The following is a 144,179-nucleotide window of genomic DNA, read 5'->3' as shown; positions in this document are numbered from 1 at the left end:
ATCCCACCCCAGACACCTCAACTGGACTGTGAGCTCTTGGAGGGATGGGAAGACATCTTTAGTTCCTAGTATGGTGTCTAGAACATATGAAGTGCTGAAACAATGCTTGTTGAAAGAATGAGCAATGGCAAAGGGACTGGAACATTGCATGACATTTGAAAAAGACGTTGCTTAGTTCCTAAAACCCCATGAAGTTGCCTTCAGGATGACTTTGCTAAAGGTCAACCACTTTGCCACCAATTTCTATGTTCCAGCAACAGCGTCTGAACTCCCCTAGTCTGATCAATGCTATTTCGCCAACTTCTTTATTTTATAGTATTAACTCTGTATCATCTCTGCAAGAGCAAATGCAAAGAAATACATGAGGGGATAATAGTACTTTTTGATGGAATTTGGGGGAAGGCTCAAATCGGTTTGAATATTAGTATACCAGTTGTACTCTTTTTTTTTAATTAAAGTGTAGCTGATTACAATATTATATTAGTTTTAGGTATAAAACAGTGATTCAATATTTTATGGACTATCCTTCACTTATAGTTATTATAAAGTAATGGCTATATTCCCTGGGCTGTACAATATATCCATGTTGCTTATTTATTTTATACATAGAAGTTTGTTGGTTGTACTCCTATTTTTGCTTATTCGACCCTAAAATAAGTCTTTAAAATTGCCAGAGTTCCCATAATGGCTCAGTGGTTAACGAAGCCAACTAGGAACTATGAGGTGGCAGGTTTGATCTCTGGCCTCGCTCAGTGGATCCGGTGTTGCCGTGAGCTGTGGTGTAGGTCAAAGCCGTGGCTCGGATGTGGCATTGCTGTGGCTCTGGTGTAGGCTGGTGGCTACAGCTCTGATTCAACCCTTAGCCTGGGAACCTCCACATGCCACGGGTGCAGCCCTAGAAAAGACAGAAAGACACCCCCCCCACCCCCCAACAAAATTGCAGTAGCTCCAAATTTGAGCTCTCTGGGCCTCTAACTATTACTAGAATTTCCAAACCGGTATGTCTGTATATTATTCTGTAGATTTTTACACAGATATTGCCTGCTTTATGCAAAATACTATGCTGGGACTCTAGGGACTATGAAGCTTCCAATGTCAAAACTTTGCCATGGGAGTTCCCGTGGTGGCACAGTGGAAACGAATATGACAGTATTCATGAGGGGGAGGGTTTGATCCTTGTCCTCACTCAGTGGGTCAGAAATCTGGTGTGGCCGAGAGCTGTGGTGTAGGTTGGAGACACGGCTCAGATCCTGCTTTGCTATGGCTGTGGCATAGGCTGGCAGCTGTAGCTCCAATTCGACTTCTAGCTTGGGAACTTCCAAATGCCATAGGTGCGGCCCTAAAAAGCAAAAAACAAACAGAAAAAGTTTTGCCACGTTGCCCAGTGGTCTGGTACGTACCATGTATATTTTATTTATTTTTATTTATTTATTTATGCATTTTAGCTACAGCATGCTGGATCCTTAACCCACTGAGCAAGGCCAGGGATCGAACCCTCATCCTCATGGATACTAGTCCAGCTGGTTACCACTGAGTCATGACAGCAACTCCTAGTCTGTACCATTTAATTCAGTGGCTTTGGCATCTATCTAAACTCTTATCAAATCTCTAGGCTCAACTCTAGACAGAAGTTTCTAACAGCCCAAGAGGCCTATTCATCTGAATGTCATGGGGGCATCTTAAAGGCAGAATGTCACTATCTTTCCTCCCAAACCTATACTTCTATTACCTACTGTGATTAATGGAACCCTCATATCTTCAGCTGTTCTGGCTACTGCTTTGTTTGTTTGTTTCTGTTTTGGGCCACACCTTCAGCATGTGGAGTTTCCCAGGCTAGGGCTCGAATCAGAGCTACAGCTGCCGGCCTATGCCACAGCCACAGCAACGCATGTTCTGACCTGTGCCTGCCACTTATACCCCAGCTCATGGCAATGATGGATCTTTAACCCACCGATGGGGGCCAGGGACTGAACCTGTGTCCTCATCGATACTAGTCGGGTTCATTACTACTGCACCACAAGTGGAACTCCTGGCTACTGATTAACTTAAATCATTCTTAACGTCTTCCTTTCCCACATCATTTCCCATCAGTTCATTATCAAGTCTTGTTGGTTGATTCAATCTCTCAATTCTTTCTTTGAACCCATCCTGTTCTCTTTTTTTTCAATATCAAAATGTTATGGCTTCTAGAACATGAAGGAAGATAATATGAAAAAAGAATGTGTATATATATATGACTGGGTCACTTTGCTATACAGCAGAAATTGACAGAACATTGTAAATCAACAATAATTTAAAAAAAATTTTTAACTGAGAACCATATTTAGTCACTTATGCTGGAGCATGATAATGTGAGAAAAAGAACGTAAATATGTATGTGTGACTGAGTCACCTTGCTGTACAGTAGAAAATTGACAGAGCACTGTAAACCAGCTATGATGGAAAAAATAAAAAGCATTTAAAATATTAGAGAGAGACTGTGTTTTACAATTGAAGGTTTATTCATGAAGAAAATCAATAAACATGCTTTTTTTTTTTTTTTTTTTTGTCTTCTTAGGGCCACACCAGCGGCATATGGAGGAGTCCCAGGCTAGGAGTCTAACTGGAGCTGGAGCTACTGGCCTACGCCACAGCCACAGCAACACCAGATCCTTAACCCACTGAGCAAGGCCAGGAATTGAACCTGCAACTTCATGGTTCCTAGCTAGGTTCGTTTCCGCTACTTTTAAAAACCTTACCATTTCTTACCTCTCTTTTTTGTTTGTTTTTTCAGATTTTACTTACATTTATACTTCCTGTTGATTTACCACTTGAAATACCTCTCTGTTGATTTCTTTTCCTCCAATCCTTTCCCACAACAACTCCTTCTTTGGACGGCTACCAGAATGTCTTTCTAAAGCCCAAACCTAATATTGTCCTTACTTAAAGTCCTTCAACAAATCCTTTTATCTGTAAAATAAAGTTCAAAGCCCCTGGCAAGACTTATGCAGGAAGCTCTGCATGACTTCCCTCTTCCCCCATCTACCTTTTCAGCCTCTGACACCCTCCCTACATACCTTGATACCCCTCCAAACCAAACTACTTACCACTTCCTCAGCCCGTCATGCTGGCTCCTCCTTCAGGGACTTTCCAGATAATCTGGAATTTCAGCCTAGAAAACTCCTGTTATCTTCAAGATCCACTCAAGCGTCACTTCCTTTGTAAAGACTTCACCTCCAAGCACTCAGTGCATGCTTCTATTATGGCACCTTTTGTGTTTTAATTATTTTTTATATGCCTCCTCCTCTCCTGGGATGAGCTCCAGGACATAGGGACCACATCTCAGTGTTTTGTACCCTGGCCTTTGACACGGTACTTGGTACATAATAAGTCTGCCATAAATGTTCAAAGAGAGACTGACTGAATAATTGAATAAATAAAGAATTGACTGGGAGTTCCCGTCGTGGCTCAGTGGTTAACGAATCCAGCTAGGAACCATGAGATTGTGGGTTCGATCCCTGGCCTTGCTCAGTGGGTTAAAGATCTGGTGTTGCTGTGGCTCTGACATAGGCTGGCGGCTACAGCTCTGATTAGACCCCCTAGCCTGGGAACCTCCATATGCTTTGGGAGCAGCCCTAGAAAAGGCAGAAAGACCAAAAAAAAAAAAAAAAAAAAAAAAAAAAAGAATTGACTGCGATATGAATCAGAATAAAAATGATAAGAAAAGTGCAAAGAAACTGCTTCTGGAGTTCCCATCGTGGCGCAGCAGAAACGAATCTAACTAGCATCCATGAAGACACAGGTTCGATCCCCGGTCTTTCTCAGTGGGTTAAGGATCCGGCTTTGCTGTGGCTGTGATGTAGGCCAGTGGCCTACAAAAGACACAGAAAAAAAAATTTTTTTAAAACTCCCATATTTAATTCGGAGACCAAAAAAGACTGTAATTGATTGCAATCTTTCAATTTAACCCTATATGTTTTTGTCTTTTTTTTTCTTTTTAGGGCTATACCGGTGGCATATGTAAGTTCCCAGGCTAGGGGTCTAATCAGAGCTCCAGCTGCTGGCCTACACCACAGTCACAGGGATGCAAGATCCAAGCTCAATCTGTGACCTACACCGCAGCTCATGGCAATGACAGATCCTTAGCCCACTCAGTGAGGCCAGGGATCAAATGCCCATCCTCATTGATACTAGTTGGTTTCATTACTGTTGAGCCATGATGGGAACTCCCTATTTTTGTATGTCTTAAAGAAAGACTCACTTAAATCTTGCCATGGTCCAACTTCCACCCCCTCCCCATGAAACTGGTTTTACATCCTGTCTCTGGTATAACAGTATATCTTTAGTTCATGTTAGCTTTGTGTATAGTAATCTGGTTTCTTACAATGATTTACCTATCTATAAATGGAGATTCCTTCCTTTTTCCAAAAGGGATATGTGGCAGCCTGAATATGTGTTCCTACTATAGCTTCTTGTATAGAAAGTACCCAGTAGGAGTTCCCTGGTGGCCTAGTGGTTAAAGATTCGGCATTGTCACTGCTGCGGCCCAGGTTCAAACCCTGGCCCTGGAACTTCACATGCCATGAACTAGGCCAAAAATAAAAAAGAAAGTACCCCATAAACACTCATTAGATGAAGCAGTAAAGGGCTGCTTGGACCCCACCGGTACTCTTGAGTTGCTTGCTTGGCCTCTCGAGAAATAGTTGGGTGCTCAGCTGGATCACTCTCCCTCCCCGGCGTGTTTAATGGCATTTCTGTCCATTTTCAACCCATTCGGATTATATATTGTTTCACAGAGTTCTTTTGAACTTAGTACACTAAAGGTCTGTGTATCTTCAGGGCTCATAGCTCCTTTAGTGCTAATCTGTCCTGGTGTAGTTAATGGTTAACCTCTAAACCACTGGCTGGCTGTTCATAAATCTGAAAGAATAACAGGCACTGGGTTTATGTAGTGACAGGTGCTTTGTGGCTCTTACTTCAGTCATTCTTTTAGCATCCCTCTCGAGCACCTTATCCTTCTTTTATAAGAAAAAAGGGGCCACAGAGCAGGAGAATCCAACCGGAAGGCAGTTCCTGAGGAGCCAGATCAAGGAGCAAAGTCTACTAACCTCCATGACTTTTTTTTTTTTTTTGTCTTCCTAGGGCCGTGCCCATGGCATATGCAGGTTCCCAGGCTAGGGGTTGAATCAGAGCTGTATCTGATGGCCTACACCACAGCCACATCAACACCAAATCCGAGCCGTGTCTGTGATCTACACTATGGCTCATGGCAATGCCAGATCCTTAACCCACCAAGGGAGGCCAGGGATCGAACCTGCATCTTCATGGATACTAGTCAGATTCGTTTCCACTGAGCCACAATGGGAACTCCCTGCCATGACTTTCTTAAAGGCCTGTTGGTAAAGCGACTGCACAGAATTTGGAATCCAGATCTTTGATTCCTAGGCCTGTGCTTGACTCACCGGGTGATAATGGGACAGCTGTGCTTTCTGCAAGTTGAATTGTTCCCTGTGAGCAGAATTATTTTATTTATTGTCTTTTCCTTCTATCATGCAGTTATTGGTTGCTGCCCCTTCTTTCTTTCTAATATATCCCCCAATTTTCCTCTCTTTTCCTATCTTCCTTCTTCCTTCCCTTTGCCTTTCCCTTTATTTATTTATTTATTTATTTATTTATTTTGTCTTTTTGCCTTTTCCAGGGCCGCTCCTGTGGCACATGGAGATTCCCAGGCTAGGGGTCTAATCGGAGCTGTAGCCACTGGCCTACGCACCACAGCCACAGCAACTCGAGATCCGAGCCGCATCTGGGACCTACACCACAGCTCACGGCAATGCTAGATCCTTAACCCACTGAGCAAGGCCAGGGATCGAACCCAAAACCTCATGGTTCCTCGTCGGATTCGTTAACCACTGAGCCACGAAGGGAACTCCTGCCTTTCCCTTTATATCCAAGGTGCTGGAGGGTGGGCCCCAAGCCCAGAGACCTCCCTGGGGCCATCCCGTCCCACACTACCTCCAGGAAGGTCCTTGGGTCCATCTCCATGGGTCACCAAGGCAGGTCCTCCCACCCATCCCTCCCACACCCCCAAAGTCCTCCCACCCATCCCTCTTCCTGGGGGTGGGGGGCACCGCCCTGCCCAAGCCTGGTGCTGCACTCACTATGACTGCAGGGGGCACCCCGCTCCGGCCGCCTGGTGAGGGTCCCTGAATTTCTGAGTCAGATGGGAGGGGCCCCATCAGGTTTAAGTCCTTGGATGCCTCCCATCACACTGAGGCAGGTCATTGCTGTAGGGGTGGCCTGTGACCCAGGATGCTGTAATCAGAGTGGACCTCAGGAGTGTGCACAACATGTTGGGCTTTGGACTCTTCTCAGCCTGGTAAATGGTCTCTCTTGTTTCTGCTGCAGCCATGGTGGAAAGTTTGAAGCTGCCAGGAGAGAGGAGGGGTTGCATCATGTGGTGACAAAAGAATGAATCCCGCCCAGGGGAAGCAGAGCCAAGCGATGGATCCCTGTTGTTTGAGTCCTGGATCAAATCGTGCCTGGCTCCCCAGTGAGCCAATAAATTTTTTTTTTTATTGCTGAAGCTTGTTTGAGGTTGTTTTACTTCACTTGGATCATTAATTTTTTTTTAAATGAATACGCCCTAGTTAGATTATAAATGGTGTGTCAACAGAGACGGTCTTTCTTGATCACTCTTGGCACATAGTAGGCATTCAATAAAAGAATTTTTTTGGTCGTATTTTTTTGTTTGTTTTTGCTTTTTAGGGCCACACCTAAAAGATGGAGGTTTTCAGGCTAGGGGTTGAATCAGAGCTACAGCTGCCAGCCTATGCCACAGCCACAGCAATGCAGCATCCTGAACCCACTGAGAAAGGCCAGGGATCAAACCTGCATCCTCATGGATGCTAGTCAGATTCGTTAACCGCTGAGCCAAGATGGGAACTCCTGTATGGTTTTTTGTTTGTTTGTTTTTTTGTTTTGGGTGGGGGGTTTGCAACCAAAGAATACAGAAGTTTATGGGCCAGGGATCAAACCTGAGCCACAGCAGTGATAACTGCCAGGTCCTTAACCTACTGAGCCACCAGGGAACTCCTCAATAAGTGAATTTCGAATGGACACATTTCAGCTGGAAGGAACACCTATAAACTCCCATTTACTCATTTGACACCTGAGGAACCTGGTGTTCTGAAGGAAAAGTGATGTAGCCAAGATTTCCCCCAAACACAAGGCTGTTTCTATCCACCAGGAAGTCTCCCAGGAGGTATGTTGGAGTCTTTGAAGAGGCCCCCAAATAGCAGTCACCCCCTTTCTCTGCGAGTTTTGAACTAAATCAGAAGTGAGACAGCAGTAAGTTAGATGAGGACCAAAAATGCCCTTTCCTATGAAAAAATCTGATATTAGAGAAAGTGGTTTATTTTATCAGGCAAATGAGCTTCCCCATGCTCCAACTGAGCATGAAACCCAGTCTCTCAGCAACAGGCAGCTGGGCCAGAAGGTGCCTCCACTTCCCACAGAGCAAGAGCAGGTGGGCGCCCAAGAAGAAAGGAAGAGAAGGTGTGATGAGGTACAGATTCTCCTACAAAACTCCACGATCCTATTAAACCACTCCTTCCCAGGGAAGAATGAGAGAGTGGAGAGAAATCAGCAGTGTTAGGCTAACTGGGCTCCTTTCATCAGGAAGAAAACAGCAAGAGAAGAAAGAGTCTGCCTAACACATGTCAAGTATGATTTGGTAGGGCAGCTGATTCTGCTTTGCTTTCAATCAAAATGGGTTCTTTTTCCTCTTTCCTTCCTTTCTTCTTTCTTTCTCTCTTTCTCTCTCCCTCTCTCCCTCTCTCTCCTTTTCTCTCTTTCTTTTCCCTTTTCTGCCTTTTTAGGGCTGTCTTTTTATGTCTTTTCCTTGGCATAAGGAGGTTCCCAGGCTAGCGGCTCCCATCAGCCTACGCCGCAGCTACAGTAACCCAGATCTGAGCCACATCTGCAACCTACACCACAGCTCACGGCAATGCCGGATCCTTAACCCACTGAGCGAGGCCAGGGATTGAACCCACATCCTCATGAATACTAGTCAGGCTCATTGTCACTGAGCCACAACAGGAACTCCCAAAATGATTCTTTTTCAAAGTGTTGGGATTGGTTGGTTGGCTGTTTAAAATACCATTCTCCAGTAGAATTAACTCACACACCACAGTTATAGCAAGCTCCCTAAGGAGTTAGAGATCATCATTTAAAATCATGCAAAATTCAAAGAAGAACGAATACAAGTGCACAACTGAGGGCACGAGGTGGCAATAACCGTTGTGCTCAAATACGCTGCCCGTCAAAGGCGTTTCAAGAGCGCTGAAATCTCACACGCTTCCCACGCTGCCGCAGACTGTCAGTTTCTTTCTCGCTGATCTCAGAGCCGCACGGTGCCTATTAGTCACCAGAGAGCAGAGCCAAAGTTTAACTCCTTGGTGGCTCAGGGGAAATGGCCCTTAAAATCAGATTCCAGGAAACCTAGGGAAATTCTAGACAGGAAGTCTGTGACTGTGTTCCCAATTTTTCCAATGTCAAGGCTGCGGCCGGAAGCATTTTTCGAAACAAGTGGTCAGTTTACCAGTGTGCCTGTCTGCCTCTCCTTTTATTCAGCAGGGCACTTTTTCCTGGAGGTGGACTTCTTACTGGAGGTCAGGAAGTAGGCTTCACTGTCGGGTCCAGGAGGAGAACACAAGCTAATGGCGGAGACCCAGATGGAAACAATAGGTTCCCATCCTCTCTTCTCAAATGCAAAGCTATTTTCTCCTCTATTACCTGCCCCTATTTTTACCATGAGAAGCCCTCCACTGCCACTTCAGCTCTCAGTAATTGGCAGCGAGTTTTGCAATTAACAGCTGCCTAGAATCAATTTCCAAGAGCTGCCCAGAAACCATTTCCAAAAACAGGAAATTTGGGGATTACTCAGCTGCCTACCTATGCTCCAATCCTTTTCTTACCCCACACGTCATCTGCTGGAAGAAACTGAAACTTGAACCATGTACCTAAAAGCCCACTTCTGAGTATGTGGTAGGCATTTGAGAAATTGATGTGTACCTAGAGGAAAGGAATGGGCCGTTCCATAGGACTTGCTGTGTAATTCATAACGAAAAGCTGACTCATAATTCCTTCCTAATTTCAGACCAAAGACCCCAGGGAAAGATTTGGACAAAAAAAAAAAAAAAAAAAAAAAAAAAAAAAAAAAAAAAAACTGGCCTCAGAGAAAAGCCACTGAAGCGATAGGGGTTTACCAGCTGTGATGGGCATGTGTCAGTCTTTGCTGGTTTATTTCGCTCATCAGTAATACCAGCAAGATTCCTGCTGCGGCGCAGCAGGTTAAGGATCTGGCATTGTCTTTGCAGCAGCATGGGTTCAATCCCCAGCCCGGTGAAGTGGCTTGAGGATCTGGTATGGCCCCAGCTGTGGCCCAGGTCGCATCCGCAGCCCTGATTTTATCCCTGGCCTGGGAACTTCCATACGCTGTGGGTGCAGCCAAAAAAAATAACAAATAAATAAAAATTTGGGGAGTGCCCATCAGGGTTCAGCCGGTTAAGGACCCGACTTGTATCCATGGGGATGCAGGTGTGATCCCTGGCCTCACTCATTGGGTTAAAGGATCTGGCATTGCTGTGAGCTGAGGCATAGGTGGCAGATGTGGCTCAGATCTGCTGTTGCTGTGGCTGTGGTGTAGGCAGGCAGCTACAGCTCCAATTTGACCCCTAGCCTGGGAACCTCCATATGCTGTGAATGTGGCCTTAAAAAGGAAGAAAAAAAAAGTAATACCAATGAGGGCTCTCTCCATGAAGCTGAACCTCCCACCCACCTCACCCAGGCCAAGGAGACATAATCCAGGGCTTTGGTGAATTTCTTCATGTAGCATGGAGGGAGCCAGTCCTCTCACGATGGCTTCTAAAGGACATTTTCCGACACCAAAACTGTGGAGCCTCCAGTCACTTGAGAACTGGGAGGCATGTATTATTAGAGACATTCTGTCATCTGAGCAGCCTCCAGGGGAAGTTGTTGGTTTTTTTGTTCTTTTTTTTTTTTTTTTTTCTATCATTCCTCAGCTCCTGATCTGATGAGTTTGGGGCAAGAAACCCTCCACAGACAGCAACCTTGGAGGAAGTGCTTGCTCAGGCAAGAGGTCAGGCAAAGGGGCAGCCAGGGGGAGCCTGGAGCTGCTCAAGCTCTGGGAATCCTTACAGCTCAGGCCAAGACTTTCCCTCCTGTTTCCACATCCTGCGTGTTTAAATCCGCACCAGCCAAGCAGCTATCATGGGGCCTGGTGTTTACAGCCGAGGCCGAGGTAACAGAACCACGGAGATGCGTGGTTTCTATACTGTTTCTATACTGACCCAGTGGTCCAGGAATCCTTCCCTGGGTCTGAGGACAACCTTGGTTGTTTCCTCTCTGCAAAGTGCCAGAAATCCTTTGCCTCCAAGAGGTCGATTCTGTTGTCAGCTGTGGGAAAAAACAGCCAGAGTTGCTATTTACACCCTGAACGGCAAGCTGGGTAAAAATAGTACTAGCAGCTTGGTCCAGCTTCCAACCCCACTGCAGAAAGAGCTTATTTTGGGAAGAGAAGATTTTCCTCCCCACCCACAGATCCCAAAATGGTCACCTCCCCGGAGGAGAGACAACCCCACGCGAAGGTGAAACATACCCTCTTCCGCACCCCACTGCCCAGGATGTCACAGCAAGAGCCAGGTTAGACATGCCCTCAGCCGACAGCCTGGTCAGGCCCCAGCGTCGACCTGCAGGTGACCTAGTTCAAGGTACAATGGGAATTAGCTTGGCTGCAGTGAGAGGAGGCTGCTGCCTGAACCTGAATGCTGCCACTGTCCTATTGACTGTCATTGTGGTTAGGCTACTTGTTTGTCTTTCAAAACACGGAAGAAAAAAGAATGGGCCAAAAGATGAGACTTCCCGTTGTGGCTCAGTGGTTAGCGAATCCAACTAGGAACCACGAGGTTGCGGGTTCGATCCCTGGCCTTGCTCGGTGGGTTAAGGATCCAGCATTGCCATGAGCTGTGGTGTAGGTCGCAGATGCAGCTCGGATCCTGCGTTACTGTGGCTCTGGCATAGCCAGCTCTGATTGGACCCCTAGCCTGGGAACCTCCATATGCCGCGGGAGTGGCCCTAGAAATGGCAAAAAGACAAAAAAAAAAAAAAAAAAAAAAAAAAAGGCAAAAGACAAAAGACAAAAGAATACATAAAACCCATAACAATTGCTTTGACCTATTGCCTGAGGGCTTGGAAATTACCAAGCCTGGTCTGGTCCCATTTTCCCCTGACAGCTGGGGGCTGAAATTCTTCCCTCGTGTATTTGCTAGAGCCTGAGACTTGGTATTTGGGATCTCGGAATTTCTTTCAGGTCCAGGAATACTCCATATGACAATCAGTGGAAGGAAAGTCACTTCTTTTCTTTTCTTTTTCCGCACCCACATGTGAAAGTTCCCAGGCCAGGATCCAACCTGCGCCACAGCAGGGACCCGAGCTGCTTGAGTGACAGTGCCAAATCCTTAACCTACTGTGCCACAAAAGAACTGTTACTTCTTTCTTTTCAATGAAAAGGTTTGTTTGTTTTTTGTTTTTTTTTGGTTTGTTTGTTTGTTTTTTTTGTCTTTTTGCTTTTTCCTAGGGCTGTCCCTGCAGGTTCCCAGGCTAGAGGTCTAATCTGAGCTACAGCCACCAGCCTCTGCCAGAGCCAGAGCAATGTGGGATCTGAATCTTATCTGCAACCTACACCACAGCTCAGGGCAACACCAGATCCTTAACCCACTGAGCAAGGCCAGGGATCGAACCTGCAACCTCATGGTTCCTAGTCGGATTCATTAACCACTGCACCATGACGGGAACTCCTGTAAAGGTATTTTATAGATACTTACGTAGACTATATGCATCTTTGATAAGCAAGGAGATCCTGCTGTATAGCACAGGGAACCCTGTCTAGTCATTTGTGATGGAACATGATGGAGGATAATGTGAGAAAAAGAATATGTGTGTGTGTGTGTGTGTGTGTGTGTCTGGGTCACTTTGCTGTGCAGTAGAAATGGACAGAACACTGTAAATCAACTGTCACAGAAAAAATAAAAATCATAAAGAAACAAGCACCTTTGTAGCTCTAAAGAGATATACACACACACACAGAGTTCCTAGGGTACGTGAAAAACCAGATCAATGGTGTCATTCAGTTGTTCTGTGATCTGAAAGTGGGCCAGCCAGAGCTGAGCGCAATAGGTGCTTAATAAATATTTTTAGGAAGGAAAGGAAGAAAATCTCCCACATCCTATCTCCATCTGGACCTCCTTCTTCAGAGATCTGGGAACCCAAATGAATCTTCTGCTTTAAGAAAATATACCTCGGCATGCCTAACCAACTAAAGAAAGTGAGAAGTTTTAACATATCACTTCCCCACGCCTCAGCGTCTCTGAGCAGCACATATCCAGGCCTTTACCACCTTGACCTCAGTGTGAGGGCTGGAGTGGCTCAGAGGGGAGATGGATGGATCAGGGCCATAGGGATGTGCTCTGGGCACAAAGGCATGTAGCCTGGCTTTTCCTCTGGCCTCAGACAGACCCCTAGGTTTAGTGCTATCTTTGTCATCTACCTGTGACCAAGTCACTTTATCTTTTTGGTTTTTTTTGGCCGCACCCGAGGCATGTGGAAGTCTCTGGGCCAGGGACTGAACCGGTGCCACAGCAGTGACCTGAGCCATAGCCACGACAAGACCAGATCCTTAACCTGCTGAGCCACCAGGAAACTCCCCACATTACTTTTGTTTGTTTGTTTGTTTTTTAGGGCCACACCTACAGCATATGGAGGTTGCCAGGCTAGGGATCGAATCAGAGCTACAGCTGCTGGCCTAGACCACAGCCACAGCAACATGGGATCAAAGCAGTATCTGCGACCTACACCACAGTTCACAGCAGCACTGGTTCCCCGACCCACTGAGCGAGGCCAGGGATTGAACCTACATCCTCATGAATACTAGTTGGATTTGTTTCTGCTGAGCCACAACGGGAACTCCCCCCTCCCCTTTTTTTTGGTCTTTTTGTCTCCCGCTTTCCCTTTTGAATCACGCTATTTCCCTGTTAGAAGAGGGGTGATAATACCCCCCTTGGGGGTTGTGCTGATTAAATGTAGCAGCATGTGAAGAGCATGTGTTCAGCGCTTGGTACAGAGTGAGGGATACCCTGAACCCAGCATCCAGGGGCAGTTCTGTCTTCCCTGCAGCACACCATGGCCAGATTTTGGAATCTATCCTGCTTCCAGCTGCCAGATGAGGGCAAATCGACCAAATGGCTAATATCTTAACTTCCTGAAAAAGGTATTGCATTTAGAGAAATCCTGAAAACTTTCTCCCACATTATCAGGCCCTTCTGTACCCTACCCTTCAGCCTCCCCTTGCACTTTGTGTGTGTGTGTGTGTGTGTGTGTGTGTGTCTTTTTAGGGCCTCACCTGCAGCATAGGAGGTTCTCAGGCTAGGGGTCAAATGAGAGCTACAGCTGCCGGCCTACACCACAGCCACAGCAACACGGGATCCGAGCCACCTCTGTGACCCACACCACAGCTCACGGCAATGCCAAATCCTTAACCTGCTGAGCAAGGCCAGGGATTGAACCTGCGTCCTCATGGATACTAGTCAGATGCCTTTCTACTGAGCCACCATGGGAACTCCCCCTTGCACCTTTCTGAAACACCCACTTCCCCCAGCCTTATCAGGAAGCCAGAAATAGAACCCCCCTCCTCTGACATCTGCCCGTGGGAAGGTCTGGTCAGCTAAGGACTGGGTCAGCCCTGGCTTGTTAGTTGGAGTCACAGAAATGAAGCCCAGCACCTTTCCAAGTCGCACGCACTGACTGATGACATCGTGAGAGAATGCTTCCTGCTCTGCTGAGTCATAGCTATTTAAGCCATTTGTTCTCAGGGCCCTGAGACTCCCCCAAGGACCTGGGAAAGACGGCTATCTAGCCGTTTGATCAGGACGGCTTCAGGTTTCTATTTCCAAAGTTGAGAAATCCAGAGAGTGCTGACTCTGACCCAGGCAACGAAAAGGGCTCAGGTCTCTGTCTTGCTGACCTCTGGCTGAGGCTCAGAGGCCAAGGTGCCCAGGCTCTCCCCTCCAGTCTAAGTCAGCTTCTTCCTGAGTCAGCTTTCTTCACCTCTCTATTAATAGCCACTGCTTTGGCTGGCTCCACTCACAGTATGATTACAGTTTAATAATACATCTCAAATAAGGAAGCAGCGAACTTCCTGGAGCTGGGCTGCGAGAGGCCAGTGGAGCTCAGGCTCCATCTCAGAAAGTGGGGGTGGGAGTAGGAGGCTGCTTTTCTGCTGCAGGAGGAGCAGCTGAATAGAGGATTGCGGTGGCCTCCGAGACAAGTCCCTGCTTTAGGGTTTCTGTCTTGCCGAGCGACCTCTGGTTTAGGGCAGGAGCTGAGCATGCAAGGCTAAGTTTCATTTTATTGGACCTTTTATTCCCACAGACATTCCTGGGCATGAATGAAAGTGTGGTCCTTATCCAGTGATGCAAATCCTTCAGCTACCCTGGATGGAAGTTAGGGCCAACCTAGGGTTAGTCCATACCAAGGTCATCTTTTCTCTGAAGCAGCAAGGGCAAGGTGGCCTACTTAGAGAGGCTCAGGTTGTCTGGATGGCACAGGGTGCCGAGAGCAGATCGAACCCCAGCAAAAAAAAAAAAAAAAAAATTGAAAAAAGTTTTTTTAAAAAAAGGAGTTCCTGATGTGGCTCAGTGGTAATGAACCCATCTATAGTATCCATAAGGACGCAGGCTCGATCCCTGGCCCCGCTCAGTTGGTTAAGGATCTGGCATTGCCATGGCTGTGGGGTAGGCTGGCAGCTGCAGCTCTGATTTGACTCCTAGCCTGGGAACTTCCATGCGGCACAGATGCGGCCCTAAAAAAAAAAAAAAAAATTGGAGTTCCCCCTGGGATGCAACAGGATCAGCAGCATCTCTGGAGCACTGGATGGGTTCGATCCCCAGCCCAAAACAGTGGATTAAGGATCCCTGGCGCAGGAACTCCATGTGCCATGGGAGAGCAGAAAAAAACTTGTTTTCATGCCAGCCTTCGCTGTCTCTCCCCAGTAAAAGCAAATATGTTAAATAATCTTTAGCGTTAGATTCATACTGTCAAGCAATGTACTGAGGTTACCTTGTCATTTAGTCCAGTATTCTTATTCTTCGTGGGCCCTGGATGGGAAGAACACACAAATTTAGGATCCAGGCACCCTGAGTTCAAATCTGACTCAGTCTCTAGGCTGAGAGGACTTAATAAATTTATCCTGCTTTTCTGAACCTCCATCTTGTCATGTATATAAAAGGAATAATTGGGGAGTTCCCATCGTGGCGCAGTGGTTAACGAATCCGACTAGGAACCATGAGGTTGCGGGTTCGGTCCCTGCCCTTGCTCAGTGGGTTAACGATCCGGCGTTGCCGTGAGCTGTGGTGTAGGTTGCAGATGCGGCTCGGATCCCCCGTTGCTGTGGCTCTGGCGTAGGCCGGTGGCTACAGCTCCGATTCAACCCCTAGCCTGGGAACCTCCATATGCCGCGGGAGCGGCCCAAGAAATAGCAACAACAACAACAACAACAAAAAGACAAAAAAAAAAAGGAATAATTGGAAGTTCCCATTGTGGTGCAGCAGAAAGGAATCCAACTAGGAACCATGAGGTTGCAAGTGTGATCCCTGGCCCCCCCAGTAGGTTAAGGATTTGGTGTTGCCCTGAGCTGTTGTGTAGGTTGAAAATGTGGCTTGGATCCTGCGTTGCTGTGGCTGGCAGCTACAGCTCTGATTCAACCCCTGGCCTGGGACCCTCCATATGCCGCAGGCACGGCACTAAAAAGCAAAAAAAAAAAAAAAAAGAAAAGAAGAAGAAAGGAATAATTATCTATCCTGAAATGGTTTTATACAAATGAAATGAGACAACTTTGGAAAATATGCCTCATACAGTGCCTGGAATATATTAGGTGATCAATAAATGGTCTCCATTTTCTTTCCAGAAAATGAAAAGGCAGGAAAATATGAAAGCAAATCAAGATCATCCAAGTTCCTTGGAGTTCCCATCGTGGCAGAGCGGAAAGGAATCTGACTAGTATCCATGAGGACGAAGGTTCGATCCCTGGCCTCATTCAGTGGGTTAAGGATTCGGCATTGCTGTGAGCTATGGTGTAGGTCGCAGATGCAGCTTGGTTCTGGCTTTGCTGTGGCTGTAGTGTAGGCTGGCAGCTGCAGCTCTGATTTGACCCCTAGCCTGGGAACCTCCATATGCCGCAGGTGCAGCCCTAAAAAGACAAAAACAAACAAACCAAAAAAAACAAAAAACAAAAAAACCCTAAATCCTCACACTAGTGGAGAAAAATGACCAGCATCTCTAAAAGTGCAGACCCATGATGGAAATGTCTCTGGTATTAAAAGTCATAAGAAAAGTAGAACTTTGTTTCTCTTCTCTAGATTCACAGTATTTAGAAGCCCAAAGAGAAGCCCAATCTGGACTGTGATGCCTCCTGCCTAGGCTATTAGTGAGGAATCTCCTGGCTCCATTTATTTTCCAAGTAACACTGATCAGAGGTCTCACAGTTGATAAAGAAAGGATACCATCAGGAACAATGGGCAGGCACAGCGTAGGGACTGTATGCTTAGCTACATTTCAAGGTCCCCCTTTATTTTACTTTATTTTATTGCTCTTTAGGGCCACACCTGTGGCATATGGAGGTTCCCAGGCTAGGGGTCGAATTGGAACTACAGCTGCCGGCCTACACCACAGCCACAGCAACTCAAGATCCGAGTCACATCTGCGACCTATACAGCTTATGGCAACGCCAGATCCTTAACCCCCTGAGCAAGGCCAGGGATTGAACCTGTATCCTCATGGATACTAGTTGGGTTCATTACAGCTGAGTCACCACAGGAACTCCAATCTGGCTATTTTAAAGGGGGACCTTTAGGAGTTCCTGTTGTGGCACAGCAGAAACAAATCTGACTAACATCCATAAGGATTCGAGTTTGATCCCTGGCCTCCCTCAGTAGGTCAGAGATCCAGTATTGCCATGAGCTATGGTGTAGGTAGCAGATGCCACTGAGATACCATGTCACTGTGGTTGTAGCATAGGCCAGCATCTGTAGCTCCAATTCAACCCCTAGCCTGGGAACTTGCCTGTGCCATGGGTGAGGCCCTAAAATGCAAAAAAATAAAATAACCAGGTCAGGAGTTCCCGCTGTGGCTCAGTGGTTAATGAATCCAACTAGGAACCATGAGGTTGCGAGTTCGATCCCTGGCATTGCATAGTGGGTTAGGGATCCGGTGTTGCCGTGAGCAGGGGTGTAGGTCGTAGATGTGGCTCAGATCCCAAGTTGCTGTGGCTCTGGTGTAGGCTGGCAGCTATAGCTCTGATTAGACCCCCTAGCCTGGGAATCTCCACATGCTGCAGGTGCGGCCCTGGGAAAGACAAAAAAAGACAGGAAAAAAAAAAAAAAAAACCCCAAAAAACCCAGGTCAACCAGACCTCAAGGGTGAAACTTGCTATCAGCAAGGCCAAAGGAAAAACAAAATATCACACATGCCCTGTTTTTCAACCTGCTGAGAAAGAACCTGACTCCCAAACACCTGTATTAGATGGCAAATAATGGTCTCCTTAACCCAGTACCAGCTGGCTTCCTTCAGCGACTCCGTCAAGCCTGGGAGGGCGACAGACTTGTTCCTGCTGCAACTTGCTTCCTTCTTTCTTGCCAACAGCCGGCATATATCTGATGGGAGCCAGCCAGAGCTCCTGGCAGCACAAAGTGGGGCAAGCCTCAGCATGACCTGCCCCCAACTGGGCAGCGAGTGGGGGCTGGTGCAGTGGCGAGGAGAGACGGGGGCTCAGGGGACTTAGGCTCATTTCCATAAAAGCAGCCCAGAATTCCCTGCACCTCAGTAGGCAAAGGGGCAGGACCTCCCCAGACACTTCCTGGGGAGTGGTCCTATTTCCCCTCTGGACTATCTTTGAAAGGAACCCTAAAATGATTTTATCTCTATGCAAATGTGGAGGGGGATGAGCACACTGTAATTTATGTATGTGTCACGGGGACCAACCACGCTATCTGAGGATCGGCCACCCAGGCACTATTCACTTCTTCAGTCACTTAAATAGTTTTGGTGTCACGCGGGCACTGGGTTCTGAACACAATGGTGAATAAACCAAAAGTGGTCTCTGCCCTTAGGGGGAGAGTCAGATAATGAATGTGAAAATTAATAAGTATGTAATTCAAATGGTGAGAAATGCTGGTGAGAGAAGTGCTTGATTCAGTAATAGAGAAGGATGGTGGTGGTGACAGGTGCCTGAGGTTTGTTTTTTGTTTTTGTTTTTTAATTTTATGGCTGTGCCGGTGGCATACAGAAGTTCCCAGGCCAGGGATTGAATCTGAGCCAGAGTTGCAACCTACATCGCTGGATCCCCTTTTTTTCTTTTTCTTTTTAGGGCTGCACCCGTGGCATACGAAGGTTCCCAGGTTAGGGGGTGAATTGGAGCTGCAGCTGCCAGCTTACACCACAGCCATAGCAACTCGGGATCCAAGACGCATCTGAGAACTACACCACAGCTCACGGCTTGATACTTAACCCGCTGAGCAGGGGCAGAATCTAGTCAGGATCGTTAACCACTGAGACATGAAGGGAACTCCTCAATGCTGGATTCTTAATTCACTGTGCCGGGACAGGGTTTGAACCCACACCGCCACACGCAATCTGAGTTGCTGTAGTTGGATTCGTTTGTTTTTTTTTTTTTTTCTTTCTTTTTATGGCCACACCTGCAGCATATGGCAGTTCCTGGGCTAGGGGTTGAATCAGAGCTGCAGGTGAGGGCCACACCACAGCCATAGCAACATTGGATCTGAGCCGCATCTGTGACTTATGCTGCAGCTTAGTGGATCCTTAACCCACTGAGTGAGGCCAGGGATCAAACCTGCATCCTCACAGACACTATGTCAGGCCCTTAACCCGCCAAGCTACAATGGGAACTCCATGCAGTTGGATTCTTAACCTGCTGTGCCACAGCGGGAACTCCAGAGGGGTGTCTGATTTAGATGAGAAGGTCAGGGCAGGCCATGCTAAGGAGGTGACATTTAAGGATTTGGTGGGGTTTGAGTGGCAGTTGTCCATGAAGGTCCCCCCTCACTGCTCGGCTAAAGTCCCTTCTCTCCTAACGAAAGACTCTAAGAATTAAAGGGTTCCTCAGGCAGGGATGAAGTGAAGAACATTCTGGAAGAAGGAAAGATCCTTAAGTCTCTGGCTAAGGGCGCATCTACTTCTCTTCGCTCTCCCGCACCCCAACATCCACCTGTCCTCTGTCCAGGGCCTTTCTGGCACTTTTGTTTCCCTACAAACTCCACCTTGTTGCTGTCACCCAGCAGGTTCTCATCCCTGCGAGGACATTGCCCACCACCGGCACTGTCTTTGCAAAGAGTTTTCTAAGTCCCCACAGTCCTGCCCTTGAATCTCCAGCAGCCAGATAGCTCTGACCAACAATAGATAAAACTCGTCATCCCTGCTGGGCCAGCAGGCTAATTACAGAGTCTTCCTTCTCTGACTCTTTATCTCGGGATTGTTTTCCTAAATTAGCATCAGCTAGGTGGACATCAATGCCATCTGCAGTCTGTATTAAGGAGGTGGCCCTCTAGGCTGTGAGGGAACCAGCCCAGACGTCAGAGGCAGACAGACATGGATGTGAATCCCAGCTCTCGGCTTTAACCAGCTTTGTGACCTTGGGCAAGTCAGGAGTCTTCTCTGGACCTCAGGTTCCTTACACGCAAGATGAGGAGGAGGAACACGCTTACTCTGCAGAGTGGGTGGGAGAAGTAGCCAAGAAGGAGGCAAGATAGATGGAATGCAGCAGTCACACTACAAATGGGAGCCTCTGTTATTATAGCAACTGTAAAGTAACCTGGGAGTTCCCGTTGTGGCGCAGCGGAAATGAATCCAACTAGGATCCATGACACTGCGGGTTCGATCCCTGGCCTTACTCAGTGGGTTAAGGACCTGGCGTGGCTGTGAGCTGTGGTGTAGGTCGCAGACATGGCTCAGATCCTGCATTGCTGTGGCTGTGGTGTAGGCCAGAAGCTACAGCTCTGATTTGACCGCTAGCCTAGGACCTTCCAAAAGCTGTGGGTGCAGCCCTCCTTAAAAAAATAAAATAACCTGAGCAGAGTTTTGGCAGTGCCTGTATAAGAAGGTGATGGCCCTTTTAATGATGGCGGCCAGATTTCCATTTCACCAACAGAAGCTCTTTAATCTGAGTCCTGCTAAGAACCAGGTGAAAAGAGGACACTTCAGGATAAAGGGCATAGATCCCAGAATCTCGGATTGGAAGCAATCCTGAGAAAATTCTAGTGCTTGCTATCAGGCAGGACTGAATTTAAATTTCAGACAGATGGGAGTCTTTTCCAATACATAGTTGAGCAGGCATCACCACACTGCCACAGCTGTGCTGTTCTTTCACACACACTTTATTATTCACTTAGCCCTTCAGTCATTAATTTGCAAAATATTTATGGAGCAGTTACTATGTGCCGAGTACTATTCAAGGCACATGGATACAGAGGCAAGAAGACAAAGTCCCCATAGAGATCAGTTACATGTAGCGAGGAAACAAAAGAAAGAGAGGAGCTCCCTGGTGGCTCTGTGGGTTAAGGAGCTGGCATTGTCACTGCTGTGGTATGGGTTGGATCCCTGGCCTGGGAACATATGCATGCTGCAGGTGCGGCCAAAAATAAATAAATAAATAAATGAATAAATAAATACATAAATAAATAAGAGAGAGAAAGGGACAGTGGGAAGGAGGGAGAAAGAGATATGGGAAAAAAAAGAGAAATGATCCAAAAAGGCAACAGAATAGAGTAGTGGAAGGTGGGTCATGAGTGGGTGTGGGCAGAAATGTCCTCTCTGAGGTGATGACATCTGGGCAGAGGCTCGGTGGGTGGGGAGGCAGGTGTGGGAAGACAGCAGAAGAGCTTCCTGTGTTCAGGCACAGAAAGAATGTCCATGTGGCGCTGGTGAGAAGACTGCAGGTGCAAGAGCAAGTAGAGCCTCAAAGGTTGAATTTTCTTCTAATTACAGGGTTTTAAGTGGAGGACCCGCGAGATCTGATTTAATGCTTTGGAAAATCCCTGTGGCTATTCTTGGAAATGTGCATGAGTGAAAGTAAGGAGACCAGTTAAGGAGCTTGTTGCAAGGGTCCAGACAAGGAGAGATGGTAAAAAATGGCCAGATTTGAGATATATTTTGAGGGTAGCGCTAATAAGACCTACTTGTGTGTTAGATATGGGGGCTGGGAAGGGCTGATAGAAAGAGAAGAATCAAACATGACTCCTAGAGGGAGTTACTATTGTGGCTCAGCAGTAACCAACCCGACTAGTATCCGTGAGGATGCAGGTTCGATCCCTGGCCTCGCTCAGTGGGTTAAGGATCTGGCATTGCCATGAGCTATGGTGTAAGTCAAAGATGAGGCTCGGATCTGGCATTACTGTAGCTGTAGCATAGGCCCACAGCTGCAGCTCCGATTAGATCTCTTCCCCAGGAACTTCCATATGCCGCAGGTGCAGCCCTAAAAAGCAAAAAAAAAAAAAAAAAAAAAAAGCTACTGCTAGGTTTTTTTTTCCCCTTAGGGCCACACCCACAGCATATGGAAGTTCCCAGTCTAGGGGTCTAATCAGAGCTGCAGCTGCCGGCTTACACCGCAGCCACAGCCACAGCCACACCAGATCCAAGCCATATCTATGACCTACACCACAGCTCACAGCAACGCTGGGTCCTTAACCCACTGAGCAGGACCAGGTATCAAAACCGAGTCCTCATGAATATGAGTTGGGTTCGTTACTATTGAGTCACAACGGGAACTCCAGCTCCTAGATTTTGAACCTAATAAACTGGGAGGATAGTAGTGCTATTTCCTGAGACTGGATTGTTTGGGAGAAATTACTTATTCCATGTCTCTCTCGTCCTCTAGACTATGCATTCCATGGCAGCAGGGCCCCAACCCCCTTTTTCGCTGTTCTGTGCTCAGTGTCTGGCACAATGACTGGTTTGCAGGGAAAAAAAAAAAGCAATCATGAGAAGTTCCCCCAGTGGTGCAGTGGGGTTAATGATCCAGCTTGTCTTTGTGGAGGCACAGGTTCAGTCTCCACACCAGCACCATGCGTCAAGGATCTGGCGTTGCTGCAGCTGTGGCATAGGTCACAGCATCAGCAGGGATTGGATCCCTGGCCCGTGCTGCGGGGGTGGGCAAAAAAGAAAAAACAAAAGAAAGCAACCAGGAACTAATGATTGTGTGCACAATCCATGCCCAGCACCGAGCTCCACAGTTTGCCCATTTAATCCCCCCAAGAGAAATGTGAGGAGACGTTTGAATTCTCATGTTACAAGCAAGGAGTTGGGTTCAGAGAAGTTACAAGACAGCTTCAAGGTCTCGTAAGGATTAAGTGGTAAGGCCTAACAGTGGTGTGTCTGGCTCCAAACTCTAAGCTCTTCACCAGTGTACCACACAGAGGATGTGGCTGAGTAAATGGAGGGATGGATGGATGGGTAGAAGGCAAAAATCACATGCTGAAAATCATTTGTACCGAAGCGTGTCTCTGAAAGTAAAAGAGATTCAGCAAACTATTGCTTTTGGAATGGATTAGCAATGAGATCCTGCTGTGTAGCACTGGGAACTATGTCTAGGCACTTACGATGGAGCATGATAATGGAAGATAAAAGAATGTTTACATGTATGTGTAACCGGGTCACCATTTTGTACTGTAGAAAAAAAAAATGTATGGGGGAAATAACAATAAAAAAAAAAAGGAAAATTAAAAAAAGAGATTCAAACTAGAAGGATCTACTCCTGTAAGGAAAGACTAGAGGTGCCAAGCATAAATTTTCACTAGAGTTATTCCCTGGAATTCAGAGAAGGGAACACAATTCAGAGAAGGGAACACAGAAAGTTCTAGAAAGTTTTAGTAAATTAAAAGAAAAAAAAACTTAGATATTTGAAGAAATTATCTTTTCAGGGAGCATTTCCTAGTACGTTTTTTCAGTGAACTGGGATTACTTTAAGAGCATTAGGATCACATGAAATATTTCTGATATTTGAAAAATATCTTCTGGGAACAAAGGCAGAACATATTGCTCTGAATCAGGCAGCCGAGAACCTGGAGCTACTCAGGAGTATCATTTATATTTCTGCGGCTCAGCACGAACATCAGATCTTAGTTGATGTATTATGCTCAGTTTCACAATGTTTTCAGTAGGGGTTCAATTAGATTATAGTCTGCTCAGGGAGCGTAGTCTGCGTCTAGTTCACACCAACCCAGTGACCCAGGTCAGGAACCTGCAACCCAGCCTGGATTCCTTCCCTTTCTCTCACGAAAATGTCATAAACAGAAGATTTGTGGGGTTCCCATTGTGGCTCAGTGAAACCGACTAGTATCCATAAAGATGCGGGTTCAATCCCTGGCCTCACTCAGTGGGTTAAGGATCCAGCGTTGCTGTGAGCTGTGGTGTAGGTCACAGACATGGCTTGGATTGGGTGCTGTGGCTGTGGTGTAGGCCAGCAGCTCCAGCTCCAAGTCCACCCCTAGCCTGGGAACCTCCCTATGCCACAGATACGGCCCTAAAAAGCCAAAAAGAAAAAGAAAATTTGTTGAGCACTTACTATGCCAGACACTGTGCTCGACGCACTGATCTCACCTGATATCGGCCACAGCCCTGTGTTCTCGTGTCCTCATATTGTAGATAAGGATACTGAGGCCAATGGGTTTAAGTACCTTGGTCATGTCCACTGGGACAGAGAACAGGAAGCAGCACCGTCTGGAGACACAGCCCGTGCAGTTAATCCCTACCTTAGCTCTGGCGAAACAATCCTCGATCCCAGGGATTCTGCCCTCTCAGTCGTATTTTTTTTTTTGGTCTTTTCTTGGGCCGCTCCCGAGGCATATGGAGGTTCCCAAGCTAGGGGTCCAATTGGAGCTGCAGCCGCCAGCCTACGCCAGAGCCACAGCAACGCGGGATCCGAGCCGCGTCTGCGACCTACACCACAGCTCACGGCACGCCGGATCCTTAACCCACTGAGCGAGGGCAGGGATCAAACCGCAACCTCGTGGTTCCTAGTCGGATTCGTGAACCACTGCACCACGACGGGAACTCCCTCAGTCATATTCTTACTTGCCTCTTCATCCCCATCCCCACGGGCACTGCCCTGGGTTAGGCATTTTATCTTTTCTCATCTTCAAAACTGCGCCGTTCTCCTAAATTATCTCCTTGCATGCATCTAGCCTTATGCCTCTCTCTGATCCTTCCTTCTGTAACTGACCACGTTGGGATCTGATACCCATCTGACCATGTTATGCTTCTGCTCAAAATCCTTTAATGGTTTCTTGTTGGCCTTATAAGGCCCTTCAAAGACCTGGCCCGACCTCCGTGGGCAGCATCATCCATCCTCCTCTCTTGCCATTTCTCTCGAACCCTGTGCTGCAGGTGTGCCAAACACGTGCTCTTGGGGATGAACGTTATGCTTCTCATTTTTTTCCTCTCTGCAAAACCCCCACCCCTATGCATGAGCTCACGTATACACACACGTGTGCGCGAACACACACACACACACATGCACGTTGTCTATTGGGCGATTCCTCATTATTCTTTCAGACTCAGCTGCTAAGGTGTCGTCTCTGTGAAGCCTTTTCTCACTCTCACAATCAGATGTAGGTACCTCTTCCTTCTCTATGGCATATTGTCTTCATAGTTCTGATAAAACACATCATTTTTTTTTCATTGTGGTTTTCTCTTTACAAACGGTTTCTCTTTAGGATTTTAAAGTCCATGACAGTGGGAACAATAGTTAGCTTCTTACTTTTTACTCTTGTAGCCCCAGCATCTCTACCTGTTCCTAAATCTTTGTTAAATGAATAGATGACTTGTTGAAATGAATTGATTTTCAAGTTAGATTTCAAAATCCGGGAAAATTTGGTCCTCACGTGTCCCATTGTTAGGTATATTTACTTGTGGATTTTTGCTGCAATGGGGCTTTAATTGACATAACTGTGGCGCAGAGGGTTCAGAATCCACCTGCAGTGGCTCGGGTCACTGCAGAGGTGGGGGTTGATTCCCCAGCCAGGCACAGTGTGTTGAAGGATCCAGTGTTGGTGCAGCTGTGGTCTAGGTCACAGCTGCAACTTGGATTCAGTCCCTGACCTGGGAACTTCCATATGCTGTGGGTGCAGCCATAATAAAAAAAAGAGAGGGAGGGACAGAGAGAGAATATAGTAGTAGTTAAGAAAGAAGAGGGAGGGTGTTCCCTTCGTGGATCAGCGGTTAACTAACCCAACTAGGATGCATAAAGACTTGGGTTCAATCCCTGGCCTTGCTCGGTGCATTAACGATCCGGCCTCGCCATGAGCTGCGGTGTAGATCACAGACGAGGCTCAGATCTGGCATTGCTGTGGCTGTGGTATAGGCAGGCAGCTGTAGCTCCAAATCGACCCCTGGCCTGGGAACTTCCATATGCCAAAGGTGCAGCCCTAAAAACCAAAAAAAAAAAAAAAAAAAAAAAAAAAAAAAAGAATGAAGACAGTGTAGTTCCAGCATGGCACCGTGGGTTGGAGATCCAGCATTGTCACTCCTGTGGCTGGGGTTACTGCTGTGGCATGGGTTCCATCCTGGGCCTGGGAACTTCCACATGCCTCAGACTCGGCCAAAAATAAAATTAAAAAAAAACACAAAAAAACAGTGACACTTCAAAAAAAAAAAAAAAAAAAGAAGACTCACAAAAATAAAACAAACAAAAACCAAAAAAAAAGGAAAAGAAAGTACAAAAACTCACAGTATCTGGTTTTAAAACTTGGCTGTACCTCTGCAAGCCGTGGGCCCACAGAAAGTCACTCTCTCATTAAACTTCAGTTTTCTTTTCTTTCTTTTTTTTCTTTTTTAAGGGCCACACTGGCAACCTATGGAGGTCCCAGGCTAGGGGTCTAATCAGAGCTATAGTTGCCGGCCTACACCACAGCTCACAGCAACGCTGGATCCTTATCCCACTGAGCGAGGCCAGGGATCGAACCCACAACCTCATGGTTCTAGTTGGGTTCATTTCCACTGCACCACAATGAGAACTCCTAAACCTCAGTTTTCCTCACTATAAAACTGAGTTAATAATAGGACCTATCATAGGGCTCATGAAAAAAGAATACGTAGAGCGTTTGGCACAGAGCTAGTGCTCAATACATATGAGCTATTATTAGTAGCTATTTTCCTGATGGCTTCGCTTGACCCCATTGTGTCATCATCACTTTTTGAACCAAATGTCTGGAGTCTGGTTCTCAAACATGAGCACTCAATTTCAGCACATTCTCCGTTTGCCAAAGTATTGGGTCACCCTGGATACAGGGCCTTGGGGAAAATGGATGCAGATAGTGGCTAAAGCCAGGAGTAGCCTTTGGCTTGTAAGTCATGATTTATTGCCTAGAAACCAGAAGGAAGCCTTGCCAACCAGGCAGCAGATTACCTGAATTCTTCAAAATTCCCACCCCTCTGCTCCCTTGCTCTCCCCTGCTTTTGGTAAATGAGAGGTGATTGGTGTAGGCAGTTTTGGATACAAGCAGCAATTTCTCCTCAGAGGAAAGCGGGATATAGACTGTCAGGGTAGGATGTGGGAGTTTGGTTCCTTCTGTTGGTTGCACAGAGGTGTGCAAAGCCACCCTGGGTAAACAAAGCCCCCAGTGTGTGTCCCAAACTCTGCTGGAAGAAATGCCTTCCTTTCAATTCTCAGGCATAAGGAGGGGGTTGCAGTCGTCCTTTCGGACCAGAGTTTTCTAGATCTGGATTCAAGCAGCCTCTTTAAGAGGTCATAATAGTCTTAATGGAGTCTTGAACTAAATGGCTGGGTTATAAATTGCAAATTATTCTGCAAATGTGTGTGCCAATGAAGTGAATGAGGAATGACAAAGAAGAGAACATGATGATTCTGCCAAAGAATTTGAAGGCTCTTCACGTCAAATCACTTTCTAAAGAACTTAAAAAAAACCACAATTTTGAGTCAAAGGTGAAGTCTTCCTTTGAATGTGCAATCTTTGATAATCATTTTACATGTGGCTATTTTAGCAATGCTATTGTCCCACCCATCTTTCTGTGAGTGCTGGCATTTCTGGTTTAAAGGAGACTAAGTTGGAAAACAGGAATTAACAAAAAGGGGTTGTGTTTTATAATCTGTGCTGAGAGGGGACGTGGATTTTTCCAAATAGATTAATCAGAAAATCTGGCCTAAGGTATGTGTCCTACCTAGATGGGTAACAAACCACACTGGAAGGTTATGGGAGCCCATTCCTGGGTCCCTTTTCCCAACACCTGCTCTCTCACTTCTTCATCTTTTCTTTCTTTCTTTTCTTTTCTTTTTTTTAATGACCACACCTGCAGCATATGGAAGTTCGCAGGCTAGGAATTGAATCAGAGCTGCTGCTGTCGGCCCACCCCACAGCCACAGCAATGCCAGATCCGAGCCACATCCCTGACCTACACCGAAGCTTGTGGCAATGCCGTATCCTTAACCCTCTCATCAAGGCCAGGCGTCGAACCTGCATCCTCATGGATACTAATCGGGTGGGTTCTTAACCCACTGAGTTACAACAGGAACGCCTCTTCACTTTTTCATTCTTTATGTTTTGTTATGAAGCAAAATATATTTTTGCTTATTATGTAAATTTACTCTAACATTTCCCCCTGGCTTTATTTCATCAGATAGGAATTTCTACATGTTTCTCAGAAGTGTGTCAGTACAAATCAGAAAAAAAAAAAAGGGTATCCACATGTATCAGCATGACTAAATTGAAAAATAAACATTGAGACAGACAAGTCTAAGTCCTGACAGGGATGTGGAGAAACTAGAACTCTCCTACTCTGGTGGTGGGAATGCAGAATGGCACAGCTGACCTGGAAAAAGTTTAATAGTGCCTTCTTCTTTTTTTTTTTTTTTTTGGTCTTTTGTCTTTTGAGGGCCACAACCGTGGCATAAGGCATATGGAGTTTCCCAGGCTAGAGGCCTAATTGGAGCTGTTACCACCAGCCTACGCCAGAGCCACAGCACACCAGATCCAAGCCACATCTGTGACCTACACCACAGCTCACGGCAATGCCACATCCTCAACCACTGAGCAGGCCAGGGATCGAACCGGCAACCTCATGGTTCCTAGTCAGATGCATTTCCGCTACACTATGACGGGAAATCCAATAGTTCCTTCTAAATGTAAACATCCATTTGCTATAATGACCCAGAGATCTCACTTCTAAGAATTTAGCCAAGAGAAGTGAAAATATATACAAAATATATACCAAAACATGTCCACAATTTTTTTTTTTCTTTTTAGGGCCACATGGGCAGCATATGGAAGTTCCCAGCCTAGGAGTCCAATCAGAGAAGTGGCTGCCGGCCTACACCACAGCCACAACAATGTGGCATCTGACCCACATCTGCGACCTACATTGCAGCTCATGACAATACCGGATCCTTAACCCACTGAGAGAGGCCAGGGATCAAACCTGCATCCTCATGGATACTAGTTGGGTTCGTTACACTGAGCCACAAGGGGAACTCCCCATGTCCACAGATGTTAATGCAGCTTTTCCATAATAGCCAGAAACCAGAAACAACACAAATGTCCATCAACTGGTGAATATACTGTGGCCTATCCATATAATAAAATACTATGCAGCAATGAAAAGGAATGACCTACTGATCATACAGCAGTGTGAATGAACCACTAAAGCATTAAGTTAGAGCATTATGAAAGAAGCCGGATTCAGAAGGCTACTTATTATATGGCGTTCCAGAAAACGTAAAACTTCAGGAACAGAAAACAGATCAGTGGTGGTAGGGGGCTGGGGAGGGAAGAAGCGGGTTTTTTTTTTTTTTTTTTTTTTTGGCCACACCTGTAACATGTGGAAATTCCTGGGCCAGGGATCAAACCTGCACCAGAGCAGTGACCTGAGCCACAGCAGTGACAAAGCTGGATCCTTAAACCACTGAGCCACCAGGGAACTCCAGAAGTGGGTTCATTATAAAAGAGGCATGAAGGAAATTTGTGAGGTGATGAAAATGTTCTATACCTTGAGTGTGGTAATAATTAGTTATCCATTTGTTAAAACTCATGGAATTATTGGAGTTCTCTTATAAACATGCCCACCTTAATAACTTTCCTGTCTTCTAAACTTCTCCCACTTACCTAAAGCAATCTTTCCTTCCCCCCACATACATTCAATAAATATCACTAGTTTCCCTTGGGGTTGGAGTTGAAAGGAATCATTCTTTTGCTGGCTGACCATCCTTATATCCACATGATGATTTGTTCATCACGCATTCACTGGTCAAGGAGTTCCCGTTTGTGGCTCAGCGATTACAAACCCAACTAGTATCCACGAGGATGCAGGTTCAATCCCTGGCTTCTCTCAGTGGGTTAAGGGTCTGGTGTTGCCACAAGCTGTGGTGTAGGTTGCAGATGGAGCTTGGATCTGGCGTGGCTGTGGCAAAAGCAGCTCCAATTTGACCCCTAGCCAGGGAACTTCCATATACCACAGGTGCAGCCCTAAAAAGCCAAAATAATAATAATAATAATAGGGAGTTCCTGTTGTGGCTCAGTAGTTAACGAATCCGACTAGGAACCATGAGGTTGCGGGTTTGATCCCTGGCCTTGCTCAGTTGGTTGAGGATCCGGCGTTGCCGTGAGCTGTGGTGTAGGTTGCAGACGTGGCTCGGATCCCGTGTTGCTGTGGCTCTGGCGTAGGCCGGTGGCTACAGCTCCTATTAGACCCCTAGCCTGGGAACCTCCATATGCTGCGGGAGCGGCCCTAGAAAAGGCAAAAAGACAAATAATAATAATAATAAAAGGGGGGCATTCCATTGGTAAGTTGTAACGAGTTTGGGTCCTGCCTAGGAGAAGTCCTAGGGAAGAAGAGAAGAAAAAAACTTGGTAAGGATCACAGCGGAGGCCTGGGTCAAGGGCTACAAGGACCCAGTGGAAGACGGGCAGCAAGAGGCCTCTGGAAGCTGTCCTAGAATTACACTTTCTAGTCCGAACCAGTAACTGCTGTAACGCTAACCTTTTCTTCACTGGGGAACCCCTTCTGCCCCTGGTTAAACAAGAACTCCCTGAAGAGATTGAGAAAACTCCCCGAGGGCAGGGGCCTTGTCTACTTATCTCTCCCACAATGACTGGTTCAGAAGAGATTTGTTGGAAAAAAAAAAAAGGAGAGAGACTTGTTGATAGATCTGATAAGTCATTGTCTTTGGGGATATTTCATATTTGCCAAATATACATAAATAAAGAAAAATAAGGAGTTCCTGTTGTGGCATGGCAGAAATGAATCCGACTAGGAACCATGAGGTTGCAGGTTTGATCCCTGGCCTTGCTCAGTGGGTTAAGGATCCAGCGTTGCTGTGGCTGTGGTGTAGGCCGGCAGCTGTAGCTCTGATTCGACCCCTAGCCTGGGAACCTCCTTATGCTTCAGGTGCGGCCCTAAAAAGGCCAAGAAAAAAAAAAAAAAAAAAAAAGAAGAAGAAGAAAGAAAGAAAAATAAAATAAAACATGTTCCTGGACTGGGGGTTTGGGATTGGCATATGCACGCTAAGGTATATGGAAATGATTAGCCCAGTATTCTGTGCTCATCTATGTGGGAAAGAATCTGAAAGAGAATGGACGCGTGCATTAGTATAACTGAATCACTTTGTTGTACAGCGGAGAGCATCCCAACCTGGTAAATCAACTATACTTGAATAAAACGTTACAAAACGAAAACAAAACGCGTACAGAAAGTGCATGCAAAGAAAAAAGATAATTGTAAACCAGCCCACTAATCATCCTCGTCATTTGACCAGTGGCGCCCAGGCTCTTTTCCACTCTGACTCTCACAGATTCATGCTTTGCCTTCACCACTACTGATGCAACAATAACCAACATTCTTTTAGCTCTAGGGTACCAGGCTTTTTTTTTTTTTTTTTTTTTTTTTCTTTTTAGGGCCTCACCAGTGGCATGTGAAAGTTCCCAGGCTACACCACAGCAACAGCAACACTGGATCCTTAACCTACTGAGCGAGGCCAGGGATCGAACCTGCGTCCTCATGGATACGAGTCAGGTTCATTTCCACTGTGCCACAGCGGAAACTCCTTTCTTTTTTTGTTTGTCTTTTTAGGACTGTACGTTGGCATATGGAGGTTCCCATGCTAGGGATCAAATCAGAGCTGCAATTGCCAGCCTACATCACAGCCACAGCAATGTGGGATCGGAGCTATGTCTGCAAACTACACCACAGCTCACAGCAACACCAGATCCTTAACTCACTGAGCGGGGCCAGGGATCAAACCCATTTCCTCTGGGATACTAGTCAGGTTTGTTACCACTGAGCCACCACAGGAACTCCTAGGGTGCCAAGCATTTGAAGTGCATTGTCTCAGTCCTTACAACAAGCCTCTTTTGCAAATGAGACAATTGAATCTCAAGAGGTAACCAACCTATCCAAGGTCAGACAGCTAACTAGAGCCTGGAAGTCTGCTTTTTAATCCCCTTGTGCCCGGTAGTCTGGTAGTCTCGTCCCTCCAGGCAGAAAAGATCAACTGGCATTCCCCTGTTGGGTTCTGCCTCCTTTATCTGCTTTTTCAGGCAGGTCTCCCTCAGGCTAAATCTAGCTCTACTCAAGGCATAACAAAATATCTGCTGCAAAGGATACAACAGGTCCAAACCAGTTACCTCAGCAGTAACTCTGACCTTTTCTTTGCACACGGATGACCCATTCCCCCTGGTTAAACAGAAACTCCCAGAGCTCCCTCCTACATTGAGGGCCCCAGGAGGTCAGTGGCTATCCTTTTCCTCAAATTTCACCCCCCCTCAATATACTGACCTTCTCACTGCTACAATTTCTTTATAATATGGTTGAGATATAAAAATGAAATGAAACCTGAGTCTTGGGTTTGTCTCATCACCATGGAAACCACTTCAAGCCTGAGTACCTCCAGGAGATGTGGGTGCTGCTCTTCCAATGGCTGTGGAAATTAGGGCCTGGGAACTGGACAAAGCTAAAACAAAGTCCTGTTGGACTAGAGGCCGTTTTTCAGTAACAAATACCATGTTCCAAGGAGGATTATGTCATCAGCAGCAGCATCAGCCTGTATTCTCAATTAATTTTTCTTCCTTCTTTTCTTTCTTCCTTTCTTTCTTTTCTTTCTCCTTCCTTCCTTTCCTTCCCCCCTTCCTCCCTTCCTTCCTTCTTTCTTTGCTTTTTAGGGCCACAGCTGCGGTCGGTATAGGGAAGTTCCCAGGCTAGGGGTTGAATGGGAGCTGCCGCTGCTGGTCTGCCCCACAGCCACAGCAATGCCAGATCCGAGCCTCGCCTGCAACCTACACCACAGCTCATGGCAATGCCAGATCCTTAACCCACTGAGTGAGGCCAGGAATCAAACCCGAGTCCTCATGGATACTAGTTGGGTTTGTTACCACTGAGCCACGATGGGAACTCCTGTTCTCAATTTCTGACACTGGACTGTCTCAGTATATAACCAGCCAAATGAACGCCAGCTCAAATTATCCTTCTTTTGGGAAGGGATGCTTTAAACTCTACTAAGGTGGCTCAGAGAACGTGGTAGGCAAAAAAAATAAACAGTAATAATTTCAAGAACTTTGTGTAGATGAATTTTTGCTTCTGGGAATGGGAAACCAAAGTTTTCCCAAGAGACGCCACTATTAAAGCCATAAATAAAACATTCCTGATTCAACTGCTTGATTGCTGTGCTTGCGAGGCCATGCTCTGGAGAAACAGCTCAGAATTGGAGCTGGGTGGTCCAGGGGCAGCTGGGGAGATGAGCTAGTCTGACAGCATTCTGCTGCTTCTTCCACAAGTTGCCTGCATATCAGAACTGGGTGAAGGAGAAGGAGCAGGTTGTGCTGTATTGAACATGACCAAAGATGGTTATTATAAACATTTCAAAACGGATCCTAAAATGCAAGGATATTTTTCTAGCTGACACCCTTCCTTTTGTTCTTTCCATAAAAGTACACATTCTCCTCTCAAAGTAAAAGCAAGCAGCGTGGTGCAGGGACCACTGGCCTGATTGCCTGGGTTCTCTGTGTTCCAGTTCCAGTTCTGCCTACTTATCAGACCTGTGGTTCCAAGTGCTGGCTATTTAACCTCCCTGGGTGTCAGCCTCCTTTGTAGAGGTGGGTTGGAGGGATGACTGATTTGTTGTTGCTGTTTTTGTTTTTTCTTATTTGTTGTTGTTTTTGGCCACCCGGAGGCATATGGAGTTCCCAGGCCAGGGATCAGAACAGAGCCTCAGTTGCAACCTACGCTGCAACGCGGGATCCTTTAACCCACTGTGCTCTGCCAGGGACTGAACCTGCATCCTGGTCCTCCAGAGATGCTGCCCATCCCATTGCACTGCAGCAGGAACTCCAGGATGAGTTACGTGCTAGCAGTGCCCATACAGTGAGTTCCAATCACTCAGCAAATAAAAAAGGACAAGGGACACATGCTAAGGCCTATTTGGTCTGGGCAATTTGCTGGGCACTTTATGGCTGCTATTTGATCCTCGCAATAACTTATGAGTGGGGGCTGGTATCCCAGATTTACAAATGATGGAAATGAGTCCTGAGACCTGCAATGACTTCCTCAAAGTGATCAATGTCTAAGCGTGCAGTCAGGTTTCAAATCGCCATTTGTCCAACTCCAAAGCCGCCCTTTTTTTCCAGCTCCACCCATGGTATGGAAAAGTTCCCAGGCCAGGGATCAAACCTGCACCACAGCAGCAACCAAGCCGCTGCGGTGACCATACCAGATCCATAACCCACTGCACCAGAAGAGAACTCCGCCACTATTGCTATTTGACCCTGCAAATATCTGAGCTCAGGATAAATCGTTAATGTGATTTTAATTCAAAATAAAATATAACTCACTAGTTCTATCACAGTTTTCAAATAATTTTCTAATGCCTTGAACAATTTAGCTTCCCTAGCCAGTCTGTCTCTCATTAAACTGATCCCATATCACTTGGGAATGAGAAGAATCTACATGTCACATGAAATTTTAATCCTTAGCTTGTTCAAGCTGGTCTGGAGCATTACCCCTGAATGGCCCCATGGAAATGTCGTGTTAAGATACTTTTTGTCATTTCCTCATGGGTAAGTTTCTGGGTTTCTATTTTTTTCTTTTCTGCTTTTCTTTTGGCCATACCTGTGGCATGTAGGGTGTTTGATTCCCAAGCCAGGGATTGGATCCGCACCACAGCAGCAACACAAGCCACAGCAGTGACAGTGCCAGATCCTTAACCCACCGGGCCACTGAGCAACTCCTCTACCTTTTAAATCAGTGTAAACAACTGATAGTAACACTTTCTTTTCCCCTCAAAAGAATTTTGAAAATCATCGCGCTGCAATCACCAGGCCTGAAAGCCTGCAAAATAAAAGTATAACGTAACAACTCTTCCTCAGTTCTAAGCTTTTGGCTTCCAATGGAAAAGCCAGGGTTTCCATTTTATGAAAAAAGAACAAAATATGAGAGAACAAAACGGCCATGACATTTTGGGTGTGTGCTCAGTTGGATCTGCCAGAAAGGTTCCTACTTGTTAGTTATTCCTGTTTCCTGAATGGCAGGCTGGGACCACAGGTATGGTGTAGAATTCCAAATCAGAATAAAAGAAAAAGCCCCAGTGCTTCCATGGATACGTTACTTCTGCTCTCAGAACCTCAGTTTTCCCCTCTGCAAAATGGGATTATTATAAAATGAAACAAGTAATACACATGAAGGGCAAATACAATAGTCCTCTTTATCCCACTTCCAATTCAAAACAGACTTGCACAATTCATAACAACAATCGTTTTATTATCGTTGACCCTTTACGGGCTCTGAGCTAGCCCTTTGTATATATTTTATTGAGGGAAACCAGTATTTGAAACCAAGTGCTCTAGTTCCGGGGCTTGCCCTGTGCCCTGCTCTAGGACACGAGCCATTTATTGGGTTCAGATTAAAGGATTTATGAGCAATTGCTTCTATAGGAAACAGCTGCCTGAGGGTCGTGGTCCCTGTGGCTAAATATTTGGCCACCAGTAGGGAAGCCTGTGCATAATCCTTTGTTCTCACTCAGCACACTTAGTACCCCTGATTTTCTGTTCCCTGGGGTTCGTTTCCTGACTAGACCAGGCACATAATAGATGCCCCCAAAGTGCTTACTGAATAAATAAATGCAAATTAATAAACCGATGGCTCATGATGTAACCATTTACTTTACGTAACATTTAATGCTAACCTCTTCTCCATTCTTCTCTCAGGCAATCTAACGTGTTAGAGAGATTTTTTTAAAAAACTGTTAATTCTCCACCACCACATGAATTCAGTGTTCACCAAGCACTCATTAAGTACTTACTATTAATCGAGAGACCAAGGATTACATATGTAATCCATTACCAAGTATTAAAAAACACCAAATCCCCACTTATATGCAGCCATGGAATATAAAATTCTTTTTGTTTTTTCTCTTCAGGGTTGCACCTGTGGCACGTGGGAAGTTCCCAGGCTAGGGGTTGAATCGAAGCTGCAGCTGCCAGCCTACACCACTGCTCACGGCAACACCTGATCCTTAACCCACTAAGCTAGGCCAGGGATCAGATCCCAGCCGCAGATGCGACCTATGCTTCAGCGGCGGCAACCCCAGATCCTTAGCCATTGGGCTGGCCCGGGGTTCAAACCTGCTTCCCAGAGCTGTAGAGACGCCATCAATCCTGCTGCGCCACAGCCCGGACTCCTACATTCCTTCTCTCATTTGTATTCCCTGAATCCTTATTTGTTAAGCAGTCATGGTGGGCAGACTGGGAAAGGGTTCTGTGAAGCCACACTAGAATTAAGAATGGAGGAGTTCCGTTTGTGGCTCAGTGGGTTACTAACCTGACGAGTACCCACGAGGATGCAGATTCAACCCCTGGCCTTGACCAGTGAGTGGGTCAAGGATCCAGACTTGCTGGATCTGGGGTCACTCTGGCTGTGGTGTAGGCCAGCAGCTGCATTTCTGATTGGACCCCTAGCTTCCTGGGACATTCCCTATGCTGCAGGTGCGGCCCTAAAAAAAAAAAAAAAAAAAAAAAAGAATTAAGTCTGGAGAAGAGAGAGACTGAAATTGGAACAAGGTATAGGAAAAGAACAGAGGGCTGTGAAGTCAAATGGGCCACGGCCCCAGCCCCAGCAAACCTCAATTTCATCATGTATAAAATGAGATGATCATGAAGTTCCTGCTGTGGCACAGCCAGGCCGAAAATCTGGCATTGTCTCCGTGGTGGCTCGGATTCCATTTCTGGCCCAGAAACTTCCATATGCTGCAGGGGCAGCCACTGAAAAAAAAAAAAAAAAAAACGGTGGCCAGCATCTGTCATCGCTTGCCCACAGGGTGGTAAGGACTTCTAGAGCGACATGAGGATCCTAAATGATATGTAAACGAAGCATTCGACGCTGTGCCTTGTGCAAGCCAGGCACTCAACGAACATCTTTGCTCCTCCCTTACTTGCGTCCAGCCTGATCTCCTGGACAGCCGCAGTGGGCATGAGACCTTGGATGGGAGAGCGGCACTCAAGGATTGCTAGAGACTGGTTATCTCCTGCACATGTTATCTTTCTCTCCTCCCTGCCTGCCAAAGGCAAACAGGAATGAAATGATAACAGGCATATCCACTGAAGCAAAACAGGTCACAGGATGAAGATAATGCACTCAAGGACAAATAAAAGTCAACTGTAGCTGCGCCCAGAACCGGTAAATAAATTCTAGGCAAATAGAGAAGGTATTTCCAACTAAACATACAGACAGGAGTTCCTGCTGTTGCGCAGCGGAAATGAATCAGACTAGGAATCACAAGGTTGTGGGTCTGATCCCTGGCCTCGCTCAGTGGGTTAAGGATCCGGCATTGCTGTGCGCTGTGGTGTAGGTTGCAGACATGGCTCGGATTGGTGGTGTTGCGGCTGTGGTGTAGGCTGGCAGCAATAGCTCCAATTGGACCCCTAGCCTGGGAACCTCCATGTGCCATGGGTGCGGCCCTAAAAGGACAAAAGACAAAAAAAATAAAAAAATTTAAAAAAATTAAAATAAATAAAGTAAAATATAGTATAGGAGTTCCTGTTGTGGCTCAGCAGTAAGGAACGTGACTAGTATCCATGAGGATTTGGGTTCCATCCCTGGACCTGCTCAATGAATTAAAGATCGGCATTGGAAAAAGAAAAAAATAAATTTCTAGGAAAAAAGTTGTAGTATAAATTGATGATGCCTAGGCAAATATGTTCAGCCTGCTAAAAGGCACCAGAATACAAAAGTACTTAAAAGGCTGTGTGTGCATACGGCCAGGACTAGAGGAAAGATGCTTGGAAAACAAAAACAGCTGCTTTAGTAGGCTGGTTGATTTTCCACACCCAGTGCCTGGAACTTAATAGATGTTTAGTATTTGTTCAATAAGTGATAAGCCTTGATTTTCCACATATTTTAACTATGAATATTTATCTCCCTTTATTCAAATTATTCAAATCATTCAAAGACAATGTTGCCTCTTTTCTACATTATTTTGTTTTTTACTTGTTTCCCCTTCACCCAATGCAATTCTATCTCCACCAAAGAAACGGGTGTAAACAGGAAAGCTTCAGTATCTAAGAATATGGGGCTTAGTAGACAGAAATGATAAAGGTCATTCTTGCTTTTCTGATCTCTGAAGCCAGGGGGAGAGGTGTTTGTAGATAAGCAGGAGACCTGATTTTTATTCATTAATCAGCCAAGAGTCCTGGGAGAAAACAACCCCTCGGGCCTCAGCTGACAGATCTGGGAATGGGGTTAGACAGATGGACCTCCTGCAGGCCTCTCTGGTTGCTTTCAGTGTTAAATGTCAAGATAAAAACATGCTGGGTCTTGAGTTCCTGTTGTGGCTCAGTGGTTAGCGAAAAGAAAAGAATCTGACTAGGAACCATGAGGTTGAGGGTTCGATCCCTGGCCTTGCTCAGTGGGTTAAGGATCCGGCATTGCCGTGAGCTGTGGTGTAGGTCGCAGCACAGCTTGGATCCAGCATTGCTGTGGCTCTGGTGTAGGCCAGCAGCTACAGCTCCGATTGGACCCCTAGCCTGGGAACCTCCATATGCTGCAGGAGTGGCCCAAGAAATGGCAAAGAGACCAAAAAAAAAAAAAAAAAAAAAAAAAAAAAATGCTGGGTCAATTAAGACAGAGGAGCCTGACAAAAAATTAATATTGGAAAACTTTATTTTCTCAAATGAGCACCAACACAGATTGGAAATATGACAGAAACAATGCACTTTTCTCTAATACTGAATTACTATGTACAAATACAGGAAAAGGTGAAGACAAATTACTTGAAAATTATCTTTGTTATTGAAGCAAAGTGACCTGAAAATGCCACTTAAAAGATAGAGGAAAAACAAAACCCAAACCCAACAAATACAGTTTGTAAACACAAGCATAAATAGACAGATTCTGTATTGAAAGATAGTCTCTGCAGGTTGGCAAAGGGAAGTGACGCTCGCTTTAACCAAAATGTTATACAAAAACAGACAGGCAGACGGAATTTGGTAATATGAGAACAGCTTGTTTCTTCTTGGCTTTACCATTCACTGCTGGCAGATTTCATGACTGTATTTTAATTTTGAAGAATATCTCCTTCCTCCACCTAGCCCACTAACATGTTTCCTCATTTGAGGCAGACTCTTTTTAAAAAAAATACGTTAAGTTGATTGTGTTTAAGATTTGATTTCCCGGCCTCTTCCTGAACCTGAGGCAATCTGACCTTAAAAAAAAAGCTGTTTACCTACAAGGCATGTGTATTATTTCATTGATGTTCCTTCAACCCAACCAGTTAATGTTTAACATGATACGGCTTCCACAACAACTGGAGCCCTGGATCCGTGATGAACACACTCACATCTCAGTGAGAAACACAGCTTTGACTCTGCTTGATCTTCACAGACAACAGATTTTCCTTCTGTAAAAGCTGAGCACGCAAAGACAAGACAAAGAAGCAAACAGGCAACAGCTCCATGCTCGGGAAAACAAGATCCTTGAGGGTTATGCTGTTGGTCCACTCGGAAACAAAACCACCGGAGAGAAAGGGAAGAAGTCTTATGTGCCCAGGGTGTAAACTGCAGGTATAGTGTCCCCCCCCCCCAAATGAAAACAGGAGGCACAATCCAAAATGCTTTACACACACATACACACACACACTTAAAAACAAGACTCCAAATCTGTTGGAAATTCTTCCAAGAGGAATCACTCTAAATTGTTACTAAATTTGATTTTATTTATTTTCTTTTCTAGCCAATAGTGGTGCAAGAACATATTTCAGTTCTCAACCTGGTAACGTACTGCAGAGTCTGTTCCATTTGGAAAGAAATGCAGAGAGGCGCGGCTTAACTGCCTCCGTCTGGACTAAAGTGATGGAGATTTTTTTTTTTTCTTTTAAAGAGTATATTGGTGATCACTGATTCCCTTAAAATATACTTCAAGAAATGCAGAGGAAACCATAGAATTTTAAAAATGAAAATAAAAAGTGCTCTCAGGGGATCTGAGAAAACAGCACCAAATATATTATTTTAAAAAATTAAATATTATTTACAAAAGTATATTTCACAAGCAACTGTTTCTTCTATATCCGCTTGAAAATCTTTTTCTAAAGGGGACACGTCTCTTTCATACACGGACCCACCAGTCCAGATTTCCTCTATCCTATCTTAGGGATCTTACTGGAGGAGCTGGAGAAGCCCTCGGTCAGGCCCAGCTGACAATCTGGCAGTCAAGCCTGGCTGTGTTTGATGTATTGTCAAATCAAACCCATCAGTAGCCTGAGACTAGCATCCTGCGGGGTTGGGTGTAATCCAGAGCCGCCAAGGCCCTAGGGTGGCACGGGGGACATAGAACTAGAGTCTGCCGGCTGGACTTGAGTTGAAAGTGAAGGCAGTTGCTGGCTGAGGTATAGAACTTCATGCACGTCTCTCCCTTCCTCGCTTCTCTGCTCCCGGTGCCCCGCCTAATTGATACCACCGACCTTCAATTCCCCGAAGAACCCACCAGGGGTGAATGGATGAGGTCTTTGGTTATGCTCTGAGTCAGTAATTTGGTGAGGAAATTAAAACAAGAACTGACTGAGGCCTTGAGTGGCTGTTTCGCCATCGCTCAGCTGTGGTCTCTCCCATACTAGACTGAGGTGAGACAAGCCATGAATGGAGCTAAAGTTTTAAGAAGCACTTTTGGTTTCATTGACACAAAGGGAAAAAGCCTAATCTTTTTTTTCCCCTGTAGTTACGGGAGTACCAACATCCTGCTCAGATCTCCTGCACCAAGTATGGCGCCATGTACCCAATGGATGCTCAATGGATAGACGTTGGAAAAAACCCACCAGAACCAGGGTCTAATTGGAGCCTGCTCTGATCCATGCCGACAGTCAGAGGCCCCATCCCCATGGAAGAACAGTGGCGCTTCGGTCTCCTCTGCCCCTTGAAAATTCAGGGCACTTCAGGTCCAGATTTCTAGGTCACCACACTCCCTTTTTCCATGCCTATCCATGTTTTCTTTGTAGGGAAAGGATTACCAATAGCCAGGACATTCCCTGAGTCAAGGGGCTAATCAGAAATGAGGGCCACTACCTTCAGGGCTGGGATGGAGAAGGGAGCCTGTGATTTCTGTGCTGGCAAGCCAGCTTAGGAATGTGAAAGTTGAAAATGTTTCTTATCGAGATCTTGGGCCTGGCAACCATATCTCTGGGATCCTGGGAACCTCAGTCTGCTTTTTTGTAATGTGGGGAGAACATTTAATCCCCCAGGGCTAGGAAAGCACTGGAAGATGTGGGTAAGAAGCCTTTGGGAACAAACTTCGGTTCTTTTAAGAACGCTTTGTCTTACAGAGGCTGTCCACGGCTGAACCTGGGGCTCCCCAGCTTCCCAACAGTCCTGCGGCCCGGCTCTGCCAGGGCAGGACCATACTGTGCCAGGCCCCTCTGCCCAACACCCGGCAGCACACAGAGACACAAAAACGCCCTGCCACAACAGTCTCGCTCCCTCTGGGACTTTGGTTCAATTCTGAAAATGTCCTGGATTGGCTGCTTTCATCTCGGTTGAGAATTTTCACCGATTCTCATCTGTGAACTCACTCTTTTGTGACTTTTTCAGGAGAGTTTTCCTAGGGGAATCAGCCTATCTGGAGAAAGAGAAGCTGAGAATTACCTAACATAACCTACACCTATCTTAGTCATAATAATATTTTCGGTCTGCGCAGTGAAATGAACTCCGTTAAATGAGCTTCGGTCATGCCCTGCGTACTGGCTAAATTGCTGTAGAACAGACTTCACAGTGTTGATTAAACGTAACAAACTCCTCTCTCGCTCCTGAGCCTTTCGGGGACCTGCTGTCCCCTTCCCTAATAGCATGAACTTTGGATGAGGGGGTGTAACACTGGAATTCATAACTTGCCAAAGGACATCAAAGCTAAGCCTCCCTATCGCTGAACCACACGGACAGACGTCCCTCCACACACAACATCCAAGTACAAGGAGAACCGCTCAGGGCACGAGAAATTGACCGGCCAGGGGGCGCACTCAGCTGGAAGCTTTGGGACCTGGTTTTCCACAATCTGCACGGATGGAGAAAAGCACCCCAAGCTCTATGTACAAGGAACTGCGGATCTCCGTGAAACCACCGCATGCCAAAGAAGAGAGACGCGCCTAACCTGTAATGGTTCCAACCTAGACGGTTCCTGGCACTGCCCCTGGCCCGCCCCCCTTTCTTGCCACAGTGCTCTTCTCTTAAGGTTCAGGGAGGAGAAGTCCGAATTCCTGATGGGCTCTACCTTTTCTTTCCTCTGGCCCATTTTCCGAGCCACTTCCGAGGGAGCTCCCAAATGGCCCCCCCCACCCCCCTCCTGCTTTGTTCCCTGGTCTCCTTGATTATTGATTTCCCTTGGGGGCGGGTCAAAGCCTTTGGGAGATCGGGATCTTGCACCCACTGCACGTGGCAGTCCCCTCTCCTGTCACCTACAGCGGCTGGAGAGGCAAAGAAGATGACCCGGAGGAGCAGGGAAGCGTCAGGGTCATCGACACCATCTGGGCCCCTCCCAGGACGCGCCCCAGCTTGGACCGGTAGAGGCAGAACCCTGCCCCGCCATCCAGAATTAGGGCCCCTCCTTGTGCTCACGTGCGAACCTGGCACACTGGGTGTCAGGAACGGAAGCTTCTGATCAGAGAGAATGCAGTCATGAGGTATTTTTTTTCGTTTGCTTTTTCTCGTTGTCCTTTTAGACAAGTCGACCATTTCAAGCCTAAGTTACCAGGTGTCCAGGAGCAGCACACGTTTGTCCCTCGCGCGACCCTCTCCCATCCCCTACCCACCTGGGCCCCTTGCGGTCCCCCTCTTCCTCACACCCCCGTGCTGTGCCACTGCTCTCCTGACAAGAGGCCACCAGGCGGCTCTTCCCAGGCCCTGGGGCCCTCATCCAAGGGGGCTGCCACCGTGCGGGCAGGCATCTGTTCCTTTCGTTGTTTTGTTTTCCGCTAACACTAGAACAGAGAGAGAAGCCAGGATCAACTCACAAACAGAGACAAAGCAAAGAGACAGAGAGACAGCGATTTAGAGGCCGGTCACCAGCAAGATGGCGTCAGGGTGGGAGAATGCCCCCGATGGCAAGGCCCCTAAATGGATGGAACCAAGTGTTCAGTCACTCTCTCACGCTTGGGTAGAATGTTCAGTTGGATGGCGTTCACGTGGACACGGGGTTGGGCAGATGCTCTCCGGTCAGTCCCAGCCATTGTCCTTGATCATGTGTGCTAGCTCAATGATGTATTTGCCTTCTTTATATTTCTGGCTGCTTTCAAAGGCATGTTCCTGGGAAACACAGAGGAAGAGAAAAAGACACCGAATGACCAAAGACACGCAGGTGACTTCTGTTGCAGAGGAGCAACGGTGTTGCCAACAACAGGCATCAGGGCCCCTGAGGTCTGGCCCCCGCTTCGCCCAGACTCCCTGAGAATTCCCACCACTCCAGCGCGCCATGGCCCCCCTTGGCTCAAAGAGAGCACCGAGGCAACACCAGGACTTTCTCAATATTTGCAACAGAATTTAAATACTATGCATTTTTTTAGTTTTTGGCCACACCCATGGCATGCGGAAGTCCCTGGGTCAGGGAAGGAAACCAACCTACAGCAGAGACAATGCTGAATCCTTAACCACTAGGCCACCAGGGAACTCTTCTGTGTCATTATTTTAAGCAGTGCATGCTAGGCTTAGAGAAAAGACATTCAGAGAGAGAAACAAAGTATACCACAAGGCCAGACAGGTCTCTTTTAAAATTTCTTTTGTTGCTCTTTCCAGCTTAGATCTGTGTTTCCTTCACTGCCTTGCTCCAGGGAGACCGGAGCTATATGAACTCCAGGCTGAAGAACCTGGGGCCCCTTGAGCCCCACCCAGCTGCAAGGCCTCCAAAGGACAAACCCAATAGAAACCAGGTGGGAGGTTACCATCCAAACCTTACAGCCCTGCAAGCTCTCCCAGCTGATATGCTCCACAGAAACAAGGCCTGCATAGGTATACAAAGAAGGGGATGTTTCATACAAAAAAAGTCTTGGGAGTTCCCTTGGTGGCACAGCAGGTTAAGGATCCAGTGTTGTTACTGCAGCAGCTTGGGTTGTGCAGCTTCAATCTCTGGTCCAGGAATTTCCACATGACATTGGGGTGGCCAAAAAAGAAAAAATCCTGCTGTATTTTCTGAAAAACACTGGGCCTAGCCGTGGACATCAGCTCCCCCATTCCCAGCCCACCCCCCCAAATTGGGAAGTAGCTAAATCCTACTGTCTGGGCGGCATTTGTCGTCTTCTTTTTTTTTTTAGGGTCGCACCTGAGGCATATAGAGGTTTCCAGGCTAGGGGTCTAATCAGAGCTGCAGCTGCCGGTCTACACCACAACCACGGCAATGCCAGATCTGAGCCAAGTCTGTGACCTACACCACAGCTCACAGTGATGCCAGATCCTTTACCCACTGAGTGAGGCCAGGGGTCAAACCTGCAACCTCATGGTTCCTAGTCGGATTCGTTTCCACCGTGTCACCACAGGAACTCTGGTTCTGGGCAGCATTTGTATGAGCCGTACCTCCTGTTCTAGAGCTCAGGGCTCTGGGTCACAGAACAAGAGCTCAAACCTGAGTCTCTCCTTGAGAAAGGAATTATTCCACAGAGAGATGGGAGGGGCACCGAGAGAAAGTGCAAACACACCACGCACACACAAGAGCTGTGGGCTCAGCAGGAACTTCCCTGACACCTCATTACTTCCCAGCACTGTCTGTGTGTGTGTGTTCATGTGCCTGTGTGTGATGTGTACACAATAGAGGAATGTGGTTTAGGAATAAAACCAGAGTAACTTCCATAAGTTCCATAGGAGTATGTTTAGGATGGAGGGGAGGAAGGAGCAAAATCAGGAAAGTGACAATGAGTCCCTATTAAGCAAAAAAATTTCAACACCTCCCCAGCTACAGGACATTTGCAAAATCTCACAACTGGACAGCAGTGGACAAAGCACTAGATCTGGAGCTGAACACAAACACCCCAGACTGAGCGCCCACATCTATGGCTTCCTAGCACCAGAAGCATCACTTAACCATCTGACTCACATTTATAATTTGCAAATTATAAACTTCCCATTTATAAAATGTGGAAAATTACAAGTACTTCACAGGATTGTTATAAGGGTCAGAAGGATGCTGGAAAGAAAGGCTGGATCCCTGGGGCTGGCATGAGAGAGGGGAATCAATGAATGCTGGGATGTTTCTTGGTTGTCCTGTCCAACTGCTTTTTCTTGTTGTTGTTGTCTTTTTGCTATTTCTTGGGCCGCTCCCGCGGCATATGGAGGTTCCCAGGCTGGGGGTCATATCGGAGCTGTAGCCACTGGCCTACACCAGAGCCACAGCAGCGCAGGATCTGAGCCTCGTCTGCAACCTACCCCACAGCTCACAGCAACGCCAGATCGTTTTAACCCACTGAGCAAGGGCAGGGACCGAACCTGCAACCTCATGGTTCCTAGTCGGATTCGTTAACCACTGTGCCACGACGGGAACTCCCCAACTGTTTTTAACTTTACCGGTGGCTTTCCTCCCTGGTATAGTGACAATAAACACCCTGAGGGCAAGGACTGGATCTCATTCTCTTTTGTAGCCAGCATAAAGGCTCCTTTTTTTTTTGGGGGGGAGGCATTTTTGGGGATACATGTGCAGCTAGGGGTTGAGCCACAGTGGGAACTCCCAGTATCCAGCAGAAAGGCTCTTGATAAAGTTTTGTCAAAAGAGTGAATCAGCCTAGCGGAGGTAAGGAGCAAAACCAACTCAGATTTATCCTCTATAATCCAGCACATCCTCAAGGGATAAGATAAGCAGGAAGCTGGGAAACAAGGGGCCAAACATTTCTGGATCATCAAAATCAGTACTGTGGCCCCCAGATCACTCAGAGGGGGCCTGGGGGCCATACAGGGGGAGTGGAACGGCCAAGGCCAGATTCTCCCATAGAAGCTGTGGTTAAACCTTCTTGGCATCACGCAACATAATGTCCAGGGTTTCTCATTCTGAATGTTTCAAGGAAGACATGAAAGATGGAATCAAAAGGTGGTGCTGCCCCGTGACAGACTCCACCTGCAGCGGATTTAAGATATGCACGTTTTTGAACTTTACTGAAGTGGAATTGGACCTATGTGTCTGGCTTCTTTTGCTCACCATCTTTTCCCACATAGGCTAGTTATTTCTGGAGCAGTTTTAGGCTTATAGCAAAACGGAACAGAAGGCACATGGATTTCTGCTGTCTTACCTGGTCCCACACATGCACAGGCTCCCCCACTATCAAAGTCCCTCAGAGCGGGGCGCGCAATCTGTTTGCTGGTGTGACAATCAACACACCCGCATTGACCCCTCATGATCGCTCTGCTCCTTCCCAAGCCTGCTAACGTCAGGTCCTAGGAGCCAGCCCCGCACTGACCCTCTGCAACTGGCAGGTTCAAGGCAGTTAATGAATGAACTGCCCTCCCAGAAACAGGAAGACTCTGTTTTCAATGTCCCCACAATGACAGAGAGGACAGAGACAAGCACTGTGAAAAAACCTGTCAATAATGATAGCAACAACCACGATCCAAGCTGACTTGTCCTGAATACAGACACCTCCTCTCACCCTGGCAAGTCACCGCTCACTCTCCCAGGTACCAAGTAGACATTAAAAAATACCTGTTGAGTTAAGCAATGAAGGAATCAATGTCTAGTTGGGAAAATCCAGCCATGACTATATCCGATAGTGGACATTAACATAATGACTGATGATGCCTGGCGCAGGGCCAAGGACCTAAGACATATTCTGGGGACATTTACTACAGCCTCCAAAAGCAAGGGCCCGGCAGTCACACCACTCCCTCCACTCCTATCCTCGTGTAGCCAGGTAATGGCTGGATAACAGTGGACATACTATTAACCTCCCTGTGCCTCAGTTTCCTCATCCATAAAATAGGGATACACAGATGCCCTACCCTCTAAGGCTTCTGTGAAGAGTCAGTATGATAATGTATACGCAGAACACAGTAAGGTGTCAGGAAATGTCATGTGCCATTGTTACTACTATTACTATTAGGAGCAGTAGTAATTAAATCGAGGGTGTGTGTGTGTGTGTGTGTGTGTGAGGAGCAGGTAAAGGAATGACTAGGAGGAGCAGACCCTCAGTGAAAAGGGGACAAATGTGTGCCAGGAATGGCTCTTTGAGCTCAGGTTCCCATCCTGGTTGCAGATAATCCCACGAGGTCATGGGAAGCAAGTGGAAGAAAGCATTCTTCTAGGGTGTCGTTCTCAGCTAGTCCCTCCGTGGCCTTCTCCCCATCAACCAAGACGCCCTGGTACTTACATATTTCCAGCCCAGAGTGGTTTTGCAGTTTTCACAGTAAATGTCGGCGACGGCGTGCAGTCCTGTTAGCAACACGCGCTCCTCCGCAGGCCCGCAGCCCACGTTCACTCTGTGCCAAGGGATAAAGGAGGGGGGAGGGAAGTCAGGCAGACGCTCGTCATCCGCTGATCAAGCTGAACTTCCAGCAAAAAATGAACTGAGCACGGCTGCCTGAAGGGAAGCCAACACTGAGAAGAGCAACAGCTCTAACTGAAATCAGTAACAACCCCCCCCCCCAAAGCAGCTACATGGAAACATCTCCACTGAGATGAATCATATCTGCAAGTTCTGATTCAATGAGTCTACTGAAAAGAGTCTTTGGCTGCATTCACAGCATGTGGAAGTTCCCAGGCCAGGGATCGAACCTGTGCTACCGCAGCGACCCAAGCCCCTGCAGGGACAGTGCCCGATCCTTCATCTTGTGAGCCACAGGAGCACTTCTAAAGGTAGTCTTTATGGTTGAGACTCTGTTTGGGATTTTTCTAGGAAATGCCTTTTGTCTTGTGATTTAAGGGGGCAAACTGACAACCACCCTGCCGTCCACAGCCATGATGAGCACAGGTGCTCAGAGCTCCCTGAGGACCGAATGAGCCCAGGGATGTCAATTGTGACAGTTCAGTCTTGTCCTGATCACAAGGATGGCTGAGCCCCGTCTATCAAATATACCAGACTCCTTCACAGAGCACCTTTTATCTCAAGCTGAACACGCCAGATTTCCATTTTCACAGTTCATCAGGCTTGCTTCCTCAGAGCAAGCAGTAAATGATGCTGCCGATGGCTGTGGGCTGGGGGAGCCTGTGCATCTGCAGCAGAGGATGCGGGCGCTTCACTAACTCCACGTTACTGAGGCTCCTCCTCCAGCACATCCCCGTGTCTTCTGTTCACCCTCCTTCTCCTCTCCAGTGACATGTCTCAGATCTAGTTACAGGACCTCTGTGTTGAGGAGACTACTGCCCTCTAAGCTTATGGCAGGCAGCGACTGTATTATTTTCAGCCAAAGATGCTGCTCCCCAAAGTCCCCTGAGGATGACTGGCTACCAATTGTGGTGAGTGATGCTCCATGAGGGTGGGGAGGCAGAGAGGACAGGTCCCGTTGTTTTAATGATCATGGCTTTCCCCTCCCCTCGAAACTTGCACCGAACAATGGGTGTACCATTCAGAGACACTCACACTGAGTTAAAGAGGTATGCTCGTCCTTGACTTCCTTGGAACGACTGAAATGCAAGAAAACAAATTGATAGTTAGATACCATTTACCCACCCATTCGGGAAACCAGCCCCCAACTGCAACAGTCAGGACCTTGCAGTGCTGACACGGCAAAAACGGAGCAGTGAGCCATTCAACAGTCCAGGTGGCAGTTGGCGTGGCGGGAGGAGAAGGCAGAATAAATAAGCAGAGCTACAGACTCCAGCCACTTCACTTGGGCTGTTTTCACCAGCCCAGGTAAGAAGATATAAACCACCAAACCCACACTTCTCACTGGTCCTGCTTTCTTGGAGAGCCTCACGGCTCTAACAGTGACAAGAGTCCTCAATGGCAGCACCGGGCTGCTCCTTTTGAGGTGTCAGCAACTTGATCTCTGTATCACAGTAAGGCTCATTAAGCAAGAATCCCATTTTAACTTCTAGCTTAAATACGAGCCTTCTTTCTTGTGGTCGGAGGATAGCAGAGAACGAGAAACAGGAGCCAGAGCTTGCCATGCGTCTACTTCCATTAGCACGGGCCCTGTCCGTCTTCTCGTCCTCCAGTTACACTGAAATGTCTGGCTGACATGAGCCAGCCATGTCCTGCCTTGCTGTCTGCATTTTTAATGTGATTGACAACTGTACCCTGAATTAAACATCCTAGTCTGCACTCAAGACCATTCTAAAAATAAACAAACAAATACAGGACTCTCCCATGACCTCTGTTACTCAGTGGCTGGAGAAATCCAGAGTTGACTGGTTAACAGATGACCAAAGGGTAGGAGAGAACCAGACAGGACACAGATGACTGCACAGGAGACAGTTGTTGTCAGAAACACAGGACTTTAGGGATCAGTGCTGCCAGCCAGAGAAAAAGGTCCAATTCTTGACTTGTGTAAAAACGCCTCTGCGGTCAGCTGGATTGCCAAACTGGCTGGCTGCCTCCAACATACAAATGCACCAGAAGCCTTGGCTCCCAGGGGCAGCTCCAAGGAGCAAGCTGGTGTCCCCAGCTGCTTCTCTGGCCTAAACCAGCTCTCTTTCCTTTGGGTCTTGAAACATCCCTGGGGAACCTAAGAGCTCCAGCCTGGAACTGAGTGTGAATCAAAGCCATGGCCTGGAAACCTGGAACCTGGAAGGCTATGCCAAGTGTCTGGATGAGACGATGTCCCAGGGACAGAGACCATAGATCTGGCCAACCTGTTAGTTGAACCTTGGAGCACAAAGACACCCAAGTACCACCAGGATAGCAAAAGCTTCAGTATCTGGTCCCACCAACCTCTGCAGTCTCTTCTTCCATACTTTTCCACTGGGTCCTTTGCTCTAGTCAGGACAAACCACGTGCAATTCCTGGAACGAACTTGCATTTCACCAACTTTGCCCAACTTTGCTTCCTTCAGTTGGGGAGGCTCTTCCACCTGACCAATCCTAAGGCTCGGCTTCCTCTCCCTCCTAAGCACTTGGCTCAGCTTCCTCTCTTTCCTAAGGCATTCTCTGACCTCCCCAGGATGAGCACCCAGTGGCACCCAGGTACTGGACTTTTCTTGCCCCCCTGCCTGTCCCTCCTGTCCTTTTTTGGAGCTCTCAGCATACTGGATAGATTGTCGATTTAACTTGTCAAGGAGTCAGCTGCCTCTAATTTCCTTTTTTTTTTTTTTTTTTTTTTATTTTTAGGGCCACACCCAAGGCATATGGAAGGTCCCAGGCTAGGGGTGGACTAGAACTGGAGATGCTGGCCTATGCCACAGCCACCGCAACAAGGGATCTGAGCTGCATCTGCGACCTACACCACAGCACACGGCAACACTGGATCCTTAACCCACTGAAGAGGCCAGGGATTGAAACTGCGTCCTCATGGATGCTGGTCAGATTCATTAACTGCTAAGCCACGAGGGTAACTCCTCATTTCCTTTTTTTTTTTTTTTTAATGGCTTTATTGCTATCTAACAGACATATAATAATAAACTGTGCATATTTAAAATGTACCATTTGATGAGTTGTGCATCTGCATATACCTGCAAAACCATCACCACAACATGATAATGGACTATCATACCCAAGTTTCCTCGTGTCCCTCTGAATCCAGCTGTCCCTTCCCTCCTCATCCTCAGGCAGCCCCTGTCTACTGTCACTATAGTTTATATTTTCCATAAGTTTTAATACATGAAATCAGACATTAAGTAGTGATTTCTGCCTGACTTCTTTCATGCTTCATAATTCTTTTACGATTCACTGCCTATATCAATAGTCCATTCTCTTTTTAATAATGAATCATATTCCAGTCTATGAACTTAACCACAGTTCATTTATTTTTTGGTTGGATTTTAATAAAGGATTTGGACTAACAGAACTCCAAGTCCCCTTTCAGCTCCAAAATTATATTCTCTTACAGTTCCGTGGTCCTACAGTATGGATAATTGGGAATGTCATCCTCTAAGAAACATATGTTGGAGTTCCCATCATGGCTCAGTGGCTAACGAATCCGATTAGGAACCATGAGGTTGCGGGTTCAATCCCTGGCCTCGCCCGGTGGGTTAAGGATCCAACCGTGGTCTGTGGTATAGGTTGCCATGAGCTGTGGTATAGGTTGCAGATGCGGCTCAGATCCCACGTTGCTGTGGCTCTGGTGTAGGCTGGTGGCTACAGCTCTGATTCGACCCCTAGCCTGGGAACCTCCATATGCTGCAGGTGCGGCCATAGGAAAAACAAAACAAACAAACAAAAAAACCATCTGTCAAGACCTTCAAATTAGAGCTTAGAAGTTGGTTATGGGAAAACAGATTCTAGAAGAAAGCAGGTTGGAAAAAGATAACAGGAAGTAATCCAACTTCACCGTTTAAGACGGGAAAATACATTTACTTCTCAAAGACTCACAGATTGCCTACCATCTGCTAGACACAAGGGGAATGCAGGGAGAGACGCAGCATTGTGAAACTTCTCAGGACTGTGGTACCCCCAGGAGGTACATAAGACATTCCTCCAGGATAGGGGGAAAAAGGCTAAAAATAACTTTTTTTTTTCATTTTTGGTCGCCCTGTGGCATATGGAGCACCTGGGCTAAGGATCATCCCAGGCACAGCTGTCACCTAAGCTGTAGCTGCGGCAACACCAGATCCTCAACCCACTGTGCCAGGCTGGGGATCAAACACATGTTCCAATGCTCCTAATACGCTACTGATCCTATTGCAGTCTAGGGGGCACCGTGAAAAACACTAACAATTTTATCTATTTATGTTTATCTTAAAAGAAAAAAAAGATCTGGAGTTCCCATTGTGGCTCAATAGGTTAAGGACCTGATGTGGCCTCCGATGTTGATCCCTGGCCTCGCTCAGTCAGTGAAGGATCTGGCATTGTCACAGCTGCAGTGTAGGTCACAGATGTGGCTTGGATCTGATGTTGCTGTGGCTGAGGGGTAGGCCGGCAGCTGCAGCTCCCATTCAACCCCTAGCCTGGGAACATCCATACGGCATAGGGGCAGCCATAAAAACAAAAAAAAAATTCACCCAACAGTCATAGTATATGGAGTGCTACCCATCTCTCCCCTGGACTATAATGTGTCATGTGTGTACAGGTGTCTAGAAGGAAGAGTGGGGCTCTCACTGTGTGCGAGTCAGGGTGTAGGGCAGGTAACAGCGGCACTCTTCCTCCGCCTTTGTTTTCAAATCATCATGAATACTGTTGTTTCTGTGCTTTAAAATGTCAATAATGAGACTGATATTGTAAAAACCCAATCTTTAAACAGCAGGATCCTTGCAATTTTTTGTAATGGGATATAATTCCCCCAAAAAGATTCATTTACATCAACGTACTTTAAAAATGTAAAAAAAAAGATGAGCACTCCAAACTCTCTGGCCTTTGTGGTAAAAAAGAGCTGACAAAAAAAAATATTGACTTCACAATATTTTCCAAAAAATAAACACACTAAATCTGTCCCTTCAAAGTAAAGGCAGCATTGTAACAGGGAATGGAAGCAGAACTTGCGCTATGGCAAAAACTGGTATTTAGCAGTATTTTCAGTTTATGTGAGCTCTTAATTTAAAGTTGGTATGCAGATATAAAAATTAATCCAAAATGGATGACATTTAGAAGAAAATGCAGAAGAAAATCTTTGTAACTTTGTGTTAGAAAAGATTTCTTAGGAGTTCCCGACATGGCTCAGTGGAAACGAAGCTGACTATCCATGAGGACGCAGGTTCAATCCCCAGCCTTGCTCAGTGGGTTAAGTATCCGGCATTGCTGTGAGCTGTGGTGTAGGTTGCAGATGCAGCTCAGATCTGGGATTGCTGTGGCTGTGGTGTAGGACAGTAGCTATGGCTCTGATTCAACCTCTAGCCTGGGAACCCCCTTATGCTGTGGGAGCGGCCCTAAAAAGACAAAAAACAGAAAATAAAAGATTTCTTAGTTACTACAATTTAATACAATTTATTTTTAAAAAGGGATAAATTGAATTATCAAAATTTTAAACTTCTGCTCTGAAAAACACTTTTCAGAGAATGAAAAGATAAACTACAGTCTGGAAAAAAAATATCCACAAACCAGTTATGTAACAAAGAACTTGTATCTAAAACATATAACGGGGAGTTCCCGTTGTGGCTCCGTGGTTAACAAATCTGACTAGGAACCATAAGGTTGCGGGTTCGATCCCTGGCCTTGCTTAGTGAGTCAAGGATCCGGCGTTGCCGTGAGCTGTGGGGTAGGCTGCAGACGCGGCTCGGATCCTGCGTTGCTGTGGCCCTGGTGTAGGCTGGTGGCTACAGCTCCGATTAGACCCCCAGCCTGGGAACCTCCAATATGCCACGGGAGCGGCCCAAGAAACAGCAAAAAGACAAAATAATAAAAAATAAATAAATAAAAATAAAAAATAAAACCTATAACGAACTCTCAAAATTCAGTAATAAAATAAGAAACACAATTTTTAAAATGGTCAAAAGATCTGAACAGACTTCACCAAAGAGAAACAGATGGAAAATAAGCACACGAAAAGATGCAACATCACTATTCATTAGGGGAATGTAAATTAAAAACAGGTATCACTCACTACACCACTACACACCTATCAGAACGGTCAAAAAAAATTTTTTATGGCCACATCCACGGTATATGGAGTTTCCGGGCCAGGGATCAAATCTGAGCTTCAGCTGTGACCTACACCACTGCAGCAACACAGGATCCTTTAACCCCCTGCATCAGGCTGGGATTGAACTCATGCCTCCACAGCAACCCAAGCTGCTACAGTTGGATTCCTAACCCACTGTGCCACAGCAGGAACTCTGAATTTATTTATTTATTTATTTATTTATTGTGACTGACAAAACTACGTGCTGTCAAGAATGTGTAGCAGATTTCCAGTTGTGTCTCAGTGAACTAGACAAGTGCATAGTATCCATGAGGATGCAGGTTCAATCCCTGGCCTTGCTCAATGGTTAAGGATCAGGTGTTGCTGTGAGCTGTGGTGTAGATCACAGATGCGGCTCAGATCCCGCATTGCTATGGCTGTGGCCATGGCTATAGCTGGCAGCTGCAGTTTTGATTCAATCCCTAGCCTGGGAACGTCCATATACCACAGGTGTGGCCCTAAAAAAAAAAAAAGACTGTGCAGCAACTGGAACTCAGACCCTGCAAAATGGCAGAGACACTTGGTTAAGAGTTTGGCAGTTTCGATTGCCCAAGTGAAATGGAAACCTGTGTTCCCACAAAAATGTTTTTATGGCTTTGTTCAAAACCATCCAAACTGGAAACAGCCTAAGTATCTCTCAATTGGTAGATGGATAAGCAAACTGGTACATCCATATAATAAGTGTTTTATAATAAAAGGAATGGTTAATGCACATAACAACATGGATGTGTTTGAAATGCTTTAGGCTAAAAACGATCACTGGTTGCCAAAGGTTAAAGGGCAAGGGGAGAGTCTGGCAACAAAATGGTAATAGATTTCAGCCGTGCATAAGACTATCGACGCACTTGTCAAGAATCACTGGATTTTTTTATTTTAATTTTTACATACAGTAAAATTTATCTTTGTTGATGAAATCCAACAAAAAATTTAAAAAGAGCAACCTCTAAAATCTCTTTTATCTGTACACTGTACTCCTATATTTGTACAATTAAGAATTGTTGGAGTTCTCACCGTGGCCCAGTGGAAACAAATCCTACTAGGAACCATGAGGTTGCGGGTTCGATCCCTGGCCTTGCTCAGTGGGTTAAGGATCTGGTGTTGCCGTGAGCTGCGGTGTAGGTCTCAGACGGGCTCAGATCTGGCATTGCTGTGGCTGTGGTGTAGACCAGTAGCAACAGCTCTGATTAGACCCCTAGCCTGGGAACCTCCATATGCCATGGGTGCAGCCCTAAAAAGACAAAAGAATTGTTAAAAAGCTTTTGATCTATTTGAAAGTATTCCAAACAAATTTCAGAGGGGTTTGAGGTCTTGTTAAAAGACACTTTTCTGGTAAAGTTTGCAAGAACAACTGCAAGTTAAGCAAAAACTTCTGTATAAATGGCGGGTAGGCTGGAAAATGGGGATCAAGGGTGCAAATGTTCCATTCAAATCTGCCTTTAGAGGAGCTTCCGTCATGGTACAGAGGAAACAAATCTGACTAGGAACCATGAGGTTGTGGGTTCAATTCCTGGCCTCGCTCAGTGGGTTAAGGATCTGGCGTTGCTGTGGCTGTGGTGTAGACTGCAGATGCAGCTCAGATCTGGAGTTGCTGTGGTTGTGGCCAGCAGCTGTAGCTCTAATCAGACCCCTAGCCTGGGAATCTCTAAAAGCTGTGGGTACGGCACCAAAAAGCAAAATAATAAATAAATAAATAAATATCTGTCTTTCTATGTAAGGATGTTTTCAGCAAGGGCGACTGTTTATTTTATTTATTTTATTTTATTAGGCAAGAAACAGATTTATTAGGATAGGACGGTTGTGAGAAATCCAAGTGGGCAGGCAAGAAAGCTCTGCCAAGGGCAACTGTTTAATGAAGTACTAAAGCACATTCTCCTTAAGACATGCCTCTGAATTTCTGAATCGGAAAGTGATAAACCAAGTTTTTTTTTTTTTTTAAAGAGAGGTTTAAAACAAATTTATAATTTTTCTTCCGTTTTTAAACATTGCATAAATTATTAAACATTTTCAGGGAGTTTGAATTTCCCTTGTGGTGCAGTGGATTTTCAGGATCTGGCAGTTGTTACTGCAGTCTCAGGCCACTGCTGTGGCACAAGTTTGACCCCTGGCTCAGGAACCTCTTTATGCCATGAGTGCAGACCAAAAAACTATTATTTTTTTTAGGGAGTTCCCTGGTAGTCTAGTGATTAGGATTCAGTGCTGCTGCAGGTTCAATCCCTCGTCTGGGACCTGAGATCCCACATCAAGTGACTACATGCCACCGCCAAAAGAAAAATAAATTTTTTTTTTCTTTTTAGGGCCACACCTGTGGCATATGGAGGTTCTCAGGCTAGGGGTCCAACTGGAGCTACAACTTCCAGCCACAGCCACAGCCACAGCAACATCAGATCTGAGCCGTGTCCGCGACCTACACCACAGCTTATGGCAATGCCAGATTCTTAACCCACTGAGTGAGGCCAGGGATCAAACCCACAACCTCATGGTTCCTAGTCGGATTGTTTCTGCTGCACCACAACCGTAACTACAGAAAAAAAATTTTTTAAATATATGTTCATAATGGACATATTACATAGCAACTTATGTACATCATTTATTAATAAACAGCCATATTAAGAATATAAGCTCTAACCTTTCACTGGTAGGGGTATGTGACTTTAAATGTTTAGAAGTCACCGCTCTGCGGGGGGTGGGTGGGTGGGGGTCCAATCTGGTTTGGTGGCAGGGCCTTTCTCTGGCCTGGCACAGATTAGAATTCCTAGATAGTAGGGTGGGGGAGGGCACATGGCAGAGAAGAGAAATGCCAGCCAGGCCCCGAGGTGCCTTGCAAGGCCACCACAGTTCCTCCAGGCCTGTTCGACAAGAGTGTGCTGGCAGAAGCCCACACTCTGCAAAGGGTGCCGAACCCCATGAAGGCTGTTTTTCATGGCTGTACCTGCTCAAGGTACCCACCTAGCGACAGTATCTGTGAACCTGTTTCTTCCGCCTGGCACTCAGGATCAGCTGAATCTCTGGGGCAGAACTCTGGAAGCTCTTTCACCCTGGCTTCCACACTGGGCCCCGGCCAAGCCAACATTTATGATGAGAAAAACATTCCCCGAGAACAACAGGCATCTTGCAAAGAGACACACAGACGAGAATAGCCCGGCTGGGTCGCTGTATCCTGTGGGGCGCAGCCCAGCCTGGCACAACCGGGCACAGTCTGGCGCTCCCTTGAGTGAGGGTGGTACCGAAGGTGGGGAGACTAAGAGGAAGTGAAGGAAGCAATTAGAATGAAGCAAACAGAATTTCAGACCAGGAGATCCCAAACAGACTGTCAGACGCATTTGTTTGCTGTTATTACTGCCAGGCAACAGGGCGACTCTTTTCCATGTTGTGTATCAACCAGGCCTGGTGTTCAGGACTCCAGGAAAGGGTTTTTTTTGGTTTGGTTTTGTTTTTTAAAAACTACACAAAACTTTTCTTCTGTCCTTTAAAGGAAAGTAACGGTTCCAGGCCCAACCCTTCCAGTCAGCTCAAAGGAACGGAAAGGGCTTTGAGTTTCCTGTTTAGTAGCCAAAACCACTCATTTCTGGCCCCTTTGAAAGTCTGGAAGGCGGCAATTCCTTCTAAAAGTAGGAGGACCACTGAAAGATGAATACTTGTGGGGGAGGTGGCAACAGATCAAACATGTGGGCTCCTCCTTCACTTGAAGAGACTCAGGCCTGACGTCCTCCCCGCCGGAGGCAGAGCCTCTCACACTCCTGGCTCTGGGAAGGTCAACCGTTATCAGTGGAGTAGGTGCCCCGGAAGGAGCATGGACATGACGGAAGCAGATGCCCACCCGACTACTCGGCTGTAACATCTGGGGGCTGCATGAGCCCTGGCATGTCTGTGCATGATAAGAAGATCTAGTCATGGCTCAGAAATTCAGGATAAAATCCTGGTTTTACAACTTAATAGCTACTTGACTGTGGGCGAATTTATTTAGCCGCTTTCAGCTTCCACATCTTTTACATCTGTAGATGAAAACCATGCCTTCTTCATACCTTGTTGAGAACAAGAAGTAAAACAAAGTAAATGAAGTGCAGAGTAAAAAAAAGTCCCCTATCTCTCCTCTTTGGCCTTTTCAGGAGCCTGGAGAAAAGAGATGAAAGGCTGACTCTAATCTATTTGGTTCTTCAAAATGTAGGGATGGGGAGTTCCTGTTGTGGCACAGCAGAAATGAATCCAACTAGCATCCATGAGGACACAGGTTCAATCCCTGGCCCACTCAATGGGTCTGGGATCCGGCATTGCTGTGAGCTGTAGCTTTGATTTGACCCCTAGCCTGGGAACCTCCATATGCTGTGGGTACGGCCCTAAAAAGCAAAAAACCAAACCAAACCAAAAAAGCAAAATGGGATGGGACTGAAGCTCCCCATGATCCTTGCATTTAGAATAATATTCTATGAGTCTTATTAAAGCGCTTGGTGCTTGCTTCCAACCTACCATCCACAGGCCTGTGGGCTTCAAAGAGATGGACTGCCAGAGTGACTCCTGACGTGGCCATATACTCGCTATGTTACTAACTTGGTCAAGTCAAGTAACTTCTCTGTAACTCAGTTTCTATTCTGGAAAATGGGCACAACAAAATAGTATTCACAGTCACACCACATGCATATGAGAATTAAATGAGATACTGTGTATGAAAGAAAGTACTTCATAAACATCAAAGTACAAAAGGTACACAGAGAGATGACAGACAGTCTGCCTGTCTCTCTAGGTTTGCTCAAGGTAATATACCAGGTACCATCTCAGTGAGAAGGTAACAAAAGTCTTAGATAGAGAAACAAAGGATTAGTAAAACCCCCGCCCTTGGGGTGTTGGCTAAACACCCCATCTCAACATCCTGCTGGGGAAGGTCAGGTCAGTCCTTTTTCCTTTCTCATGCCTTTCTGCATCCACGGTTGGTCTGGTGGAGTTAGCTATTCAGGGTCCAAGTAAACCCCAGGCTCCATGTCAAAGAGCTTAAAACCCAAGCAAAATAATACTGGATCTTGTTTGGGTTTCACCCTTGAAGAAGGATATGGGAAGAATGATACTAAAGGATGATGAAACCTTCCACAATGAGAAGCCAAGTGCAACCTAAAGAAACTGAACAGTTGGCCAAGAGGAAAGAAGATTAAAGGGGATTTCTTCCATCGTCTCTGCAATAACAAGAGGAAATGGGCTTAGATGGAAAGGAGAGTGACTTGGGTTAATTATAAGGGAAGAATTTCCTGACTCTGTATGATTTCCACAGTAGGACACAGGTCACCCGGAAAGACCAGGAAAGAACAAATACGAAAGAACAAAGACCTCTGTATGTGTTTATGGTGTAGGCAGAGTTTTCACATATCTGTCTAGAAACTTTGAGATGGGGTAAAAAGCCAGCGTGCTGCCCAGGGCTGGAAGCATGGCCACCTCCAGCCCTCCTCCACTGGCTTTGAGCTTTGGTAGCTCTCGATTCGCCCTCACATTCTCAAAACAGATGGAGGGAGGGGCAGGGAAGGGACTGGCTCTAAAGGAGGAAATATCTGCTGCATGGAGTCATAAAATTCCAAGGGCATGGGAGCATACATGATGCAAATGATGCAAGGAACTGAATGGTAAAAAAAAAAAAAAAAAAAAAGGTGATGTGGGGCCCGGGTGCCACATTTTATTGCTGAAATGGGGAGATTCTAGGATCTAAGTCACTTAATGATCAGACTTTTCAAATTCAGCAGATGCCCACAACCAGTACTTCCTCCTAGCTCACCACAGAGAAGGCCTGGAAAACATGCACAGGGGATCCCCATAACCAGACGAGCCTCATCCTTTCCAGAAGAAAGCCTGATCTGTCTGCTCAGGGGGACTGGCTTCTGAGAGAGAGAGTGAAAAGGTGGATCCAGGATGTAATGGCAGCCAGTTGTGAACAGCTGGGCCCTATGAAGATGATTATAAAACTTTTAGGAGGCTGAAATAATGGAGCTCAAATTTCTCTCCAAAATCATCTGGTCCTTCCACCCTGGGGTACTGATCCAACCCCACCCCCAAACTCTTAATTCAAAAAGATACATACACCCCAATATTCACAGCAGCATTGTTTACAATTGCCAAGGTATGGAAGCAACCTAAATGTCCATCAACAGATGAATGGATAAAAAAGATGTAGTATAGGAGCTCCCGCTGTGGTGCAAGAGGATCAGCCATGTCTCTGCAGCACCAGGATGCAGGTTTGAGCCCCGGCCTGGCACACTGGATTAAAGGATCAAAGTTGTGGTGTAGGTCCCAACTGTGGCTTGTATGTGATCCCTGGCCTGAAAACTCCATAAGCTGTGGGGTGGCCAGGGAAAAAAAAAGAGAGAGAGAGAAACAGAGAAGAGGAAAAAAAAAAAAAAAAAAGACGTGGTATATATATTAGCCATAAAAAAGAATGAAATTTTGCCATTTGCAGCAACATGAGGGGGCATGATGCTAAGTAAAGTAAGTTAGATAAAGACAAATACTACATGCTATCACTTACACGTGGAACTAAAAACACAATAAACTAGTGAATTAAACAAAAAAGAAGCAAACTCACAGATTTAGAAAAACAGTGTGGAGAGGGGAGGGGCAATCTAGGGGTTGGGTTTTTTTGTTTTGCTTTTTAGGGTCACATCCATGGCATATGGAAATTCCCGAGCTAGGGGTTGGATTAGAGCTACAGCTGCCAGCCCATGCCACAGCCATAGCAACACCGGATTCTTAACCCATTGGGCAAGGCCAGGGATCGAACCCATGTCCTCATGGATACTGATCGGCTTTGCCATAGGTGAGTCATAATGGGAATTCCAGGGTTGGGGATTTTAAAAAAATGTTTTTATGGGATTATATGAAATCATGTGTGTGAAACTTTTGAAAACTATCAGGCTTTTGAAAACAATTCACTATGAGCTGCTGAACTTAAAAAGACAACATGAGTTAATATGCCTAGAAAGAATACAATCGATTTCCTGTTTTTATGTTTCAATCTACATGTCTGTTCCCAAAGCCAACTGAGTATTGGCAAATGAAAATGTCCTTAAACTACAAAGGATTTCTGGGAAGTGAATGGACAAAACCTACAGACTCTCAAGGCAAGTCTTCCTCTGTAACCAATCCAGGCACAAAGGCCAAAAAAAGAGCTTCTCTCCAAGACTGAAGCCACTTACTATGCAGGGGATTGCTTTTAAAAATTTTTAATCTATTTCTTTATTTTTGGCTACAGTGTGCAGTGACTTGCTGTGGGAGCTCAGTTCCCAGACCAGGGACTGAACCCAGGCTACAGACGTGAAAGCGCTGAGTCCTAACCACTAGACCACCAGGGAACTCTCCAGGGGCTGCTTTTAAATATTTTCTAACAATCAATCACTCTGGTGAATTGGAGACAATTTACAGATGAGATTGAGGTGGGTCACTAAAATGGGAAATTACTACGAAATAACAGTCACAGCTCACATTCACATACTGCTTACTACATGCCAGATAGGATTACATAAATCAAGTAATTCAACCCTCAACAATTACCTGAGGAGTTCCCATTATGGCTCCATGAGAATGTGGGTTCGATCCCTGGCCTTGCTCAGTGGGTTAAGGATCTGGCATTGCTGTGAGCTGTGGTGTAGGTCAAAGATGAGGCTTCGATCCTGGGTTGCTGTGGCTGTGGTGTAGGCCAGCAGCTGCAGCTCCAATTCAACCCCTAGCCTGTGAACTTACACATGCTGTGGGTGCGCCCCAAAAATAAAACAATAAAATGAAATTAAAAAAAAAAAACACCCAAAATTACCTGAGTCAGGTACTTTCATTGTTCCCATTTTACAGATGAAGAAAGCAAGGCAAAGAGAGGTTAGGAGATGCCCAGGATCAAATACCAATACATGGCAGAGACCCGGGCAGTGTGGCTCCAAAACCTAGGGAAGAATGAAGATGGGGAGTTCCCATTGTGGCGCAGCAAACGAATCTGACTAGTCTCCATGAGGATCCGGGTTCAATCCCTGGCCTCGCTCAGTGGGTTAAGGATCTGGCATTGCCATGAGCTGTGATGCAGGCCAGCGCTACAGCTCTGATTCTACCCCTAGCCTGGGAACTTGCATATGATGCAGGTGTGGCCCTAAAAAGCAAAAATGAATGAATGAATTTTAAAAAAGAATGAACACGGGAATGACAAGGGTGTGATCCAGGTGACTTCTAAAAGAAAGGAGCTCAAGAGAATTAGACTAATACCTACCGAATGCACAAAGCACTTTCACATAGATTAACTGATTAACCTCCACGACAGCAGAGGAGGAATTGAGAGCCAGAGCTGTTCGCGTGCCTTACCCAGTTTCACAAAGCTTGTCAGTCAAGGTCAGAATTTAAACCTATAGGTCCCAAGAATTTTCTAGAATGTGTTCATTTGGAAAATCTGTCTCTTTGAAGAGAGAAGGATCAAGCCATCAGAACTGCTAACAGTCTCTGTGGCTATTCACCTTCCTCTGCTCTGATTCCATATTTACTAATTAGCAACTGCCCCGATTTAATCCTCTCGCTCAAGTGAGTTTCCCTTCAAGGAAGATAACACACAGTACCAGCTTTGGGGATTATGTGTTCCACTGTAAATTAATGAATTAGAATTCTGGTCTACCAATTAGCTTCCTGTGAGTTGTGTTAGGGCGAATCACTTCACCAGAGCTCACTCCCTCCTGAATGGATAACCATCAAATTTGTACACCTGCCATGCTTCAGGCTGACTGAGGCCCATCAAGAGAATGTTCCCTGCAGCCTAGCCTGAACACAGCCTTGCCAGCTGACTACTGAATGAATGATTCTCATTTGACAACCCGTGGAGGAAAAACATTATTAAAAGCCAAGAAGTCCTTTAAAATCCCTTCTCTTTTTGGCACCTGGACTTCATGGCAAAGAATGAGCAGAGATCCCCTAAGAATGCTTTGGGGAGTTTTCAGAAAGAAACACTTAGCTAATTGCAGCCTCCGGGAATCTCATGCCTTGGATTGCAGTCTGGGTACAGCGGAAGATCTCAAAGCAAAATATACATATGACTTTATCCAGTTGTAATTTCATAGAGCTCTAGAATTTTAGGAGCCCCAAGGTCAACCACTCACTTGATGCATAGCTCATTTCTATCGAACCTCTGCTTAAATACTTTCAGGGGTAGGAACTCCCTACCTCCTAAGGAAGCCCATTCTACTGCCAGCTGCTTCGACAGCACCAAAATTCCTTCTATGAGCTGACCTCCGTCTCCTGAGAGCTTCCTGAATCCTTCATTTTTATATCCTTTGATGTCAAATAACACTCCAAGTTACAGCTTTACAGTTATTATCTTGCCCACATCAAGGTTTCCTTCTACGGCCTTAACTTCTCCCACTTTAACAGCTGAACTAGACACAAATTCCAGTTCTGGCACTTTCTCTCCTGTGTGCTCTTGGATCCAGTCACCTCTCTGGTCTCGAGTTCCTCCTTTGCCAAACAGAAGTAAAGTGCCCTCAAGAAGCAGCAGCAGCACCCTTCCTTCCTTCCAACAGCTTCCTCGAATTTCTTCTGTGACATGGTTTTTCCCTGACAGAGGCTACCACTGTTTTTTTTTTTTTTTTTTTTTTTTCCTTTGGCTGCACCTGTGGCACATGGAAGTTCACAAGCCAGGGACTGAATCAAGTCACAGCTCCGACCAACCCTGCAGCTACAGTAATGCCTTTAACCCACTGTGCGCGGCCGGGGATAGAACTCGGATGCTGCAGTCATATTCTTAACACACTGCGCCACAGTGGGATCTCCTGTCTTTGTGTGTGTGTTTGTCTTTGTTCATTTTTTCCGCCAGGCTCACCACATGCACAAGTCCTGGGGCCAAGGATGCAACCTGAGCCACAGCAGTGACAAGACCAGAGCCTTAACCTGTTGAGCTAACCCACGGCCTATGGAGGTTCCCAGGCTAGGGGTGGAATCTGAGCTGTCTGTAGCCATTAGCCTACGCCACAGCCACAGCAATGCCAGATCCAAGCCACGTCTTCGACCTATACCACAGTTCACGGCAACCCCCGATCCTCAACCCACTGATTGAGGCCAGGGCTTGAACCTGCATCCTCATGGATGCTAGTCAGATTCACTTCCACTGAGCCACAACAGGAACTCCTTAACCTGATTTTTCAGTTCATACTGGTGTTCCCTGAACACTCTCAATGCTTTCCTCTCCTGGAAATGCTAGTCAAACACAAGGCCTTACTTAAACAGTCAGGCTTCAGGTTGTACATACGAACTGAAGTAGGCCGATCAGTGCTCTTCTCCACTGTGGCAGATGCCCAACATCAGACTTTCCTCCTGTGATCGTATTAGCACATATCTACATTTAACCTCTGTATTCACATACCCCCAGGGACTGGGTTCGGGAGTAGAGGTATATGAAATAGCTATGAAGGAAAAGATAATTTTATTTAAAATGGTCATGGTGGGGCTTGACGAAATCACCGCCAAAGAGCTCTTATGAAAGAGACTTGAGCATACAAATGTTTGAGCATTTGCCAAAGTGCAAAAACTGGGCACGGGTGATTCTCAGTATTCCCTCTAGAAACAGAACGCGACTGGGTCAGAAGAACCAGCCTACCCACTCCTGCTGGGCAAGACTAGATCATCTGCCTCCAACCAGCATGACGTCCTTCGGCAGATCCCTGATCCTCTGCCCTGGGAGTTGCATCATCTGTGAAACGAGGGGGTTGAGTAACATTTCTTACAAGGGGGAAGATTCCACGAGTCCATATTCTCAAGAGAGCAGACATCTTGCACATTAAACACGTCTCGAACATTTCTGAGTCAGAGCGAGACCTCCTCCTCTCTTGTGTTTTTAAACTTCCTGTTTATCTGCATAAAAGGTCTGTTCTGCTCATCAGTTGATCGAATTCCTTGCTGAGAGACATCCTCAAGACAGAGACTTAAATCCCTTTCAGATATTCTGGTGCTCAACCTTCTCCCCTGGCTGCATTTCATCTTGGGAAATAACAAGCCCTGGAAAATCATCTCCCAGGCAAAAAGGCTTTGTCACACTAAAGCCGTCTACGATTTTAAAAAGGGGTCGGGTGGGTGATATCTGAACATCTGATTATAGAGCTACAGCTAGGGTCATAAGGAATCCTGTACCCCCATAATGACTAATCAACAAATATTTAATGAACAGCTGTGTCCCAGACCTTGCTCGGCACCAAGAATATGTGGTGCCAGCTCCGCCCTCAAGGGGCTTACACTCTAGCAGGCGGGAGGAAGTGGGGGTGAAGAAGACCCTGAGGACTTAGCACAGCCCCAGCACGGCCTGTCTATATGCCCATCGCTTTCCCAGGGGAGAAATAACTCAGTGGCAAGTCAGCAGTGGTTCCTGGATGTTTGCTATCTAATAAGAAAAACCGTATCTTGTATCTTCCATAGTTTTTTTTTTTTTTTTTAACTTTACATTATTTTTAATGTAATGGCATACGGAAGTTCCTGGGCTAGGGGCTGAATAGGAGCTACAGCTGCCGGTCTATGCCACAGCCACAGCAACTCCAGATCTGAACCACATCCATGACCTAAGCCACAGATCGTGGGAACACAGGATCCTTAACCCACTGACCAAGGCCAGGGATCAAATCCGCATCCTCAGAGACACCATGTTGGGTTCTTAACCTGCTGAGCCACAATGGGAACTCTTATCTTCCACAGTTTGATACCACCTCAGGCAGTATCTCAGGTATGATCTGTTTTTTAAGACAGCTGATGGGGGTAGAACCATGCCTAGAAGCCAAATCTCAAAAAAACCCCATCTCTCTTGAGCACCTACTCTGCCAGGACGCATTGTCCATTGTGCACAAAGGGTATTGCTATTACTCCCCTACCCACTGATCTTTCCTTGTTGATGGTGGTGGAGAGGGTGTGGGACTCTTAACAGGACTGGGCAGCAAATCTGAAAGCAGAACTTATTCGTTTTTAAACAAGGACCAGCCAGTTGGACCACAGAGTGGGTGTTTCCATGCAAATTCCAGCATTTTCAAGTTGCTCCATGAACTGAACCCAGCCAGGACAGCAAGCGTGTGTGTGTGTGTGTGCAACCAGCTCTTTGATTAGGTCTAGAGAGGGACTCAATTAGCATCATGGAAAACACAGCAGATTTCAGAAAGGAAAGGTCAGCCACAAGGCCTAGCATTTGCTATCAGTCATCTGCCAAGCAGGAAGTGCTACTCAGATCTATTTTTAATCATCTTCCCTAGGCAAAGGCTCCTGGGAGAAGGCAGAGGCCAGGCTTATTCCAAGAGAAACATTTAATTGCTACCTTTCTGTACACATTTGTAAAGAGTCTCTGGATACTCTGGATAGCATTTTAAATATATTCTGGAATTGACAAAGCATTAATTGAGGGAGTTCCCATTGTAGTGCAGCAGAAACGAATCCGACTAGGGTCCATGAGGATGTGGGTTCGATTCCTGGCCATGTTCAGCGGCTTAAGGATCTGGCATTGCTGTGAGCTATGGTGAAGGTCGCAGATGAGGTTCGTATCCTGTGTAGCTGTGGCTGTGGTGTAGGCTGGCAGCTCTGATCCAACCCCTAGCCTGGGAACTTCCACAGGCCGCAGGTGCAGCCCTAAAAAGCAAAAAATAAAAAATAAACATATTCTGGACACCAATTTATACACAGAGGCTCAGTTCCTGGGTCTATCACTCTGGCACCTACCTCCTAGGAGGCCACGGTTGGAGAATCCTTCTTGGGAAAGTTACCAGAGACTGTCCGGACTAACTCCATATAACGTAATCATCCTTGTAACCAGGTTCTAGATATTTCCTTTGGTTGCAAGTGAGGGGGAAGGGAGGAGAAGAGGTGAGAGTCCAGGGTACCCATTCACTTCCCAAAACAGTGAGACTGGAGAAGCTAACTGTGCAGACTTCCTGGTCACTCCCATTTTTATTTTAAGGCACCTAACACTTCAGAAAGGTAAATTTAAACAAACCAGTTCAGGAGTTCCCAACGTGGCTCAGCGGGTTATGAACCCGACTAGTAGCCATGAGGAGGCCTCACCCAGTGGGGTTAAGAAGCCGGGCATTGCCGCAAGCTGCATACGTTACAGATATGGCTCGGATCTGGGACTGCTGTGGCCTACCTAGACCCCTACCTAGCCTGCGAACCTCCATGTGTCTTGGGTGCAGCTTAAAAAGACAAAAAATAAAAATAAAAAAACCCAGTGCATCCAGCAGGAACTCATTTCCAACTCAAGATCTGAATTGGCTGAAAGAAAGGAGAAAAGTTCCATCTCTACTCACAGGGACTCAGTCGGTGCTGTGTGGCTGGGTCCACCCAGGCCCGGGAACATTTTGTCCACTGGCTTCTTCCCCCTCCCAACTCATAGCAGCCCTCGTGTCTCACTTGCGTCCAGCCCGAGGAATGAACCATCTCTGCGAGGTCTGGACAGGGAGTCTGGCACAGCCATGGCAGATTGTGCAGAAACAGAGCCTGGCTCAGGAACCCCTGCAATCTCCCAGCCCACACACTGAACACAGAGTTTCCTTGTCTCTTGACACTTACAAACTTTCAGCCTTCAATTTCCGCCCCAACGTAAAGCCTGAGCATACGTACAATTAATTGTGCCTCGGCCAAGTCAAGTTCCATTTGCCAATAAAGGACTGCGGCCAGGCAGCTAGCCACCACCCAGGGCTTGCCCGGTCAAACACAAAACTGGGGAGCTGCAGGACCCACTGTACCCCTTGACAAAGGGACAAAGGGGTCTGCTGCAGGTTTTACCCACCTCCCCACTCCCGCTCCTCCCTCCTCTTAGGAGCTTATCGGAGAGGCTGATGGGAAAGCTAAGCTGAAAGGGCACCTTGGCTGTGGGATCTTTGCCTGAGGATGTGAAATAAGAGACTGGGTATTTGGGGCAACTTAACACCAGCAGGAGCCCAGCCAGAGGGCCAGGACGAAGGGACTGAATAGAGCAGACATGTGCTTCGCAGGAGACCTAACTCCCCTGGCAGGGAGGGGGTGGCTGTCACCCCTCCCCCCCCCCGGCCTGGAACTCTGCTCTAGTGAGCAGAGGCACACATGTCCCTGGGGAAAAAAAAGGCCACTGCACAGGGTCACTCCCCCTGACCCAGTTGGACCACAAATTAAGTATGGCTTCTGAGCCCTGCTGACTCTAGCGTTCCTCTTCTTTCTGATTTCAGGAGTAAAGGGAGGTAAGCAGTAAACAGCTTAAAAAAGAATCATTCTTCTGCCTGTGAAGATGACCTGTGCTCTTCCACTGCCCCCTCCCCAGTTTTCCTGGGCTGTATGTGTCAGGAAACCCACTAATAAGCAAACAAACACCCCCCACAAAGGAAATCTGGGGTATCATGTTTAGTCCAAGTGCTAAACCCCAGGAACAGGAAGTTACCTGGAGATTTCACAGCCAGGCAGACAGCCTGGGATGGACCCAGCAAGAGGGCTGGGCTAAGCTCCTCTGCTAATTCAGAGCAAGATATGGGCCCTATGGTAGAGCACTTAGGGGCATAGACTAGGGGGTCACACCTGAATTGCAACTCTGGTTCTATCACTTTGAGCTGGGTTCTCTTGGTCAGCTCAACTTGGCTAGGCCCCCCTTTCTTCATCTGAAAATGGGAACAATAGGAGAAACGGGAACCCTCCGACACTGTTAGTGGGACTGTGTGTAGCCATTGTGGAAAACAGTATGGAGGGGCCTCAAAAAACTGAAAGGAGGAGTTCCCGTCGTGGCGCAGTGGTTAACGAATCCGACCAGGAACCATGAGGTTGTGGGTTCGATCCCTGGCCTTGCTCAGTGGGTTAACGATCCGGCATGCCGTGAGCTGTGGTGTAGGTTGCAGACGCAGCTCGGATCCCGCGTTGCTGTGGCTCTGGCGTAGGCCAGTGGCTACAGCTCCGACTGGACCCCTAGCCTGGGAACCTCCATATGCCGTGGGAGTAGCCCAAGAAATGGCAAAAAGACAAAAAACAAAACAAACAAACAAAAAAAACTGAAAGGAGAGTTGCCATAAGATCCAGCAATCCCAATCCTGGGCATATATCTGGATAAAAGGCTAACTCGAAAAGATACATGCACCCCAACATTCACAGCAGCACCATGTGCGATGGCCAAGACTTGGAAGCAACCTAAATGTCCACTGACCCATGAATAGATAAAGATGACGTGGCATATATACACATAGTGGAGTATTACTCAGCCATAAAAAAAAGAAGGAAATATTGCCATTTGCAGCAACATGGATGGATCCAAAGATTATCCTACTAAGGGAAATAAGTCAGGAAGAAAAGACAAATACCACATAACATCATCCATATGTGGAATCTGAAGTATGATACAAATGAACTTATTTACCAAACAGAAATAGACTCTCAGACACAGAAAACAAACTTATAGGTTACCAAAGGGGAAAGGGGTGGGGGGATAAATGAAGAGTTTGGGATTAGCAGATACAAAGTACTTTATATAAAAGAGATACACAACAAAGTCCGACTGTATAGCACAGGGAACTGTATTCAATATCCTGGAATAAAACTATAATGGAAAAGAAAAAATAATAATGAAAATGACAACAACAGTAATGCATCTTTCTTTTGATTGTCACAAGACAAAAGATGTTAAGTCACATAAAAAGTGCTTCATACTGTCCCTGACCACCCTTTGGACCTTCAGAGAGTGGGAAGGGCTGGATGGTAGAGAGCGGAGGGCGGGGACAGCACGTGGAGCTACTTTCCAGGTACTGAGAACATGTGTCCTAGAGCAGTGTCTCTCAAATGTTGGTTATTAGGACCATCAGAATTTCATGGGGACAGCAGGGGTACTTTTTTAAAATACAGATCCCCAGTAGGGTTGGTACTAAGGTGAGGCCAGTCAGAAAGCTAGACTTAAAGAGGCACTCACTCTGAGGTGCTGTGTCTGCACCAGTACAACCCTAAGAGTGGGCGCCTCCTTAAATCTGGGTCCTAGGTGACTTGCTTCCTTCTGCTGGTATGGGCTCTGATAAGCAGTCACATTCAGACCTACAGAATAGAAATCTCTGGAGGCAGGACCTGGAGACCAGCCTTTTTATCCCAGGTTATTCTGAGGCACTAACTCTCAGCTCTGGGAATCACTGCCCAAGAATCTCCATTTTCCAATGCCAATTTCAATTACTCTCAGGCCCTAAAAGACATGAAGATTTGCAGAAGCCACTTATTTTTCCCCCTTCACTTTTCCCTGTCCTAAACCTCAAAATTACACCAACGCTGAGTTCTCCCTTTAAATAGAAAAACTCATACATGTAGGGTTGCAACAGCCAGCTTCTGATGACTCAGGGAGCAAAACTCAAGAAGCCAGGAGGGTCACATGAGAGGGAGCACCTCACCCCGCAAACCAGATAACCCAGGTTCTGGAGAACTCTGAAAGGCCCTCTTCTCAGAGTAATGGGTGCTTGGTGTTTGCCAATGATTGATCTGGTTGCTGTTTAGCCAAAGGCATCATCAGGGAAGAGACTGAGTCTAGTTATTAATTATAGTCACTGGCTTAATTATCAGTGCTTATTAACTCTATACAATATCAACTAGTCACACAAAGCCCATGAATATACAGTCTGTAGAAGCTAGAGAGAAGCTGAGAACAGTCTGAACCAAATGCTATTACTCTCTTGCTTAAAAACTTTTAGTGGCTCCCCATAGCACAGAGCACACAGAATGGAGTCTAAACTCCTTCGCTGGGCCTTCTGGGCTCTATATGACCCTCTGCCCCGCACCTGCTGACCTCCTGCTTCCCTCACTTGCCCTCTCCATCTCCTAGCTGCGGTTCCCTCGGCTGGATCTCTTCTAGAATGTTTCTAGGCCTCTGCTCAGAACAGACTCCCCTTCTTGTTTCCTTAGTAAAACCCCCACCAGCATCCTAAATAATCACCTACTCAAAGCCTATGCTTCATTACATCTTACAAGAGTTCACTCGATCATACGCTACTTAAAGGGCAAGAAATTGTGTTCTGTCCATTTCTGCATCCCCAGGGCCTTGGACACTAGTACTCAGTAATATGCTGAAGGGTTAGTGGCAGAACCAGGCCCTAGAACAGAGGTGCTTCCTTCAATTCAGGGTTTTGAAGGTGGTGCCAATGACTCGTCAGCCACAGGGCCCCACACTGTTTTCCTGCTGAAGCGATGACATGCAACTCGGTGCACCATCTGGCTTGGTCACCTGACAGAGCCTTTGGTGGGAAGTCATGTGTGCTAGATGGTTGACATTGAACTCCGGCCTGGGCAGTGGAGCTGTCTGGTGTCCACCAGACCTTGTCATTGTCACCATCCCTACCAAAGGGAGCTGATGTGGGATGCCTCCTAAAACCACACAAACCCATTTCTCCAACATCCATTTCACAACAGTCATTCCAGTCGTGTATGTAGTCAGAGGTCAGTAAACGATGCACTAGGGCCAGACAAGGCCTCTCACCTGTTTGGTATAGAAAGGGTTACTGGAACACAGCCATGCTCATTTGCTTAGGTATTCTCTGTGGCTGCAGAGTGGAGACCATATGGCCAGGAAAAGCTTAACTATTTACTAGCTGGCCTTTACAGAAAAAGTTTTGCTCACCCCGATCTTAGCTGAAAGAACTGGGAATAAGGACTCCAAACAGCCCTTCCCTTCTACCAAGAGACTGGCTGCCCCCACTCTTGAAGTCAGTGGACCAACTGGCTTCTGCATGATGTCATCTCCTATTTTAGCGCTGGTTACAGGCCTGGGATTCAGGAGGAGATCCTGCCTACCCGAGACACGCAGGGGCCTGGAACACCTAAGCACGTGGCCTCGCCTGTAATCGCGCTTAAAAATGTTTATTAAAGAAACAAACAAACACAGCTAGACTGTGCCTTCCGCAGACTGGCTGGGAAGTCAGCTAGTCTGTGCCCTGAACAAAAGTCCATCCTGTCAGTTTCAAGGTGACCGGTCACACAGGTGCTTGGCAGCAGCCTGGTGACCTAGATTTGTCAGACCTTATCTTATCGGCTTTCCTTCCTTAGCCAACACCTGCCCCACGGGACCCCGGGCAGACTGGCCTGTTGTTTTTATAGAGGAGACAGACTGGGAGGGGCTTTCGTCCCCCACAGATGCACTTTGCTTTTTTTCCTTTCCCCTGCTAAGGGGAGGGTCAAGAAACACAGAGACTTGGAGCTTAAAGAAGCTCCACGAAGCAGGGTTTTTCTCACTTCCTCTCTTCTTAGGTTTCCTGGGTGACCATGTTTGGGGTGAACCTTAAAGGACTCCTCGAGGTTCTACCTGTCCTCTGGAACACTGGGCAAGCGAGGGGGAGGGACCGGCTGTGGGAAAAGCAAAAGCCAGCAAAGCAGCCACCACCCAATGGTGAGAAGCCTGGTCTGAAGAGCAGACATTCCTTCAAAGACACATCAGAGAACAGCGAGTCTGATTCACTGGCCCCCTTGAGCTCTGAGAGCCCAGCTGGCAGTTTCACAGCTGGGGCTGACACGGCAGGAGAGGGCAGAGGCAGTGGGGGGGAACGCTGCACACATCTGGGCATCTCATGTGATAAACGCCAGGCAAATCGGAGAGAAAGCAGTATGGAAATGTTGACTTCTCAGCTGCCCCAGACAACCCTGGGTACCAGGCTCTGGATGGAGCCCCCCACTTGTGCTGCCACTGGCTGCTTCTAAGATGGGGGGGTGCTTTACAGGAACCAAAGGATTCTGGGTACAAGCTGGGTGAGGGCAAGGCACACATCTGTTTGCCCATGTATCCCCAATATCTTACAGGTAAGAGGAGCTCCCTGAACATGGAACTGACAGCTTAATGCAGGAGGATTCAGACCAGGATCTTCTCTTTTGGCAAAGAAATGCCTTCTCCCCACCCCACCCCCGCCCCCTCATTTATCTGTTAGAGTTGAAGTTACAGTGAATGCTCTTGGTGGGACCAGTCCTAACAGGGAAGAAAAGGAATTTCCCAGATCCCCCCCCCCCCAAAGATAGACAATTTTCCTTTTGACAATCATAACAATGTCCCTTCAAAGACCCAAAGGTGTCAGGGCTGAGGGGGAGGCGGGAGCCAGTGCCACCTGCTCTGCCTCTTGACCTCACTGTGGTCTGGAGGGGAGGGAGTTTATGGACTGATTAGATGTTGTTGTTTTTAGCAGCAGCTGGCGGAGCTGTCTCCTCCTCTCTTGCTCTCCTCCCTCTCTGCCCTCCTCCTCCCTGAGTCACAGTCCAGCTACCAGCAATAGGCAGGCAGGGAAGCAGAGAGCTAAGGTTCTCCTTGGCTAAGCAGCTCTGACCCCAGAGACAATATTCTGGGTCACCGGGTCAAACCCTCCCCTCAGGAGCTGGCTGAGTGCTTTAGAAACAAAGGTATCAGACAGAGGTTCTTTTTTGGTTTGGTTTTTTATTCTACTTTTATTTTTAAAATTTTTTTGTCTTTTTAGGGCTGCACCTGTGGCATATGAAGTTCCCAGGCTAGGGGTCAAATTGGAGCTGCCGCTGCTGGCCTACCAATCCGAGCCATGCCAGATCCTTAACCCACTAGGCGGGGCCAGGGATCGAACCCGCATTCTCATGGATACTAGCTGGGTTCATTCCCACTGGTTTTATTTTTTAAAGATAAGAGAAATGGCGTCATTCAAAAGAACCTTGCCCCATCCCCACCGCAAAGCATCACAAGGTGAACCAAAGAGACAAGCTTTTCTCAGCTACTGCTCCAGCACTCCAGAATCCTCCTCCAGCTGCCTGGGCTGCTGTGGTCAAGGTACTTTGAGGTCTCACTCTGCACAAGTTGACGTGTGGTTCAGAGGCAAAAATAAACCATAAGAAGGGAAGAGGGCAGGGGCAGACTTTTCCTTTTAAATTCCAGAGAGGCCTCCCAGCTACTGGCAGGTAAGGCCCCCCGAGAGCAGAATGGAAGCTGCTGCTGCTGTTCTTTAATTACCTCCAGAGACCTGCTGGTCCTTCTGGAATTACTATAAGGAACAAGAAACTGAACAGAGGTCTCAGAAGACCGTGGTACCTACGCTATAGCTAAAGGCTATCCCTGAGACTCAAAAAAGGAAGAAGTAAATAATATACCAGAACTGTTACGGCTGCCAGGGCCTGGTTGTGTTTGAGCACCACTTTCTGTTTAGTTTTGCTTCATGATATTCAGAGATAACATTTTTTTTTTTTTTTTGTCTTTTTAGGGCCACACCCGCAGCATATGGAGGTTCCCAGGCTAGGGGTCTAATCGGAGCTGAAGCCGCTGGCCTACGCCAGAGCCACAGCAATGCAGGATCTGAACCGCATCTGCAACCCACACCACAGCTCATGGCAACGCCAGATCCTTAACCCACTGAGAGAGGCCAGGGACCGAACCCGCAACCTCATGGTTCCTAGTCAGATTCATTAACCACTGAGCCACGAAGGGAACTCCAGAGAAAACAACATTTATGGAGCATGTACTTTGCAGTAGGCACTATGATACGTACTTTATACAGATTACTGTACTTGATTGCCATAAAAATCTTACCGGTATCTAAGATGACTATTATTCCATTTCCCCAAGTAGGGCACAAAGACATCAAGAGATTACTTAACTTGCATAACTCCTGGGGCACGAAGGCAGGGTTGGAGCCCAGGTATTCTGATACTGAGTTATGTTGCCTTGTGTCATCTTTTGCTGCTCTCCTGGAATCTGAGGATGGGGGAAGTGGAAGGAAGCTTTGCTGACAGTCTCACTGACTGTCTCATTTGGAGGGAGACGAAAGGGACCGCCTGAGAGTGCGAAAGTCTTGCCCGAGATCACACAGTTTGAAACTTTCATTCCCCTGCTGCCAGCCCTCCCCTCCAGGGCTGCCTCCAGCATTTTTAAGCACCTGTCATGTGCAAGGCAGTAGGTGAGGTGACAGGGAGGAGGTGGCAAAGTACAAAGTCAAAAGGCACTCGGGTTTCTCGGAGGCCTTGGTTTCCTAATCTGTAAAATGAGGAGCAGAGCTAGAAAAATGCAGGTTTAAAGGCTCCTTGCAGCTCTAAAAAAATTCAGAGCATCCATGACTCTAGGTCATTTAGAATCTTATTAGGAAACAATTATACCTTATACATAATACATTACGGATTATACGATTATACATTAAAGTCCATGTAACCACAATAACACAGACCGTGTTATTATCAGACAGTCATGACTAATTTGCCAAATGAACAACCAGGCAGGGAGGGCTGCAGACATTCAGTGGAGGGAGAGAATCCTACTAGCCCAGGAAGACCTCCCAGAACATACATGGATGGGTGAAGAAAAGGGAGAGCCTGGTCTTCAAAAATGGGTAGAAAGGGAAGAGAGAAAAAAAGACTCTTCAGGCAAGAGACATGATAGGAAGGGAGAAAGGGTAGGGTTTACCATCAATATTACTGAGATCCAGAAAACAGTCGAGGCCAAAAGGAACTGCCTAGCTCAAGCCAGGATAAAGAGAACACAGACCTATAAACCGCGTGGCTTCTTGGTACTCCATGGCCTTAGATAAGTCACTTAATCCCCACCCTGAAATAGTCCTGAACTCATAGATCTTCAATACATAGTAGATCATAGCAGCTGTGGAGACTTTTCCTCCTGTGTTTTCCATGGCACCAACACCACCTCACCTGCTGTCCACGATGAGCCTACATTCCTATGTACCCCAAAGATCACAGGCTCTCTGAGTGTTAGGAATCATGCTGGCTTCTCCCTCTCCCTAGCACCCAGCCTAGGGGGTGGCATGTTGTTTGAGACACACACAAAAATATCACTGAATCGATATGTGATGGTATATTCTGGTCAGACCCCCACATACAAACAGCCGAAGCCATCATGGTACCGCACTACCATTCCAGAGACCTAGGGAGTACTGGTGCTCAAATAAAAACATAGGGCCCGTCGTGGCGAAGTGGTTAACGAATCCGACTAGGAACCATGAGGTTGCGGGTTCGGTCCCTGCCCCTGCTCAACGATCCGGCGTTGCCGTGAGCTGCAGTGTAGGTTGCAGACGCGGCTCGGATCCCGAGTTGCTGTGGCTCTGGCGCGTTGCTGTGGCTCTGGCATAGGCCAGTGGCTACAGCTCCGACTGGACCCCTAGCCTGGGAACCTCCATATGCCACGGGAGCGGCCCAAGAAATGGCAAAAAGACACACACACACACACACACACACACACACACACACACACACAAAATAGGGCCAGGGCTCCTGCATCTTGCTTCCCAGGGGGGACACTCTGCTGAAAAGAGCTTGGATTTTCAGAAGGAACACCAGCTTGCAGTCACCAGCGTCCTTGCTGAATGCCGAGACGTGAATGTACAAACCCATCTTTGGCCTGGAAGCTTCCAGGCATTTGCCAACCACAGAGTTACTTTTCAGGGTATGCCTCATAGCTCAAGTCAACATTTCCTTTTGGTATTTCAAGCAACCACACAGAAAGGGCCACAGTTGAGCAGATGTGTGCTCCAGCTGCCTGCAGTCTGCAGCAAACAACACAATTGATTCACTAGACTTGGTCCCGAGCAGCAACTGTGATAGTATATTGGTGACCAATTCTACTTATGCCTAGATCATGAATTTCTCACAAGATGGGACAGGTCTGCCTCCCATCCAAAGAGTGTGACTTCCTGAACTCAACTGCTCTTGTTCATGGCTTTAAGTGATAGAGGGCATGTTTCTAAGCCCTAGAATGCTTGGAGTTCTTTCCCAAGCAGCGGTCAACAAGTCTGCACTGCAGGATCACCATGTGCCTGGAACACCTGCCTATCACCGCAGTGCACAGACACTGTTCCTCATTTCCAGTCTCTTCCTTGGCAGTTCACCCACCACACCATGACATCTGCCACCTGAAAGCAAAGCTCTGGTCATGTCGTTGCTTGTTCCAAAGTCCTCAGTGGCACCCAACTGCCGGCAGGATAAAGTCTGAATTTCTATTCTCCCGACAGCCTGGCTGCTCTTTCCATCAGTTTTCACAACGTTCCTCGATTTAACCCCAAAGAACGTTCCTGGCCTCCCCTTCTTTATGATGCTCTTTTGACCTGCCGCTCCCCATCCATTTCTACATGTTTAGGTTCTTCCTTCAAGGTTCATTTCAGGGTCACTTCCACCTTCCCAGAACTTTTAAGGAGCTCTGGTTGTGATGTGGTAGAAACAAAACTGACCTGTATCCATGAGGATGCGGTTGGATCCCTGGCCTTGCTTAGAGGGTCGGGGATCTGGTGTGGCAGCGACGGTGGTATAAGCCAGCAGCTGCAGCTCCGATGTGACCCCTCGCCTGGGAACTTCCATGTGTCGTGAGTGCAGCCCTAAAAAAGCAAAAATAAAATAATAAAAGAAAATACCTTCCCAGAACTTCTGTTTCTAAACAGATGGATCCTAAGGGGTTTTAGATCAACAATCTTTTGAGAACCTAATGAAATCCATGAACCCCTCCTTAGAAAAATATACATACACATGGAATTAAACATACAATTTCAGGGATCCCCTGAAGCTAGCCTATGGACCCCAGATGAAGAGCCATTTATTCTGCCTCTATCTTAGAGTACTAATAATTGTTTACTCGGATAGTCAGTGAGCATTTACCAGTCTTCAGGAGCTATGACAAGTGCTAGAGACACAAAGAGGACGTCACAATCATCTTCCCAAGTAGCTCACAGGCTGACGGAAGACATACATTCATTGCTACCCTGTGATAAATGCTTTAAGGTAAACAAAAGATGAAGTAGAGTCATCCCACTGTATCCACCTCCCAGAATCCACCTCCAATACCAGAATTCGAGACTCTTCAAGTCTCCTACATAAAATGGCACAGTACGTGCATAGAAACCACTGTGTGTGAAATCATTTCTAGATGACTTTTAACTCCTCATACACAATGTAAATGTTACATAAACAGCTGCCAGCATGCAGGCGGCAAATTCAAGTTTGGCTTTTTGGAACTTTCTGGAATTTTTTTTTCCCCTGGCTGTTTTCGATCCACTGTTGGTTGAATCCTTGGATGTGGGACCATGGATACAGAGGGTCGAATTGCACATGTTTCATGAAGGGACGATTTCTGGGGGACTGGCCAAAACGGCAGAGCAGGAAGACCCTGAGCTCACCTCCCTCAGCCAGGACACCAAAATTACAACTATTTATAGTCAGCCTTAACGACCTGGGGAATAACTTGAAGACCAGCAGAACAGATAACCTATAACTGAAGATATAAAGAAGGAAGCACAATCAGATGGGACCTAATGGTTGACCCATAAGAAAGCATCCTTATGAGTCCTTCACCAGGGAACCCTACAGCTGTGGGAACTCACACCATTCACCCCATAGAGACACGCTATGTGAGTGAGCAGCATCTCCTTTCTCTGAAGACTCAGGCTGGAACCTACAATAAAGAGCCTGTACACCAAGGCCTTGGAAACCAAGCCGAACACTGGCTCTCTGATGAAAGTGACTGCGGACACGTTGTGTCTATAGAAGTCGACTGGCTCCCTGCTCTGGATGACTAGCTTTCAAATTCAGAAACAAAGAGTAGGGTTTTGTGGCACAATATGGACAGTAAAATGGCCATTTACCCACCGTAATAATGGTTTCTTGGAAACCATTTGGATCGTGTTGATCTACCTAGTTTAAATTTGTTGTAGCATCTCAGGATCTACACATATGTGAAGATTTTGTGTTAAATTTATCCTAAAGAAAAAAGGAGGGCGTTCCTGCTGTGGTGCAGTGGGTTAAGGATCCGGCATGGCCATAGCTATGGCATAGATTGCAGCTGCAGCTCAGGAACTTCCATTTGCTGCCAAAAACAAAAAAAAAAAACAAAAAAACAAAACAAACAAACAAAAAAACCAGCCAAGAAAAAAAGGAGAAGGGATGACTTACGAACCTATTATTTCCCAAACTAGAGAGAAAGTTTTGAGGATAAATTTCTTGAGGGCAATATTCTTTTTTTTTTTTTTTTCTTTTTTCTACTTCTTTGGGCCGCTCCCACGGCATATGGAGGTTCCCAGGCTAGGGATTGAATCAGAGCCGTAGCTACCGGCCTACGCCAGAGCCACAGCAACGCGGGATCCGAGCCGCGTCTGCAACCTACACCACAGCTCACGGCAACGCCGGATCGTTAACCCACTGAGCAAGGGCAGGGACCGAACCCGCAACCTCATGGTTCCTAGACAGATTCATTAACCACTGCGCCACGACAGGAACTCCTTGAGGGTAATATTCTAATATCATAATATCCAGTATAGTGCCCCCATCCCCCATACATACGTACTCACAGTGTGTATATGGTACTTGTACAATGATAGAACGGAGCCAATGAGACAAAAGAGCACATGATGGGCACAGTCCCCACTGCCACCACCCACGAGGCAGTGTGTGATACCCACAGAACCAGAGGCCTCTGAGATCTAGTTAAAGTGGTCCCAACTTTGAATAACTATGCTATATAAATTATACCAGCCTAAATGATGGCTTATCTCACTGACTTGATTCAATCTCAGTCCCCAGGGGGAGAAGATAACATAAGCTTCTTTTCACCAAGAAACACTACAGCCTCAACATATTCCTCTCTGCGGGGCACTGCTATATAGACATGGTTCACCTGTCACCCCTCCTGGCTGGCCAACAGATCGCTCATTTGCATACCTCCAGAACTAACACTTCATTAGCAGGACATTAGGGCTTTCAAAGATCAAATAGTTGGGGGAAAAGAAGTAAGTAATTTCAGGTTGGATATGCACTTTTCTTTAAGAAAAGCTAAATTGATTGACTGTGTTTTTAAACTGGGCTTATTGGCTTCTGTTGGAACTCTTCCATAATTTATCACTTCTGCCTTTACTGCGTCTCAGAAATGCTCTTTAGGCAACAGACAAACACACAATAGTGTTTTCCAAACACTGCAAAAGAAGCAAAGGCACCCACTATGATATACGTCCTACAGTGATGGCTGTTGTTAACTTTTTGTTTCTTAAAACTCATCAATCACTCTCATCCTGGGTCCCCACTATTTAGAAACAAAAAAGGTCACTTTTAATGAGACAGACATTTATAGGTTTACATGCAATCTGGCTTTTCCCCCTCCTGCTAGAATAGAAATACTAATTTTACTGAATTCTGCTTTTTGTAAAAATGATCATCATCCACCAGATACGAAAACACCCCTCGGTTAATAAAATGACTGTGTAACATATATTTTGATGTGCTCACAGAACTGTCTTTAGCAGCCACATCTTACTGTATATGTTCTTTAGGAATTGCACTGCTTAGTGTGATGCCGTGGTCACTGACACAACTAATACAATCTGAGGCTCACTGTAACCTTTTTCCAGGGCACCTGGAGAAAAAGAAATTCCGTTCCCGTGTTTATCTTTTACGTGACTTTTTCAGGACATTAAAACTTGCACTAATATTTTGGAGAGTTAGTTTTAAGGCACGTTAAAGATAAGCTGGTGGGTGGCAGGAATGAAGATGAGCAAATCCCTATCAGGTAGAGGTGACAGGCCAGGACAGTGTCCCCTCTTTGTCCACAGCCTCTAGGTCATCGTGCTGGGGGTACAAGTTTTCTCGAGAGTCATGGGGCAGAACACTCGTGCTCAGAAGCGGAGGTGAGAGGCCGAGCGAGGGCAGAGGGGGCGCGCTCTCAGATCAACACAAGCCTTCAGGCTTCAGAGCGGCTTTCTGATCATCGTTTTTCTCAAAGCACTGCTGCAGCTGATGTCTAGGCAGGAAGGGAAAGCCAAAATGCCACCACGGTAATCCCAACGGAACCCCACAGGGAACAAAAAGAACCTGCCTCCTTGTTGGGCTGCAGCCTCAAAAGGAGGCCCAGGAGTTCCCGTCGTGGCGCAGTGGTTAGCGAATCCGACTAGGAACCATGAGGTTGCGGGTTCGGTCCCTGCCCTTGCTCAGTGGGTTAACGATCCAGCGTTGCCGTGAGCTGTGGTGTAGGTTGCAGACGCGGCTCGGATCCCGCGTTGCTGTGGCTCTGGCGTAGGCCGGTGGCTACAGCTCCGATTCATCCCTAGCCTGGAACCTCCATATGCCGCGGAGCGGCCCAAGAAATAGCAACAACAACAAAGACAAAAAGACAAAAAAAAAAAAAAAAAAAAAAAAAAAAAAAGTAAAAAAAAAAAAAAAAAAAAAAAAAAAAAAAAGGAGGCCCAGCTCTTCACACAGCTCGGTTGAGGGGTGTGAGGTAGAGACGCCCGGCCTGGAGGCTGTGGAACCTCAGGTTAGTCAGAGTTGCCCACTCTGAGGCCTCCGACCCTTGAAGGCCCCTGGGGCACTGAGAGCAGCCTGTGTCTGGAAAAGGAAGCCAGCATCCCCAGAGGGGGTTCATGATAGATTTGTCAACTCACCACTCGTCAAAGGCCTGCTTGCCATGCCACCAAAGGGCTTAGCAGGACGGGGACAAGGGAAGGAGTACAGACAGAAAGGTTTTTGTGGAAAATCTTGTGAAGATCCAGATAGCATCCCCTGAAATGAGCATGTAGATGGTTCTCACTGGGGGCAGCTAATGGTTCCCGTGGAAATTATTATTTTTTATAACCCAAGTATATTTTTATACTGAGACTTGCACCATTAAGTGAGAAACAACAGCATGAGCCATTCCTCGTGCCAACTCAAAATACCTCTGCGTGCAAACACTTCAGTATTTAGACCACAACACCCCCCGCCCCCCAAGAAAGAGATTGTGGGAGGCCTCAGCACATTCCCTAGATAGTTCTGTCATCAATTCAAAAAGCACCCCCTCCCCGCACCCTCTAGCGTCCTACAAAGCAAATGCTGTTACCTTTCTGCCAACACACCCTGCTTGGCTGTCCTTCTCTTCCATGGCCTTATCCTCTTTAAATCCAGCCCCTGTGCTCCAGGTCCTAAAGTGAAACTGTCTTGGCTAAACTAAATTTGCTTAGTATCAGGCAGTAACAATCCCCTCTGCCCCCAGCTCCTTGCTTTTTTTTTTTTTTTTTTTTTTTTTTTTTTGCCATCAAGGCCAAGGGAAGCAAAAGGTCTACTTTATATGTGCATAGAGCTTTGTGACTTGCAAACCACCCACACGTCCATGAGCTCATCCAGCCTCATAACAACCCAGTGAGGTAAACCTGCTCCCCCCACCACCCCCCACCCCACTCAAATAAGACAGACCTACCTCCTAGGACTGCTTGGGCAATGGCACACGGGAAGCACACAATCAGTGGAACTACTAGTCATTAGACACAGCACATACTACCTTATTCATTTTATTAGTGAGAAACTGAGACTCAAAAGGTTGGACAGCGGATCCCAGGCATCCAGGCCTCTAAGAATCTCGAGCAAGCCGAGAGGATGGAAAGCCTAGTCCAGGAGGCTTCCCACCGCCGTATCAGTACAGACGCTAATTGTTTAAGACTTTGCAACTGCACATTTCCACGGAGGCTTAGCCACGAGGATAAGGGTGCCTGAAGTCCGGATTCTGTTCCCAGTTCTCTGATGGTCATGTCCTCTGAGCTTTCGTTCTCTGGACTTTTGTGTCGCCTTCTCCATAATGAAGGCAGACTCACTTTAAAAACAAAACAAAAAAAAGCCCCCAAAACCAAACAATGGAATGTCAAGCTTCCATATGAAAGGCTCTGTTACAAACACAAAGTATCATTTAATTACACTGCTGCTCCAGTTAGCTGCTTCCCAGCTCCTGACTCCCACTGGGTGGATTCTGAAACCGCATAGGAGATTATGTCAAGAGGGGAGAACAGGAGAAACATTCTCTCCCTGAACTTTCTTAAATGGAAGAGAGAAACAAAATGAAAAGAAAGGCCTATTTTCCAAGGAGGGGGGGCTGGGCCAGTGATCTTTCCATTAAGCGGACCTGCATAAGAATCTATAGATTATTTAACGCCGGGGGTGGCTGTGGAATGAAATAAAGGAATCTTTGTGCAATGCCAGCCACCGTTCCCTCACTCTTTCCCCACAGTCAGGCATTTAACCCAACTCTTTAAATCATCAAGCTCTAATGCACCCCATCTGTGCACCCGTTATAGCCCATGAAATTGAAGCCCATGCTGACTTTGGCCTGGACTTGTGAAGGAGCCTCTCTGCCCCAGAAGGGGCAGGAAGGAGCAGCCCATGAGGCCAACCATCTTTTTTTGCTTGTCACTCGTCCTCTCCCAAGGCTCAAGAGCCAATTGTTTATTTGATCACTTGCTTGCCTGGGTCAGGTTTTCGTAGGACTTGGCCCCAGGAGGACAAGGATGCGTAAGAGCTCCTGGGAGAGAGGAAGGAGGTCGAGAAAAAGGGACGCTTTTGGCACAGGGGCCTGCGATGCCCTCCCTGCACATTCAGGACCGGTGCCTACTTCCCAAGTGGTTGGAACATAAGGCAAGGAAACAGCAGGGGCCCGAATGCAAAAGCTCATCCAAGGCCCTGTACACCAGACCAAAGAGGCAAGACACCAACTCCGAAGGCCATCCCCATCCCCATATAGTCTCTTCTGCCCATCTTCCAAGGCCCAGCTCAAATACCACCTCTTTCGGAAACCCCCCTTTTTTTTTTCCCTGTCTTTTCTAGGGCCACTCCTGTGGCATATGGAGGTTCCCAGGCTAGGGGTCGAATCGGAGCTGTAGCCTCCAGCCTACACCAGAGCCACAGCAATGCAGGATCCAAGCCGCATCTGCGACCTACACCACAGCTCATGGCAACGGCAGATCCTTAACCCACCGAGAAAGGCCAGGGATCGAACCTGCAACCTCATGGTTCCTAGCCAGATTTGTTAACCACTGCGCCATGACGGGAACTCTGGGAAACCCTTCTTGGAGACACTCAAAGTCACGGCCATCTCTTCATTGAGAACTCAAGATCGGATTCTTAGACAACCTGTATGAGTCTCAACTTCTCCACCCATATAATAGAGAACTAGCATCACTTACTTTAAAGGCGTCTTACGAGGGTTAAGTGAGATAATACTTCGAAAGTGTTAGGTAGCCGCTTTTGAGGACACAGCAGGCGCCTAGTTTATTGTTACCTCCATTTCTTAGGATACATGGATAGCACTTCTTCCTGCTATTAAAAAAATGTCTTGGCTTCCACTTTCTCGGAAGATTTCCAGAAACGGGACAACTCACATTTCCCCTCCAAAACTCACATTTGCAGGCCCCCTTCCAAAGCAAAGAGGGCTGACTCCTCTCTCCCCTCACTGACACAGCCTCCCCACATCCAAACGTCCAGACTCAAAGGGTTCCCAGCAGATTCAAGAGAAATCTGAGACAAGATGAGTTAGTTGGTAGGAAAGGAAGCCGGGGGGCTGGCTGGAGCACAAACAGCATAGAGGAGAATTTTAGCAGAAACCTAGAGAAGGGAAAGTGGGCCAGAGGCCAAGGCTCTGAGGGCTCTCGGGTTCAAGCTCTGTGGTAACCCTAGAACCCTGGAAGAGGCCGAGAAGGAGGAGTTCCATCCGCCGTCCTGATTTGAGACTCCCCACTCCCCCAAGTGCTTGTTCAAGCAGCCCTCTCCACTTCCTGTCAAACCAGCCAGCTGGACAGGACTGTCCTGAAACGGTGGATTCCCTCCTCCCTCTCGGGCTGGAGTGACCCGGCCAGAGGCAGGGGAGGTCAAGCCACCTTTTCTAGCCGTTCTTGTCAACAGATCGAGAAGACTTTTTTGGTTTAACTTGGTCAGAGCCTGCATAAAGGTTTGTTTCTTTCCTTTTTTTAACGGCATGAGGCGCAGGTTCGGATGAAGGATGCTTCTGAAAGAGCAAAGGCCCCCGTGAGCTCTTTCTCCCTTGCACACAGCCTCGTAAAGCTGATTCTCCTCCTTGGGAACTTAGCGCCAGGCAGGCGGTAGCCCCCCTGAGAATGCTGCCTGAAGGAACCGGTGCCTGGATTGTCCCACTCGGGCATCAGGTTTATTTATTTACTAATAACCCCTCACCCCAAATTGAGGACACAGTTGGCTCTTCAGGGAAAATAGGGCCCCGCTATTTCTTCTGCTTGTGACTAAATGTCATGCCACGTGAACTCATGGAGAAGTCCCCAAAGGTCCCCACAAGCCAGTGGGTCAGCTCTGCACCAAGCCACTTATGGTCCCTTCCAAAGGCCATCCATTTAGTAAATAAATCATCTGGTAACTTTCCGTGGGGGCTGCAAAAGCAATATATCCCCTCTCTCATGTCAGCCAATAACCCCTCCTACAAGATCCCACCGTTCTTAGAACTCCTTTGCAGACAGGCGGCCCCTGACACCACACTCACCGGCCAACCCAGGCCACGCGAGCTGAGCGCATGGCTCCAATCAGCCCTCAGCTCTTGCTTCTCCCCTCCAGCCTGCGAGCCACCAATCCCCACAGCCTCCAACAGGGATGACATCTACTTTCCAAAGGGACAAACTGAACTCCCGTACACTCTCCCTCCAACTCCAAGTTATTTCTCAGTTGAGTGAGACAGCCATGAGGGTCAGCCCCCCTTCCCCGGACCAAAAATGGGAGGACAAATGCCCCAGGCCCTTTGGGAGAGTTTGTGAACATCTGCAAACCCAAGAGCCAGAAGGTACCTTGGAAATAAGTTCATCATGATTGGCCAAGTGGGCTCTGCAGTGAATGCAGCTGTAGGTCCGGTGGCATGAGGGCAGATATGCCTGGAAAGTCTTGGATCTTGTCATCTTCACCATTGGTGCTGCTGAGCGTGGGGTGAACTCCGGGGCAGCCCACGAGGCACTCCCACAGGATGGGTCGCACGGGAAACACCGGAAGACACAGGTAAAGGCCGTGGTTTGGCAGGGGGTGGGTGTGGGGCAGGCTCCACACGCTGGTGATGTCTTCAGAGGAAGGACCCTCAAGCAGAGGTCGAGGGCTGGTTCTCAGCAGCCTGCAGTGCCAAGATAAGGGACTATGATTAGCTGATCTTCCTACAAAGCAAGCTGAGTCCAACTGCCACCCAAGAGGGAGAGGAGTCTTTACAAGATAAAATGACCCCTTTCTCTGTTCTTACACTGTGCCAAGATGCCCAGGGAATTAGAAAGAAACCAGTGGAGATCCCAGCATTGCTGCAGTTCCAGAGCTGGAGGTTCAGTATCAACTCAGGGCTCTCAGGAGCTACCCTACCAACATCCAGCCAAGTGGCATGATCACCCTTCCTAGGGAGCTCTGGAAAAGGCTTAAAGATATGCTGCCTACAGCCCCAGGGAGACAATCCCTAAGGGCCTCCTTCTCCTGAGCCAACCAAGATAAAAGGCTAAAACAGTCTCTAGGCATTCACTACATCAACAGTCACAAGTAGATTTCTCATCCATTTCCAGATGCCAGCAGTCCTCCAGCACTTGAAACCACCCCCTGCAGAGTCAACAAACCCCACACCACTCTGTGTATGAACGAAGCATGCGATACAGCCAGCAAGGTCCCTCATGGTAGCTAGTCCTTCTGGGAGGAGAAGTTCTTTTTGTTAACACCTTGCCCAAAGGAGTTGTTTGGCATTTTGTTTCATGGCCGCACCCATGGCATATGGAAGTTCCCAGGCTAGGGTCGAATGGGAGCTGCAGCTGCCAGCCTCCGCCACTGCCACAGTACCACCAGATCTGAGCGCATCTGCAACCTATGCCACAACTTGCTGCAACACTGGATCCTGAACCTGCTAAGCGAGGCCAGGGATTGAACCTACATCCTCAGAGAGATAACTGTCAAGTGCTTAACCCACTGAGTCACAATGGGAACTCCCACTTTTTTTTTTTTTTTTTTTTTTTTTTTTAGCAAATGAATGAAACTAGTGGCATAATCAACCTCTTGCACCTAAAATTCACAGTGATGGTGAGTCTTACCAGAATTTCTCTTCAACCCCCAAACTTTCCATTACTCATGCCACAGTACAAACATTTCTCCTACCATAGCCTCAGCTCTTTTATGGTAACGGGAAACAAGGACACTGAGAAAAAGGGGTGACTCCCAGGGTATGTCCACGTGAAGGTCTGAGGGCAAAAACCCCAAGGTCTAAGACCCGCTCCACTTCTCTGTGACTCACATACCTGAGGCTTCTGGACCTACCTATTCCCTGGGCCTCACTAACGGGGATGCTGTTCCCACTTGCCTACCTCCCAGGAGAGCCAGAGCGTTAATTAATGCCTGTCTCATGCTTTGAAGATAAAATTATTTAGAGAGGCAGGGGAGGAAGATAAACAAAATCAGACCTTCCTGGCTGGATTATGCCTGAGATCCGTCTGGATGTTTAGAGAAAGCCTGCAAATCACAGTCCTCTAAAGCTCCCTGGAACCGAATCTTCTGCAGGGAAGCCGTCCTTCTCCCCAGCATCCTCCCCCCCATGGCGTCACTGAAGGCCACCATACCCTGGGGACCCTGTGTATCTTCCTGAGTGGCCAACACCACTGGCCAGCATGAGGCTGAAGGACAGCAATGGTCTCTATCCCTTACCCTGCATGTCCCTTGAGCAGCTGAGCCAAGCAAGCCCCATGTCCGGGATGACCAATTACACATGACCAACTGTTGAAGGGATTCAGATCTACAGGGACCCAGGCATAAGGTCTTCCCCGCTCGGTCTCCCACTGCTTATTTTAAAAATGTGTAATTACACGGAACAATACAGAAACATTACAGAAGGATAGGGAGGTGAGAATTAACCTCCCCAGAAAAGGGTACCCTCCTACACTGCTGGTGGGAAGGTAAACTGGTACAACCACTATGGAAAACAGTATGGAAGTTCCTCAGAAAACTAAATATAGAACCACCATATAAACCAGTCATGCCAGCCCTGGTCATACATCCGGACGAAACTACAATCAAAAAGATACACACACCCCTATGTTCACAGCAGCACTGTTCACAGCAGCCAAGACATGGAAACAACCTAATGTCCATCAGCAGATGAATGGATTAAGAAGATGTGGTACGTATAATGCACAACGGAATACTACTCAGCTGTAAAAAGGAAAAAAAAAGAATGAAATAATACCATGTGCAGCAACATGAATGCAACTAGAGATTCTCGTACTAAGGTAAGTCAGTAAGAGAAACAGAAAGACAAATACCACAAGTTATCACCTATATGTGGTATCTAAAATGTGATAAAAAATGATCCTGTCTACAGAGCAGAAACAGACTCGAAGACTTGTGGATGCCAAGGGGGAGGGAGTGGGATGGACCGGGAGTTTGGGGTTAGTAGATGCAAACTATTACATTTAGAATGGACAAGCAATGAAGGCCTACCAGACAGCACAGGGAGCTTTATCCGATCTCCTGTGTTAGAACGTGATGGAAGCTAATATGAGAAGAAGAAGATGACTGAGTCGCTTTACTGTACAGCAAAAATTGACAGAACACTGTAAATCAACGATACTTTAATTTTTTTTTAAAGTGGAAAAAAAAAAAAAAGAAAAGAATTAACCTCCCAGCTTTGCCTTGGTATCCTCACCCGAGGCACACTCACTCATAAGGAGAGGGGTCAGAGCCAAAGCCCGTGGTAGACCAATGCTGTTGGGAGTTGCAGTGTTCCAGGTGGTAGCAAAGAGCAAAGTACTTCGCCTGGGGCTTCCTGGAAAACCCTTCCACTCCCCAGTACTCCTGTTCCGCTCTCAGGCAAAACAGCATCTCCAGGAGAGGAAGGGGTGATAGGTCAGAGGGTCAGAAACAGGAAAAGACCGAGGCAGGGGATGTGAGCGGGAGGCCTGCCGCAGGCCAGCCGCCTCTGAGGTCCACAGCCTCGGCTGCCCAGTTCGGAGCAGGAGGAGCTCCGGCCCCATCCGCCTTATACAAACACTGAGGGAAGCAAAGGAAACAACGAGCCCTGGCTGCCAGTCTGCGTTTACAGAGAGCCACAGAGTCTGTTTTCTTACCCATGCAGACAGCTTCTAAATTATGCATTTCCCCAGAGCAGAATTATTTCTTCTCTCACTTCTCTTCAGGAGGAAACCCCAAAAAAAGTTCACAGGGCAGGGGTTTCTGGTTATGTTCAGTTTCAAATCTCAATCTCAAAATGTATTCGAAGCCACCTTCTGAGGAATCAGCATTCAGAGTCAGCATGAAACATGAGTGTGTCACATAAAAACACAAACACATGCATCAGACACCACAGCTCTGAACTTAAAAGAGAAAAATGGGGAATTCCCATTATGGCTCAGCAGTAATGAACCTGATTATATCCATGAGGACATAGGTTCAATCCCTGGCCTGGCTCAGTGGGGTAAGGATCCGGCACTGCTGTGAGCAGCAGTGTAGGTTGCAAACTCTGCTCAGATCCTGCGCTTCTGTGGTTGTGGCGTAGGCCAGCAACTGTAGCTCCGATTCAATCCTCAGCCTGGGAACTTCCATATGCCTCGAGTGGGCCCCTAAAAAGATCAAAAATTTAAAAAAAAAAAAAAAAAAAGGGTAAAAAATGAGAAAAATGGACCATGTAAGTAATATCCCAGGCAACATCTCAGGCTGCCGGGTGCTTGAAAAGCCTGCTAGATGGCAGGCCTTGGACTCTGCTCTACAGTCACTCTGCTCCTCTTCCTCTTTCGTAAGAATTCATAGGCATCCACAAAAGTGGCTCCTTCCCCGAGAAGAACAGAAAGAAAAAGGTGGCAGGCTGAAATAGGAATCTTGTTCAACTGGTACAGGGCAAACAAAGAATGAGGGGGGAGGGAGTTCCCTTAGCGGCTCAGCAGTTAATGAACCCAACTAGTATCCATGAGGATGCAGGTTCGATCCCTGACCTCACTCAGTGGGTTAAGGATCCAGCGTTGCTGTGGGTGGCAGATGCGGCTCAGATCCAGCATTGCTGTGGCTGTGGTGTAGGCCAGCGGCTACAGCTCTGATTAGACCCCTAGCTGGAGAACCTCCATATACCAAGAGTGGGGCCCTAAAATAGCAAAAAAAAAAAAAAAGAATGAGTGGGAAAGTGGCAAGCAAGGTGAAGCAGGATCGAGAGGGAGGAGGTCCTTGTGCCTGTGAGAAGGCTGAGTGAGAAGAAAAGAGCTAGGGACTGAAAAATAATAACCTATTATGGTCTTCTTCCCTTTTAAAGGAAATATTAAAAGCTGCTTCTCTTTAAAAGAAGTCGGTTTTTAGGAGAAAGATTAAATAGATTTTTTTTAAGAACAAAATTAGGAGAAGGATAAAATAGACTTTTTTGAAGAAAGAAATTAAGAGTATGGGGCTGCTGCAGAACTCAGCACATTTTAATTTTTGGACTCTGATACCTGTTAATGGGGCCACAGGCTCCATGGGGCTTCTGGAGTCCAACTCGTTGAACATATTGCAAGTCTAAATTGATTTCCAGTGATAATCAAATGAGCTTGATATTTAAAAGCCTTAGGGCACATGTACAAATTAAACACCATTTTAAGTGAAGTAATAATCCATCACAGCGGAAATTAAGGCAAGATTTGCTACCACCCCCAGCTGGTTCCCGCGGATCAGCATGGAAAGAAAAGATGTGAACTATTATGATTAAAAACAAAGACCTAAGATTCACCGCTTTGACAACCAGCCTCACAGGGAGCACACAGCAAACCAGCCCCTCAGTCTGGCCTTTCCCACCAGGAGCCACAACTGCAGGTGAACTCAAAACAGAACCTTCTGAGTGTCCCCAGGAGAGAGGGGTAGGAGGAACGGATGCTTTAGATCATGACGGAACTCAGTAAGTGATGTGGAAACAAGGCTGAGCCACACAGAGAGCCAGAGAAACTGCAAAGGCGGAACTCACCAGGGGAAGTGACACCTCCAGCCATAGGACCGGACCTTCCCTGGATGTGCCTCAGTGGTGTTGGTTTTGCGGGATGTTTTGGAAGAGGGTAGGCAAAGACTGTCTGGAAAAGAAGTGAGCTCTGGAATCAGAAACCAGTTCTACTCTTTTCTAGCTGAGTGACTTTGGCAAGCTATTCAACCACTCTGATCCGCCGCTTCCCCAATTCTAATAATACTAACATACACAGGGTTATGAGGACTCAATGAGAGGATGTAAGTAGTGCATACATGGTGCTGGCACATAAAACACACCAAAGTTGTAGCTCTTTTTTTTTTTCTTTTTTTGCTTTTTAGGGCTGTACCCAAGGCATGTGGAGGTTCCCAGGCTAGGGGTCGAAACAGAGCTACAGCTGTCAGCCTATGCCACAGCCACAGCAACTCGGGATTCAAGCTGCATCTGAGACCTACACCACAGTTCATGGCAACGCCAGATCCTTAACCCACTGACCAGGGCCAGGAATCGAACTCGTGTCCTCATGGATACTAGTCAGATTCATTTCTACTGGGCCAAAATGGGAACTCCTAGCTATTGCTATTTTTAATGGCCAATGAATTTAAAAAAAAAAATGTTGCTGCTTAAAAAGAAGATAAAGGAGGCCCAAGAGTTCCAAGAGACAGCCATAGTTTGCCTGCACCTCCATTACTACTCCCTAGCTTGCCATCAAGCACTAGAAAGGGTACTACTGGGATGACATTTCTCCAAACCCAGAATTCTCTTCTCAAGGTGAGAGGAGGTGGTGATGACACTGGAGAATTCATAGGAGTTTTCTCCTAATTGCTACTGAGGTACTTCTAAGAGGCAGCCTCCCCAGAGGCCATTTTCCCAAAGGCCCTAAAGCACTGCCAGGAACACAGCATTTTGGAGGCACACAGCCCTGACAGAACCCTGAGCCTCCTTTACCTGTTAAGTCCATCCTCTGCACTTGAGCCTGTGCTACTGGGGCGGTTGCCTTTTTTTTGGGGGGAGCCACACCCACAGCATTATGGAGGTTCCCAGGCTAGGGGTCAAAGTAGAGCTGAAGCTGCAAGCCCACACCACAGCCACAGCAACACCAGATCCGAGCCAAGTCTGCAACCTACACCACAGCTCATGGCAATACCGGATCTCCAACCCACTGATCGGGGCCAGGGACCGAATCCTCATCCTCAAGGATACTAGTCGGATTCGCTTCTGCTGCGCCACAATGGAAACTCCAGTGTTATGAGTTTTAAAAGCAGATATAGAGTTCTCCTAGGTGCACAGGATCCAGCGTCGTCACTGCAGCAGCTTGGGTCACTGCTGTGGCACAGGTTCAATCCTTGGTATGAAAACTTCCATGTGCCACAGGCACAGCAGAAAGGAATGGGGTCGGGGAGGGAGGGGAGGAAGGAGGGAGGAAGAGAGGAAGAAATAACAGACCTGACCATTATGGGGCATGGGTAAGCCGGTAGGTTCTGGGTATTTATCTGAAGAAAACAAAAATAGTAATTCAAAAAGCTCTATGTACCCCTATGTTCACTGCAGCACTATTTACAATAGCCAACATATGGAAGCGACCCAAGTGATATCAACAGATGAATAAAGATGGATACATTAGATACAATAGAATATTACTCAGCCACAGAAAAAAATGATATTTTGTCATCTGTGGCCATATAGTTAAACCTGAAGGGTATTACGCAAGGTAAAAAAGTCAGACAGAGAAAAACAAATGCCATGATTTTACTTATGTGTCTAAAAAAATAAAGCAAATGAATAAACATAATGAAACAGAAACAGAATCAGAGTTACAGAGAAAAAAAAAGGTGGTTGCCAGAGAGGAGATGAAACAGGTGAAGTACAAACTTCCAGCTATAAAATGAGTCATGAGGATGAAATGTACACAGAGGGAATATGGTCAACAATATTGTAATAACTTTGTATGGTGATGACAGTAACAGGTGATCATTTTATAATGCATAAAAACACCAAATTGCCATGCTGTACACCTGAAATTAATATATTTTATGTTAATTATAACTCAATTTATAAAAGGGAAAAAAAAGCTGCAGGAGTTCCCATTGTGGCTCAGTGCTAACAAACTCAACTAGTATCCATGAGGATGTGGGTTCGATCCCTGGCCCTGCTCAGTGGGTTCAGGATGTGGCATCACCTTGAGGCTGCAGAAGCTTCTCAGGCCTGGCATTGCTGTGGCTGTGGTGTAGGCTGGCAGCTGCAGCTCTGATTCAACCCCTAGCATAGGAACTTCCATATGCCACAGGTATGGCCCTAAAAAAAAAAAAAAAAAAAAAAAAAAATGGGTTCAGGAACCAGACTTGAGGGTTTCAAATCTGAGTTCTGTGTGACCTTGAACAAATTACTTAACCTCTCTGGCCCCTGTTCGCCTCATCAAAATCTAGGAACACATATCAAAATCTCATGGGGCTCTTGTGGGAATTAACTAAGCTAATACATACAAAGTACTCAGCATATGCACCTGGTGTGTAGTAAGCACACAATAAATTCCAAGTGTATACTACTGCCAACGACCATCTACCACTGACACCATCTACCACTGACTAGCTTCAGACTCACCTCTACCACACCACTCTATACTCCGTTTTTGGAACTGACATTTAAGGGTCTCCTAAGTGCCCAGACTCAGCAACCAAACTCTCTGTAGTTCCCCCTAATACCCCACACCTGCATTTCACCCTTCCACGGTTCGCACGGTTTTATGGATGCTATTTATTCCCTCAGCCTGACACATTCTTCCCACCTCTCCTCACACCCTTACTTGTCCATTAAGACTCAACTCAGGAGTTCCCATCGTGGCTCAGTGGTTAACGAACACGACTAGTAACCATGAGGTCGCAGGTTCCATCCCTGGCCTTGCTCAGTGGGTTAAGGATCTGGTATTGCCGTGAGCTGTGGTATGCGTCGCAGACGCAGCTCGGATCCTGTGCTGCTGTGCCTGTGGTGTAGGCCGGCAACTACAGCTCCAATTCAAACCCCTAGCCTGGGAACCTCCAAATGCCATGGGTGTGGCCCTGAAAAAAGACAAAAAAAAAAGACACCCCCTCCCCAAAAAAAGACTCAACTCCAGACTTCCCTGGTGGCCTAGCGTTGTCACTGCTGTGGCTTGGGGCAGTGCTGTGGCGTGGGTTCAAGCCCTGGCCTAGGAACTTCCACATGCCATGGGCAAGGACTAGAGGAAAAAAAGAACTCAGCTCAAACACCCCTTCAACACCAGACTTACTGGCCCCTCCTCTGTGCTCACTTCCTCCTTAACATTTACCCAATTAAAACTGAAATTATTGGTGTTCCTATCATGGTGCAGCAGAAACAAACCCGACTGAGAACCATGAGGCCGCAGGTTCGATCCCTGGCCTCGCTCAGTGGGGTTAAGGATCCAGCATTGCTGTGAGCTGTGCTGTTGGTCGCAGACGCAGCTTGGATCCCATGTTGCTGTGGCTGTGACATAGGCCAGCAGCTGTGGCTCCGACTGGACCCCTAGACTGGGAACCTCCATATGCCGTGGGTGTGACCCTCTAAAAAGAAAAAAAGAAAAAAAACCAACAACTGAAATTATCCTTTCCTGCCTCTGTATCCTCTACCAGAAGTAAGCACCGAGTGTGGGGACCAGATTTTCGTCATTTCTGTACCCCCTGAGCTTGGCAGCACAGAGCACATAGGTGTGGCCACTGCTGAACTGAACTCCCCCGGCTTCCCCTTGGGTTGAGGACCTGACCAGCCCCCCACACCGGAGTGGGTAGCAGACATGACGGAGACCCTCCCCTCCCCCTGCCAGTAATGAGGCAGGGCGCAGGGACTCCAACCCCATGGAACTCTATTCTCCCCGAATGCACAGCCCCACTCAGATCCCGTCCTGAAATGCCCAGAACTACAGTTCTTCCAGGCTACAGGAGTCCTAGGTGTTGATCAAAAGCCTGGTTTTGGCATCCATGCCCATTTCACATTTACACGGTTGACATGAACAATGCTGCAGCATCGTACAGCTCAGTAGCGTATAATACATACCTGTTGGAGTAACACCTTAACCATTTTCCAGCCTTGTCATCTCTTACTTCTAGAAACTCTTAAAAGCCTGAACTGGACTTTATGCTGGCTTTAAGGACAGGAAGGTAGGGACATGACTGGGGAGTCTGTTCCAGGAAGAAAAAGAGAAGCCCTGATTGGAGGCAATGCCTAGGTGGCAGTGGAGAGGGGACAGGTGAGCCATTCTGGGACTGGAGACAGAAAAAAAGAGATAGAATGGTTGTGCAAAGCCTCTATCCCAAGAGGACAGTCATCCTTCCCCACTTCCTAATCTCACCAGAATCCTGGACCCAGACCAGGGTTTCCCTGGGCTGCCACATAAGAGCATAAGAGAAGTGGGTGGCGGTGTCGTCCACTGGTGATGGGGACAGGATTAGAGACAGATGGACTTGGAGTCTGTCTTGGTTCGTCTCACTCACTACATCACCACTGGGCAAGTTGCCTGAAAGGGAATAACAGGGCCTACCTCATGAAGGAGACCAAAGCATCCAGGGACACAATGCAAGCGAAGCATTCCGCACAGCACCCGGCCCATGGTTAGTGCTTCATAAACTTGATTAGCTGTGATCATCCTTACCAGCAAGAGAGAAAAAGCACAGGAACCATTCCTATTCCCAAGACCTAAACTGAGCCGTGCTCCCTGTCTGCCAGGTTGACTCATGGTGGTTAGAGGGTTAGGCCTAAATTAATCCACTTAAAGGTATCCTGTGGTTGACGTAGGTTTTTATGGCTTAGTTGGGGATCTGACATTATTGCAAATGTCATTCCAAACAAAACTCCAGCACTCAGTGCAGTGGAAGTTACCTCTGTGGTCTGCATGGACTCGACTAATCCCAGGATGGGGCCACTGCTGCAAACGTCACTGAAACTTCCCTATTAAAACTGCCACAAGCTAATGTGCGAGACACACAGGAGGAAAAGCAATGCCATTGCTTCAAAGTTAACCACTGTATAGCTCTGGACCGAGGTGGTATTTCGAATCCATCCAGTGGATAATAAAAACCAGTTTGGATATTCAAGAAACCACTCTCCTTCATAAACAAAACCAACCCTTCATCACTTCCCAGGATACAGGGCCTAGTCTTGATTTCAGGAGGACTGCCTATCAGATGATAATCCTACATGATGTCTAGGATTCCTTCTCCTCTTAAAGTCCTGATTTCATGTTGTACTGATGTCTCTGCCAGTTGAACCCTGCCCCAGAGCTGAGGACCCATTTGCCAAGCTTCATTCTGTTAAGACCTTGATTTCAGCTAGGTCACAGAATATGCCAGTTTCTCCGAGTCCACTCAGAGATGGCTGCTGGATGGTGCTTTGCAACTTCTGTTAGCAAAGCAATATATTTACCACATGGCCCTTAGTTCAGCATTCTGCCTGGGAGGCCCCCCATGTGAGGCTTACATCTGTTAGAACATCTGCAAAGAGAAGAGGCACTTCCCCTTGAATATTCTGCAACTTGCATGTAATTTACTAGACATTACATAGACGTAGCTGTTGCTTGCCCCCTATGAAGAGACTAGATATTACCTTGGGTTGTTTCTATAATTTCAACCAAAAATACTCTGAAGACTCATTACCAAGGACACTTGGCTCAAGTTCATCAACGGTTTCCTTCTTTTTCTTATAGATTTATATGAGATCCAAAAAGGATTTAAGGTGGCTGGCAAAAACATAAACAATACAACATTAATTAAAACAGATTAGGAAATTAGAGTAGGAGGAATGAAAGAACAAAAGAGCTAGGACACAGAAACGCATGCCATTAAAGTGATAAATATTTATTGAATTTCAAGTGCCAAGTTCCCCAGTAACCAAGAAGGGAAAGAAAAAATAGAAGCAGCTATAAGGTTTATATTTCCTCGCAATAAAAGCATCCTTTATTATTATTATTATTATTAATGGCCAAACCCAGGGCGTATGGAAGTTCCTACACCAGGGATCAAATCCAAGCCGCAGTTGAAACTTATGCCACAGCAAAGCCGGATCCTTAACCCACTTTGCCACAGCAGGAACTTCCTGAAATAAAAGCATCTTGGTTGTTCAGGATACAGATTTTCTTTTTTTCTTTCTTGTTTTAAGCTTTATTGACGTGTAGTTAATTTACAAGGGTGTTGATAATTTCTGCTGTATAACAAAGTGATCCGTCATACATACACACATAACCATTCTCTCTCAGATTCTTTTCCTGCATAGATGATCAGAGAATACTGGGCAGAGTTCTCCGGGATATACGACAGGTCCCCATTTGCCAAACATTCCATATACCTCAGTGTGCACATGCCAATCCCAAACCCCCAGTCCATCCCTTCCACCCAGGATGCAGATTTTCTGGGAGACATTTCTCTTCTGGGTGGCTGCAGGAGACAATTCTGTAAAAAGGATTCTACGTGAGGTCAAATCAGGGCAGCCCAAGAACATGGCTTTCTGATAGTCTGGCTGGATCCAGCGATATCGACTCCCCAGAGGAATGGAAGAGCTACAGAGCCTTCTGGCAATGCTCCATGAATATCATTTATCACAACCAGGCTTTTGAGTAACAGAAATATGGGCAGCCTCCAACATGCCAAGTCCAAACACTCATACTTTTGAATGCTAACACTCTTTGGCTCTGGTGCTGCATTCAGCTCTCTTGTGGGCTGCTTTTTCCCTGAAACTCTCCCTTATGGGCCCCATCTTGCCTCTCTGGGTTCTTCTGTCTCTCTGGCTGAGTCTCAATCTCCCTGGCTGCTCTTCTTCCATCCTTCTCCTCCTCCTCCTCCTCCTCCTCCTCCTCGGAGGTGCTTCCACCATGTGGCTGACTGTCTGCACCTCTGCAAATTCTCATTCACATCCATGTTTTTCTGAACCTCTGTCTCCTGTTCCTGAATCTTGGATTCCTTTCTAAAGGGAGTTCCCACTGTGGCTCAGCAGGTTAAGAAGCCAACTAGGGAGTTCCCGTTGTGGCGCAGTGGTTAACGAATCCGACTAGGAACCATGAGGTTGCGGGTTCGGTCCCTGCCCTTGCTCAGTGGGTTAACGATCCGGCCTTGCCGTGAGCTGTGGTGTAGGTTGCAGACGCGGCTCGGATCCCGAGTTGCTGTGGCTCTGGCGTAGGCCAGTGGCTACAGCTCTGATTAGACCCCTAGCCTGGGAACCTCCATATGCCGCGGGAGCAGCCCAAGAAATGGCAAAAAGACAAAAAAAAAAAAAAAAAAAAAAAAAAAAAAAAGAAGCCAACTAGTATCCCTGAGGACGTGGGTTGGATCCTTGGCCTCACTCACTGGGATAAGGATCTGGCATTGCCGTAAGCTGTGGTGCAGGCTGGCAGCTGCAGCTCCGATTCGATCCATAGCCTGGGGACTTCCATATGCTGCAGGTGAGGCCCTAAAAAAATAAAGGGTGCCTCTGTCTGGCTCTTAGGAAGGCCCTTCAAACTCCCAAAGCCAGCACCATCTTTCCCATTCCTCCTGGTTCCTGTCCCCTTCACCCCAATTCTGTTCCTTCCTCCTGGAAGCCCAGCTGCTCAAGTGGAAAACATCCTTTATTCGCTCTCCCTTCTAAGCCGCACTCCATCTGTCCCCTCGACAGTCGGCTGCGCCTCTACAATCCACCCTCTCCCACTGCTGTCCTCACAGTCACTGCCTGCAGCATTGAGCCCTACCCGCTCTCACCCTGAGCTACTGTGATCGCTTCCTAAACTGGGCTCCCTGACTCAGCTCTTACCTCTCCAGCCCATTCCAGAATTCTATTTATACCGCACAATCTGATCACATCTCTCTCGCTCATGTTTCAAAACTTCCAGTGGTTTCCTAGCAGGCTCCAGGACAAGGCCCAACCCGTTAGGTGGCACCAAGAACCTGGGCTCAATTCTCCTTATCTTCTCATGACCCTCCTGCCCCACTCCAAACCTGTCACCCCTGCAGACCCGGCTTGTTCACGCCCCTTTTCTCAAGTAGCTTCAGCCGCCTGCAAAGCCTTAACCTATCTTCTCTGCCCAGTATATGCCTGCTCATCCCTTAATACCCAGCTCAAATAAGACCCTAATAAGCACAACTGGGCCTCCCTTCCTCCAGCACATAAAACAACCTACTCTTCTCTGGAATGCTACTGGAACCCATCACCGCCGTGTGTCTGGGAACTCCCTGCAGTCCAATCTTTACTCTCCTGCCTTGGTCTCCCCAGGACTCGGTCCAGCACACTGGAGATTCTTGATAATTTTTTTTTTTTTTTTTTTTTTTTTTTTTTAGGGCCACACCTGAGGCATATGAAAGTTCCCAGGCTAGGGGTCAAATCGGAGCTACATACAGCTGCCGGCCTGCACCACAGCCACAGCATCCCAGATCTGAGCCATGTCTGCAACCTACACCACAGTTCAGAGCAACACTGGACCCTTAGCTCACTGAGCGAAGCCAGGGATCGAATCTGCATCCTCATGGATCCCAGTTGGATTCATTTCCACTGTGCCACAATGGGAACTCCTTGATGTTAAGTACTAAGTAAATGACACCACTAGCACACTGCTGCTCTGTAAAGCAGCTATTTTTTAATCTCCTTACTTTGCCACTATCCAGTATTTTTAAACATTGGGGGAGTTCCCATTGTGGAGCAGCAGAAATGAATCTGACTAGGATCCATGAAGATGCTGGTTCGATCCCTGGCCTCACTCAGTGGGTCAGGGATCTGGCGTTGCTGTGAGCTGTGGTGTAGATCACAGATGCATCTCAGATCTGGCTTTGCTGTGGCTGTGGTATAGGCCGGCAGCTGCAGCTCCAATTCAACCCCTAGCCTTGGAATTTGTATATGCCTCAGGTTCGACCCTAAAAAGTGAAAATAAATAAATTAATTAAATAAAAATGAAACGTTGGGAGCCCCCGCTGTGGAGCAATAGGATCAGCAGCATCTTAGGAGCACTGGGATGCAGGTTCTATTCCTGGCCCAGCACAGTGGGTTGGATCCGGCCTTGCAGCTCGGATCTGATCTCTGGCCCAGGAGCACTTTTCACAGGTAGGTATAGTTTTACTTTTATTGAGGTGATTACTTGATTGTCATTTGTGTCTCACACTCAAATATCTAATACTATTCACTGAATAAACAAATGTCTTTGGGAATATGGGCACAGTGTGACCTTGATTTCTGTTTAATTGCTGCTCCCCCAGGGCACAGTTGGGGCCCCAATTAGTTACAAACCATCCATCCCAAATCTGCCAATACAATTCTATTGTTCAGCTGTCAGCATGCCTTTGGCCTTCTCACTTTAATCTCCCAATTCAAATAAATCCAAAACTCTAGACTCTGACATCTGTGGCTGGGCTCCCTGCCTTTCACCAATTGGAATTTGGAAACTGAATTTAAAACTCAATGGAGGAAAAAAAAAAAGGGCAGAGGCACTTTCAAAAGGAAGCCTGTATGTCCAAAGTCCCAGCCATGGTCAGCCCAAAGACGAATATATTTTGTTCTAAGAGTTCAACTGTCATCTAGTGCTGCCATTTACTGAAGGAGAGGAAAAGGAATAGAGTCACGGAGAGAGACTTGATTCTAGAGCAATCTTCTGGATTTCTCCTGTTATGGGAATGGCAGCTATTTTTTCCTAGGATTGAGCGCCTCTTTTCTTTTCAGGCCTGGCATACCAAGGCGAGCCACGCGCATTGCCAGTACAGCTTTTTCATATAATTTAAGAAAGCTTGGGAGTTCCCATCATGGCTCAGGAGTAACGAATCCGACCAGGATCCATGAGGATGCGGGTTTGATCCCTGGCCTTGCTCAGTGCGTTAAGGATCCAGCATTGCCATGAGCTGTGGTGTAGATCACAGACATGGCTTGGATCTGGCATTGCTGTGGCTGTGGTGTAGACCAGCAGCGACAGATCTGATTTGACCTCTAGCCTGGGAACCTCCATATGCCACAGGCGCAGCCCTAAAAAAGCTAAAAAAAAAAAAAAAAAAAAAAAGGAAAAAAGAAAGCTCCACAAACTTAGTGGTTTATGGGTCACTGTTTCCACTGGACTGTGAGCCATTCCTGACCACATCCAGAGACCGAGTAAAGGCTAGCCCAAGAGCTATCTGAAAGAGGAGGAAAAGGCTCGAGAGCAGTTAAGTAATTTCCCCAAGGTCAGTCATTCTGCTAGAAAGTACCAGAACCAGGGAACCCTGAGAACCCATCCTCCAATGCATCCTTCAACCCAGACAAAGCTGAGAGGTCTGAAGACGCACATCCTCGGTGCATGGGCCCTTCTAGAACGAGCTGCACATCTCCTGGAGCAAGAGTCTAATTCAATTAATTATAATGCCAAACAAAGATGTCAACGTCTCTGAAAACATCTCCAGGCTCCCAGGGTTGGCTCAACACGTCAACTTGCAGAAATCTGAGAAAAACAAATGAGGGAAGGGAATAACCTGAACCAGACGGCGGGACAGCAGATTAGGCACAAGAAAAAGCTAGTTTGCAGTTCTTGTCATCTCTTCCTGCTAATAGGATATTTAGCTTTAAGGCTGCAGTCATGTGTGGGGATACTTTTTCCCTCAAATCCTAAAGAAAACAAATTAAGAATCATGTAAGCAAAACGAACCAAAAGCCCTGTCTAATTTACATTTACATAAGACATATGTTTATACCATTAGCACAGCAAATACTGGAAGAGAATTCATTTCTCCTTTTTTTTGGGTGGGGGAGGAGGCTATGCCCACAGCATGTGGAAGTCCCTGGGATCACAACAGTGACAATACCAGATCCCTATCCCACTGCGCCACCTGGGAATTCCTCATTTACACTTTACGGTCCATTTGGTGGTGGGTCAATTTAGACAGGGAACCCCCCCCCCCAAACAGACAAAGACCAAAGTGGTAAGAGAAGAGATAAAAGGGAAAAAATATAATGGATGACACACAAGCAAAAGAAAAAGAGGCAAAGTAGAAAGTCAGGGAAAGGAGGCCAAAGGTTAAGGAAGTTTAGCAGTTGGTTTCAGCCAAGGGGAACTACCTCAGTGATTTTTCCAGACTTCAGGTGTGTGTGGGGTGGACTGCTTTAGAAAAACCTGGGAAACTAGGGGTAGGGGAAGATATTATTTGCTTGCTCTTATTAGATTTCCCCATCCTGAAAATTCTGATGGTACAGGCTTTTTGGCTGGGCCAAGAATTCTTTTTTTTTTTTTTTTTCCTCCAGGGGCAGCACCTGTGGCATATGGAAGTTTCCGGGCCAGGGACTGAATCCCTGCCACAACTTCGACCTTACACTACACCTCAGCTGGGGCAACATGGATCCTCGAACCCACGGAGCCAGGCCAGGGAGTGAACCAGAGCCTCTGCAGTGACCTGCGCTGCTGCAGTCGGATCCTTGACCCGCTGTACCACAGCAGGAACTCCTGGGCCAGGAATTCTTAAAGCAATCAGGTTTGAGAAGCCCTAGGGAAGGTCTCACTCTTGAGGATGCCTCTGATCATCCTCTGTGTCAGCCACGGTTCACAGGTCTTCACCCTCCCGAGGTCTACTGTGAGATTAAGCCACAGTCCACATCTACAGAGTTATTCTCCACTGCAGCAATGGCAGCCCAGGCAATGCCTCCTGCCCACATCCCACAAGCCTCCTGAGCCTTCCGCATACATTACCGCTCATGTTCATACCTCTGGACCTTTGCACACACTCTTTTCTCCTGGCATGTTTCTGCAGGTTTAAAGCTTCCTCATTCTTCCCAGCCCCATCTCCAAAATGCCTTTCCTCTTTTGGTATCTCCGCAATGACTTTTAAACTCTTTCTACCTTGGACTCTGCTTGACACATATGCCGTAATCCCTCCTATTTGAGGATATGCTCTTAGGGGCAAGGGCTCTATTACACTTATCTTTATCTCTCAAAGGTTTTATTAGCTGATCACCCAGGAAAATTAAACAAAACCAAGGTTGAGCTTCAGCCTGCAGCCAGAGGTTCCGCTTCTCTATCTCAAAATCGGAATCAAAATTTTCCTGACTCAGGTGGGCTAAGTTCCAAGCCTATGCTCTCTTGCCCCAGGTACTCCCAACCAGAACACCACGGGAAAACGAATCATTAGGCTGGTCAATATTTCCAATAACTCATATTTTACATCAGATAGAATAAAGCCACTTTCTTCAGCCCAGCCAAACTCAACCACTGTTTACACCCAGAAGACCCGGTCTGAGCCTTAGGGGCACCCAACTGCCCTTTGGCCATCAAGCCTTCCTTTTGTGGCAAGAAACACACAAGGGAACTCAAGACATGAGAGGCTGATTTCATTCTGAGCTGGTAGTCTCATTTCAGATAAAACCAACTAAGCCTGGACATACTACATTCTCAGGACCATGGGGCACAGCTGACAACCCTGCAACTCAGGAGACAGGAGAGTACAGTGCTGCTGACCCAGCCGGGAAACAGGAATTTGGGTGGCAGCGCCACAACTCATTGCCCCATCACAAAGGTAGGCTTTGCTGAATATTGAGACATTATGGGTTATTCAGGGTTTTAGTCAGTAGTCGGTAGTCTTCCAGAATGGACAGGAGTACAAGAGCTCTGGGGGAGTTCCTGCTGTGGCTGAGAGGGTTAAGAATCCAACTAGTGTCCATGAGGATTCAGGTTCGATACCTAGCCTTGCTCAGTGGGTTAAGGATCCAGCACTGCCCCAAGCAGCAGGGGAGGTCCCAGATGTGGCTCAGATCTGGTGTGGCTGTGGTGGTGGTCTAGGCTGGCAGCTGCAGCTCTAATTCAGCTGTAATTCAACCCAATTTAAACATGCCATGGGTGTAGGAAGAAAAAAAAAAAAAAAAAGAGCCCTGGGCCCTAGAAATAAAAGGTATGGCTTGCAGTCTATGCTTGTCCTAATGAGTTCTGTGTCTTAAGCAAGTCCTTTTTGCTTGTCTGAGCCTCAATGTTTGTATATCTAAAATATATCACTTAAAATGGATTTTAATCCCCAATCCAGCATACATCCAATTAACAGAGTTATAAATCATTAACTTGAAAGTAGAGAAAATAAAAAATATAAGGTTAACACTGAAAAAAAATTAGGATGCAGGGCCCCATAGTTACTAAAGTCAAGCCACAAATGTGGTTCTGTGCTTCCTGGCAGCCAAAGCGAAAAGAGAAATATGATCAGTTCTATCCACTCACCCACAAAGAAAAATCATGCCAGTTCCTTGGGAGAGGCAAAGCTTTTCCTGGCACTGAGTTCTGAAAGAAATTTCTCCAATTAACAGAGAAAGTGAAGTTGCAGCTTAAGTCTTCAACAATATACACACTCATAAGAAATGTAGTAGCACGTTATATAAAGCTATTTTGGACAGCGTCCCTCCTTAAAAGCAAAGGGCAGGACACCCAAGTTCAGCTCAGTCAAAATAATTCTGGAGGGGCTAAGCTAACACTGCCAAAGTATGAAGCTTTCAGTTGGCCCAGTTTAATACAAGGATAAAACTAAGACCAGGTAGACAACATGTCCTTCCAAACATTTCTATAAATATTACATCTTCCACATGGATGTTTATTAAGAGTTGGGCAGCAGTTTGCAATTAGATTACTTCTAAATTCCACTCCAATTCTGAGAAATCTAAGTAACATTTTTGGGCTTCATGTTTTTACCCTCCTTTAGATTTGGTAGTTTCCCTCTTACTGCCCACTCCCAAATCAATGGATGGGAATTCCTGCTAGTGAGAGAGAGAGGGAATCAACTATTAATATTAGTGTTGCTATTAATAGCTAATACCAAAGTGCATATGTGCCAGGCTCTGTGTCTGGGTTCCCATGCAATCTCTCATCTAATCCTCCCATCAATCCTGTGTAACATTAACTATTATTAGTCCCACTTTACAAATAAGGAACAGAGATTTAAAGAATTTTAGCAAATGGTCCAAGATCACAGAGCCAATTATTCAGATCCTTTTGGTTCCAAAGCCAAGGCTCTCAGCTCTTCGTATAGTGCCTCCTAGTATTAAGAAAATGCAATTACTGCTAGAAATGCTTGTTTGTCTGGAGAACAGCAAGACCCAGAATAAAGGTTAGTAGGGGAGGCAACAGTTACTAACAACAATGAAATGACAATGGAGCTTTTAGAGAGTTTGGCACCTTTAAAAAGAATGAAAGGACGAAAAATAGTGTGAAAAGCAGAAATCCAGAAGAAACGAATTCCAAGGGAAGAGAAATTCCCAGGAAAGGGAAAACTCCTTTTCCTTTTGAAAATAAATTATTATTTCCTACTGTTAAAGACTCTACCCCATGGCTCTCTCGGACAGTCATTCATTCATTCATTCCACCAACAATTAGGTATCTATCCTGTGTGACTCCCTGCCAGGCGCTGTCAGCAGTGAGCAAGACAGAGCTTCCAATCCAACCATCAAGGAGACAACCATTTCCAGCATTAAAGTGCTTTGAAAAACACAAAATTAAAGGGATAAAGGGAGGATGAGGGGCAGGGAGGCAGGGCTGTGTTAGACAACAGGTCAGGGAGGGGCTCTCTGAGGCCCAAGTGACAGAAGACAAGTAGAAAGGCGCGATGACAAAAACAAACCTTACATGTTTTAGAAACCTCAGGAAGGCTAGTACAATTGAAGCCGGACAGAAGCAGAGCAGACCAGGTGAGGACTGGTAGGAAGTGAGGTGGGAGAAACCAGGAGAGGGGGCCAGGTCCTGCAAGGACTTCAGGGAAAGGGGCTGGATTATTTCTGAAGGGCACCGGGAAGCCAGGAAAGTTGTAAACATGGGAATGGCATAATCCTATTTACTTTTAAACCTGCCAGGGCTACAATCACAGCTCCCAGGGTAGGTGCAGGTCCTTTAAGATGCAAGTATCTATACACAGAAGTACCACAGACTTTTGTTAGGGATAATACCACTAAGCTTTCAACTCTTAAAAGAATACCTTTAGCCTGTGGGCCCTGGCTTTCCATCGCTGGAAAGGACACTTCTTTTGCCAGAGTTTTATACCCCTTCGAGCTAAGGGAATGGAGTTCTTGTCGTGGCTCAGGGGTAACGAACCCGAAGTACACATGAGGACACGGGTTCAATCCCTGGCCTCACTCAGCCGGTTAAGAAACTGACCTGGCTTCGAGCTGTGGTGCAGGTCACAGATGCAGCTCTGATCCCTCGTTGCTGTGGCTGGCAGCTATAGCTCCGATTCGACCCCTAGCCTGGGAACTTCCATATGCCTTGGGTGCAGTCCTTTAAAAAAAAGAAAAAAAGGCGAGCTAAGGGAATGCAATTGTCAGAGCAACTGGTGGTTTGGTGGACAGACCTTAGGGAAATGCCAAGATAATTTACAAAAATTTACAAAGAAAACTGACCCCAGAGCTCCATTTGAATCCTGCCTGACCTCTCTTCCCCCTGCTTTTCCTATCCTAGGATATCCCATCATTCACCATCCTTCTGTTGCCTTCTTTTTTTTGCATAAGCTCACAACTAAATGTTCTAAATGTGAGCTGCTTGACCAAACTGAACATTATTAATTTCAACTATCCTACAGTTAGTGTTCCCATATAAGGCATACCCCTGGCTAGAAGCACCACAGTTGAATTTGAATTTGGATAATGTTGAATTCTTTTTGAAGCTAAATTGCAGCTTTGATAAATTCAAGGAAACCTCTTTCACCAACATGTTGGGGCACAGTTAACTAAGAGGGAAACAACATGTGGATGCATCAGGTGTGTGTACGTTTATGCTTGAAAGCAGCGACCGAGGGAACAGCATCAGAAACTAGATGACTAACAAAGTCCACCTGCACACAGGAGCGGAGCTGTTACAAAACAAAGAACCAGAGCGACGGTAAGTAAGGAGACTTGCACCTCTTCTTATTAAACAACTGTTGACAGACAAGCCCCTGGGCAACCCCCCCCCCACCCCGATCCCCAACAAAAATAAAATCGCCAGTCTGCCCTTCCCCCTGTGGAATGCCCAGATGTTAAATAAACAAAATCAACCTTTTCTGCTGGCCAGTTGGTAATATCCCTGGCACAATGACTGTGTCATCCACTCAAAACCATTAAAATCATTAAAACTGAAAATTCACATAATCTGTAGCTAACACAGCAAGCACTACTCAGGACCCCAACTCCTAGAAACATCCAATGGCATAGGACAGCAAGCGGCAGCCCTCAAATGGGCTGGAGCAGGGTTGTGTGGGGAAGGAGTGGGGGGCCTGCCTTTTTGGGCCAATGCTTCATGGAAGCTGAAAGCAAACACTATACCCTTACTTTTCAAAGCCTGGGCTAGTGGGCCAGATGAGTCATCCTGGATTTACACAGTGTGGGTCACAGATCTGATGAAGGTTTTGCATACTTCACATCTAAGTTAATGCCTTTCATTGTTCATTGCCCCCAATTCCCCCTAGATCAGGGTTTCTTATCAATCACCTGCCTCACAACTGTATGGCCCACTTATTAGAAATGTGCCCTGGAGTTCCTGCTGTGGTGCAGTGTTAAGAACCTGCAGCAGCTCCGGTTGCTGGATAGTTGTGAGTTCAATTCCCCACCACCACCCCTATCAATCCCTGGCCCAGGAACTTCCATATGCCACAGGTGCGGCCTTAAAATTTAAAAAAAAAAAAGAAAGAAAGAAAAGAAAAAGTGCCCCACTGAGAATAAACAACTCCAGAGTGCACTCATAAACTGCATTTTAAAAATACTACCCAGATCATTTCTTTTTCTTTTTCTTTTTTTTTTGGTCTTTTTAGGGCTGTACCCATGGCATATAGAGGTTCCCAGGTTGAGGGTTGAACTGAAGCTGTAGCCACTGGCCTACGCCACAGCCACAGCAATGCTAGATCCAAGCTGTGTCTGCGACCTACACCACAGTTCACAGCAATGCCAGATCCTTAACCCAGTGAGCAAGGCCAGGGATCGAACCCGCAACCTCATGGTTCCTAGTCAGATTCGTTAACCACTGAGCCACAACGGGAACTCCTAGAGCCATGTTTCTTAAACTTTGGGCAGTGACCTGTTTGGTCAAAAAAACCAAATTCATGAGTCATGACCAGCAGCTGATTTTTTTTTTAACTAAGTAGGAAAAAATTATAAATAGAACACACTGCAGGTAGTAAGGGCAGTTATTTCCCGACACTTATGCAGTTGCGGACCTCTGTGCAGTGATGTCAAATGTATTCCTCACTGTGAACCCCACTCAGAGTTTGAAAACCACTCTCCTAGAGGGAAAAAGGAAAGCAATATTTTTGTGCATGGTGTTTATTTTCCATTTTCTACCCCTAACTCCAAGCTTCTGGATTTTAGTTCAAGCACAAAAATAGCAAGATGGAGAGGCTGTTATCAAATCCTAAACTGATAAGGCAAAGCCAAACTGAGGAGGGGGATGAGCCCAAGGCCACCACCCTGCTCCAGCCTGAGACCCTTATCATGGAGCCGATGATAAGGAAAGGTACTAAAGGGAAGTTTGCACGACCTTTCTCAGGCTGCATCAGTTCCTTGGTGAAGAATTTTGAGCCACTCATTAGCGTAGATTAGGGTCAGAAAGAACTTAGGTTCAGCCCAACTTTGCAGTCCACGGCCGTGACTAGGTCAAAGGAAAGTCAGGGATGGAAGGGTGAATCCAGGCTCACTTGCTCACAAGGCCCTGAATCAGGAAAGCACGGGAGAGCATCAAGCAGGTGAAGTCCCACCCTAGAGCCAGAGACAAAAGTTGCCTTGGGCAAATCACTTAAATTCTCAATTCAATCCCCTAGGTTCCTCCAAGGCTTATGCTACGTGAGCAAGTGGAGCACAGAGAATAAAACAGTTTCCCTTTTCGTTCCATGCAGGGAATTGCACATCTTGCTGGACCCGAAGAGAGGAACATGGGAGGAAGAGCAGGAGAAAAAAAAAAAAAAAAAAAAAGATGAGTAGCTAGCTGTTGTGTCAGATTTTTGGACTTACTGAAAAGAGCCTCAAGCCCCTTGGACAAACTGACAAGGAGGCGAAAAAGCAGAAATCCCAGCAAAGCCCAGGAGCAGTTTCCTGTACCATTCACGGCCTCAGAGCTGTGGGAGGGTCAGCTACATGCAGAACAGAGGACACTCACTCTCTTGGCTTTGTAAGCTCTTGTAAGCTGAGAGTGAAGTCAAAAGTGGCAGTCTCCTGGGCTGGGTCCAAAAGAACAGGTGGTTCCCCCCCACCCGTCAAAGAGAGAAAAACCACCACTTGGATAAAGGCACCCAGAGAGGTCAGTGGCCAAGGAGGATGAACTTGAAGCAGTGAGAGGTTGGGGCTGCCCCTCAGCACCAGTTCCTGGGAGGTACTCGCTGGAGAGGCCCCTACATTCCGGCGGGCAGGAGAGCACTCGCGCCCACCCCCTTGGCAAGGGCACTGGGGAGGCGCCGGGAAGCGGCCAGGCAGGAACTCGGCTGCGGTTACCTCGGCCCGGAGCTGGCCAAGCGCTCCTGGGAGTTTCGAGGGCGGCCAGTCCCCCGAAGGCGGGGGCACTGAGGGCGGCGCCCCCAGATCCAGTGTCTCCTGCGGAGACTTAGCGTCCTCGGAGACAGAAAACGCCCGTAGTCCCTACCCTGCCCCCCACGGAGTTTGAACTACGGGAACTACGCTAAGGAAGCAGCAGCAACTGAGTCTCCAGGTTCCCTCCACCCTACCCTCGCCGCCTAGCCGCGCGCCCCAGACTAGCCTGGCTCGCCACACAGGTCCTCAGCCCCGACCGGGGAACCCGGGCCACCTGGGCTCCCGCCGCGGGCCGCCGCCTGAGCTCCGCAGTGTTTGTAAACAAACCGGTCACGTGGCCCCGGCGGCCTGCTCCCCGCCCCCTGAGCCCGCGGCCCCCCGGGGAGACCCCCCCCCCAGCCAGACCCCGCCTCGGCTGCGAGGGGCAGAGGGCGCCGCGCGCTCTGGAGAAGCCGGGCCGCAGGAGCCACGGGACCTGAGCCCAGTGCCCGGGGCCGGGCGCCCGAACTGACAGCGCGTCCCACGCCCACGCACGCCCGGCCCGCGCAGCGCTCGCATCTGCTTACCCGGCAGCAGGCAGCCCCGTCCGGCCAGCGCTGAGCTCGGCTCCGCGGGGGTGCGCAGCAGCGAAGGACCGCCCGGCCGGATCCCGGGCTCTGGGCGCGCTCTTAAAGCCACAGTCTCCGCCACTGCCGCCGCCGCCACTCCGCATCCCTCCGGGTTGGGGCCGGGGGCTGCCCGGTGACGGACGCACCCCCGCGCCTATCCCCTCGGCTCAGCACATAGCAACACGTCGCGGGTTGGCTCGGCCCGGCCGCAGCCCATCCGCCCTGAGCCAATCAGCGAAGGACGGAACTCCGCCCCCTGCTTCCCCTACCTCCCACCCCCCACACCCCCACCCCTCGGGCCCGGCCGGGCTTGGGTGCGGGGAGTGCGGCGGGTGCCCAGTCTGGCCCGCTGAGGCTCAGCCAGTGGAGCCTGTCCAAGCAGGGCAGCTGGCCGGCGCAACAGGGAGAAAGGGTGATGTGGTTGGGTAGGCTCTCTCGGCGCCCAGGAGGAGACCGTTTATTTGAGTTTGGAGTTTGTCCCCAGGTCAAGGCTGGGATTTTCAGAACCCGGGGAAGGGAGAGGAGAGGCTTTACAGTGCTTCTCCTACTTGGGGCGGCCAAGAGAGTAACTCCCGGCTCACGCCTTAGCCATCCCTAACTCAGAGTCTAAGTTACCTGAAAAGGCTCTCGGGACCCGCAGGAGTTGAGTTTAATAAAGATGGTGACAGCCCGACAGGACCCTAGCCAGGCCCTACTCAAAAGCGAGGCATTTCCCCCTTTTCTCTCTGCTCTGCTTAAATGTAGCTAATTAAAAGTGGGAAAGACACATTCGGGGGACTTATAAGGCAACTAGCCCCCAATTGCTGGCGATTTCCCGATGCTTTTGGAGAGAAATGATTCGCCCAGGAGAATAGGATGGTCAGTGACCACAGGGGAGGCACCCACGTTCTGGGTCAGTGGAGTGGTGCTTTTCAAGGAAGAGAAGGTTAAAAAACAGCCCAGGGCAGTCAGGAAATCTAGGGAGGCACCAGGTGGGTGGGGTGGGACAGTCTCCCAGCAAGAAAACAGGTCAATTTCGGAAAGAATGCTGTCAGGGATCAGGGGCAGAGAGCAGCCCAGCCTTTTCAGCTGCCCACTGTGGTTCTGCAGTCCCTCAGAAAGCAGTAGGAAGCCCCATGTTTTATTGAGTTGCTGTCAGAATGTGAGATGTTTCCGGAGGTGCTGCTGACTTCAATCTCCTTCTACACACTGGTTTGCTCATAAAGGGAGAATGGCACTGGGGTAGGTCCCCAGATGCCTCAAACCAGGTACCCAGGTACCGGAACTCCACCCAGCTGTCTTTAAAATAGATGTGATTCAGTTAATATACTTTGTGTTCAGATTGTATTCAGTTAATACATATTGCATGGTTTGATATGAATCCAGTCCTAATGTTAGTAAAAAACAAACAAACAAAAAAAACCCCATCAAATCTGCAGTTCTCTGTAAGCAGGAACAGGTCACTGTTCACAAGCAACAAACTTGGAAAATCTAAAACAGAAAAAAAAATGCTTTTCAGATAAGAAAAATTCATGACCAAGAAAGGTTTAATAATTAATCTTTAGAGGTGGTAGATTCTTTAGGTGATCCAGAGCTTGATTTCTGCCCTGATCTGCCATGTGGGCATATTTCTTTATCTCTCTAGGCCTTAGTTTCCACTGTTTAAAACAAAGATTGAAATAGGATCATCTCTAAAGTCCCTTCCCCCTCTAAAATCTAAGCAGGGCCAGGAAGTCAAACTTGTTACAACATTTCAGGCTATATTCTCCTAGTGAATATTGGTGTTGCCAGATCACCTCTTCCCATCAGTGGATGTTGCTTTAGTTTAGCATCCTAGGATGTGGGTATGTTATGTAACAAGATTGGTGGCTACTGTTTCTGTTTAAATAAAAGATAATGTTAGCAAAGGAGGACAAGCCTGGGGCCCAGGTTCAGAGGGAGATCTGAGGACCCCTGCAGGCCTGCTGTGTGTATGCAGGGAACTGGAAGAGTCAAACAGGCTGCAAAAGACCAGGAGACAATAGAACCAGCCAGGCAGCCAACAAAAAAGATATAATAAGCCTCATCATGCCTCCTCCCAGTCAAAAGAGCCAAGCATTGTGAGTTGTTAGGCAAGAAGATAGAAGTGAAACAAAGTAGTAGAAGCAACTTCTCTTCCTCCCTGAAAGCAGCTCTGATGGCCCCTCCTCATATGCATTTACTCAGGGCCTGGTCTGTGCAGAATTTCCTGCTTGGCTTGGACCATAATATTCCTTTGAGTAAGAATCTACTTACTCAAAGGAGAAGATGAAGAGGCCAATGGAGAGTGTGTGAGAACAGACAGATACTTTTATCTGTAGGACAAAAAAGAAATGGAAAATTAGAGAGAGGTAAATAAATTTGTTTTGATTTAGCCAGAGGGTTGGTTGGTGTGTTTTTCTCTTTTTTAATCCTAGCAATGAAAGTTTGAGAAGTTCCTAGCCTCCCAGGCAGGTTATCACCTTGGCTTTGTCAGTGGCCAGGAACCTTGTCTGCTCTGTGTATGGCGAAATTCCTTCATTCCCAAAGGCTTTGCAGCCATTCTTTTCCTTCATTCCCTCTCTCCAATCCCACATTCCTAACTGTTGCCACATCCACAACACCTTTACCATGAAAAGATCACATTGAAAAAAAAAAATAATAAATCACATTGTGTTGCTGGCACATGGTGTTTTGGTCACATTGTGTTTTGTGTTTTGTTTATGGCCACACCCTTGGCCTATGGACATTCCCCGGCCAGGGATTGAATCCCAGCCATAGCTGTGACCCAAACGGAAGCCGTGGCAATGCCAGATCCTTGAACCCACTGCACCCAACCAGAGATCAAACCTGCACCTCTGCAGCAACCCCAGCTGCTACAGTTGGATTTGGAGTCCACTGTGCCACCGCAGAAACTCTGAAAAGGTCACTTTTATGTGCTCATCTTATTCAACCTCTCAGAGCATTTGGTGGTTTACATCTTCCTTTCCCTCACGCCCAAACCAGTGCATCAGCAGGTCCTGTCAGCTGCACTTAAAAAATGCATATTTGCTCTTGACACATCTGCCTCCATTACTAACACTCTGCTGGGAGCCACCAACATCTCTTGCCTGGGGTAAGCAACAGCCTCCCAGCTGATCTCCCTGCTTCCAGTCCATTCTCTACACAGCAGCCAGATGGCACTTCCTCAAAACAAACTTCTTGGAGTGACCACGAAGCCCTGCTAACCAGGCCAGCCTCTCTGGTCTTTCCTCGTTGCTCCTTTGCTCACGCTGCTCCAGTCAAGCTGGCCAGCTTTTTGTTCTCAGATGCACTGGGTCTAGTCTTGTTACAGTGTTTGTATCTGCTGTTTCCTCCACCTAGAACAGTTTGCCTCCAGAAAGCTGTCGCCTCACCCCTTGTTCTCAAATGCGTCCTCCACAGAGGCCTCCCCGATACTTAATCTTACACGCCTGCCAGAGTCCATGTTATTTTACCTACTCCCATCTATTCATAACACATATCACTCTCCAAAATTACCTTGTTTATGTATTTATTTGTTCTCTGTCTCATCCAGCTCTAAGGTGTAAACGGCATGAGAGCACCCGTGACTTTGTCGTGCTTCCAGTTGTGTCCTCAAGGCCAAGAACCGTGTTGGGCACTCAACCAACATTTGTTGAATAAATAACTGAACAAATGAATGAATATGCCCACCACCTCACACCCCAGCCCCTGAAGTTTCTTTCACTTTCTTTTATTCCCCTTCCCACTCCTTCTGCTTTTTTCCTCATTCCATCTCAAAGCGTTTTGCTTGATGACTCAATCCAAAGATCAGATCAAATGTCACTTTGAAGGAATTTCCCCTAACCGCTCTAGAAAAACTCAGCTTTTGCAGGATTCCCCTTGTGGATCAGTGGGTTAAGAACTCAACATAGCGTCCGTGAGGATGCAGGTTCAATCCCTGGCCTTGCTCAGTGCGTTGAGGATCCCTTGTTGCTACAAGCTGCAGGATAGTTCACAGACATGGCTTAGATCTGGCATTGCTGTGGCTGTGGTGTAGGCTGGCAGCTGCAGCTCCAATTTGACCCCTCGCCTGGAAACCTCCATATGCCATGGGTGTGGTCTTAAAATGGAAAAAACAAAACGAACAAAAAAATCCCCTGATCTTTCTCTTCTCCGTACCTGCCGTAGCACTGTATCCATAGCTCCATCACTTCACTCAACACTCTGCCCTCTCTATTAAGAGTTCTGTTATCCATTCTCTCTGCCAATCCCTTCTGGGCTGGAACCTTATCAGATCGTCTTTGTATTTTCAGCACTTGGCACTTGGGAAGCCCTCCCTCCAGGTTTGGGTCTGAGTTGAATCCAGTAGGGACTCAAGCAGGAATGGATGGCGTCTCTTCTCCGAGTCTACTGATCAACAGATAGCAGTCTTACTTCATCGTGTGACAAGAGTAATGTGAAACCTCAGGATATTCTATAATGAAAGAGGTTGCCTACAATTTAAAATCATAGCAGAAAACAAACACATGAAAAAATAAAAAATAAAAATAAGAAATGCATAAAATCACAACACAGTGGAAACTTCCTGAACGCTAAAGGCTACAGGCGCTCACACTCCCATTACCACCTGGGAAAACAGTCCCCTCTGCCTGTGTGGGGAGGGGGAGTTGTTCCTCAAAGGATTCACTGTACCCCCTCCTCCCATCTGCCCCCCCCCACCGAGGAAAGTCCCATGACATTACGTCACAGAGGAGAGCCGGTGCCATCTTCCTGCAGACACATCATGGCAACAGTGCTTTGTTCCTTTATGTGCAATAAATGCTTTCTCTGATCCTGGTCCAAGTCCCTCACTTGGAGTCATGAAAATGGCTGATTATGTGCATTTCAGCCTGTAAGTGGGTAGGGATTGTGCGTCAGCCCTCCTGAACACACTCTTGACCAAACAGCTGCTCTCATTTATTGAGCACATGTTGTGGATGGAGCAGTTTCTATTCTATCTTGTTATTTTTGATTCTCAGACAACCTGCGAGATAGGTATTTTCCCTCATTTTTTAAAGAAGCTGATCCTGGAGTTCCTGTCATGGCACAGCAGAAGCGAATCAAACTAGGAACCATGAGGTTTCAGGTTCGATCCCTGGCCTTGCTCAGTGGGTTAAGTATCCAGTGTTGCCGTGAGCTCTGGTGTAGGTTGCAGATGCTGCTCGGGTCTGGCGTTGCTATTGCTGTGGCTGTGGCTGTGGCCAGCAGCCGTAGCTCCGATTAGACCCCTAGCTTGGGAACTTCCATATGCCATGGGTACGGCCTTAAAAAGCAAAAAAAAAAAAAAAAAAAAAAAGCTGATCCTATGGAATTTGAACCCTAATCTATTTGGCTTCAAAGCTCATCTATTCTCTTTTTTCTGCATCATCAAAAAGTACAATCGCTTCTCTCCTCTTCTCTTTAAATGTCCTAATCACCTTTACCAGGAAACTCATCCGAACATCTGACTACCCAACAAAGAAAACCTTATGCCAGGTAAAGGGCCCAGAAACAAGAGTTACACTTAGCACTTTCATCTTAAAAAAACAACAGAGGAAGTTCCCTTGTGGCACAGAAGGTTAAGGATTTGGCATTGTTACTGCAGCAGTTCAGGTCACTGCTGTGGCGCAGGTTGGATCCCTGGCTCAGGAACTCCCATCTGCAGCCAAAAACAACAACAACCCCCCCCAAAACAAACAAACAAACAAAAAAGACCCAGAAATTTTAATATTTAATAGTGCTTCTATGTTCTAGAAGCTGATTTTAGACACTCTACATCCATTGCTTAATTTAATCCAATCTTCACAACAGCCTTGTGAGAAGGATACCACAGGTCTACAAAACTTAACCACAGTTCCAAAATCCAAAAGGCCCTAAAAATCAAAAGTAAGTTTGACACTGGATTTCCCTCTGTGGCACGGTGGGTTAAGACTCCAACTGCAGGAGTTCCTGTTGTGGTGCAGTGGAAACAAATTCAACTAGAAACCATGAGATTGCAGGTTTGATCCCTGGCCTTGCCATGAGCTGTGGTGTGGGTCGCAGACGTGGCTCAAATCTGGCGTTGCTGTGGCTGTGGTGTAGGCTGGCAGCTACAGCTCCGATTGGACCCCTAGCCTGGGAACCTCCATATGCTGCGGGAGCAGCCCAAGAAATGGCAAGAAGGCAAAAAAAATTTTTTTTAATAAAATCTAGAAATTTTACAACTCTCTAAAACAGATAATGGGGGATGATTATTTTTTATGTCCAACAGGAGAGAACCACAATTGTTATTATTTTCACTCTGTAGGACTTTAATTAGTTTCATTTCAAAATTAGCAATGTCATATCAGGATTTCTTCTTATCCACTGACTTTACAATTTTCATCTTTCACATTCTCTTCTGAACCAATTTTTTCATCCTGTTAGTATGACAAAACATCATTAATAAGATTTTTTAATTTAAATGAGTTAAATACAAATTTAATGTATGGTTTCTGAGTGTTCTCACTGTGCCACAGTGGGTTAATGATCCGGTTTGTCTCTGTGGCATTGCAGTGGGTTGAGGATCCAGTCTTGCCGCAGCTGTGGTGTAAGTTGCAGATGCAGCTCAGACTGGAACCCTGGCTTCCATGTGCCGTGGTGTGGCTGAAAAAGAAAAAAAAAAAAAAAAGGTTTATATCCACTTATGCTAGAAATAGGCTTTTCATCTTTTGAAATTAATGCTTTGAAATAATCTAAATCCACTGATAAAGGACTGGTTGAATATATAAATTACAATCCCTGTACACAAAGGAATACCATACAGCCACTAAAAAAGAGGCGGGTTGAGGTTCCCATAGTGGCTCAGCAGTAACAAACCCGACTAGTATTCATGAGGATGCAGGTGGCCTCGCTCAGTGGGTTAAGGAGCCAGTGTTGCCATGAGCTGTGCTGTAGGTCACGGACACAGCTCCAATTTAATCCCTATCCTGGGAACTTCCATATTCTGTGCCCACAGCCCTAGAAAAAAAGGGGGGGGGGAAGAGGCTGGTTTATACATAGTTGCTCCATGAGGGCAGCTCCATAATGAACCTAAGCATCTAAATAGTGTCTAGGCACATAATGATCTTAGTTTGCTTCTGGCTGTGATAACAAACAATTCTAAAATATCAGTGGCTTACACACACACACACACAACCCCCACCCCCCGAAAAGAAAACCCACATTTATTTTTTTCTCATGAATATGTCAGGCAGCTATGGTGGCACAGCTCCAGGCTGAAGGTCACAGGTTGGGTTTAGGTTGGCTGCTAGTATCTACTCCTTCAGGGACCACAGATATATAAGAAATACAGGGTAACATGCGATGCCTCTTACAGCCTCTGCGTTGAATGACTGTCCCTTCTACCTGCAATCCACTGGCCCGAGAGAATCACATGGTCAAGCCCAAAGCCAAGAGAGGATAGAAGTGTCCTTCACCTTCTTTACTGAAAGAGTCTCAAAAGTCACGCAGCAGAGAGCAGGACGTATAACCCTGCCACGAAGAGTAGAGAACAATATTCCAGGCTGTTATAGTGCTGAATAAACATAGGTTGAATGAATGGAGTGAAAAGAGTCCAAGAATTAAGGGGAAGGGGAAAAAAAGGCGTGAGGCAGAACAATGGTTCAACGCATGTCACCGTTTTTCTTTCTTTCTGTCTGTCTGTCTGTCTTTTTTTCCTTTGTCATTTTAGGGCCTCACTTGCGGCATATGGCAGTTTCCAGGCTAGGCGTCCAATTGGAGCTGCAACTGTCAGCCTATACCACAACCAGAGCAATGCTGGATCCTTGAACCCAGGGATCAAACACGCATCCTCATGGATATTAGTAGGGTTCTTAACCTGCTGACCCACGACGGGAATTCCCACCATTTATTTTTAAAAATTGATTTACATGTAGTATGTATAGAAGTATACTTCCATGTGCCTTTACTATCTCTAGGAGAATGTGCAAGGAGCTGGTAATTAGTTGCTACTGGGAGAACTGGGAGCATGGGGTTTGGGAATGGGAGAGAGCCTTACCATTTAGTATTGTGTATGTAATTTATTTTAAAAAATGAAGTCAGTAATTTTCTGCTGGTGCAGCTGGTTAAGGATCCCAATTTGTCGGTGCAGTGGCTCAGGTCGATGCTGTGGCACAGGTTCGATCCCTGGCCCAGGAACTTCTGCATGCAGAAGGCATGGCCAAAAAGAAAAAAAAAAATAAAGTCAAATTTCCTATGGAAGAAATCAAAAGAACAACACCATACTATCTGAATATGGAGTCCAAACTCTAAAACTCTATGCTCTGTGGCCTCGACCAGTAGGTTGAGGATCCAATGTTGCCACGAGCTGCAGCGTAGCTTGCAGATGCAGCTCAGATCTGGCGTTGCTATGGCTGTGATGTAGGCCTGCAACTGCAGCTCCAATTCAACCCCTAGCGTGGGAATTTCCATATGCCACAGGTGTGACCATTAAAAAAAAAAAAAAAGGATACAACAGAAATTGACAGAATATTGTAAATCAACAATAATTTTAAAAACTGCAAAAAAAATTCTATCCTATGATATCTTTGGGATAAACCATAGTTGCAGAGACTTTTCTCTCTTTTTTTTTTTTTTTTGTCTTTTTATTTTTTGTCCTTTTTTTAGAGCCACACCCGAGGGATATGAATGTTCCCAGGCTAGTGGTCTAATGAGAGCTATAGCCGCCAGCCTAAGCCACAGCCACAGCAATGCGGGATCCAAGCCACCTCTTCCAGCAACGCCGGATCCTTAACTCACTAAGCAAGGCCAGAGATCAAACCCACAACCCCATGGTTCCTAGTTGGATTCATTAACCACTGAGTCCTGATGGGAACTCCGTGAAGACTTTTCATTTTTAATTCATTGTAGACAAACTGTGCATGGCATCTCCTTTGTCTCGAGTTCCTGCAGACTCACTTAAAGCACAACACCAATTACAACAAAATTCCATCTCAATCATTTTTTAAATGTTCCAGGACCATAATTTTCAAACTCAGTGGAAGCCTTCTGAGGAATGGAAGACTCTGAAGAGTGAGGGGTGAAACTATTCCATCTCAAGCCCTTCAACCAAATTAGCTCTGTTTTTAGCTCTTTTGCTTCTGAGTTTAAATAAAACCGCTCTCTTAATAGTAAATTATGGTGAGGACCATGGCGCTCTCGTACGCACTTTGTGGTTTTGTGCAGAGCAGTGTAGTCCTTAGGCACCCCCAAAACTTAAAGTCCTCCTCGAGAAGTAACAATAAAGAGAATCAAAATGTGTTGGAAGAGGTTGGACACCTATGCAAAACACTCTACTTGGCACATGGGTAGATTTGATTTCGGACTGTCCAAATCCAAGTGGCGATTAGGGCATGATGTCTAAGATCTCTTGTGTGTTGCTATTGTATCCAAAGCTGTAAAATATTCTAGTCTCTGAGAGAATGCATTGTATTATACAGTATCTGAAGAATAGCCTCATTCATTACTGAGGTATCCCAGCAAAGAATGGGAATGCCACTTCTGTTGTTTTGTTGTTGTTGTTTTTGTCTTTTCTAGGGCTGCACCCATGGCATATGGAGGTTCTCAATCTAGGGGTCGAATCGGAGCTGTAGCTGCCAGCCTACACCAGAGCCACAGCAATTTGGGATCTGAGCCACATCTGCGACCTACACCACAGCTGACAGCAACGCCAGATCCTCAACCCACTGAGCAAGGCCAGGGACGGAACCCACAACCTCATGGTTCCTAGTCAGATTTGTTAGCCCCTGAGCCATGATGGGAACTGCAGGAATACCACTTCCGGAGAGTTGACAGTGGCACCTCGCTTACTAGTGTCCTCTCAGCAGAGCCCAGAGCGCCTTGCCGTTCACTGTGCCCTGTTTAATGAATTTACAGATTGTATTATACTACCGTGCTCAGCTGTCACTAAGTTAACCCTCATAAAATAGACAAGGGCTTACCAAGTCTCCCACCAAGGAAGCCCAAAGGAAAGAGAATGCTAATAATTAAAGAGCAAGCCAACAAGAAAATGGTGGGGGTGACCTTCCTCTTACCTTCTCTTACCTTTAAGCTGTCAGCCACATTACTCAGTAAAAGCAATAACCTTCTTGTCAGATCTGACAAGAAGATGACACCCAAGAAAGTCAAAATTATCCACAGATGATGTGAAAAACATGGATTTCCTCTTTTCCCCCCTTTCCTGTTAGGAAAGCACAACCAAAAATGTTTAGAGACCCCTGGTTTGGAAAAAAGGACCCCTGAAGAGCAAATATTTGTGACTCTCCAATGTGGTTCAGACAGAAGGTGCCCTGCCAGAGTCTGGGATATTTTGTCCTTTTTTTTTTTTAGGGCCGCTCCTGCAGCATATAGAGGTTCCCAGGCTAGGGGTCCAATTGGAGCTGTAGTGCCAGCCTACGCCACAGCCTCAGCAACGCCAGATTTAAGCCGTGCCTGCGACCTAGACCACAGCTCACGGCTACGCCGGATCCTTAACCCATTGAATGAGGCCTGGTATTGAACTTGTGTCCTCATGGATATTGGTTAGGTTCCTAACTGGTGAGCCACGATGGGGACTCCCAGGATATTTTGTTCTCCACAACTGGTCACCCCTACTGAGAAGCTGAATGAATCCAGCAACCGTAGCTTGATCACACCATCTTGTAAGATTACCTACCTCATTTCTTAATTATATCCTTGATTTTCAAGTATAATTTATGGTTCTAAAGTGGCTCCCCGGAGTTCCCGTCGTGGCGCAGTGGTTAACGAATCCGACTAGGAACCATGAGGTTGCAGGTTCGGTCCCTGCCCTTGCTCAGTGGGTTAACGATCCGGCGTTGCCGTGAGCTGTGGTGTAGGTCGCAGACGCGGCTCGGATCCTGCGTTGCTGTGGCTCTGGCGTAGGCCGGTGGCTACAGCTCTGATTCAACCCCTAGCCTGGGAACCTCCATATGCCGCGGGAGCGGCCCAAGAAATAGCAACAACAACAACAACAAAAGACAAAAAGACAAAAGACAAAAAAAAAAATAAAATAAATAAAGTGGCTCCCCATGTTGTCTTTCTTACAGTTGAGAACATACCATCTAGCATTAATGCCTGGTCATTGCATAATTCAGTATCAGGCTCTTGTGAGCTTGGTTAATGTTGGTCCATCCCCAAGAGATGGCTCCCCTCTGAGCGCAATGGGCAAAATGAGTTCCTGGATTTGTCAAGGTGATGCCCAGACCCTGGAGGACAGGGACTCTCAGTTTCCCCAGATGACTTCTCCATCTCTTCTCTCCTGGCTGTGCTGTCACCGGAATTCTTTTACCAAAGAATTTAGTAAAGTAAATATACATAGGAACCTGGACCTTGTTTCTAGAAGAAGAGAGTTTCTAGCTCTGAATCGTATTCATTCTCTAGCAGATCTAATGTTATTCCTCAACAGCTTTTTCTTCTATGCTCTCAGTTTTTGAACAGTGTTAATTCACTCACTTGTAAGCGGACTGTTGCTTTGGTCAGCCGGGCATCTCGGCCTGGCTCCCAACAAAGGCTCTGCAGACAGCACAATAGCCAAGATAAACTGACCCCACAGAGCCGAGTTTACAAAAGCTCAGAGCAGCCTCTGTGCTCTCCGGGCCTGCTACTGCAGCAGAGTGCTAGATAATTGCCGAGCCAGCCTCTGTGGCATTCCCCCTCCGACGCCTGGACTCTTCTTCTTTGAATAAAACTGACATGGATCCGTTTCCTTTAGTCAAATGACAATATCATCAGCTGTCTCAGCAGCTTGGCTGTCCCGACTTTTAGTTTTGCCTCCCTGCGGGATGGCAATATTCCAATTCCAGCAATTTCCAGGAGTGAAGAGCAGCCTGTTCAGGAAGAGGGGAGTGGGGGGCTGGGGAAGGCATGCAACCGGGCTGACTTTAGATCAATTACAGCGGCAGTTCTCAGCCTTGGTCACATAAGAGAATCACCGGAGAGCTTTTCAAACATCGCAATGCCGGTGCTCCATTTTTAGCAATTGTGACTTCGTTGATCTGGGGCTGACTCTGGGCTTAGCTCCCTTTAAAAGCTCCCCAGGTAATAAGTGTAGCCAGGGATGAAGAGCACGGACTTGGGATCTTTTCCCTCCAAGGAAGGATTTGAAGCTGACACAACTCTCTTCCAAGCCTTCTAGTCTCAAGCTCCCTTCCAACATCGCCACAGATTCCATTTTGCAATTAGCTCACAGACATATTTGCAAAAAGGTGCAAAAGTAAAAACGTGTTAATGGTACAAAGCCACGCTTCACAGGTTCCAGGACATTTTCTCATATATTCTTTCATTTGACTCTTAAAATAACCCAGTGAGGGAAGCACAACAGGTATTATTATCCACAATTTTCTGGCAAGGACATTGGATTCCTGAACCAACTAAGGACGCAGACCTCTGGTTTTCGTTCAGCACTTTTAATTGTATTGTATTTATTTATTACCTTTTTTTTAGGGCTGCATTTGTAGGTTCCCGGGCTAGGGGTCAAGTTGGAGCTGCAGCTGCCAGCCTACACCACAGCCACAGCAATGCTGGATACTTTAACCCACCAATCGAGGCCAGGGATTGAACCCACATCCTCAGGGATACTAGACAGATTCGTTACCACTGAGCCACAATGGGAAACCCTTTTCAGCAATTTTTATGTGTTTTGCTTTATTTTATTTTATTTTATTTTTATTTTGCTTTTTAGGGCTGCACCCATGGCATATGGAGAGTCCCAGGCTAGGGGTCCAATCGGAGCTACATCTGCCAGCCTACACCAGAGCCACAACAACGCAGGATCCGAGCTGCACCTGTGACCTACACCAGAGCTCACGGCAACGCCGGATCCTTAACCCACTGAGTGAGGCCAGGGATTGAACCTGCCTCCTCATGGATCCTAGTCGGGTTCATTAACCACTGAGCCATGACGAGAACTCCAGTACTTTTTAAATTATGTAATACATACTCTACAGTGAACAACCCTGGCTGTCACATATAGGGAGGAAATACTGCACAGGAGTTAAAAGCAGATTGCTAAGTCAGATGTAAAAATGTCAGTTTTAATTTTGTCACTTATTAGCTCTATGATCTTGGTCAGATTATCTCTATGAGACTCAATTTTCTCATCGAATATAGTCCTGGAATATAGTATCAACTTCAAAGAGATATATCATTGAGATATAATAGTTGATATTCTCATTATATGATTGTGCCTTATTTACCTACTTGTTAGGACAGAAATAATTTCTAGGAATTATTTAAAGTAGTCGGTCTCCTTTATTCAAAGTTTTCTTCAATCTTTGCCTTTCTGACCTGATATTGCTGCAGAAACCGAGGGGCTTAGCTGGTTCGTGTTGGTGGCATTTCTCATGACAGTCGGCAAATGATTCCTTTTCAATCGGAAATCGGAATTCAAACAAATCTAGCACTTTTTTCGTTTTTTTGTGGGTTTTTTTTTTTTTTTTTTTTTTTTGCTTTTCAGGGCTGAACCCAGGGCATGTGGAAGTTCCCAGCTAGGGGTCCAATTGGAGCTGTAGCTGCCGACCCGTACCACAGCCACAGCAACACAGGATCCAAGCTGTGTCTGCAACCTACACCACAACTCACGGCAACACCAGATCCTTAACTCACTGAGCAAGGCCAGGGATCGAACCCGAATCCTCATGGATACCTGTCGGTTTTGTTAACCATGAGCCACAAGGGGAACCCCAAATCCAGCACTTAAAATCTTTTATTTTACCAAGGCAGTGCTTGATCAGATGCTTAACTAAATAAGCGTTATTAAAAATAGACTTAATTTTTAGAGCAGTTGCAGATGTACAGAAAAATTAGAGTACAGAATTCCCATTGAACCCTCCCCCCCCCCACACACAGGTTCCCCTGTTCTTAAACATTTATATTAGTACGGTACATCTTTTGTAATCACTGAGCCCATATTGACATTTTATTATTAATTAAAGTTGAGTTATTCCTTAATTGTTACCTAATGTCCTTTTTTTCTCCTCCAGAATCTCATCCAGGTACCACCTCATCTTTAGTTGTCAGGTCTCCAAGCTCCTCTTGGCCATGGTAATTGCTCAGACTTTTTTTATTTTTCATAAGCTGAACAGTTCTGAGTCGTTCTGGTCAGGTAATCATAGGATGCCCCACTATTGGAACTTGTCTGATGTTTTTCTCACGATTAGACTGGGGTCATGGGTTTGAGGAAGAGGATCATAGAGGTAAAGGGTTGTTTTCATTGCATCGTGTCAAGGGTAGATACCGTCATTATGATTTATCAGTGTCGACATTGACCTCAGTCACTTGGCTCATGTACCTGTCAGGTACCTGTACTCTTTGGGAGCAAATCGGTCTGTACAGCCTACATTATGGGAATTAAGGGCCTCTCCTTTAGAAGGGAATATATATGTAATTTATTTGGAATGCTTCTGCATGGGAGATTGATCAAACGCTTTTGTTTGTAAAACTTTTGCTGTCATCACCCACCAAATAATGATAATTAACCTATTTGGTGGTGGCGGTATGCCTATAGAGGCCAGGATAGAACCATAACAGGGTCTATGGAGACCTCTTGTGGTTAAATAAGGGCATAACCAGCCAGCTAAGATTCTCACTGAGAATTCCTCATTCATTTCTCCAGTTGTCCAGTGGTTCCCAACCCAGAGCAATTTTGTGCCCCAACCCTAGGGAACCCTTGGTAATATCTGGAGACAACTTTAGTTGTCACACTTTTGGGGGTGACACTACTGACATCTAAATAGGAAGAAGCCAGGTTGGAGCTCCCATCATGGCTCAGTGGTTAATGTATCCAACTAGGAAGCATGAGGTTGTGGGTTTGATCCCTGGCCTCGCTCAGTGGGTTAAGGATCTGGCGTTGCCATGAGCTGTGGTGTAGATTGCAGACGCAGCTTGGATCCCGTGTTACTGTGGCTCTGGCGTAGGCCGGCAGCTACAGCTCTGATTAGACCCCTAGCGTGGGACCCTCCATATGCCGCACCCCTAGAAAAGACCAAAAAAAAGAAAAAAAAGAAGAAGAAGAAGCCAGGGATTCTGCTAAACATCCTACAATGTACAGGACACATACAACAAAGAATTATCTGAGGGGATCTGTCAATAATGCTGGGATTGAGAAGCCCCGTGGCCAAGAGCTGTATGCAGGTGTATAAAGTGACAGCTAAGCTCAAAGGAATATTACTATAATGGGGAGGGAGGACCTTATTTTATGAAGGAAAAAAAAGGACAAATTTTCAATAAAATATGTAGCTCAGAATTCCCTTTGTGGCTCAGTGGTTAACAAAGCTGACTAGGACCCATTAGGATGCAGATTTGATCCCTGGCCTCACTAAGTTAAGAATCCAGTGTTGCCATGAGCTGTGGTGCAGGTCGCAGCCGTGGCTCAGATCCCGAGTTGTTGTAGCTGTGGTGTAGGCCACTGGCTACAGCTCCAATTTGACCCCTAGCCTGGGAACTTCCATGTGTCACAGGTGCAGCCCTAAAAAGTAAAAAATAAAAATTAATTTTTTTTAAATAAAACATGCAGCTTAATACTATTGATCACAGCAGAGACAGAAGAAATGATGAAGTGACTTCTGGAAATGTGCAGAAATGTTTCTATGTGTTGGAGTTCCCATCATGACGCAGTGGAAACGAAACCAACTAGGAACCATGAGGTTGCGGGTTCGATCCCTGGCCTCGCTCAGTGGGTTAAGGATCCGGCATTGCCGTGAGCTATGGTGTAGGTTGCAGAGGTGGCTCAGATCCTGCATTGCTGTGGCTCTGGTGTAGGCTGGCAGCTACAGCTCTGATTAGACCCCTAGCCTGGGAACCTCCATATCCCGCTGTATGGCCCTAAAAAAAAAGAAAGAAAAAGAAAGAAAAGGAAATGTTTCTATGTGGGCCACTCTTGTGTACATGGACCTGAGGTGTGAGAGCTCACACTGTGGAGCCCAACAGAAGCAAAGGGGAAGTAACAGCTGTTCTGAGCAAAAGAGGGACAGGCATGGAAATTAGACCCAGACCATAGGTTTTTTTGTTTTTTTGGTGTTTTTCTCTTTTTAGAGCTGCACCCACAGCATATGGAAATTCCCAGGCTAGGGGTTCAATCAGAATATAGTTGCCGGCCTATGTCACAGCCACAGCAATGCTGGATCCAAGCTGTGCCTGTGACCTGCACCTCAGCTCATGGCCTCTCTGGATTCCTGACCCACTAAGGGAGGAGCCAGGCCAGGCATCAAACCCACATCTGCATGGATACTAGTCAGATTGTTTCCACTACACCACAGTGGGGAACTCCCAAGCCAGTGTTTTGAGAAGGGGATTAAGTGATAAAACTGCTTATTTCAAGAGTTCCCATGTGGCTCAGCAGGTTAAACATCCAGTGTTTGTCACTGCAGTGGCTGGGGGTGGTCCTTGCTGTGGCTCGGTTTCCACCCCTAGCCTGGGAACTTCTGCATTCTGCGGTACAGCCAAAAAAAAAAAAAAAAAAAAAAAATGTTCATTTCATATCATTGTTTTAAAACTAAAAACAACTTTGAAGGAAAAAATTGCAGCCAGTTCAATTGTCCAATCACAATCCTACTTACTTTCAATTGTATTTCCTGTATATATGTATTTTTACATTGCTACATCGATAACAACTTCATATTCTGCTTTTTGCACTCAGTATTGTATCTGAAATATTTTTTCATATTCCTAGAGTCTCCAGTGCTTTTTTTAAAATGTCTATATGATACTCCGTAAAGAAGGGGCACCATGCTATAGTCAACCTTCTATTATTAGGCTGCAATAGAATGTTTTTCTAGAGTTAAAGAGTTTCCTTAGGATATCATCCTAGGGGTCAGATTCTAGTCAAAGAACATGAACTGTATGGGACCATAGCAAAGTGAATAGGGAACATAGAACTTGGAATTAGACAACCTGGGTGCAAAAGTCAGCCCAGCCCCTTGACATCTATGTGAGTGCAATGATTGGCTTAAAGCTTCCAGATCCTCTGGGGATTGAGGTCATGATGAAAGGAGATGGTGTGTGCAGAGTCCATGACACACATCTGGCCAACAGACAAAATACTGTTGTTTTTCTTCTTTTCCTTTTTCTTGTTTTCCTTAACTTAAGGCTCTTGATACTTAGGGTCTTGTCGCCTTTCCTTTCGGAAAGTATAATTTATAATGCCACAGGCAATGCAAAGACTGGTAAAAATAATAATAATAATGATACAATACCAAACAAAACTGTAGGTAAAGAATATTTTGACCTGGAGTTCCCGTTGTGGCTCAGTGGTTAACGAATCCAATTAGGAACCATGAGGTTTCGGGTTCGATCCCTGGCCTTGCTCAGTGGGTTGAGGATCTGGTGTTGCCGTGAGCTGTGGTGTAGGTCGCAGAGTGAGCTGTGGTGTAGGTTACAGATGTGGCTCGGATCCCATGTTGCTGTGGCTCTGGTGTAGGCCTGCAGCTACAGCTCCGATTCAACCCCTAGCCTGGGAACCTCCATAGGCCACGGAAGCGGCTCAAAAAATGGCAAAAAGACAAAAAAGAAAAAAAAAAGAAGAATATTTTGACCTCACTTTAACCAGGATAAAAGAAGGGGAGGGGAGGGGAGAGTCTTTAGATTCATCACTCCTCGGAGAAGCTGCAGTGAGGTGAAATAAAGTACCTGACATTCACAGCCATTATTCGGGGTCTGTAGCTGCAGACCGCTGGCCTTGGATTAGGCCTTGTTTCCCTGCTAGAGCCCGTGGTACTTGCAGCTTTGGCACCCCCTCCCTTCTCCTGTAAATGCCTTTTCTTGTCACACCTGTAGCCCTATGAGGCTTCACTCCTTCCCAGGCACTTAGGTTCTCATAGACACTAGGCATCGTTAAATATAAACTGAGCATTTCAAGGGAGAAAGATCCTTTGGATCTCATTAGAATCTTCTAAGTGATTTCCCTTTGGCGCTACGGGCCAAAGAAAAGAAAATGCTAGAGTCAAATTGATAGGCTCTACCTTTGGTTCTGTATTTAGGAACACAGGCTTGGGCCTGAATTAAGTCTTTGCCACCTTCTGCTCTAGAAATAGGCAGTATGTCAAGGGGGACACAAGTCTCGGCTTTATAAAGAAATGAGATAGTATAAATAGGATGCATGTGATTCCTTTTTTTTAATCGCAAACCTTTGAGACCAGCAAATTTATAGACTACGTCCCTTCTTTCTTTCAGACATGACTAATATATATACTTTGCTATAATAACTGTAGAAAATCAGAAAAAGTTAACCACTATTACCCCTTTAGAGTATTTACCGCCAGCTTTTTTTCCATAAATATGTAATTGTGTAAAATTATGATTTTTAAAATAAAATTTAAATCATATGGCATATGCAGTGTTATTTCCTGCCTTTTCTCATTCATTGTTATATTGTGAAACTTTTATCCAGTTGTTTTTTGGGTTTTTTTTTTTGTCTTTTTGCATTTTCTGGGGCTGCTCCCGTGGCATATGGAGGTTCCCAGGCTAGGGGTCTAATCAGAGTTGTAGCTGCAGGCCTACACCACAGCCACGGCAGCGCAGGATCCGAGCCACGTCTGCGACCCACACCATAGCTCACAGCAACGCCAGATCCTTAAGCCACTGAGCAAGGAAGGCTAGGGGATCGAACCCGCAACCTCATGGTTCCTGGTCAGATTCATTAACCACTGAGCCACGATGGGAACTCCCCAGATTTTTAAAAATATGATTTTTAGGGGAGTTCCTGTCGTGGCTCCGTGAAAACGAATCTGTGAGGACGAAGGTTCGATCCCTGGCCTCGCTCAGTGGCTTAAGGATCCAGCATTGCCGAGAGCCGTGGTGTAGACTGCAGATGTGGCTCTGATCTGGCATTGTTGTGGCTGTGGCGTAGGCCAGTGGCTACAGCTCCGATTTGACCCCTAGCCCGGGAACCCCCATTTGCTGCAGGTGTGGCCCTAAAAAGCAAAAAAAAAGAAAGAGAGAAAGAAAGAAAGAGAAAGTGCATTACGTGGAACAGAAAGAACCTGTGTTAAAGGTATGCGAAGTTGGGGCCTTCCTGTGTGAAGATCTGAGGGAAGGCGAATGGGGATTGCTGGGGAGGTGCTGAATGGCCCTGTCAGCACAGAGAACAGTGCGCTTGTTTGGTGTGGCTGAAGTTCTGGGTATTTGGAATGGGGTTGGATCCTGGAAAGATAGGCAGAGGTAAAATACATTAAGGAGTCTGAACTTTATCAGAAAGATAGTGGAGTAAGCAAAGGTTTTGAAACGAGTGCCAATCCAAATTAGTTTTTGACAAAAAATTATTCTGGGGAGTTCCCTGATGGTTTAGGGGTTAGGATTTGGTACTTTCACTGCTGTGGCCCAAGTTCAATCCCTGGTCTGGAAACTGAGATCCCATATCAAGCCACTGCATGCTGTGGCAAAAAATAATAACAATAATAATAATTATTTTTACTACGCTAAGGATGTTTTGGAATGGGAATAGAAAAGGCTAGAAAGATGGTGAGGGAGTTCCCATCATGGCTCAGCAGGTTAAGAACATGACATGGTGTCCAAAAGGATTCGAGTTTGAACCCTGGCCTCTCTCAGTGGGTTAAGGATTCAGCGTTGCCATAAGCTGTGGTATAGGTCGCAGATGCCGGTCAGATCTGGCATTGCTGTGGCTGTGGCACAGGCCTTGGCTGAAGCTCTGATTCAGTCCTTAGCCCAGGAACTTCCATGTGCCGCAGGTGTGGCCCGAAAAATAAAAATAAAATAAAAAAGATGGTGAGAGTCAGATTATGAAGGGCATTGCAAGCCACAGGGAGCTAATCCCACCTTTTGGACCTTAACCTGCTGATAATGAAGTGATAAGATCAAATATGTAATTAAGTAGTAAAATGTACTGTGATGATGAGTGGCACAGATGAGTAGGAACTGCAGGCATCCCGGCGGGGTGGGGTGGGGGCGTGACCAAACAGGATGCTGATCTTGTCTTTGAAGTCAGATCTGGGCGAGGAATCCCAGCTCTTCCCCTGACCATCTGTGAATAAATTTTGTCGCCCTTTGAGCCTCAGTTTCCTGACCTCTAATAGATAATGAGGCCAATAATACCAACTAAGTAAGAAAAACTTATTAAATGCCAGATACATAGTATATACTCATAGTATAGACATTATTTCCAACTGTGCCTGTTCCTACCTGAACTGTTTATGGTTGAGACATTCGCTTTATTTCTTATCACTGTTTTCATGCTCCTGTACTTCTCAAAATCCTCTACTCATTTCATTTCTTTCTTTTATTTTATTTATTTATTTATTTTATTTTTTGTCTTTTTAGGGCTGGACCTGTGGCATATGGAAAAATTCAATATCTACGAAGCTCAATAAAAAAAGGTATGCCTATAAAAAAAAAATCAATTTTTGTTGTGTGTTCCTTATCTTCTCCCTGTGTTTTACCTTTCAAATCAACAAGGGCTTTCTAGGTTCTGGAGGGACTGACCTCCCCCTGGCTGTTCATTTTACTGTATCACATTTCGCAAGATTTGCTTTGCTAATTTTCTACAGGATTCTGGGTCAAAGATCTTGATGACAGCACAGCGATTTAGCTTCAGGAGACAATGGCTTATTCATGTTCCTCTTCCAGCTTCCAAGAAAATAATACTGAACAACTCAACAGTCTTGGGAGGGTGAGAAATATGAACCGATAGCCCCCTTTCTTCTGCCTTCTTATAGCTTTGGGCCCAGAAGTCAACCAATTAACATCCTTGTCCGTAAAAATCTCAGAGCCTGCAACCCCCCCACCCGCCAAAGACAGACATCACTGTCCCCAAACCCATTTTTCAATCTGTAATCAGTTTGAAAATCACTCATAGTGCTGATTATCAGGAAAGACGAATCCCTTGTGTTCCAGACAAAAATGGATTTGTAAGTAGATACAGAGCTGAAGCTGCAGTACAGTAATTCACTTATCTAACAAATCTGTTTTGAGAACGTGTGCGTGCCAAGCACAGTTCTAAGCTCTGAGATACAACAGTAAACAGAACAAAGTCCTTGCTCCCATAGAGCTTACATCATAGAGGAAGAAACAGATGATAACTAAGCAAATATATTAACGCACATAAAATACTTCAGCTTGTGACATGCTCTGGATAAAACTAAAACAGAATATGGGGGAGAGGTAATAAGAAGGTCGAAAGGGGTGTTTTATTTATTTATTTATTTATTTATTTTTACTTACTTTTAGGGAGGTTTTTTGTTTGTTTTGTTTTAAACAAACCTTATCTTCCAAACCTGTTAGTGAATTTTTTTTTTTGGTTCTTTTTAGAGCCGTACCTCCAGCATATGGAGGTTGCCAGGCTAGAGGGCAAATTTAGGGGTTGAATCAGAGCTGCAGCTAAGGCCTATGCCACAGCCACAGCAGCACAGGATCTGAGCCACATCTGTGACCTATACCGCGACTCACAGCACTGCAGCTGTGGAAATACCAGAGCCTTTAACCCACTGTGTGGGCCGGGAATCAAACCTGCATCCCAGCACTGCAAGGATAACCATACCCACCCCATTGCACCACAGCAGGAACTGGCCTGTTTGTTTTTGAAGTGTAATTGACCTACGACACTGTATTGGTTCCTGTTAACACAGCATAATGAGTCCATATTTCTATACATTCCAAAATAATCACCATGACCAGTCTAATTATGATGTGTCACCATATGAAGGCACCACATAATTATTCACTATACTCCTCACACTACATTTCATACCCATGGTTCATGTATTTTGCAACTGGAAGTTCGTACCTCTTAACTGCCTTCACCAATTTCCCTCCCCCTCCCTCCCCTCCCCTCTGGCAACCCCCTGTTTGTTCTCTGCACATATTGACTCTGTTTCTATTGTGTTACGTGTGTTTCTTTGTTTTGTTTTTTTAGATTCTACATGTAAATGACATACAGTGTTTGTCATTCCCTGTCTGACTTATTCTACTTAACATAATACCCTCTTAGACCCATACCTGTTGTCACAAATGGCAAGACTTCATCCTTGTTTCATGGCTAATGTATATATATCACATCTTCTTTATCCATTCATCTACTTAGGTTACATCCACATGGGTACTTAGGTTGCATCCATATCATGACCATTATTAAAAAATACTGCAATGGGAGTTCCCGCCGTGGCTCAGTGGTTAACGAATCTGACTAGGAACCATGAGGTTGCGGGTTCCATCCCGTCGTTGCCGTGAGCTGTGGTGTGGGTCGCAGACGCAGCTCAGATCCCGCGTTGCTGTGGCTCTGGTGTAGGCTGGTGGCTACAGATCTGATTAGACCCCTAGCCTGGGAACCTCCATGTGCCACGGCAGTGGCCCCAGAAAAGGCAAAAAGACCAAAAAAAAAACCTGCAATGAACATAGGGATGAGTATATCTGTTCTAATTAGTGTTTTCATTTTCTTCACATGAATATCCAAGAGTGAAATTACTGGATTATATGGTAATTCTATTTCGAATTTTTTGAGGACTCTCCATGCTGTTTTCCACACTGGAGCAAAAACAAACCTTCCTACCAAGAGTTCATGAGGATTCTCTTTCCTTCACATCTGTTGCCAATGCTTGCTATCTGCTGCCTTTTTTTGTAATAGCCATTCTGACAAGTATGAGGTAGTATCTCATTGCGGTTTTGATTTGCATTTCACTGATGATTAGTGACATTGAGCAAAGGAGCTCACATGCCTGTTGGCAATCTGTATGTCTTCTTTGGAAAAATATCTATTCAGACTCTCTGTCCATTTTTAATTGGGTTTTTGTTTTTGTTTTTTGATATTGAGTTATATGAGTTCTTTGCATATTTTGGATACTAACCCCTGATATCATTTGCAGGTATCTTCTCCCATTCAGTAGGCAGTGTTTCCTTTTGTGGATAGTTTCCTTTGCTGTGCAAAAGCCTTTTATTTTATTTTATTTTATTTTATATATATACATATTTTGTTTTATTACAGTTGTTTTACATGGCTCTGTCAGTCTCTGCTGTACAGCAGACTGACCCAGTTTTACATATATGTACATTTTTTCTCCCACTATCTTTCATCACATTTCCTCTCAAGTGATTGGATATAGTTCCCTGTGTTATGTGCAAAAGCTTTTTAGTTTGATGTCATCCCATTTGTTTATTTTTGCTTTTGTTTCCCTTGCTTGAGGAGACATATCCAAAAAAAAAAAAAATGTCTCTAAGACTGATGTCAAAGAGCATACTGCCTATATTTTCTTCTAGAAGTTTTATATCTCAGGCCTTACATTTAAGTTTTTAATCCATTTTACATTTTTTATATGTGATTTGAGAGTAGTCCAGTTTGATTCTTTTGCATATAGGTGTCCAGTTTTCCTAACATTTTCCCCATTCTTGCCTCCTTTGCCATATATTAATTATCCTTTTAAGCATGGGTTAATTTCTGATCTCTCTGTTCTGTTCCATTGATCTATGTGTCTGTTTTTGTGCCAATACCACACTGGTTTTTTGTTTGTTTGATGGGTTTGGGGGCCACACCCATAGCATGAGGAATTTCCTGGGCCAACTTGAACCCATACCACAGCAGCAACCTGAGCCACTGCAATGACAATGCCAGATCCTTAACCCACTGAGCCACACATGTACTCTGGTGCCATACTGTTTTGATGACAGTAGTTTTGTAGTATGGTTTATAATCAGGGATTGTGAGACTTCCAGGTTTGTTCTTTTTTTTCTCAAGAGTAATTTGGCTATTTGGGATCTTTTCTGTTTCTATACAAATTTTAGAATTATTTGTTCTGGTTCAGTGAAAAATGACTTTGGTAGTTTGATAGAGATATCACTGAACTTGTAGATTATTTGGGGTATTATGGGCATTTTAACAATATTAATTCTTCCTATCCCTGATCTGAGTATATCTTTCCATTTGTTTATGTCTTCTTCAATTTCTTTCATCACTGACTTAACAGTTCTTTGAGTACAGTTCTTTAACCTCCTTAGGTTTATTCCCAGGTAATTTTTAAAAATGCAGTTGTCAATGGTTTGTTTTCTTAATTTCTCTGATAGTTTGTTGTTAGGGTATAGAAATGCAACAAATTGGAAATCCCATTGCAGTTCAATTGGGTAAGGGTCTGACTAGCATCCATGAGGATCTGGGTTCTCTCCCTGGCCTTGCTCAGTGGGTTAAGGATCCAGCATTGCTGCAAGCCAAGGTGTAGTTTGCAGATGCAGCTCACATCCAGTGTTACCATGGCTGTGGTGTAGGCCAGCAGCTGTAGCTCTGATTTAACCACTGGCCTGAGAACTTCCATATGCTGCAGGTGTTGCCCTAAAAAGAAAAAAAAAAAAAGAAAAGAAATGCAACAGATTTCTATATTTCAATGTCATATCCTGAACTTTCCTGAATTCATTGATGAATTCTAGTAGTTTTGGGGTGGCATCTTTAGCATTTTTTATGTATAGTATTATGTCATCTGCCAACAGTGATAGCATTACTTCATCCTTCAAAATTTGGATTTATTTCTTTTTCTTGTCTGATTGCTGTGCCTAGGACTTCCAATACTATGTTAAATAAAAATGGCCAAGGAGTTCCTGCTTGGCACAACAGGATCAGCAGCATCTTGGGAGCACCTGAATGCAGGTTCGATCCCTGACCCAGCACAGTCGTTTAAGGATCTGGTGTGGCCACAGCTGCAGTTTAGGTCAAAATAGCTCACATCTGATCCCTGGCCCCAGAAACTGTATGCCGAAGGGTGACCAAAAAAAAAAAAAAAAGTGTCCAGGACTTCCCATCACAGCTTAGCCGGTTAAGAACCCAGTATACTGTCTGTGAGAATGTGGGTTCAATCCCTGGCCTCGCTCAGTGGGTTAAGGATCCAGTATTGATAAGAGATGACACATAGGCTAAAGATGTGGCTCAGATCCTGTGTTTCTGTGAGTGTGGTGTAGGCCTGTATCTGCAACTCTCACTCTACCCCTAGCCTGGGAACTTCCATATGTCGCAGGTTTGGCCATTAAAGAAAAAAAAAAAGTGGCCAGAGTGGACATCCTCTTCTTTTTCCTGATCTTAAAGGAAATGCTTTTTTCAGCTTTTCACCTAGATTAGTGTGATGTTTACTGTGGCCTTGTCATATATGGCCCTTACTATGTTGAGGTATGTTAACTCCATACCCACATTTATGGAGAGTTTTTCTCATAAATGGATGTTGAAATTTGTCCAAAGCTTTTTGAATCTATTGAAATGATCATATGATTTTTATTCTTCATTTGTTAATATGGAGTATCATACTGATTTGCAGACATTTATATTTTTTTAAAAAATCATTGAGGATTTTGCATCTATGTTTGTCAGTGATATTGGCTGGTAATTTTTTTTTCTTATTTATTTATTTATTTATTTATTTTGCTTTTTAGGGTCACACCCATGGCATATGGAAGTTCCCAGGCTAGGGGACTAATTGGAGCTGCAGCTGCTGGCCTACACCACAGCCACAGCAATGCGGGATCCAAGCCACATCTGTGACCTACACCACAGCTTACAGCAATGCTGGATCCTTAACCCAATGTGTGAGGCCATGGATCGAACCTACATCCTCACGGATAGTAGTTAGATTCATTTCTTCTGTGCCACAATGGGAACTCCTAATTTTCTTTTTTCTGTGTGTCTTTATCTGGTTTTAGCATCAAGATGACTGGTCTCATGAAATGTGGATGATCTAACAGGTATGGTTGGCCCCTGGTCCAGTTGGTTGCCAGGCTCTGCCTTGTGCCCACATCCCAGGGTCTCTGGCTGCAGAACCCTTAGGGTCCTACTGCTAATATAGACTTCTGGTATGCAGGATCAGTTCTTGACATGGCTGGATAGGGGGTTGAGGGGGTCCTGAAGCTAGTGTCTGCCTGATGGCGGGTGGGGTTAGATCCCAGGGTCACTGACTAAGGGGCCCAAAGTGTCCCAGAGCTGGCACTGCCCACTGGTAGGTGGGGCTGGGGCCCAGAGGGTTCTGGGGCTGGTGCTGGCTTCCTGGTGTGTGGGCTGGGTCCTGACATAGGCTGTGTGGCTGAGGTGATCCTGGGACTGATGTCAACCCACGAGTGGGCAGGGCTGGGGCCCAGGGGGCCCAGCTGTTCCTGGTTGCTGGTGGGCAAAGCCAAGTCCTGGGGTCTCTGGCTGCACTGAGGCTAGTGCCTGTGCACCGTTAGGTAGTGTCAGGTCTTGGTCCCTGAGTCCCAGAGAGGCTGGGCACTCAGGGGATCCTAAGGTAAAGGCCACCTGGTGGGTGGGGCTGTGTCCCAGCCTTGAGAGGCTTGGCCTGAGGTAGCACAGTGCTGGTGCTGGCAGGCTTGTAGGTGGGGCCAAGTTCTGCTGCTAATAAGTGAGAGGGAGGATTCCAAAATGGTGTTTGCCCAGCATCAGTGTTCTCAGGGTAGAATGAATTCCCAAAAGTGGCTTCTACCAGTGTCTATGCCCCCAGGGTGAGCTGCAGTTGCTACCTGCCTCTACAGGAGGCTTTCCAAGATGAGCAGGTAGGTCTGACATGGGTTCTTTTCAAATTACTGTTTCTCCCCTGGGTCCCAGAGCATGTGAGATTTGGCGAGTGTGGGTTTTTTTAAATTTTATTTTATTTATTTATTTATTATAATTTTTCTCTCTTTTTTTGGTTTTTAAATTTTTTTAAATTTTATTTATTTATTTTTGCTTCTTAGGGCCGAACCTGTGGCCTATGGAGATTCCCAAGCTAGGGGTCGAAATGGAGCTGCAGCTACCGGGCTTATACCACAGCCACAGCAACACCGGATCCTTAACCCACTGAGCGGAGCCAGGGATCCAAACCACATCCTCACAGGTGTGTGTTGGGTTCATTCCCCCTGAGCCATGATGGATACTCCGTTTTTTAAATTTTTTTATGTTTTCCTTTTTTTAAATTTTTGCTTGGGGAGTAAGTTTTTTAAGAAGAGAGGAGAGTTTCTACTGCCTACAGGCCTCTGGCTCTCCCAAAAGCAAGCACCATTGGCCTTTAAAGACACAGATTCTGGGGGCTCATCTTTCTGGTGCAGGACCCCGGGGCTGGGGAGGCTGATGTGTGGCTCAGACCCCTCAGTCCCTGCAGAGAACCTCTGCAATTGTCATTACCGTGTCATTTGTGGGTTGTCTCCCTGGGGGTGAGGGTTTTGACTGTATTGCATCTCTGCCCCTTCTACCCATCTTGGTGTGGTTCCATCTTTCTATCTTCAGTGGTAGAGAATCTTTTGCTACTAGTCTTCAGGTCTTTCTCACCAATAGCTGCTCTCTAAATAGTTGTGACTTTGCTGTGCCCATGGAACAAAGTGAGCTCAGGGTCTTCGCACCCCACCATCTTGCCACTCCATTGATTGAGATCCTAAATTAAGTGGTTTTTTTTTGTTGTTGTTCTGTTGTTATTGTTTTGTTTTGTTTTTGGCTGTGCCTGCGGCATGCAGAAGTTCCCTGGGCCAGAGACTGAACCCCTACCAGTGACAACACTGGATCCTTAACCCGCTGCATAAGAGAACTCTCTGACTTAAGTTTTTAACTGGACCACTCTTTGAGAAAAGAGTGAGGAAAAGCCAGGGAAGAAGCAGAGCAGGGAAAAAAGGAGAGTTTTTGTAATAATCCAGGAGAAGGATGGTTTGGGCTTAGCTCAGGGCTGCAGCATTGTAGGAATAAGTAGAAGGGATTGGATTCTGGTTACAATTTGAAGGTAGACTTTTTTTCTTTTTTCTTTTTCTTTATCTTTTCCTTTTGCTCCTTTCTTTCTTTCTTTCTTTCTTTCTTTCTTTCTTTCTTTCTTTCTTTCTTTCTTTCTTTCTTTCTTTCTTTCTTTTTGTCTTTTTAGGTCCGCACCCATGGTATATGGAGATTCCCAGGCGAGGGGTCGAATCAGAGCTGCAGCTACTGACGTGCACCACAGCCCCATGAACTCGGGATCTGAGCCATGTCTGTGACCTACACCACAGCTCACAGCAATGCTGGATCCTTAACCCACTGAGCCACGCCAGGGATTGAAACTGCATTCTCACAGAGACTAGTCAGGGTCTTATCCCACTGAGGCACAGTGGGAACTCCTGAAAGCAGACTTGATGGGGTTCTTTCATAGGATTGGGGTATATGAAAAAGAAAGTATCAAGCATGATTCTAGGTTTTCAGACCTGAGCAGCACAGGGCTGAATTCAGGTCCTTTGCACGAACTTGTTGGTATAAAGATCACACAGAGAATCTGGCAGGGGTCAGTCCTTCAAACATCAAAATAGCAACATCAAGTTTAGGAAATTCCATGTGACAAAGCTTTGCTGGAATAGCCTTGTACCTACTTTTACCTGTAATCAAAAAATCACTTCTACTGGAGAAATTTGAGCCAGTTTACAATTATAACTGACAAAGAGTGGTTTGTTTTGTTTGTATGTTTATTTTGCTTTTTAGGGTCACTCGTGTGGCATATAGAGTTTCCCAGGCTAGGGATCAAATCAGAGATGCTGCTGCCAGCCTACACCACAACCACAGCAATGTAGGATCTGAGCCTACACCATAGCTCATGGCAACTCAGGATCCTTAACTCCTGAGCAAGGCCAGGGATCGAACCCGTGTCCTCATGGATACTAGTCAAGTTCATTGCCGCTGAGCCACAGTGGAAACTCCAGAGTGATTTTGTTTATAAGTTTCCTCCAAGGCTCTAAATGCTTCACAAATCTCCCATGGCCAGTTGCTTTACCTCGATAAGCCATTTTCAAAAAGCCATTTCAAAAGCAGAAGCTTAAGAGGTGGGAAAGGGGCATGAAAATCTAGGTCAGGAAAACCAACTCCTTCTCATAAGAAAATAGCACAAAGCTATCTGCAAGGCTTAGTTAAGGTAAATAGAGGAGTTCCTGTCGTGGCTCAACAGTTAACAAACCCGACTAGCATCTATGTGGACTTGGGTTCGATCCCTGGCCTTGCTCAGTGGGTTAAGGTTCCAGCATTGCCATGAGCAGAGGCGGCTCAGATTTGGCCTTGCTGTGGCTGTGGTGTAGGCCGGTGGCTACAGCTCCTATTAGACCCCTAGCCTGGGAACCTCCATATGCTGCGGGTGCAGCTCTAGAAAAGACAAAAAAAAAAAAAAAAGGTACATAGAACACCGAGTCTTACAAAAGTGCTCAAAAAAGACCTAAACTGGAACCAAAAGTACTCCTATTATTTCCTAGTGCAAGAGCAAACCTCAGGTAATTGCTTAGGGCATTCACAGAATGAAATGATCCTGGTCCATAAAAAGCTCAAGATTAATGTTCAATATACACAACAGAGCTGTTGGGCTTTCTCAGAAAATTATCCAAAATGTTTATGAGCCAGTTTTCCTGCATGACAACAACAAAACCCCACAGCTTTCTGTCTTTACTGCCTTAATAAGGGGTAAGATAATTGCACACTACAATTTGTGTCACCCTACTCTGAAAAAATGAAATTCAAAAACTTTCTCTTTTTTGTCTTTTCTAGGGCCGCTCCCAGAGCATACGGAGGTTCCCAGGCTAGGGGTCGAATCAGAGCTGTAGCCACTGGCCTACGCCAGAGCCACAGCAATGTGGGATCTGAGCCGCGTCTGCCACCTACACCACAGCTCACAGCAACACCAGATCCTTAACCCACTGAGTGAGGCCAGGGATCGAACCCACAACCTCATGGTTCTTAGTCGAATTCGTTAACCACTGAGCCATGACGGGAACTCCAATATTCAAAAACTTTTAAGTGACAGAAAAAGTGTGAATAATTATCAGCAAGCTGCCCTAGAAAAGAAAGCATAAAGAAGAGGCATTGTCTTTGCTGGCTTGTCTTGGTGCCCACATCTCAAGTCACTGGCCAGAACTGAGGTTGAAATCTGAGATGGCTACAGGTTCACCAGTGCAAAAGTGGTTCCATCATTCACACAAGGATTAAATCCACAGCCTTGGCCTCATCACCAGGTCCTCATTAACGGAACTAACCAGTCCTTTATCTCAGGGATTGGAAAAACATGACTCATGCACTAAATGTAGCCTGTTTTTGTAAGCCTGAAAGCTAAGAATGGTTTTTACATTTTTAGATGGTTGAAAAAAAAATCGCAAGAAGATGATTTTGTGAAATGTGAAAATTATGTAAAATGCAAATTTCAGTGTCCATAAATAAATTTTGATTGGAACACAGCCCCACTTATCCATTTAGGTCGGGGCTATGGTTGCTTTTGCATTCATTTAGCAAAATTGAGTAGCTCAGACAGAGACCTTATAGCCTGCAAAGCCTAACATATTTACTATCTAGTCCTGTACAGAAAGTTTGCCAGCTCCCTACTCGATATCACACTGGTGTATATAAGATAGAAATAAAATTTGAAGGAACATATATTTCCAAACTGCAACTGAGGACACATCCTAGAATTAAAAAAGCACAGAGATGAAATTGGTTAGTGTTACATGTATATAGCTTTTACCTGCAGCACTTGGCATTCTTTCCAGGCAATAGAAAGGAAAGTCATCAATTTCCAAGAAAGGAAAGGGATTCTAATCCATTTAATCAGCTAGAATCAGATACTGTTCATGTTTTCCTTTCTCAGATTGTTCTTTTCCATGGTGAATTAGTAAAAGAAAAAAGGGGAGAGTTCCCGTCGTGGCGACGAGGAAGCAAATCTGACTAGGAACCATGAGGTTGTGGGTTCGAACCCTGGCCTTGCTCAGTGGGTGAAGGATCCAGGGTTGCCTTGAGCTGTGGGGTAGGTCGAAGATGCAGTTCAGATCTGGTGTGGCTGTGGCTGTGGTGTAGGCCAGCAGCGGTAGCTCCAATTCGACCCCTAGCCGGGGAACCTCCATATGCCTGCGGATGTGGCCCTAGAAAGCAAAAAAAGAAAGAGAGAGAGAGAGAGAAGTGTGCCTAAGGTCAGATAATACACAATGATGATTTAGTCAACCTGAACACGGTTGAATTAAAACATCCAGAATGAATTTTCAGAATAGAAACCTTGCCTGCTTTTTCTGCTGTACCCTGGAACCTTCGCATGTGAATGCTCAAATCTTTGTCAAACATTTGTGAGCATTCAAATGTCTTGCACACTCTTACAAGGAAAGTTGGCTACCATATCTCATATTTTCTTCAAGCAACAAATGAATCATTTTGATCTTGGCTTCCAATTGTCTTGGGGAAACTGAACAGCAACACCTGAGACTTCTGCTCACCTTTAGGATTAGTGTCCTCAAGATCTTAGTAGCCTCTTGTCTCCTTCTCTGTGCTTAAGTCAAAAGGGCAAGTATAGTTATTATTGAGTGATGTCTCCAAAGGAAACTTTCTTTCTTCTTCATCTTCTTTTTTTTTTTTTTTTTCTTTTTAGGGCCACACCTGTGGCATATGAAAGTTCCCAGGCTAGGGGTTGAATTGGAGCTACAGATGCTAGCCCGTGCTGCAGCCACAGCAAAGCGGGATCTGAGCTTCATCTGCGACCGACACCACAGCTCACGGCAACACTGGATCCTTAACCAGTGAGGCCAGGGATCAAACCTGAATCCTCATGGATACGACTCAGGTTCTTAACCTGCTGAGCCACAACAGGAACTTCAAAAATTTATTTCTGGTTCCTGCTTACTGGGTTGGCCAGCATCGGACAGGCCCGGGGCCAGTATAAACAGAGTCATATTTACAACCCTGCTCAACTTCTACACCTCCTCTTTCTGGAAAGCTCTTTCCTCCTTGAAGTGTTTTTTCTTTTTTCTTTTCTTTTTTCTTTTTTTTTTTTTTTTGGCCACACCCTCAGCATGCATAGGTTCCTGGACCAGGGTTGGACCTGCACCACAGCTAGAACCAGAGACACAGCAGTGACAATGACGGATCCTTAATCCGCTGAGCTATGAGGGAACTTCCTGAATTGTTTTTCAAAGACTGCTGATGATGTGAGAAGAACATACTGACCACAACAAAACAAAATCCAAACCAGAATGCTCTTGTTTATACAAAGGAAGCCATTTTATCTTCATTCACTAAATACTGAAAGAAATTCATAAATACTTTAGCTGTTTTTTTTCTTTTTACAGCCACGCCTGCAGCATATGGAGGTTCCTGGACTAGGGGTCAAATGGGAGCTGCAGCTGCTGGCCTAAACCACAGCCACAGCCACAGTAACACTGGATCTGAGCTGCAGCTTGCAGCAAGGCTGGATCCTTAACTCACTGCGAAAGGCCAGGGATGGAACCTGCAGACTCACAGACACTGTGTTGGGGTCTTAATTCGCTGAGCCACAGCAGGAACTCCCTTAGCTATTTTTTAACTGCAAATTCAGGATTAACTGGATTATATGAAATATTAATCCTAAAGAATGGTTGTCTTCCCAATAAGGTAGTTTCTATAACTTGGCTTCTCTCTCTCTCATTTTTTTTTAAGTTGCCGACGGCTCGGCTCTGGCCTTGCTGTGGCTGTGGTGTGGGCCTCAGCTGCAGCTCCAATTTGACTTCTAGCCTGATAAATTCCATATGCTGCAGCTGCAGTTGTTTTGTCTTTTTGCCATTTCTTGGGCCACTCCTGAGGCATGTGGAGGTTCCCAGGCTAGGGGTCTAATTGGAGCTGTAGCCGCCAACCTATACCACAGCCACAGCAACGCCAGATGTGAACCGCGTCTATGACTTACACCACAGCTCACGGCAATGCCGGATCCTTAACCCCCTCTCGAGGCCAGGGATTGAACCTGCATCCTCATGGATATTAAATTTATTTCCCCTGAGCCATGACGGGAATTCCCTCAGCTTCTATTTATTTGGCCGCACTAGCAGCATGTAGAAGTTCATGGTCCAGGGATTGAACCCCCACCTCAGCAGTGACCTAGTCGGCTGCAGTAACAACACTGAATCCTTAACCTGCTGTACCACACGGGAACTCTTAGCTCTTTCCAAATTGAAGTTTTGTTTTGTTTCGTTTTGTTTTCCTTTTATGGCTCTACCTGTGGCATGTGGAAGTTTCCAGGCCAGAATCGGAGCCACATCTACAACCCAGGCTACAGCTACAGCAATGCCAGGTTCTTAACCCACTGCACCACAGAAGGAACTCCTCTACTTGAAGATTTAATGAAGATCTATCTGTTCCTCATATGCATTTTGCCAAGTCGGGAAAGAGTGAGGGAGATGAGCTCCCCACACTCCAGAAGCTCAGGGCAATAAAAGTTGTCTTTTGTGTGTGACTGCCATACCCCCAAGGGAAAATGAAATATATATCTATGCTACTCACTGCAGACAAAAAGAAAAATGTAAGAAATCTCTCCTCCACTGACAGAATCTAGTTTTATGACAATAACAAAAATTCCAGCGAGAGCACGTTGGAGTTTTTAGGCTATCATTTAAGATCTTTTAAAGATTCTTGTCTAAGTAGTCTCAAGAGATAAATAGCCAGAACACTTCTGGCTCTCCAAAACATTAAGTACAAATGCAGTACCAGCTAAGAATAAAAATTGCTTTTTGTCTTCCATAAAAAAGAAAGGAGACTTAGAGAAATAAGTCAGAGTTCCAGGTTCTCTCCAAGTTCAGATACTAAATTTTTTTTTTTGGTCTTTTAATCTTTTCATGGCCACATCCATGGCATATGGAGGTTCCCAGGCTAGGGATCCAATCAGAGCTGCAGCTGCTGGCCTATACCACAGCCACAGCAACGCCAGGTCCGAGCCGTGTCTGCTACCTACACTACTGTTCACGCAACACCAGATCCTTAACCCACTGAGCAAGGCAAGGGATCGACCCATGTCCTCATGGATCTTAGGTGCGTTAACCACTGACCCATGATGGAAACTCCTACTAGTTAAGTTTTTAAGCCATTTTGAGTTTATTTTTGTGTATGGTGTGAGGGTGTGTTCTAACTTCATTGATTTACATGAGGCTGTCCAACTCTCCCAGCACCACTTGCTGAAAAGATTGGCTATTCCCTACTGTATATTCTTGCCTCCTTTGTTGAAGATTGATTGTCCATAGGTGTGTGGATAGATGCGTGTATTAAATTGAGAAAATCAACCATGCATTTCAGGGAAAAAAATCACTCCATGGCTGATAGGTGTCAGTGCCTTTTATTTTGAACATAGTTTTACTAACACTATCAGTTGGACATCGTGCTTCCAGCTTTCTCAACAGTTTGCAATGACCCAGCAACATTTCTCTCAGGTTTTCTGTGAATAACAGCATATACTTGTAAGACAGCTTACCTGAGTTCAGGGATACCAAACAGTTCTCAGCAAGAAGTGACAAATTCTATTTTTTTTTTTTTTTTTTTGTCTTTTCTAGGGCCGCACTCGCAGCATATGGAGGTTCCCAGGCTAGGGGTCGAATCGGAGCTGTAGCCACCAGCCTACGCCAGAGCCACAGCAACGCAGGATCTGAGCCACGTCTGCGACCCACACCATAGCTCGCGGCAATGCCGGATCCTCAACCAACTGAGCAAGGCCAGGGATTGAACCCACAACCTCATGGTTCCAGGTCAGATTCATTAACCACTGAGCCACGACAGGAACTTCTTTTTTTTTTTTAATTTTTTATTATAGTTGAATTACAATAGTCTGTCAATTTGTGCTGTTTAGCAAAGGGACCCGGTCATACCTATATATATATATTCTTTTTTGCATATTATCTTGAATCATGTTCTATCACAAGTATTGGACATAGTTCCTTGTGCTATACAGCAGGACCTCATAGTTGATCCATTCTAAGTGTAATAGTTTGCATACTAACCCCAACCTCGCAGTCTACTTGGGAGGACTCCCTGCCCCTCCCACTTGGCAACCACAAGTCTGTTCTCCATGTCTGTGAGTCTGTTTCTGTAGATAGGTTCATTTGTGCCTTATTTACTTATTTATTTATTTTGCTTTTTAGGGCCACACCTGAGGCTTATGGAGGTTCCCAAGCTAGAGGATGCAGGATCCAAGCCGTCTTTGACCTACACCACAGCTCACAGCAATACCAGATCCTTAACCCACTGAACAAGGCCAGGGATCAAACCCTCATGGATACTAGTCAAGTAAATAACCCACTAAGCCACAATAAGAACTCCTATTTGCCTCTATTTCTTTTGGATTGTTCACCTTTTCTTTCATCATTTGTATGAGTTCTATGTATACTAAGGAACTCAATCCTTCAACTACAATATGTGCTGTAAATATTTTCCCCAATCTTTTGACTTGAGGGTATTTTTGGACATAAAGAAAATTAAAAAATTTTTTTCTTGGAGTTCCCATCGTGGCTCAGTGGTTAATGAATCCGACTAGGAACCATGAGGCTGCAGGTTCAATCCCTGGCCTTGCTCAGTGGGTTAAGGATCCGGCATTGCCGTGAGCTGTGGTGTAGGTTGCAGATGCAGCTCGGATCCCACGTTGCTGTGGCTCTGGTGTAGGCCAGTGGCTACAGCTCCAATTGGACCCCTAGCCTGGGAACC

At 46.2% G+C, this 144,179-nt stretch overlaps 1 protein-coding gene across 3 annotated transcripts; it reads right to left on the bottom strand.

Moving 5' to 3' along the window:
- YPEL2 (yippee like 2) lies at positions 38,254-109,310 on the bottom strand. 3 transcript variants are annotated; one of them, XM_003131686.6, is made up of 5 exons: positions 108,830-109,310; positions 84,724-85,037; positions 48,137-48,180; positions 46,928-47,036; positions 38,254-42,893 (listed from the first exon to the last, which is right to left on the bottom strand). In XM_003131686.6, the coding sequence occupies exons 2-5, from the start codon at positions 84,838-84,840 to the stop codon at positions 42,804-42,806; spliced, it is 360 nt and encodes a 119-aa protein (XP_003131734.2). In that variant the 5' UTR covers positions 84,841-85,037; positions 108,830-109,310; the 3' UTR covers positions 38,254-42,803. The 3 variants fall into 3 exon arrangements, with proteins under 3 accessions (XP_003131734.2, XP_020922951.1, XP_020922950.1); XM_021067292.1 differs by lacking the exon at positions 108,830-109,310 and adding an exon at positions 89,862-89,886; XM_021067291.1 differs by lacking the exon at positions 108,830-109,310 and adding an exon at positions 85,161-85,672.

Source organism: Sus scrofa, chromosome 12, assembly GCF_000003025.6.
Source record: "Sus scrofa isolate TJ Tabasco breed Duroc chromosome 12, Sscrofa11.1, whole genome shotgun sequence".
NCBI classification, from domain to species: Eukaryota; Metazoa; Chordata; class Mammalia; order Artiodactyla; family Suidae; genus Sus; species Sus scrofa.
Note: the sequence above shows the minus strand (reverse complement) of the source record. Positions and strands in the feature narration are given on the sequence as shown.

Excerpts from the sequence above, each read along its gene's own strand:
- YPEL2 (XM_003131686.6), bottom strand. The coding sequence starts at position 84,840 with ATGGTGAAGATGACAAGATCCAAGACTTTCCAGGCATATCTGCCCTCA. Across the intron at positions 47,037-48,136 it reads GCATACCTCTTTAACTCAGT|AGTGAACGTGGGCTGCGGGC; the intron begins GTGAGTGTCTCT and ends CCCTTGGCACAG. Across the intron at positions 42,894-46,927 it reads CCACTCTGGGCTGGAAATAT|GAACATGCCTTTGAAAGCAG; the intron begins GTAAGTACCAGG and ends TGTGTTTCCCAG.